Source organism: Daucus carota, chromosome 3, assembly GCF_001625215.2.
Source record: "Daucus carota subsp. sativus chromosome 3, DH1 v3.0, whole genome shotgun sequence".
Taxonomy (NCBI): domain Eukaryota; kingdom Viridiplantae; phylum Streptophyta; class Magnoliopsida; order Apiales; family Apiaceae; genus Daucus; species Daucus carota.
The window spans coordinates 2,330,130-2,433,896 of NC_030383.2; the positions used below are offsets into that span (position 1 = coordinate 2,330,130).

Consider the following 103,767-nt stretch of genomic DNA (forward strand, 5'->3'; position numbering starts at 1 on the left):
AAAACATTGTGGTAGTCTGCAATATTATAGTGATATGATATGTGTCTATAACATTATATATAGTCATCCATATGTCCCCTTGGTAGTTTACCTTGAAGTTCGAAAGTTTAACACGCATTTTAAGAACCTGAAAATTTTAGTTTTATAAATTATTTTAAGACTTCACAAAAATATAGTATCACTTGACTCGATTTTACTTGAGGATTGATTGTAGATGATAAATTGTTCATATTGATAATTTAATGAATTTTTAAAATTCTAATTATAATTCTTCATGATTTTACCACTCATTTATGGCATTATTACTCCCTCCATCCATCTCATCTATTTTTCTTTACCACTACTTGGCACGTATTTTAAGGTTCCCACTTTTATAAAATATTGTTCAATAACTTAATTTTGAGATTTCTTTTCTGAGTAAAAAAAAAAAAAAATCATACTCTCGTCGTCCAAGATAAACTACCTGGGACACATATGGAGTACTACATATAATATAGACACATATCAGATCACCATTATGTTGTAGACTACCACTATATTTTAATAATTTTAAAAAGAATACCATAGTGTTAATAATTAAATCCGAAGCTAATGTTAGTGACAAAAAAAAGTCTGAACCTAATGTTAGTGACAAAAAAAAATCCGAACCTAACATTAGTGACAAAAAAAAAATTATAGTTCAGTAGTAGGTTTCTAAATAAATAATAAGTTGGATGGTTAAAAAATCTATTTTCCCATTAAATTATAATGTTCGAAAAAGCTACTTTCATATTTACAAAACAGTTTTTCACCCGCTTTTAAATGTTAGCTGTATACTTGACCATTACCAAATCGGACCTAAAAGATACTCCTTCCGTTCCCCTGAATTGTATACATCGGGGGAACGGGACGCGGCACGAATTTTAATACTCCTGTAAATGTATTTCTACAATTTATTTTTAAATTTTTTTTTTTCTGAATTAAAGTTTGGATGTTAAATTTTTATTTAAAAAAGAAAATCTTAAAAATAAGTTATGAAATTGTAATTTATAAGAGCATTACGTGTCGAACAGTTGAAAAAAAACGCATATAATTAAATGGGAGGGAGTGATGGGAGGGAGTGAGTAGGGATGGCAGAAAAAACCGATCCGAATGGATACCCGACCGTTTCGACCCGAATGGATCTTACCGAACCCGATATTTTGGATTTGGATTTGGATTTGATTTTTAGACCTGAACGAGTTTGGATTTGGATTTGGATACTAGGTATTCCGTATCGAAACCCGACCCGAAATCCGAATCTGATCCAAACCCGAAACCCGAAATAAAATCCAAATATATGTATATGTATATGTATATGTATATGTATTACTAATATATTTTTTTCAATTTTAAATCTACTAAATTGTGTTTATATATATATAGGTAGAGTGTGAATGTGTATATTCTTGGTTTATATTGACTTTTTTTGTTTAACTAATGAGTTACTTTAAAATTTCATACTCCATATAGTGAAGATTTGTGTTTAGAAATTATTAAATACGGTTCAAGATTTTATTAATGTGTAATGCTTTATTATTAAAGTAGTTTAGTTTTAAATATAATGAAATTTAAGGGTGAAAAAATCAAAAAAAATATTTTTACAATACTATATAAATTTCGGAATTCAGGTTTTGGATAAATCCGAATAAACCCGAACCCGATCCGAAACCCGTGGATTTGGATTTGGATTTGATATGCGAAACCCGATTGGATTTGGATTTGGATTTGGATTTGGATTTTAAAAATAATTTGGATTTGGATTTGGATATCTCAAATATCCGAACCGATCCAACCCGTTGCCATCCCTAGGAGTGAGTAACATACGTGCTGAAACAAAGATGTGTCATTAGCCCATAGTCTGTTCTTGAGTCATCCCATTGGGCTACAGACTGAAATGTTGTGCTCACATTCACTACATTCCTGGCTTTGCTTAAGAGTATTTAGGATGGTTGTTCCATTTGGGCCTGGTCTAACAGTGTAATTATTTGTACGTAGGATGCGACTTCAATTTGTACATAATTTAATGATTATTTATAGTTCTTATTTTTTTATATGCACTCTATATTATACGTATGTTTTTTATATTTCAGTTTTCTTTTTAGACGCCGATCTTAATTTTTTATATTCTGAAACTTTTCTAAAGTAATAAATTTTAAATTATAGAACTAATTTTACCAACTAATTGTTCAAAAAATATATATAAACTAGGGTTAATTTTATAACTACCTAACTTAACTATTGGGCTTTCAAATATATGGCCCAACTTTTCACATATTACAAACTTACGGTTTATGGTTTCATTTTTTTTAAAAATACGGTTGTATAACAGAAGGAGCCCAGCTCCTCTCAACTCCGGCTCTCTCTCGCACATCTCTCTCTCAACAGCGCTTCTCTCTCGCGCCTCTCTCTCTCTCTCTAACCGCGCCTCTCTCTCAACGCTCGGAAACTCTCTCTCTCTCACGCATTCACACTTCTCAATCACGCAGATCGGAAACGCTCGGAAACGTTCGGAAATTCTTCTTCTGCGTTCAATTGGCCCCGCAGGGGCAGTTTCACAGTGATTTCGAGCTGAATTGAATCGGCAACAAGCTGCAACGACTGAGATTTGTAAGTGATTTTACGTGTGTAATGTATGTATATATGAATAATGTCAATTTATATAGAGATAGCAAACTGAGATTATGAGTTTTGTTCTAGAATAGCGGTATGTGTGTACGTTATTTGTGTGTTTTCTGTATGTATATATACATGATTGTAGTATATATTGGTTGTTGAGAGTTGTGCTTGAATTGTATATGATGAGGAACAAACATTAATAAAAGTTGCAAATAAGGTTGCAAAAGTTGCAACTGGTAAAATTTAGTTCCGTATATATTGATCTTATTTGTGTGTTTTCTGTATGTGACTGTTTTAATATGTTTACTTTAACTAGTTTAATATGAAAGTTGTAGCCATGGTTGCAGAAGTTGCAACCACAGTTGCAAAAGTTGCAACTGTGGTTGCAGAAGTTGCAACCACAGTTGCAAAAGTTGCAGCTCTGGTTGCAGAAGTTGCAACCATGGTTGCAAAGGTTGCAAAACCACATATTCTACTTATGAAATATATTTTCTATTTAAATGTAATTTCTTTGAAACTTAAGGAACTTGTAATTCTTGATCAAAGTCTAAAGAACTTGAACAAATTATAAAATTGAATAAATTACAAAATTACAAAACATGGTGGCAACCATGGTTGCAGAAGTTGCAAACATGGTTGCAGCCTTTAAAATAGGTTATATTCTTCTTTAAAATGATGTCTAATCAACAGGTGAATCCATCAAATGAATCGGTGTTCGAAGTTTGTAATGTTGACAAAAAATGGACAGTCAATTTGGCCACCAAAAGTTGTACATGCAACAGGTAATTCTCAATATTATTTTAATGAAATATCGTAAATGCATGTTCTATGTTTTATCTTTACATGATATATGTGTTGTTTTAAAACAGATTTCAGTTGGATCAACTTTCATGCGCACATGCAATTGCTGTCTTGCATAAAGTAAATCACGATCCTTATGATTATTGCTCACCATATTACACAAAACAAGCAATGGTGGCTGCTTATAAAGAATTGGTGTATCCAGTTGGCAAAAAAGATACATGGAAAGTTTCAGAAGAGATCAAAGTGAGGATAATGTATCCGCCGAAAGGTAGAATCAGAACAGGGAGACCCAAAAAGAGGAGGCGCAAGGCTGCGTGGGAGACAAATATGCCAACTCAACAATTTAACTGCGGGAAATGTGGTCAATGTGGACATAATAGAAGAACCTGCAGAAACCCATCCAAATAAAAAACTTGGTTCTTTACAAATCATGTTGCAAATAGTGTTGCAAATTCTGAATTGTTAATTTGATTGAGTTGAAAATACTAGTGGAACCAATATGATATGTGTTTTTCAAGTTCTTTAGACTTTGAGCAAGAATTACAAGTTCCTTAAGTTTCAAAGAAATTGCATTTAAACAGAAAATATATTTCATAAGTAGAATATGTGGTTTTGTAACTTCTACAACCATGGTTGCAACTTCTGCAACCATGGTTGCAAAGGTTGCAACCATAGTTGCAAATGTTGCAAAGAAATTTCCAACTCTTACAAACTTCATTATAATACGATTTAATTTATAGTAATTTTTTGAAATATTAAAATTAAGATGGTTACCCCTGCGGGGCCTATTTTACATAAAATCATCAACTGAAATAAAATTTATTGAAAAGATATGAAATATATTATGTGTGAATTGCTAATTTGAGAGTGAAAAATACTAGTGGAACCGATATGATATGTGTTTATAAATTTTCAAGTTCTATAGACTTTGAGCAAGAATTACAAGTTCCTCAAGTTTCAAAAAAATTGCATTTAAACAGAAAATATATTTCATAAATAGAATATGTGGTTTTGCAACCTTTGCAACCATAGTTGCAACTTTTGCAACTATGGTTGCAACTTCTGCAACCATGGTTGCAAAAGTTGCAACCATAGTTGCAAATGTTGCAAAGAAATTTCCAACTCCTACAAACAAGATTATAATACGATTTAATTTATAGTAATTTTTTAAAATATTAAAATTAAGATGGTTGCCCCTGCGGCCTGCGGGGCCTATTTTACATAAAATCATCAACTGAAATAAAACTTATTGAAAAGATATGAAATATATTATGTGTGAATTGCTAATTTGAGAGATGAAAAATACTAGTGGAACCGATTATAATAACTACATAAAGTTTTAATTTTCGAATTGATCAAACCAAAACAACTACAAAGTACTGTCATTAAACAAATAACTACTTAATGTCATAAAACAAAGAACTACTACTTAATCTTTAACTTGAAATAGGAGCTTCTCCCCTGCCCTAATTCTAGAAGTAGCTAATTTTGCTGCTCTTTTTAGCCGATATTCTGCGTTTAGGCATTAATGTAACGTAACCAACCACCTATGGAGTCCTATTCTTGCGATAGAATGCTCAATTTTGAGACTATATGCATGCAAGATGTATTGGGGGTACAAAAAGAATCCTTTTCTTTACAGTCGTATCTACTGTGATAAGAAAGCGCTCTTAGTTCAGTTCGGTAGAGCGCGGGTCTCCAAAACCTGATGTCGTAGGTTCAAATCCTACAGAGCGTGATTCCGTTCTTGTTAGGTCTAATTACAATGAAAGAACTTCACTAACTTGAACAGCAACCTTCATTTTACTCTTAGCTTGAGCCTACCTTCGCACACCTCCGTTACTCTTTAGGAGGCATCCGCCCCAGATAAACTACCCACCTCGCAGTGTCCCGCCCCCCCCGAATGATCGATTAGAGCAGAAGAACTCCGTAACGGCGGAGAAGGGTTTGGCCTCGAATCAAAATGATTTATCTTCTTCTCTTAAGAGATTTATAGTTAGGACTTGATCGAGGGATCAATTGACTCCGGAACATAAAGTAACAAATAAGACCAGAACCCCGTGTGGACTATGAACGTTTTTAGCCGCCAGCGCGTATAACACTCAAGCGAGGAAAAGCTCCCCCACGTCAAGTCTACAGGCCAACGGGCAACAACACCGTCCAATCATCCTTTTGATAATACATATTCTCTTCCAAACAATACTGCGGACAATCAGACGGAGCGGAATCTTTTTTCTTTTAATAAAAAATCAGACAATGAAAAGAGCGGCCTGTGATTTTGAGTGATAGATTGATCGACGCCCGAAGAGCGCTCCACTGCGCATTTATCGAACAAAGAAGACGACTATAGGATCGAATTCGCTTTCCGTGGTGAACTGGTCGTCCCATACCTTCTGCCTGTCTCATATGTGTGGAACCAGGTCTTTTCATTAAACAACGAATACAAGTCATTCTTCAACATCTTTTGTCTTCACATCTTTCGTCTTTTTCTTTCGCTCATATGCCCTTGTCCTTTGAGGCTTTTTTGATGGAACCTTTGCAGTGTAATCGGAATCACTCTCATAACCGTGTATTTGCTTTGCCATTCCATACGAATAAAACAATAAGGCAAGCCTGCTTCTATAAGTAGAAATATCTAGTTCATCATTAGGGAATTCCGACACAGTAGCATAATACTCGGCATATGTACACATGTATATCCCACTGTCACTGCATTAAGAAAAACATATCAAACTAAATCACAACATATAATATGATTATGCAGTACATAAACTATATCAACTTGAATAGTTTTGTCACTTACATAGTTATAATTACAAGTTGCAGATGTGGTTGCAAAGGTTGCAACCACAGTTGCACAGTTGCAACCTTTGCAACCACAGTTGCACAAGTTGCAACTGTGGTTGCAAAGGTTGCATACATAGTTGCAGAAGTTGCAAATGTGGTTGCAATGGTTGCAAACCCATAAAAATCTATATTTAAGACTAGTGCCCCTGCGGGGCCTATACTGAAATTCAAAATTAGAATAAATGGGACTAGTCAAATACATTTATGTGTGTGTGTGCGCGCGCGTGTGTGTGAAGTCATACTTTTATTTGTCACTTACATAGACGATGATGTAAAATCAAAATGATGCAAAGTCACTCCAAACGGATCAAGAGATAACTTATCAGAATATGCATCTGCTGTGAAATCTATATCCGTCCGATCATAAAAACCAGTTGCCTCGAGATACTTTGGCAATAATTGGACGAATGGAGTGGCTGCCTTTACTATAATATCCCTCCCACCATCGCAGTTCAGTGTACTGTATACATGGAACTCCCTATCTACAAAACACAATCTCCCAAGAATCCAATGTTCTTGTTCGGCAAGCCAAAGAGGAATTAAAACATCATCACTTAAAGCCCAGGGAGCACTCATACTGATCATACCGCCCTTGATAATTCTTACATTTCATGTGGCCATTTATGCTAGAAGGTGACCTTAATGCTAAAAGTGTCACCCCTGTTCAAAATTCAGCCTACTTGCTAATGCCAAAATTGAAGTCATAGCCTATTATATAGAGACTGAATTAATTAACATTCTATAGCTCATATGAATAGTAGTTACAGAACACCTCAAATGATACAAATTTTATCAATGATATGCACTGACATTTATCCAATTTGGAACAACAATACTTTCACAAAGCATATCTTCGTTACTCTTTTTAACTTCGTATGCGCTGCTTCTGTTATTTGATCATTCTCTCTGTTCAAACTAGCATATTACCAAATTGAGTTGATTTTGTGTGTGAAAATTCCACCAATATATTGGCAAATAATAGGATACACTGAACTAATATTGTATATAAACATTAGCAGCAAGAGATGAGATATTCGGGACTTATAAGAATCTAGATTCTTGGGGAACTGCCTAAGGTGCTTATCTCAAATTACTTTTCCTACAGCTCCTGCAGGGCACATCAAGCACATATGACAAATTCACACACACACACACACGCTTTATAGTACTATCATCTCAAGCATATAATCTCTCAAAACACGCAAACAGTACGGCTACACAGACACACAGCCACACACATTAAGAAGTTAACTTACCGAGTTGAGAAGAGTCAGGTGATTGACGAACAGGAACGAGCACGATCGACGGAAAGGAACGAAGCTGATTGTGAAATCTGTAGAGAGAGAAAGTAAGTTGTAAGCGGAGAGAGAGAGAGCGAGAGCGAGAGCGAGAGCAGGGGAGAGAGAGGGAGAGCGAGAGAGAGAGAGGGAGCGAGAGAGAGAGAGAGAGAGAGAGAGTACCTGTCGAGAGAGTGGAAGTATTGCAGCAGGGTTTGAGAGAGACGATGGAGAGGCCGTAATTTTGAAAAGAGTAAAAGTGAGAGACAAAGGTAACAGTATAATTAAAAAAATAGTAATATAGAATTGAAAAGATAAGTGAGAGGTAGTAAAATTGTAAACAAAAGTTAAAAATATATATATTCTTGTAAATTTCTCTTTAAACTAATGTTACCAACTAATTTCATTCCCCGTGTAAAAGCAATCTCTTTTTCTTTTCAAGAAAAAATGTGTACATTATTGAATAATAATTATATACTAGTTAAAATTATAGCTCTCAGAAATTATTCATTGATTCCTATACGAATGCGCGGGATAGGGTAATTAATAGTGAATATTCCAAGTTTTATACAAAGAAATGATGAAGAATAAATAATTCTAAAGTATCAGCAGACGACTCTAATGACATTGACACCAAAGAAGATATTCCCTCATCCCAATTTATTTGTCTTATTTAACCTTTTTTGTGATTAAATTACCCAAATTTTGACCGTTAATTAGTAATTATTCATACATGATCTCGAAAATCGAAAAAATACATTTTAAACTCGAATGAATATATATTCTAGTAATATATATTTTTAATAATTTTTTCTAATTATTTTATATATGTAATTTTCTGTTAAAATTTGATCAATTTAATTTTGAAAAATCAAATAAGACAAATAAATTGGGACGGAGGAAGTAAATCGATATGAATTAATAAAAGCCCACCACTCTTAGTGAACTCAAAAGATACTCTATCCTTGTTTTCCTTAGATACAATGATCTCAGGTGCTGGTGACTCTAATATTTGTATAGAATGTTTCTCATGCTCAATATATATCATCTCCATCTCCATCAATAGATTATAAGCAGTCTCGTAACCTGACATCTACAAACATCATTACTACGATTGTTCGTAACTATAAACGTTTATATTTGTAGGGACTACCAACCCTTTGCTAAAAGTTTATTTGGCACATATGTTTAATAAAATATGGAGATAGGTTCATCTAGGGTACCTATCTTAGACTTCGTGTCATTCTCGCTCGTTATATTCCTAGGGTTTCTCAAATCCTAAGGATATAACTATAGCTCTGATACCAAACTTGTGACGCCCCCAGATCCGCATCCCGTAGATCCGGTCCGCCACTATACATCTGGCTCAAAACAACACTTGCATTACATATTTAAGATTACACAATTCAACTCTTGCCCCACAAGTCCAGGGTCGATCATCTTACAACACTACTACCAGGTCTATCTTGATTACATATTAGCAAGTCTGATTATAGACCATTAAAATAACTATAGTTTGTACTACCAAACACCGTAGTCTAGCAGCCTCAACTTGGGTGATGCACCTTTTCCTTGCCTTTGCCAAAACCCGTTTCTGGGCAAATCTCTTGAGTTGTGCCATACTAGCTCTTTACCGCTCAAAAAGATATAAAATAGATGCAAGAATGAGCAAATAATTGCTCAGCAAGTCCACATAGCACATAATAACAAATAACAAGATATGCAAATAAAGCATAGAAGACATTTCAAGTCTAAGCAACAAAACAGTTACCATCAAATGACAAAACAATGTCAAGTAAAGAATATGCTGGTCTTCCACCTCTCGGTAACACTACATGGCTCGATCAGCACCATTTCGTGAATACCGTTCTCCTGTGTAGTCCTAGTGGTCTGATCGTAACCACTGAAGACACACCAACACTCTCTTTGCTAGCATCAGGGTTTAACACTGGAACCCCACTATCTGCCTTACCAGATAGTAAATTTAAACTCTACCACGAATTTAATAAATTCGTGTTGACCAGCTTGAACCGATTCCTCCGAATACAAGGAAATTTTCCCAAACAAACATTTCTCAATCCTCACTACTCCTTTATCAAATAAGTGCGAACAATGCACCATTTCGTCATAACAAAGATTACCCGAAGGTAGAAGTGAAAGATAATTAAAAGAACTAGATTCCAAAGGATAAAATGATCTCCAAAAAGAGTAAATTGAGATCATCGCTGCAATGTATTCACGTCAAGTTTCGAAGATTCAAAATATTATCATGATAGGATCAGCTCATTCCCGAACAATGGGAGGGCTCGAATTATAGAAAGTAATATGTGAACAATATCTTTAAAGCCTTCAAAAATGAAACAGAGATATTTTCTCGATTTACAATAGTATGAAATATAATATCTTCACAATCAACACTTTTCACACAATTATGAAATAGGCACGAAAAACTTCACGTCAAGAAAGGGATAGTGAACTTGCCTGTCTTCCTTCGCAAAATAATTCTGAATATAAATCTGATAATTGAGCTTCGCCCTTTTCCAGATAGGAAATATTCTATGCCACAAAATGATAATACTTAGTAATATTCATTTCAAAATATTAATCTCGAGTAATCTATTAAAATTTCATTAATATTTATTCCATTCTTTCTTTGGTATCTCTCAATATTAATGAGGTAAGACATTTTTAGCTTCTTGAATAGTCTCTTTTATCACCTGTACTTGAATTCTTTGGAAAATCACTGTTACAAGTATTCTACCCAACTTAAGTTAATCAATTATTCGTCTCTGTTTTTATGATTTAAATATTCCACCAAAATTTGTTATTATCAAATTAAGTCATAAACTCTATTAACCATCCCATGCTATATAATGTTCAATTACTCAGATCTCACTTTCTCTAGTTTAATCATTTATTAAATCAATCATTATTAACTAAATTTAATTCTCGAATTTATCGACCAATGATATTCACCAATTTATATAAATATAAACAATAACCCAAATTATTAAATTATCTCTGAATTCTGATACCTTTTAAATATCTCACTCAACTCCATTATTTTTTAAGTAAATCAATTCTTTAGTCTTCAACACTCACCATTTATCAAATAATTTTAATTTCTATATTTTTAAATCCCACTCACAACTCTTCACCAAATATTATTATTTTAATCTCAATTTCTATTAGGTTTTATTAACCCATCTATTATCTTTATTTTATTTTATTTCTCCCAATTATAAACTTACCAAAATAACCTCATCTCTCCCAACTCTTCTCCCTCTCCCTCTTCTCTACTATTTTCTTCACCACTGCCATCGCCGGAGTTGCCTCCGGCGGCTGCTCCGCCACCCATTCCTCTCTCTCTCTCTCTCTCCCTCTCCCCCTCTCTCCCACAGCTGCCCCCACCACCGCGGCTGCGGTGTCTCGCTCCCTAACCCGCCTACAATCATCACTACACACCCTCATACACTCACCAACCCCTTCCCTTCCACCGTTCTCCTGCATCTCTCTCTTCCCCTCTTCCCCTCTTCCCCATCCCCGACGCCGCCTTCTTCTCCGTCCAACCCACACAAGATTCGCAATCATCCGCTCGCCAACCCACACACTCCCTCTGTTCTCCTCCCCTTACTCTCGCGAGCAGCCGCCGGCGTATGCCGCCGGGCGGCGCTCCGACCCCTCTTTTCCACCATGAACTCGCCTGCTTAACCACCCAAATCAACAAACAATTAACCACAAATAAAATAAATGCTTATTTTAAAATCCCCAATTCCAATTGAACCCTAATTAAAGTGGAGCAAGGGAATTTCAATATATTATTACAGTATCCAATATGTATATGGAGAGGATGAAAAACAGTTGGTAGGATCATAGTATTTAAGTGAATAATATATAATCTTTTGAATAAGGAAATCATGTACCTTAAAATACTCCTGATTTGATTCCACAATCTCCAGTAATCCTTCTGCCACTAGCTTTTGTTTTCTAAAACTGGTAAATGTTTCTAAAGTCCTCCTTTTTATACTGGTTGCTAATTATCATTAATATAGTTAATTGTGTTCAATTTAACTTAGTTAATTACTTATTTGCCTCGATTTGCGTGATTTTTCTTGGGCACCAAGTAGGAGTTTTGGGCAGCAACCTTCCAGAAAACACATGTGTTTACTTTATTTATTAATTTATTAACATTTCAGTTTTTAATTAGTTTGTTTCATTTTATTCTCGAATCCCGGCTCATTTAACGCTGCTTATTTAAATTTTTAAATAGCATTCGAGATACTAAAATTAACTAAATAATTATTCTAATATTTTTTCTAAATATTTCGGAATTTATTAACTAGTCATCACAAAATATTTATTCTAGCTAACCCGTAACATTTATTCATTTTCGGGTCGTAACATAAAACTACACGTCTACCAACTTATTTACGTAACCGATATTTAAATTTTAATGGTGCATAACTAAATTTGCTAGGCAATAGAAATATAAATTAAACTCGTACTAGCCTCAAATATTTTTCGTACCAATATTTTTTTTTTTAGCTAATGAATTCATAAATATTAACTACTAACTTTAATCACATAAAATTAAATAATTAATATGTTCACGTACTTAAAATTTCGCGGTTGTTACATTCTTCCCTCCTTTAAAGGATTCCGACCTCGGAATCATGTTTTGTGCTGAAACAACTCCGGATATATTTCTTTCAAAGCTTCTTCTAATTCCCAAGTAGCTTCTTCTACTACTTGATTTCGCCAAATTACTTTAACTAATCTCACTTTCTTATTCTTAATTCTTGAAACTTTGAATTTACTCTCTCTCCTGGCTTCTCTTTATGTGTCAAATCTGACTGAAGGTTAATTGGCTCATAATTCCGAATAATATCGATCGTCTGTCTTGTAATATATCGTGAATGTGTTATAAATCTGGAAGTAAAGCTTAGCGGATAAGAAACAGCTCCAACTCTCTTTAGAATCTCGAAGGGTCCAATATATCTAGGATTCAATTTTTTTCCCCCTTTCCAAATCTGATTATTCATTTCCAAGGTGATACTTTCAAAGTACTTTTTCTCTGACCTCAAATGTTTTCTCTTTTCTTTCCAAATTCGCATAATGCTTTTGTCTATCTTGAGCTGCAACTAATCTTTTGCGTATCTTTTCGATTGACTGTGTGGTTTGTTGGACTAGTTCGGGTCCCAATATATTTTCCTCTACAACTTCATCCTAAAAAAGAGGTGATCTACACTTTCCACCATATAATGCTTCAAAAGGAGTCCTTCCGATACTAGAGTGATAATTATTATTGTAGGCAAACTCTACTAAAGGTAAGTGATCCTTCCAACTTCCTTTAAAATCCAAAGAACTAGCTCTTGACATATATATATATATATATATTTTGTTCTTTCACTCTGTCCATTAGTCTGGGGGTAATATGCGGTGCTCAGGTTTAACTTAGTTCCAAAATATTCCTGAAATGTTTTCCAAACGCATCTCTATCTGATATAATTGATATTGGCACTCCATATTTAGACACAGCTTCATTCATATATAACTTAAAAAATCTCTCGACTGTATATTTCTTGCTAATAGGAAGAAAATGCGCAGATTTTGTCAACCTATCCACACTTATCCAAACAGCGTCATGATTGGCTCGGAACCTAGGTAAACTAACTATGAAATTTATGGTGATGTGCTCCCATTTCTATTCTGAGATTTCTAATGGTTGCAATAATCCACTAGGTCTTTGATACTCAACTCTTACTTTCTGATAAGTCAAACATATATTTACTCAATCAGCAATCTCTCTTTTTCTTATTAGGCCACCAATAGTTTTTCTTCAAATCTTGGAACATCTTGGTTCTTCCTGGGTGTATAGAGTACCTCGATTTGTGAACTTTACTCAAAATATTTTGTTTAAGATCTGTCAAGTTAGGAATCCAAATCCTATTAGCAAATCTCCTAATTTTTTTTTCATCTTTTTCACTTGAGTGCCCATCACCTGTCAATTTTAAAGTGTTTTTCTTCAATTATCGATTCTTGACTCTTTTTGATTCTTTCTATCAACTCTGGTCGCACTAACATCTTATAGATCCTTCCCTCCTTATGCTTCGAATCCTTAATTTTCAATTCTAGCTTTTCCATCTCTCTAACCAATTCCTTTGGTAAAGACATCATGATTGACTCTTCCTTTCATACTTAATGCATTAGCAACTACATTCACTTCCCTGGGTGATAGTTTATTGTACAATCATAGTCCTTCATCAATTCTAACAAAAAATTTTTTTTTTTTTTTTGTCTCAAATCCAACTCTTTCAGAGTAAACAAGTATTTTAACTCTTAAGATCCGTGAATATCTCACATTTCTCACCATACAAGTAATGTCACCGAATCTTTAAGGCAAATACTATAGTAGCTAACTCTAGGTCATGGGTAGTGAAGCTCAACTTGTAATCATTAGGTTGTCTTGAAGCATACGCTATCAATTTTCCATATTGCATAAGAACACATCCTAGTCTATTAAGAGGTGAATCATTATACATTACAAAATTTCCTGTCTCGATAGGTAAGGTTAACACAGAGGCCATTGTAAGGCACTTCTTTAATTCCTGAAAACCTTTTTTTTTTTTTTCCGCACTTAGGCGTCCATTCAAATTTCTCTTCTTTCCTAGTCAACTTGGTCAAACGAATTGCAATCTTAGAGAAATCTTGTACGAATCCAATCCTATGAAAACTTCTCACTTCTTAGTCTTTCTCTATTTGATACTGCTTCCATTTTTGTGGGGTCTACCAATGTTTCTTTCTGTAAACTATATGTCCTAAAACTGTACTTGCTTTATAAAAATTCACATTTCGAAAATTTTGCATATAACTTTTCTTTCCTCAAAAAGTTCCAAGTAAGATGCTCAACATGCTCTTCTTTCGTCTAAGAATAAACCAAAATATCATTAGTAAATAATAATGAACTTATCCAAAAATTTCTTAAATACTCCATTTATAAGATCCATGAATGTTATACGTGCATTAGTCAATCCAAAAGGCATCACTAAGAACTTATAATGTCCATATTGGGTTCTAATGGCAATCTTAGGTACATTCTCATACCTGATTCTTTAACTGATGATATCCAGATCTCAAGTCTATCTTAAAAAGTAAGATGTTCTCTTTAACTGATTAAAAAAACATCAATCTTAGGTAAAGGGTCATCTCATTCAACTCTCGATAATCGATATAACCATCCTCCGATCCGGGGGTCTGGATTTGACGTCTCCATACAATACTTTCTTAAAACACTTCTTTTTTTCTTCTTTTTTTTTTTTTTTTGAAAGAACAATCAAGGAATTTGAAATCTGAGCATTTTGAAGAGAAGTCAAAAGAAATAAGATTTTTAAAGCTTTCTTGGGTATATAGAAGTCCTTCACAGTGGTAATCACCAATCAATGATTTTTCAAAATAGCTTTCATTTGAAATAGAAGAATGACTGGGAGAATAATTTGATCAAATGAACTAAGTGTTGCGTGTCCAAATTAAGACACTACTAAAGGTTGTTAACCTTCTTGTAATTACAACACACACAAGTGATGGCGTCCCATCCAACTCCTATCACACAGACAGGTTTACCTTGTGTCCCCTATAATTAGGGTTGTTCATCCCAATCAGATTGAAGAAATATCAAGGAAGATTTATCTCAAAGATTTTCTCTTGAATCATTATCATATAACTTGGACAAACCTGATCTACCATAATTACTTCCCCAACACACTACTTCCAAGGAATGCGAGCAATGCATCCTTTAATCACAAATCCAGGATTTTCAGTGGATAGAATCGAAAATAGGATCAAATGAGGGACAATCTCTTAGAATTATTAGATTAAGATCATCATCACAGTATATCTTTATTCCAATTCTCGAATATTAAATCACGAATCACAAATGATATTGTAACATCGAAGAGATATCGATTATGGGGAGCAATCACTTCCGAACAATGGAATGACCCAAGATACAAAATGAACTTCTCAGTTTACGAAATGAGATTTGAAGTCAACTTGAGCCGAAACAGTGTAAAACGTAATATTATAGCATATTTCACAAATCTTATACCCAGGCAACGAGGTCTTCCTTGTAACACGTTCGCGGTATGCGAAGTTTTAAACCTTTGGTTTCCTTTTATTTTACCAATATTCTCTGCTCGCGACATCTCTTACTTCACAAAATTTTCTTCACACTATGAGTCCAAGGTTTCTTTTCAACATTTTGATTATTTTGCAGGGGTTTCCACTTCTTATCGACTTCCTCTTTGTTAAACAACTCACCGCTTGACTCAACAATACAAGCTTTGTGCATTCACGTCGCATAGCTAGCAATCTCGAGAACAGTAACCCTATTCTGAATCCAGGGCTTTAAATCCGACTGAAAGCGTCTAGCTTTCTTTTCGTCCGTATTTACTTGATGTGGAATAAATTTTTAAAGTTCGATAAACTTAGCTTCGTGTTCAGTTACTAACATATTCTTTTGCTTAAGCTCTAGAAATTTGAGCTCTATTTGATTCTCTAAGTGTTTAGGAACATACTTCTCTAGGAATAACTTTGTAAACCTAGTCCATGATATCACACTAGACTCTTCTAAAATTTGCTTAGCTTCCTCCCAATAATTAGCTTCTCAATTAAGCATATAAGCATCAAACATAATTTTCTTATCCTCTTCTACATCAACCATTTCAAAAGTCTTCTCTATTTCTTTTAGCCATATCTTGGCCTCAACGGAATCTACTGTCCCTTTAAACACTTGGGTTGGCAAAAATTTGAAAGATTTGAATGAAAAGGTAGGTTTGGTAAGTTGACTCGAAGAACTTCTTCCAGGATTGTTTTGAAAATGGTATGTTGTCAAGTAATTGAACAGGATTGGGTCTGGATTGAAATCCGGATGAAGCATCTAGTATTGATTCATCAACAGGGTTGTCATTCAGGTTTAAATCCATCTTAATCTATAAGAGTAGACAAAACAGGTTAATAGGTCTCATTATACAAAATACAAGGGTTATCCAAAGGTACAACAAGGTGCAATTTCGTAAAATACTTAGTATAAAACTTTGAAAACTGGTTGAATATTTGGTTGAAAAGACAAGTTGTACCAAAGCTGCATATTTTTGGAAACCTTTTAGAAACTTTAAAGGTTGCACCTTTTCTTTTAAAAAAACTCTAAAACTTTAGCAACCTGAACATTTCTCTTTTTGAAAACCTCTAAAAACTTTGAAGGTTGAACACATACATTTTTTTTCCCATAGGATTTCACGTTGGATCATTGATGTAGCAAATGCAAGATAGTTGACAGAAATGAAACAGGTCAAAAGTAGTTGATAACTGCAAGAAGCATAAGGAAGGTATAGACAAAGAAAGAGACAATAATATGACATAAAGATTTGTCATCCCTTCTAATGTGGTTGTAATATCCGAAGTTTTTATGAGTCACGATATAGAAAGTACATCTGATCTAGTGATCATCCTACCACATCAAGTCTAATCTGGACATCACTATACAAAAGATCGTCTATACACATCTCTACTTCCAGAATGATCTATTAATCAAAATTATAGCAATTGTATCCAAATAAAAGGAAGTGCACGATTCTCTATTTCGATACTATACAAAGGTGTCTACATATCCTTCAGATACATAATATATCATAACTGAGATACACACAGATTGCGTGTGTTATTTCCCAAAAGTCAAATTATACATCAAGCAACAAATATATTAACTAGATATCTCTGAGATCCTACGTTGGAACTCAGAAAAGGCTCTATTTACCAGTATTGTAACAAGTTTAACATTCACATGAGCTGGTGGAGGGTATCTCACAGATATATTATGAAGTCCCTCAAATACAGAAACAAAAATTTGATGCACAATCTCCATACTAAATTCTCGGGCAAGAAAATCTGAACCCGCAGAAACAGACATAGGATCATAAGATCCTGGAATCCCAAATCTAGAGTCATAGGTAGACTTTCTCAACTATTGATACTGGTGAACCACATACATACACTCTAAAAGTGGTACAAAGTCGCCATTCGGAGGTATGGAAACTGGTATAAAAGAAGATCCACTAATCTGAAAAGGAATAGTCCTTGGTGCAGGAAACTAGAATAGCGGATAAAACTGTAAGTGGTACAAAAGTCTCAGACAAAGTGGTAACAGTGAACTCGAGGCACAGATAGTGTATAAACAAAGGTGTGGCTACTCAAAGGTGGTATAGGAGCATCTTCAACCAAAGATGACATAGAAGTCCCAAAATAATAACAATCAGAAGTATGTGTGGTAATAGGACTATAAGAAAGAGGTGTAGGCTCGAAATACCGAAGTAAGTCCAGAAAGGCCTCCACTCTCAGAAACAAGTGGAGGAATAGTAGAAGTGGTAATCGAAAAGGAAGTGGTCAAAGTAGGAAAAGAAGTCAACTCAGATAAAGATAGAAAAATATTCATCCCACCACTCTTAGTGAACTCAAAAGATACTATATCCTTGTTTTCCTTAGATACAATGATCTCAGGTGCTGGTGACTCTAATATTTGTATAGAATGTTTCTCATGCTCAATATATATCATCTCCATCTCCATCAATAGATTATAAGCAGTCTCGTAACCTGACATCTACAAACATCATTACTACGATTGTTCGTAACTATAAACGTTTATATTTGTAGGGACTACCAACCCTTTGCTAAAAGTTTATTTGGCACATATGTTTAATAAAATATGGAGATAGGTTCATCTAGGGTACCTATCTTAGACTTCGTGTCATTCTCGCTCGTTATATTCCTAGGGTTTCTCAAATCCTAAGGATATAACTATAGCTCTGATACCAAACTTGTGACGCCCCCAGATCCGCATCCCGTAGATCCGGTCCGCCACTATACATCTGGCTCAAAACAACACTTGCATTACATATTTAAGATTACACAATTCAACTCTTGCCCCACAAGTCCAGGGTCGATCATCTTACAACACTACTACCAGGTCTATCTTGATTACATATTAGCAAGTCTGATTATAGACCATTAAAATAACTATAGTTTGTACTACCAAACACCGTAGTCTAGCAGCCTCAACTTGGGTGATGCACCTTTTCCTTGCCTTTGCCAAAACCCGTTTCTGGGCAAATCTCTTGAGTTGTGCCATACTAGCTCTTTACCGCTCAAAAAGATATAAAATAGATGCAAGAATGAGCAAATAATTGCTCAGCAAGTCCACATAGCACATAATAACAAATAACAAGATATGCAAATAAAGCATAGAAGACATTTCAAGTCTAAGCAACAAAACAGTTACCATCAAATGACAAAACAATGTCAAGTAAAGAATATGCTGGTCTTCCACCTCTCGGTAACACTACATGGCTCGATCAGCACCATTTCGTGAATACCGTTCTCCTGTGTAGTCCTAGTGGTCTGATCGTAACCACTGAAGACACACCAACACTCTCTTTGCTAGCATCAGGGTTTAACACTGGAACCCCACTATCTGCCTTACCAGATAGTAAATTTAAACTCTACCACGAATTTAATAAATTCGTGTTGACCAGCTTGAACCGATTCCTCCGAATACAAGGAAATTTTCCCAAACAAACATTTCTCAATCCTCACTACTCCTTTATCAAATAAGTGCGAACAATGCACCCTTTCGTCATAACAAAGATTACCCGAAGGTAGAAGTGAAAGATAATTAAAAGAACTAGATTCCAAAGGATAAAATGATCTCCAAAAAGAGTAAATTGAGATCATCGCTGCAATGTATTCACGTCAAGTTTCGAAGATTCAAAATATTATCATGATAGGATCAGCTCATTCCCGAACAATGGGAGGGCTCGAATTATAGAAAGTAATATGTGAACAATATCTTTAAAGCCTTCAAAAATGAAACAGAGATATTTTCTCGATTTACAATAGTATGAAATATAATATCTTCACAATCAACACTTTTCACACAATTATGAAATAGGCACGAAAAACTTCACGTCAAGAAAGGGATAGTGAACTTGCCTGTCTTCCTTCGCAAAATAATTCTGAATATAAATCTGATAATTGAGCTTCGCCCTTTTCCAGATAGGAAATATTCTATGCCACAAAATGATAATACTTAGTAATATTCATTTCAAAATATTAATCTCGAGTAATCTATTAAAATTTCATTAATATTTATTCCATTCTTTCTTTGGTATCTCTCAATATTAATGAGGTAAGACATTTTTAGCTTCTTGAATAGTCTCTTTTATCACCTGTACTTGAATTCTTTGGAAAATCACTGTTACAAGTATTCTACCCAACTTAAGTTAATCAATTATTCGTCTCTGTTTTTATGATTTAAATATTCCACCAAAATTTGTTATTATCAAATTAAGTCATAAACTCTATTAACCATCCCATGCTATATAATGTTCAATTACTCAGATCTCACTTTCTCTAGTTTAATCATTTATTAAATCAATCATTATTAACTAAATTTAATTCTCGAATTTATCGACCAATGATATTCACCAATTTATATAAATATAAACAATAACCCAAATTATTAAATTATCTCTGAATTCTGATACCTTTTAAATATCTCACTCAACTCCATTATTTTTTAAGTAAATCAATTCTTTAGTCTTCAACACTCACCATTTATCAAATAATTTTAATTTCTATATTTTTAAATCCCACTCACAACTCTTCACCAAATATTATTATTTTAATCTCAATTTCTATTAGGTTTTATTAACCCATCTATTATCTTTATTTTATTTTATTTCTCCCAATTATAAACTTACCAAAATAACCTCATCTCTCCCAACTCTTCTCCCTCTCCCTCTTCTCTACTATTTTCTTCACCACTGCCATCGCCGGAGTTGCCTCCGGCGGCTGCTCCGCCACCCATTCCTCTCTCTCTCTCTCTCCCTCTCCCCCTCTCTCCCACAGCTGCCCCCACCACCGCGGCTGCGGTGTCTCGCTCCCTAACCCGCCTACAATCATCACTACACACCCTCATACACTCACCAACCCCTTCCCTTCCACCGTTCTCCTGCATCTCTCTCTTCCCCTCTTCCCCTCTTCCCCATCCCCGACGCCGCCTTCTTCTCCGTCCAACCCACACAAGATTCGCAATCATCCGCTCGCCAACCCACACACTCCCTCTGTTCTCCTCCCCTTACTCTCGCGAGCAGCCGCCGGCGTATGCCGCCGGGCGGCGCTCCGACCCCTCTTTTCCACCATGAACTCGCCTGCTTAACCACCCAAATCAACAAACAATTAACCACAAATAAAATAAATGCTTATTTTAAAATCCCCAATTCCAATTGAACCCTAATTAAAGTGGAGCAAGGGAATTTCAATATATTATTACAGTATCCAATATGTATATGGAGAGGATGAAAAACAGTTGGTAGGATCATAGTATTTAAGTGAATAATATATAATCTTTTGAATAAGGAAATCATGTACCTTAAAATACTCCTGATTTGATTCCACAATCTCCAGTAATCCTTCTGCCACTAGCTTTTGTTTTCTAAAACTGGTAAATGTTTCTAAAGTCCTCCTTTTTATACTGGTTGCTAATTATCATTAATATAGTTAATTGTGTTCAATTTAACTTAGTTAATTACTTATTTGCCTCGATTTGCGTGATTTTTCTTGGGCACCAAGTAGGAGTTTTGGGCAGCAACCTTCCAGAAAACACATGTGTTTACTTTATTTATTAATTTATTAACATTTCAGTTTTTAATTAGTTTGTTTCATTTTATTCTCGAATCCCGGCTCATTTAACGCTGCTTATTTAAATTTTTAAATAGCATTCGAGATACTAAAATTAACTAAATAATTATTCTAATATTTTTTCTAAATATTTCGGAATTTATTAACTAGTCATCACAAAATATTTATTCTAGCTAACCCGTAACATTTATTCATTTTCGGGTCGTAACATAAAACTACACGTCTACCAACTTATTTACGTAACCGATATTTAAATTTTAATGGTGCATAACTAAATTTGCTAGGCAATAGAAATATAAATTAAACTCGTACTAGCCTCAAATATTTTTCGTACCAATATTTTTTTTTTAGCTAATGAATTCATAAATATTAACTACTAACTTTAATCACATAAAATTAAATAATTAATATGTTCACGTACTTAAAATTTCGCGGTTGTTACATATTTAAACACGGATCGGATCGGGTCGGATCTGATATCCGATCTATTTACAGCCTAGACGGAGGGAGTACTTGTTTGTGGTTACCAGCCTCCTTTTTACTTTTAATCAAACAAATCATCTCTCTGACATATCAAACCCTACACGAAAAACGACTTTTACGACGGGTCAAATTCTGGTCGAAACAAATAAAATTTACCGTCCTAACAATTAAAATAACAATTAAATTTCTCTCAAGGGTTTCTTAAATTTGATAGAATATACAATAGACAAGAGGAAGCAGCAGATCAATGTCCTAACAAAGGTCATCATAGTAGTTACCTTGAATCCATTTCAAATACAGAAGCAATTAAATTTGTGTGCTTTACTGTATCAAAACTTGAAAACAGATAGGTTCAAGTTAAAAGTAATCACAATATCAATCACAAAATATACCAATCCATTTGCAAGATGGAAGTAGACCTTAACTGGCAACACAAATTTATATCAACAAACCATCAAACTTAAGATTAATGTCGATATAATTGTTGAAAACGAAAGAAAAAGTAACAAATATATATAATTTCAGTGATATGAACAAGGGGAAGAAGTGTCTGATACACCAAGAAGTTCCTCCAACAAATCAGGTCCCAGGTCTTGCAACACAACCATGTTTTTCCCACTTACTGAACTGCTTTTATTTCTACTACTTTTCGCGATACTTCTCATCTTGTGCTTCTCTTTTAAGGCCGCGGCTGGTGAAGATCCATTGCTGCAGAAGTAATTATCATCTCGCAGAGAGTCCCTTACTGTCTCCGTCGGAAAGTTGAGCTGTGCCAATGATCCGCGCATCGATAGAGCAGCTTGGTCATAGACCAGAGCTGCTTGCTCCTCGGTGTTAAACGTCCCTAGCCAAACCCTCACTCCATTTCTTGTGGAGTCTCTGATCTCAGCTGCAAACTTCCCCCAGGGCCGCCTTCGCACACCAATGAAATGCTTTTTTTTCCGGATTTCTGGAGCTTGTTCGTCATTCGTCTTCGAAACAAGATCTTCTTCATGTGGTGATGTATGTATCTTGTCGAATGGATCTGCATTGTAGGGACAAGGAAGTTCAACACATGAACAAGGAGACCTGTGAAAGTCCATAGTGTCTGAGCTAGTAGAAAAAAATTTAAGGTCAAGTTAACAAGATTGTAGCTATATGATGATGTTATGCTTGATTTATCAAACACTTTTGGACAAGTGGGAATATATTAAATCAGACATTATAAGGAGCAAGAAAAGGACATGGAACATTTAAAGGAACATTATTCAAAGTGAAGTGTTCACTATATATACAGCTAGGTTTACTGTTTCAGTGCAAGAGATCTTTCGCTAAAATTTAGCATAAAATATTATATATTTAATATAATAATTAGATTTTGTAAGAAAATGCACAAACATTTTTTTTTGTTCAAAATTATAACCAACTCCGGCTACATAATCACCATTTTGAAATATCATATATGTTAATTAATACATTTATTTATAATAACTTTCATCAAAAGTGATAAATATATATAATCGATTATTATATTATTAAATGTTTCACAAATGGTACATATAATAATATTAAATTATTGTAATCAATAATTTTGCTCCACCCCATATATATTCACTTATATTTGGTCAAAACTTTACAAAGTAACATTAAATATAGAGAGAGTTAGATTACTTATTATTAAATTATTTTGAATAAATAAATAAATTTAAATAGTTGGTGTCATAAATATTTATACTATAAAGATTTATAATTTTTAATAATAAAAGCAATACTTTTAGAATACTTTGGACATCGAAACAATTATATGTAGCAAACATTAAAAGTGAACATTATAATAAAAGTCAATATTAACATATATAATAATCAAATTATTATTAAAAATATATCATTGAATTTAGAAAAATTCATATACAATTGTAACTTTAATTGAATTTATACGTGTCTTGGTTCCTCATTCAAGACATAACTAGTTGACATGATACTGAACTTAGTAACAATATGAAAAATCATCATTGGTTGCTTTATATTAATACATAACATGACTATTAAATTTTATTAATAATTATTAAATTTTTAATAATTTCTAAAATATTCAATAATTATATAATTATTAGTGTAATTATTAGAAACCTGTTAGGCTTCACATTAATAATAAATTAATAAGTTAGGACATATATTTTTTTGAATTATTCATTTGATTTAAAAAAGCAGTACTCCAACTTGACTCATTATCTGCAAACTATGTTTATAATTTTAATATTTTCTACTTATATATATTACTTTTCCTTGATCGCTTATTTAATTTGTTCATTTTATTACGATCCTTCCGGCCAAATATCAGTTGAATATACAACAATATAAAACAAAAACAATAGTAGTTAGGTTTTAGACTTTTAGTAAACTTTACAATACTATGATGCTTGTTTCTCTATCGGTCCTTTTCATCGTCACAATTCTTAATGATATTTCCGACCAAAACTCTAATCCACCTTATCTGGCTTTGGTTTAAAAATATAATGCAAATTAAGTATCCTTCCAACCAAGTTTGGAGTATTATTATTAATTATCAGATGGAAAACGGAAATGTCATTTTGCCCAAGTGTCATAAACTTCCTTGTGCTTTTTTATTTTGGTCAAATTAATAAGTTTTTAATCACTTATCTAGAATTAGCTTAATCTTTAATAATAGAAACTTATTATATACTTATATATAACAAGCGTAAGGGAGATAATTTGGTCGCATGGTCTTTTGGTCCAAAAGCTTATCATCAGTTGGATCGTATATTGAACAAATAAGCACCGTTAGATTCGAACAAAATTAAATTCTGTTCTATAAGAAACTGACATCTATTTGTACGTTTATAATTCCTTTTCTGAACCCAAAACAAATTCTGTCTTTCATTTGTTTTTGGTTTTTTTAATCTAAAATAAATATTTCCTACAAATTTTAATTGTAGAATCGTATAAATCGCACCGTCACAAAATTATTTTTATCCATCGGATCGTATATTGAACAAATAAGCACCATTAGATTAGAACAAAATTAACTTTTGTTCCATAAGACAACTGATATTTACTTGCATGTTTATAATTCTTTTTCTGAATCCAAAACAAATTCTGTATTTCACGTGTTTATGATTTTTTTTAATCCAAAATAAATATTTTCTACCAATTTTATTTGTAAAATCATATAAATCGCACTGTCACAAAATTATTTTTATCAAATATATTTTAAAATTAATAAGCCCGATTTATGTGAGGAACGAATACAAAAACTTTTTCTTAATCCAAAACAAATTCTACCATCATATTGCATGTTTATGATTCATTTTCTTAATTCAAAACAAATTGTGTTTATCAATTTTAATCTCGAACCATAAAATTTTTTTAAAAAATATTTGAATCACATTATAATAATTCTAATATAAAATACATTTATAAATATAATCTAATAGGAGTTGGCGTCACATATTCTACTTAAAATAATTTAAAATTTGATAGAAAAAATTTAATACTTTGGCATGATACATACAATTTTAATTTATTATTTATAAATTAAATTTTTTCACACCATTTAAAATATATTTAAAAAGTTTATAAATAATTAAAAAACTCCATGCTTTACATGGATTATAAGCTAGTATTTTAAAAAGGAGTAAACATAATTTATGATTGCATAATCAGTTTATAATTTTTAATTATATAATATATAAATTTTGGTCCATATTTGGATTTATCATAAACAATGTATAATTTATATACTTGGATTGAATTATGATTTGAATAATGAAGTGGCTCAATTATTTTGAGATAATCATTTTTCAAAAGGATTATCTATTTTGGTATTTTGGAGGAAGGGGGTATTTGTTTTCTGAGTTCAACATGCATGCGCATATGAGTATATGACTATATGAGTCGTGATATTTCAAACCTAGCTATAAGTCACCAGCAGAAGCCTCGAACATAGGCAGGCCAGACAAAAGATGATTAATATTCTACTCCGTATTTATGTACTAATGTTATATTCCGAGGTCATTTAAGTATTAATTTAAAATTGGTTTTGCTAACAAGTGTATATTGTTAAAGAAAGAAGATGACATTTTTAATAGGAAGCCACTCAACTGACACCATTTTAATATAGAGTAGTTAGTTGCCCCAGATCATAAAGTATTTTTCTGACTAAATTTTGTTTCTATTTGGCGGCGGATTTGTCTTTAGAGGTACTCCCTCTCATTTTAACTGATGTTTGACTTTTTAACACGTATATTGAGGTGTAAAAAAATAATATCTACACTCAATAAAAAATTTCAATTCTTATATCAAATAAAAGTTTAGACTCTAAATTTTTATTTGATATAAATTTTATAAAAAATAATCATGTTTAGATGTAATTTTTTTAACATCTTAAAATACGTGTAAAAAAGTCAAAAGCAGTAAAAAAGTCAAAAGCAGTTAAAAGGGACGGAGGGAGTACTAAAATGGCATCTGAGCAACTAAACAAATCAGCTTTATTCTCCTTACATAGGAAGAGGTGCTAATTTGGAAAATACTATAGCTGGCATCTATTATCGATGAGTAACCATAACAACAACAATAAAAAGAGTAAACGAGTAGTCTTTTTGTCTATGAAATGGTAAAAGAAAAGGTAGGTAAACGTGTATAGCACTATGTCATAAATAATTTATAATTAATATATAAAAAAGCTCTACCAAGATGATAGATAGGTTCAGCATCTAAATTGTTTTTCTTTTTTTATCATTTTCAAACTCATTTCTAATCAAAAATATCTTGAAAATTAATATTCTTACCGATATAGCCAATAAATTTCGGATATAATACAAATATAGCCGAAATTCGAAATTTTTTGATCAGAATTGTGAATAATGATATTGCAATGCAAACAAAGAATTGTTACTCCACGATATATTTGAAAGAATTATTTGACATATATTTGAATCTACAAACAAAAAATCGAGGAGCAACGATGAGTCCGTTTAGTTAGAGTTCATAACATATATCACTTAAAGGTACTTATAATTTAACATGATAATTAAAAGTTTAAAATGTATGTTTAAGTAATTTTAACTAATAAATTATTAATAACATAATAATAAATTAAAAATAAAGATGACTGATGAATAAATCATATTTTTTGAGTAAAAAATGCCTAAAAAAATTAATTCACTTAAAAATACATCAAACTAACTTCAGACTTAAATCAATTTTTTTTTACGTATTTTTAACTTGGACATTTTTCAGTTTAAAGTCGAAAATGCCCTGACAAACAGGCTCAGTATCTAACAAACCTTTTCTTTTTACATGCCGCAAACCGCAATATGTACATAAATAAATTAGAAAACAATTAAACACTTCTTTACATTGACGTGATATGTACATAAATAATTGATAAAACATAAAAAAAAAAAAAAAAAAAACAAAGTTTGAACTGCACAACCCAAGATTTTACAACCGAATAATACTCCTTACAAGGAGGAAGAAAGACAGCTTCCTGCGGTGTGCCAAAGTTTTCAGCACATCATCATGCAACCAATGTCTAGGTACTCGCGGGCTAAAATCAGCAGCTTATTCAGAACTAACCACTAATACTTCTATGTTGCCACTCGAATTGAGCATTATGATCAGCTTCGTCGTCCAGGAGATTGTTTACCATTTCATCAGTGTTTTCTTTCTCCAAGTCGATCTGATAGGATGAAAGCAATTTCCTCTATGTGATAGAAGATGTATCAGTTAGTAGTGATGAAAAGAAGTATTACTAGCAATATGATTTCAAAATCACGTCTTGTGGTTTCTGACATAAAAAAAGTATACTGTGCAAGAGAAGACACCCCCAATATGCCGTTCTTGACCTTAATGCTTTTCAAATGTTAGTAATGCATGTTAGTAATGCCGTTCTTGAGAAAATGCTGTTATTAGTGACCAATTATCTAAACTTGCAATGGGACTTGTCGTGAAAGAGAACTTACATGATCCTCAAAATTGGGGCTGGTTAAATTGACTGAGAGGTTTCTCATTAACAATAACACCTGAATATGGACCACAGAAGAAAAACAATTAAAAGGATTCGAAGAATAAAATGAGTCATGTAGCTCCATGAAACTACTTGAGTGTAGATAACCAGTTAGACCTATCTACTAACATCGTCTATGATGAAATTGCTGCTCACACTTCTGGATGTTGTAGTTTAATTCTCTAAGATTGGATCAAGCACAACAATTTCTTTAGCTCATATAGAAGTATTTCTCCACCCAGCACTACCTTCAATTGTTCTTATTTACAGCAATATCAGGTCAAACTAAGGAACCAAAAAAATAATTACCAAAAGGCGCCTGAACAGTTCGTAAGGGATCTAATTTAGCCTAAAAGGGCACAGATTAAAATGTTTATGTATTTACGGAACCAATTTCAAATACGATAAAGTAAGTTCCTTCCCTCCAAGTTAAGATGATTCCCTATCTTTTAGAGCTTTGCCCAAGTAAATCTATTACTACAAAGGATATGAGAGGATATAAATTAATAGATAAAAGATACAAGAAAGTATTACCGTTTCAACATCAATTGGATCCATTTCTTTAAGTTTTTGTACATGACCTTTTGTATTTGGATCGAAAACACTACCAATAAAGTTATACACTTCAGCAAAGTCAGGCAGAACTGCATTGAAACAAAAAGAGAATATTAAAGCAAAAAGTAGACGCTAGTCACCATACATACATGTATCTTGAGCCAGTAATACAGGACCTTTAGCTGCTGTCTCTGCTCAGGCTCGGACGGCCCCTCGGGTTCCGACTGATCTCGTACTGCCCACGGACTACTCTCAGCAGCGTACGCACCAAAACTATGCATATGTACAGGAGTAGGAGTGGACCTCACCCCTGCAGGTGTAACTGGAAACGCAGGTGCCCCGAACACATAGGATGGGCTACCAAATGACGGGACCGGGGCCTGTAGCGGAGGTGTAGTGTATTGATCGGTCAGGAATGACATGTCAGGACGATAAACATCTCGATCAGCAAACTGGTATGACTCCTGAAGTGGAGGAGAAACATGTGTGTTCCCACCACTAGGAGAGGTGTCCTCGTCATCCCCTAAATTCACCGCAAAACCACCTTCACCACCTACGTAGTCATCCCCTGCAGTCTCAGTTGCCACCTCGGGCCAACGGGGCCATTCCCCCGCCCCTGAAGGAGCCCGTGCATCCCTATCTGGCGCAGTAGAGGTGCCAACATGGTGCGACCAGCTACTACTGCCCACATGAGTGTAGTAAGTGCCAGGCTCCGGCTCAACTGGTGTGACAGGACGTCGACCTCTGCGTGTCGGAGGGCCTCCGTGACCCCTGACACGAGCAATCACCCCCTGTAGCAGACTCTATGCCCGATTGAGATCGGGAGCAACAGGGTCAATGGCAGAGTCCACCTCTAGAAGCTGCTCCTCCTGTTACCAAACATAAACATGCAAAGAGAAGTCAGGCCGAGAATACATTCTAGATGTCATAACATATGCAGTAGAACAAAAGTAATTGTGGAAGACAGTAAAAGTAGTTGTTTACCAATGACTGTGTGGCGCCCTGTGTCCCCTGAAAAGCATCCGCTCTACGCCAGAACAATGGGTTAACCATGTATCTACGTGTAACCTGGAGGTACCAAGGCATGTATGCGGGAGAGCAACCATTGCCCAAAATGAATGACGGAGATGTCATAGCTCGGGTAAGGGACGTATCCCAGTAATGAATGTATGTCTCCCTGGCGCCCTGCCAGTCAATGGACTCGTTGACGACGTCGTGCAACTCATGATGATTCCTACGTGGGGAGGATGTAGGTATGTCCTGAACGAACCCAAACTGCCTCGTGACCCTGTCAGTATAACACCACTCCACATATGCCATGTACATCAAAGGGGTGGGAGCTGTCCACTGCAAGTACAATGTCTGATCGGGCTGAAACTCATCATCTAAATATGCATACGGCCACCACAAAAACTGTTCCACACCCATGTTATCCAACTCGTACCGGGTCATACGACTCTGAGCGTCCGGCACCTGAGTACGGGTCACTGAAGCCACCCACCTACAACAAAATGTTTAGATTAAGGACGAGAAGTAGTGCATGTGCAATAATTGAATGCGTTTATGAGAAGAGTAGCATATTACATACCTAAGCGCAAGTGGGTAAGTGAACTGGGGTTGAGACCTGAGATGTGGAGCTATCGTAGGGAACCGCTCGTATATCCACACCTGGTATCAAAGTACATATATTTGCACATCAAGTTGTATAGGAAGACAATTTGTTAAAACTAAATGACAGTAATGGGATTAAAGAGGGTACTTTCATGCGTACCTGAAGTAATGTGGCATACCCAGTGAAGTCTTTGACTCCTCTGCTCGCATCACACATCTTCCTGTATGTGTAGGAAAGAACAGCACTACCCCAACTATAACCACCCAGGCTCTCCAGGTAATCTAGTAACCGAAGAAGGCTTAGCGGCACAGAGTTCCCGCTGGCATGTGGAAACAACGATCCGATCACACAAAGTAGGTGTGCCCTAATGTGAAAGATAGACTGCGCACCAAAATCACCAGCCAACTCGTCCAACCGGTGACATCTGCCAAAGTGTGTAATCAACCACCGGATCTTCAAATTGTCCTTCCTCAAATCATCGGTGTCAGGAGCCAGTCCAAGTAAATCCCGTACCAAAGCCACCCTCTGAGCTGGAGTGGAGGTGTACCCGTGCAGGATAAGTGGTCGGCCAGTGGTCCGTAAGCCGAGAATGTGATGAACATCCTCCAGTGTGATGGTGGCCTCGCCAAATGAAAAGTGGAAAGTGTGCGTCTCTGGACGCCACCTCTCAATGAAGGCTGTGATCACCCCCCTGTCATGCCTGACCTTCCCCAGCCTGAAAATCCATCCAAAACCCGCGGCCGTGATGGCAGTCACTATCGAGACATGCGGCCGGTGATTTTTAACTGTGTTCCAATAATCACCGAAGTTGCCCCTCACTTTCAAATCCTCCGATAGCTGACTGGCTGGCACAATTAAAATGCAAAATGTGTCAGTAGTTTATCATAAAGCAGACATTTTATTCTAATAAATAGCAATAAGTCAGGTCATTACCTCTCTCCTGTTTCACACCGCCTCAGACCTGTGATCCTTCTGCAATGTCAACAAGCTGCCATCGATTGGGCCGGGATGGTAAACTACGGGATCCATCTGCGCCAACAAATAAATTTCAATTTTAATTCGAATTTAAAAATTCAATTTAAAAATTCCTAACAAGTACCCTTAATTTTAAACATAAATCTCAAATTTCAAATTATTAAACTATTTCAAATTTCTAAATTTCATATCAAATCCAATATATATATTAATTCCGATTTTACAGTTTTATATTAATTCAAATATTTTATTTATATATATATATATATAGGGTAGCACTCCATAGCATACCCTCTTATATGGAGTTACGTAGCACACCATTATAAATATATACATAATATATATTCTATTATATTTTTTATGAAATATAATTACAAATTATGATTATTAAACTGAAAACGAAATTATACAAATTCTTTTATTCCAAAGATCATCTAAAATTATGCAATATCTCAACATAATTCTATAACAGAATAATAATCATCCAGAATTATTCTGTTGTAGAATCAGTTTCGAAAATATACTTTTTTTAATCAAATTTTAAGTGTTAAATTACTTAAAATAGATATATTTTATAGTATTCTATATTAGAATCACATTTTATATGTATTCTATAACAGAATTTATAATAAAATTGATGATTTATAGTGGCGCACTATGTAACTTCATATAAGGAGTCCCTCTCTGGAATGTTGGCCTCTATATATATATATATATATATATATATATATATTCGAATATGTTAAAAGTGAATTTTTTCGATATATTTATATTTTTGGATAATTTAATTCAAATAATGTATTTATATAGATTCAATTATATTTATATATTTATTCGAATGTGTTAAAAGTGATTTAGTTCGATATATTTTTATTTTTTGAAATTTTAATTCAAATAGTATATTTATATATGTTAAAATTTTCTTATGAATATTATATTAATATTTTAATTCCGAATATATTATATTCGTATATTATAGCATATTAATATTTATATTTTAATTTAAAATCTAAATATTTATATTTTAAGTCAAAATAAGCATGAATATGAATATGTTTTTCGAATATTATAATATTAATATTTTAATATTAATATTAATATTTTAATATTATTTTTTTCGAATATTATGTTTTTCGAATTAAAATATGAATATTATGTTTTTCGAATATTATAATATTAATATTATAATTTGAATTTTAATATTTTAATATTAATATTTTAATATTAATATTATATTTTAATATTAATATTTATATATTAATTCGAATTATGTTAAAATTTTAATTTAGATTTGAAATTATGCTTATTTTGACTTTTTTCCAACATTATTTTATTAATTCGAATTATGTTAAAATTTGTAATATTATATTTATATATTAATTCGAATTATGTTAAATTTTTAATTTAGATTTTAAATTATAAGCAGACTTTTTTCCAACATTGTTTTACCTAATACGAATAGGTTTACAGGTTGAGGCACTAACCTAAACCTATTTGGATTATTACTGTGATCTCTCTTTAAATACTTCATCCAATTTACCTAACATGATTAATCCTTCTCTGATTTTCTACTCCAGTCTAAACACATGATCATGGCTCCGTGCATTAACAACTCCACAAATCTCAATAAGCTAAACCCCCAACCTACCAAAAAGTATCGTGTGATCTACCATCCTGATTCGAATTCGGTCTCCAGTCTAAACACATGATCATGGCTCCGTGCATTAACAACTCCACAAATCTCAATAAGCTAAACCCCCAACCTACCAAAAAGTATCGTGTGATCTACCATCCTGATTCGAATTCGGAAACTGAGTTGAAGGAACTCAAGCACAAGATTTTAAATTATGCTTATTTTGACTTTTTTCCAACATTATTTTATTAATTCGAATTATGTTAAAATTTGTAATATTATATTTATATATTAATTCGAATTATATTAAATTTTTAATATAGATTTTAAATTATGCTTATTTTGACTTTTTTCCAACATTATTTTATTAATTCGAATTATGTTAAAATTTATAATATTATATTTATATATTAATTCGAATTATATTAAATTTTTAATTTAGATTTTGAATTATGCTTAGTTTGACTTTTTTCCAACATTATTTTATTAATTCAAATTATGTTAAAATTTTTAATATTATATTTATATATTTTTACGAATTATGTTAAATTTTTAATTTAGATTTTAAATTATGCTTATTTCGACTTTTTTCCAACATTATTTTATTAATTTCTAACCACAAAATCTTAAAATCATGAAATTAGCCTAAACATCTAATTTCAAAATTCTTAAAAATTACCCTTAATTTCAAACATAAATCTCAAAATTATTAAACTATTTCAAATTTCAAAAATTCATATCACATCTCATATCAAATCTTAAGCCTCAATCATGCAAAATCTACCATATCATACAACAAATTAATTAAAAATGAGAGCATTATATATATATATATATATATATATATATATATATATATATATACACACACGGGAGAAGATTAGGTTAATACCTTCAAATTAATGCTAATCGAGGTTGATTTTGAAGCTTGAAATCAGATTTCTTGCGACCCTCTCTTTCTTTTTCCGATCTTGGCGACCCTCTCCTCCCTAATTTCCGTTCCACCGAGCTGCTCTCTTTTTCTTCCGGCCAGCCGCCCTTTCCTTCTTCACTCTCCTCAACTTGAAGTTTATGTTTTTTCTCCTCTGTTTTATGCGTGAGAGGCTGACTAGGGTATACACAAACTTGAGTTTGGGACGCCCTTTCAAACCGCGCCCCCTACGGGGAGATTTTTATGTATGGGTCGCTGTTTCAAAGCGCGCCCCGTACTGTAAAAATTTATGTTTGGGTCGCTGTTTCAAAGCGCGCCCCGTGCTGTAAATTTTTTTTTGTCGCTATTTCTCTATTGATTTAGACTGGTTAGTTTTGAAAGCTCGAAAAAAAACTTGTTAGTTTTGAAAAGTGGTCGAACATATTGGTTAGAAATGAAACGGAGCCCAGCAGACGACTCTGATGACACCAAAGGAAGATAAATCGATATGAATTAATAAACGCGGCATATAAGTAATTAATGGATAAACTTAACAAGTATATATTGATAGCAATGAGGCATTGTTCTGAATAAGACAATTCAGATGTTTCCCATAGAAGATCATACATTAACTTCATAGCCAAGACAAATTGACTTGCTTATTTCTTTCGAAAATAGGAACATACTAATTTCAATAAAGTATCTGAATTATTCCTACAGCTATTCTTTCGACGATAAATAATTCCCAAAATGATTAAACAAAAAAATTTGGTTTGATTGCACTGTCAGTTTGTCACTATATTTAGTGAAAAGAATACTTCTTGTAATTATGTATGATGGTAAAGACATGTATATTAATTAGAACTAGCTAATCATGCAGGATGATTTATAATCTTTATAATTTTTAGTTTATATTTTAAGTTTAGTTGCAGTACAAACCTAACCGAACTTTTAAATGTTTTTTATCTCATTGAAAAGTATTTATTAACATAAGTTTAATTCGAATTTCAAGAATCTCACTTTTGGATGATATTCGAGGACTAAAATGTACACACTTTTTGTTAATCGTTCTTCATCTTCCAAACTGAAACTAAAAATTGATTAAGAGTAGAAAGTAATTTAAGGAGCACATTCTCCACGTTGACTACCTCCAACATATATATGCGCTAATATTTTTACCTAAAAATGGATTGTCAAATAATCAGAGATGTTCAGACTTCAGAGTACAATAACAATGTCGTAGGTTAAAAGTATCATAGGAAAATAATACTTGTTCGTGGTTATTAGCCTCCTTTAACTTTGAATCAAACAAATCATCTCTCTGACCTATCTAACTCTATACGAAAAACAACTTTTATGACCGGTCAAATTCTGGGCGAAACAAATAAAATTTACCGTCCTAACAATTAGATTTCTCTCAAGGGTTTCTTAAATTTGATAGAATATACAATAGACAAGAGGAAGCAGCAGATCAATGTCCTAACAAGGTCATCATAGTAGTTACCTTGAATCCATTTCAATACAGATGCAATTAAATTTGTGTGCTTTACTGTATCGAAACTTGAAAACAGATAGGTTCAGTTAAAAGTAATCACATTAATCACAAAATATACCAATCCATTTGCAAGATGAAGGAGACAATTAATTGGCAACACAAATTTTAAATCAACAAACCATCAAACTTAAGATCGTTGATATAATTGTTGAAAACGAAAAAAAAAAAAGTAACAAATATATATAATTTCAGTGATATGAACAAGGGGAAGAAGTTTCTGATACACCAAGAAGTTCCTCCAACAAATCAGGTCCCAGGTCCTGCAACACAACCATGTTTTTCCCACTTACTGAACTGCTTTTAGTTCTACTACTTTTCGCGATACTTCTCATCTTGTGCTTCTCTTTTAAGGCCGCGGCTGGTGAAGATCCATTGCTGCAGAAGTAATTATCATCTCGCAGAGAGTCCCTTACTGTCTCCGTTGGAAAGTTGAGCTGTGCCAATGATCCGCGCATCGATAGAGCAGCTTGGTCATAGACCAGAGCTGCTTGCTCCTCGGTGTCAAACGTCCCTAGCCAAACCCTCATCCCATTTCTTGTGGAGTCTCTGATCTCAGCTGCAAACTTTCCCCAAGGCCGCCTCCGCACACCAATGAAATGCTTTTTTTTTCGGATTTCTGGAGCTTGTTCGTCATTCGCCTTCGAAACATGATCTTCTTCGGATGGTGATTTATGTTTCTTGTCAAATGGATCTGCATTGTAGGGACAAGGAAGTTCAACCCATGAACAAGGAGACCTGTGAAAGTCCATAGTGTCTGAGTAGAAAAAATTCAGATCAAGTTGGCAAGATTGTTGCTATATGATGATGTTATGCTTGATTTATCAAACACTTTTGGACAAGTGGGAATAAATTAAATTAGACATTAAAAGGAGCAAGAAAAGGACATGAAACATTATTTAAACTGAAGTGTTCACTATATATACAGCGCTAGGTTTACTGGTTCCTGTATAAGAGATCTTTCGCTAAAATTTAGCATAAAATATTATATATTTAATATAATAAGATTTTGTAAGAAAATGTACATAGGTTTTCTTTTGTCAAAATTATAACCAACTCCTATATAATTAATCACCATTTTGAAATATCATTTATGTATAATAATATTAATAATATTAATTAAGTTATTGCAATCAATAATTTTGCTCCACCCCATATATATTCACTTATATTTACTCAAAACTTTACAAAGTGACATGAAATATAGAGAGAGTTAGATAACTTATTATTAAATTAATTTGAATAAATAAATAAATTAAAATAGTTGGTGTCATAAATATCTATATTATAAAGATTTATAATTTTTAATGATAAAAGCAATACTTTTAGAATACTTTGGACATTGAAACAATTATAACAAATATTAAAAGTGAACATTATAATAAATTTACACATAAAAGTTATTATTATATGGAACTTTTATTGTATAATCTAATTTATATATATTACAAGTCAATATTAACATATATAATAATCAAATTATTATTAAAAATATATCATTAAATTTAGAAAAATTCATATACAGCTGTAATTTCAATTGAATTTATACGTGTCTTGGTTCCTCATTCAAGACATAACTAGTTGACATGAGATTGAACTTACTAACAATATGAAAAATCATCATTAGTTGCTTTATATTAATACATAACATGATTATTAAAGTTTATTAATAATTATTAAATTTTTAATAATCTCTAAAATATTCAATAATTATATAATTATTAGTGTAATTATTAGAAAACCTGTTAGGCTTCACATTAATATATAATAAATTAATAAGTTAGGACATATATTTTTTTGAATTATTCATTTGATTTAAAAAAGCAGTACTCCAACTTGACTCATTATCTGCAAACTATATTTATAATTTTAATATTTTCTACTTATATTTATTACTTTTCCTTGATCGCTTATTATTATTTAATTTAATCATATAGCCATTTTCCTTGATCGCTTATTTAATTTGTTCATTTTATTACGATCCTTTCGGCAAAATATCAGTTAAACATACCACAATATAAAACAAAAACAATAGTAGTTAGGTTTTAGACTTTTAGTAAACTTTACAATACTATGATGCTTGTGTCTCTATCAGTCCTTTTCAATTTTCATCGTCACAATTCTTAATGATATTTCCGACCAAAACTCTAATCCACCTGATCTGGCTTTGGTTTTAAAATATAATGCAAATTAAGTATCCTTCCAACCTAGTTTGAAGCATTATTATTAATTATTAGATGAAAAACTGAAATGTCATTTTGCCGAAGTGTCATAAACATTGGATAAACATAAACGAAAATATCAGTTATCTAGAATTAGCTTAATCTTTAATAATAGAAACTTATATTTTAAAAAGGAGTAAACATAATTTATGATTGCATAATCAGTTTACAATTTTTAATTATATAATATATAATTTTTGGTCAAAATTTAGATCTATCATAAACAAATAGTATAATTTATATACTTGGATTGAATTATGATTTGAATATATAATCGAGTGGCTCAATGAGATAATCTTTTTTCAAAAGGGTTATCTATTTTGATATTTTGGATGGAGAGTGTTTGTTTTCCTACACATACAGACCTGATAGGATTCTATGAGTTCACCGTGCATGCCCATATGAGTATATTAATATGACTAATGAGTAATGAGTCGTGATATTTCAGACCTAGTTATAACTTATAAGTCACCAGCAGAAGCCTCGAAAATTGACAGGCCGGACAAAAGATGATTAATATTGTACTCCGTATTTATGTAATGTTATATTCCGAGGTCAGTATTAATTTAAAGGGTTTGTCTAGTGTGTGCCCATGGGCACATGCTAAGCACTAACATTTATAAAATTGGAGGGATTTGATTGGTGTTGTTGTTGTAAATGCAAGGGGGGCCATCATTATTAAAGAGTGTAAGCCAATCAAAATCTCCCAAATTTATAAGTTTTAGTGCTTAGTGTGTGCCCTTGGGCACACCATAGAAAAACCGTAATTTAAAATTGGTTCTGCACTTCTGCTAACAAGTGTATATTGTTAAAGAAAGAAGATGACATTTTTTATAGGAAGCCATTCAACTAACACCATTTTAATATAGTTACTTGGCCCAGATCATAAAGTATTTGTCTGACTAAATTTTGTTTCTATTTGGCGGCGGATTTGTCTTTATAGGTACTAAAATGGCATGTGCGCAACTAAACAAATCAGCTTTATTCTCCTTACATAGGAAGAGGTGCTAATTTGGAAAATACTATAGCTCGCATCTAAGTACTCATTATCGATGAGTAACCATAAGAACAATAATTTTAATTAATTAATCTAATAATAGCACTTAGCAAAAGAGTAGTCTAGCTCAAAAAAAAAAAAAAGGAGTAGTCTTTTTGTCTATGAAATGGCAAAAAAAAAAAAAAAAGAAAGAAAGAGGTAAGTAAACGTGTATAGCACATGTCATAAATAAATTATAATTAACATGTATAAAAAAGCTCTACCAAGATGATAGATAGGTTCAGCATCTAAATTGTTTGTGTTTTTTTTTTTTATCATTTTCAAACTCATTTCTAATCAAAAAATATCTTGAAAATTAATATTCTTACTGATATAGCCAATAAATTTCGGCTCTAATGTAAATATACCCAAAACTCAAAATTTTTAGATCAGATTTGTGAATAATGATGTTGCAATGTGTATATTCAATTCAGTTTTTTAGAAAAAAAAATATTCATAAGATTAAAGTATGTTTAATTTGGATTTAACAGGGTGAGGTTCAAATTAGAACTAAAATTAGAATTAGAACTTAGGACCAAGCACATCCATTAGATGAGTACGAATCTAATGGTCATGATCTGCCTAGCTATAAATATAAATTTGTTATTTAAGGTACCTTCCCTTATCTATAAATCATTATTATGAATCATAATAATCATTAACTACTACCTACTCACAATAATAATCAATTAATATATTATGCATTTTGTGGTATATGCAAATAAACCTACAACAACATGTAATTCTCAAATAATTTTAATAATATAATATCAAAATATGAGATTTTATTGCAGCACATATAATATTACAAAACACGAGATTCTGCTGCAGTACATATCTAACTCATATAATATTATAAAACTCGAGATCCTGTGCAGTACATATCATTCGGCTGCAGCAGTACATATAAGCTCTTCGTATATTAGAATTCTGTTGCAGTATATGTAAATAACAGTGTTATAAAATCCTTATGGATATATTCGATTTATTCGTATATCACGATGCTTCAGCAGTATAATAAATTAATTTGCAAGTCACTTTATCACACTACTGAGATATATAAATTAAGGATCAAATGTATTTTTTTGGTTAGAATGATCAAATATAGTTAGTTTTATTAAAATTAAGAATGTGCATTGATTGAAGACATGTATATTAATATATTAACTATTTTAAAACACATTTAAGTTACTTTCATTTAATGATTTTTAATATGGTTCTAAAATTATAAGTTTAATCGGTTTTATGTGGAACCCGACCCGGATTTAACAATACACATCATATAATTCAAAAAAGAAAAACAATACACATCATAAATTTGAGATAAGTCCGTTTGGTTGAGTTCATAACATATATCACTTAAAAATGATTTATAATTTAACATGATAAATTAAAAGTTTAAAATCTCTGTTTTGACTAAAAAATTACTAAAAATATAATAATAAATTAAAAATAAAAATGATTTATAAATAACTCATATTTTATGAGTAAAAAAAGTTTAAAAAAAATTAATTCACTAAAAAATACATCAAACTAACTTATGACTTTAAATCAATTTTTTACGTATTTTTAAATTGGACATTTTTCAGTTTAAAGTCGAAAATGCCCCGACAAACAGGAGCAGTATCTAACAAACCTTTTCTTTTTACATGCCGCAAACCGCAATATGTACATAAATAATTAAGAAAACAATAAACACTTCTTTACATTGACGTGATATGTACATAAATAATTAATAAAACATTTAATGATTTTACAACCGAATAATACTCCTTACAAGGAGGAAGAAAGACAACTTCCTACGGTGTGCCAAAGTTTTCAGCACATCATCATGCAACCAATGTCTAGGTATTCGCGAGCAGCTTATTCAGAACTAACCACTAATACTTCTATGTTGCCACTCGAATTGAGCATTATGATCAGCTTTGTCGTCCAGGAGATTGTTTACCATATCATCAGTGTTTTCTTTCTCCAAGTCGATCTGATAGGATGAAAGCAATTTCCTCTATGTGAATAGAAGATGTATCAGTTCGTAGTGATGAAAAGAAGTATTACTAGCAATATGATTTCAAAATCACGTCTTGTGGTTTCTGACATCACACAAGAAAAAAAAATCGCTTGAACTAAAAAAGTATACTGTGCAAGAGAAGACACCCCAATATGCCATTCTTGACCTTAATGCTTTTCAATGTTAGTAATGCATGTTAGTAATGCCGTTCTTGAGAAAATGCTTTTATTAGTGACCAATTATCTAAACTTGCAATGGGAATTGTCGTGAAAGAGAACTTACATGATCCTCAAACTTGGGGCTGGTTAAATTGACTGAGAGGTTTCTCATTAACAATAACACCTGGATATGGACCACAGAAGAAAAACAATTAAAAGGATTCAAAGAATAAAATGAGTCATGTAGCTCCATGAAACTACTTGAGTGTAGATAACCAGTTAGACCTATCTACTAACATCGTCTATGATGAAATTGCTGCTCACACTTCTGGATGTTGTAGTTTAATTCTCTATGATCGGATCAAGCATAACAATTTCTTTAGCTAATGTTGACGCATTTCACCACCCAGCACTACCTTCAATTGTTCTTATTTACAGCAATATCAATTATTCATATCATGACAACATTGGAATTTGTGCGACCACAAGTTCTTGCAAAGAAATCAACAGCAAATTATTCTCCCTTTTTTTTTTTAAGTACCAGCAAGTTACTAGTATATTACTTCTTGCCACAGCTGAAGTACAAATGGAAAGTCAAGATATACATGGAAACTACCAGCGTAGGACACAAAATATTTTAACTATATAGTACTAAGAGCTTAGGACACTGGCAAACTAGGGAACCAATAAAATAACTATCAAAAGGCGCCTGAACAGTTCGTGAGGGATCTAATTTAGCCTAAAGGGTACAGCTTAAAATGTTTATGTATCTACTGAACCAATTTCAAATACGCTAAAGTTAGTTCCTTCCCTCTAAGTTAAGATGATTCCCTATCTTTTGGAGCTTTGCCCAAGTAAATCTATTACTACAAAGGATATGAGAAGATTTAGATTAATAGATTAAAGATTCAAGAAAGTATACCGTTTCAACATCAATTGGATCCATTTCTTTAAGTTTTTGCACATGACCTTTTGTATTTGGATCAAAAACACTACCAATAAAGCCATACACTTCAGCAAAGTCAGGCAGAACTGCATTGAAACAGAAAGTGAATATTAAAGCAAAGAGTAGACGCTAGTAACCATACATACATGTATCTTGAGCCAGTAATACAGGACCTTTAACAAAGAAAGAAAACAAAAAACTAACAATATCTTTACCAAGAGAAAGAAGGAAAAGAAATCTTAATGCACGAAATTAATCAGACTTTAAGAATACACCCAAGCTTGCATGTATTTACCCACATAACTACAAGAAATTACTTCAAAACAAAACCATTAGTCAGAGGACTGAAAAAGGTTAAAATATATAACGGTATACATGTGCAAGTGTGCGCATCAGCATGTTTGTACCTAAATTATTTGCAATGGAAGAACTCTTTACCAATGAAGAACTGACAAAGAGGTGGATCTTCTTGTTGGGAAGAGAGACAAATCTAAGCTACTTCTCATTTCTCAAAAGTCAAAAAGGATGTTCATATCAGAAAGTTGCTCACAGGAGCTAAATCACTACACAGACTAAAATCTGAGGCATAGACTACAGGATCCAGCCTGTCATCAGACTTTATTCTTGTATAATATTACTTACATTTCAATCAGGATATGATGTCCATAAGATGATATCACTAAAAACATTATGAAACAAACCAACAAACCAATCACTTTGATCATATAAGAGTTCTTAAATACTTTTTTTTGGCTGTATCCAACTTTAACCCTTTGATACAAAGACATGGGTCTGAATATAATATTTTTTTCACAGTGATGAAAGTCTTATATAAAATGATAACTGAAGCTTCAAGTTTGAGAAATCATGGATAGCTGCAACTGATTTTTTTTCTTCCATTTTTATTCTGCGATATACTTCTTCCCACCCTGTAATAACTGATAAGTCCTTACTCTAAAACCGACACGAAAAATGTGTCCCACTTACTAGAATTTGCTCTCACACCCTCACCCGCAGGTCCTGCCATGCATATTATTACACGTGGGAGAAGGCTTGACATGCATGTATAATGTGTTACCTTGAGTAATAATGTCTAGTGAAGGACTAAAGTGGAATATCACATCTCAAAGAAGCTTGAGTTAATGAATTATATTAGTTCCTTGGATATGAGTTACCTCTCAATGATGACGACCCATGATTCCTTTGATCAGTTGATTCACCTGTTTGTTGTGTTTTCGGTGTGCTCTCAGAACTACTGCTACAGTTATTTGCCATTGGCTGCCTGGCAGATCTTATATCTCCTGTAATAGAACAAATGAATAATATCACACCCGAGTAAGGAGCTACAGAATACAATACATAAGATCATCTAATATATCATGAAGTACCAGTAGAAATTATCGAACCTTTTGTCATATTTGAAAGATCAAACGTTTGCGTAGAGTTCTCAGTCTGGGAACGCACAGCTGCTGTGCTTGCTGTGGGAATTCTCAGCAATGGAGAAGAGTTTGACCTTCGCATAAAACCAGTTTCAGGTAGAGGGGATGTTTGGAAGGATGCATTGACTTGTGATAGTACAGGAGCTGTCAAAAAGGTGATGTGGAAATGAACTTTTTCAGGTTTAACCAAAAATATAAAACAAAGTAAGCAACCCTGCTAACCATTTTTAGGAGCTTTCTGTGGATACGGATGAGCAGCTTTCCTTTTCGGTCTCGGTGGAGGTAGATGTTCATTAGTTCCACTTTTCTGAACTTTCAAAAAGTACTTCTGTGCGTGACTGCGTATCTGCACATAACAATCCCCGCTTGTGATACATGTGTGATATAAAGAGTCTAAAATTGAATTGTGCCTCTTTATATTTCTTGCCACTACAGACTTCAGTACAAGTGCTTATTGCGGCAAATAAAGATCAAAACTAGATTATAACAAATGTGTGTGTGCACACACACAGATTTAATTCTGTGGGTATATAAAGATTGACATTTCACAACAAAGACGATAAGAAGAGTGCAACCTTATATCAAAGAGGATGTAATGTTGGGCAACACTGCCAAAGCCTAAACAAACAATATTAAAGCAATAGCATATTATATGCAACCCAGTAACAGATACTATAAACAAAAATTGTACAAAGAGAACATATCGGAATCAAATTGGAAAATCTATAGGAACATAATACTGCTAATGAGAGAGAGAGAGAGAGAGAGAGCGGGGGGGGGGGGGGGGGGGGGGGACAACATTGCTAATGCAAGTGTGTGCGTGTGTATGTGGGGGGGGGGGGGGGGGGGGAGCTATAACATTTCTATTCATCAACAGAGCTATAACATAACTATAAATGCTATAACATGAAACATTTGTTATTGTGGTTACCTGGATGACAGTTTTTGAACCAATAAATGCTTCAATCTTTTTCCAGTCCCGATCAAAGCTATGTACATCACAAAATGCAAAATTGGTAAGTACAACCAAACATGGATAGAGCACGCGATAAAAACCTTTCATGTTATAAATTATTATAACATATAACTAATCAAATTAGCAAACAAAAAAAAACATATAACTAAACAACATAGCCACACATACAAAAGAGTGACACTAACTTCTGTAAGTTTTAAGTAAAAAAAGTGCATCAAAATACAATAATGAAAATTTAAATAATACGTTAGCTTAGGATAATCTAGTGAATTGCAACTCTATTGTACCGCAGTTGGTGTTTATATCGTTAGGGAAAACTAGTACTAGGTATGAATCTTCCACAAATACATGCTCCAGTTTTTTCAGTCTCTCCCTAAATTTACATGTATATCTGGCATTGCTTTACCATTTCAGACACCATCAGGCATCAGAACTCAGACCTACCAAGCATACGGTCCTGTGGTAAAAGTTGGTGTCTAGTCTGAATTTCTACGCTATTACGACGGAGGCCCCTGCGACGGTTTAGTGTCTTAGTGAAGTTTAAGGACGTGTCTTCCTACTCTAGGGTAATATTCCTCTTCTATCCATGTATTTCCTTTCATTCAATTCATACTCGAGGGAGAAAACATAAAAGAAATGCAATCAAATAACCAAAAAGATAAACAATACATAGATCCCAGAAGGAGAAGCAGGGGAGGAAAGGGGTTTAACTTTAAGCTTATTCAATTGCAATAATGTATTAGCTTTAATTATATGTACGTACAGGTTGCGTTGTTTTATACTTACCATTAAACTAAGCAAGACACTGGCAACAAGATAATGATACAAGAAAATGAAGGCATAAACAAATGAAACAAACTACTAAGCTTGAATCTACAACCTGAAAATTTAATATACAAGAATCCTAGAAAACAATTAACCCATGGCAGAAGTACTCGATCCTACTCTTTCCAGATTTTGTCTAGAAATTACTACAAATTATATAAGAAAAAGTTGTGGCATATAGTCGTTGCTATTTAAAAAAAAAAATTAAAAAAAACTAGTAAATACTTGGCATCATATGCTAGAGGGTAGTATTAAGATTAAATATTAACAGCAGTCACAACAATTCGTCAAATTACTATACTTGTCTATTTGGCCAGCAGATGGCGCCATTATGAAAAGGGAAAATAGATTTTTTTGTCACCGAACTTATTATGTTTTTAGAAACTTGCCACTCAACTAATTTTTTTTTCCTTTTAGTCACTGATGTTAGGTTCGGAATTTTTTTTGCCACTAAAGTTAGGTTCGGATTTGATTATTACCATTATATTACTTCTTTGTAGTATTATTAAAATATAGTGATAACCTGTAATATTTTGATAATTTGATATATGTCTATCTTTATATATAGTACTTTTATGTACTCAAGATCGTTTATCTTCGGTGATAAGAGTTAAACACGCATTTTACGGTTTCTAAAAGTGTACTCTCATAAATTATTTTATTTTTTCTTCCGAATAAAAATTTAGTGTTTGAATTTTTATACGCAAAAAGAAAATCGCATAAATCATCGAAGATTAAGTTTTCCTCTTTATTTATTTATCTTTATCTTGAAAATTATAATAAGATAAAGTTATTAAAAATTATGAGGATAAATTTAAGAGAGATCTTAGGCTGAACTAGGTGATTGAAACTTTAATAGTGAAAGATGATGCATCGTATCACTCAATTAGACTTTATTTTATCATGAAGAGCATAAATTATTTGAAGTCATTGATTCCATACTGATGATTTAATGAATTTCTAGAATTCTAATTACGATTTTTCCTGATTTTAATATTATATCACCTCATTTTATGTTATTATTGCTATATACAAAGATATAAACATACATCATATTATCGAAAAATTATATACTATCACTATGTATTAATGATGCTACAAAAAATTATCACAATGCTAATAATCATATCCGAACCTAAGTTAGTGACTAAAAACAAATCCAAACCTAACATGAGTGACTAAAAGGAAAAAAAAATTAGTTGAGTGGCAAGTTTTTAAAAACATAATAAGTTCGGTGACAAAAAAATCTATTTTCCCTTATGAAAATGACGTGCAAAGCAGGATGCAAACTGTGGGAATACTATTTTAGAAAATTCAATCTAGGCACAGAGTACAAACATACTCTTCTTGCCAAGGGACATAAATAGCATTTAGCACCAACAAAGATGCACATGTATACTTAAATTTTCACCTATAAAAGAAAATGTCAAATTATAACTATTTAAACATTCCTTAGTTTTCCAGCTATCATATGAGTGCACAATGCTCCTTCACAATGAGCCTATATCCGGGTTTCCAACCCGTAACCTAGCAAACACAAAGTAGACACTTATGACTTGACTACAACAAGCACAATCTTCATAGGTAATGACTACTCAAACTACCAAAAGTACTACTCATAAGCACCTACATTTGCCCATTCATCAAAATCAGAATTTGCATCAACCCATAATTCCCTTCCCCGATAAAAACACACCCACCATTCAATTTCCACTAAATTTAACCAGCTAATATATCACATTACACATAAACCCCAAATTCACAAAAGTCGAGAACGATCACCAAAACTACTACTATAAGCACCACCACATTTCATCAAAATCAAAACTTTCAACTACCTACAAACTCACCATCAAATTCACCCTAAAATCACAGCCAACCCATATCACAAACTCCCAATGCATAAAAATCAAAACTTTCAGCCACCCGCAACCTCATTTACAAAATTGAACACACCTACCATCAAATTCACTCTAAAGTCACCCCCAACCCATATATCACAACCTCCCATATCATAACAATCAAAACTTTCAACCACCCACAAGCTCATTTACAAAATCAAACATATCTACCATCAAATTCACTCTAAAATCACCCCCAAACCATATACCACAGAAGCTCCAAATTCACAAAAATCAAAACTTTCACCTACCCACAACCTCATCCACAAAAACAAAACACACCCACCATCATATTCCCCCTAAATCACATCCAACGCATATATCACACACAACATTCAAAAAAAAACACCAAATTAAAGTTAAAACTTACAGTGTAAGAGCTTCAAGAAACTTGTCATGCTCAGGCTCACTCCAGCTCTCTCTAGACTTGGTAATTGTATATGGTTTTCTGATCTTTATAGACAAATCATCAGACAAAGCAGGGTCAGGAGCCCCTGGTGGAGCTGAAAAAGAGCCTATATTTTGAAGGGGCAGACCCATTTGAGGATCCAAGTAGAAGTTTTCAGGTGGGTTTGAGTTCAAAGATACCATGAACAAGCTAGATGTTCTGTAGGTTTTTTGTCGAGTGCTTGATATTTTTGTGCGTAGATGTGTATGTATATGTTTCGGTTGGTCTGAAGCTGGTCAGAGGAAAGTGAAAATATCTTGGGACTATTTGGTTAGCCTGTGGTGGAGTTTGATGGGTCAGTACTCTTAGAGCAAGTCCAATAGGTGTGCTAAATCAAGTCTTAAATCCAAAAATAGGGAATATGAGATAAAATTGCACTCCAACACTATGCTAGTGATGTGCTAAATCACTAGCACAAGCCTCCCCTTCCCTATTTTTAGAATATGCTAGTCACTTCTAAACTATTTTTATCATTAAAATATTCATTTCCCTCTCTCCTCCACATCATTTCTCTCTCTCTTTTTCCCTCTCTCCTCCACTATTTAATATTATTATAATAATAGGGAATGGATATAGGGAGTACTATTGGAGCTCGTGTCCTAAAGACATATTATTTTATAATATTTTTAGGGAATCTCTTAGCATAGTGTTGGACTTGCTCTTAAGTCTTAAAGCACTCTCAGCGATAACTTATTATCTTATTACAAACATGTCATATCTTATGTATCTGAAAATTTATTAAATTTGAAAATTATTGAATTTTATAAAATACTAAGCTTAATAAACTTTCTTATGGCTTAAATGCTCAAAATAATTAAATATTAAAATATCTAATAATTAATTCAATCCACACGATTAACGTTTTGGTTAAATATATATCAGCAAATTAATATCGCAATCTTTAATTTATCTATATTATAGTTAAATTGTGGAATCTTAACAGATTATTATATTAGATATTTTCTCCACAACATAAAAAAACACGAAAAGTGCTGAGACATGCAAATGATTTGCTACTATTCAGTACTTTATTTCATTTGGTGTTATGTTCACGGTATTTATTGTTGGACAACAATTCAACAAATACACAACAAACAAAACAAAACACTATTTTTTTTATTTGTTACAACATAAGTTTATATGCAATAACAGTAAACTTTGAAGATGATCGTATCTAAAATTAATGGATTATCATTCTGATGCTTTACAGCTTCCTGCATCAAAACTTACATAATCTATTCCCGACCTAAGATACTAAAACTGCAGTTTGAAAGCATTTAACTCGTAATATTCACAATATAAATTACTTCAGTTCATGCCATCATGGTATAGTTCTGTCTCTCCAAGCATAATATTCACGACTTCAGTAAAATATATTGCATTGGTGTGTCCATAAGAAGGCACAATTTAACATAGTAAACATGCAGAAGTTCTTAAGGAGCACGGAGCAAGTATGTGAAATTTTAATGGAAGTAAATGTTGGAAATTTGTCATTTTGAGCACCAATTTGAGTGAGGCTCGGCTACGTGCTCGTGGCGGGTTATGCTTGGATTATGTTCTCCTCCGAGAGAGTTTTCCAATGCATGTTTATTCACTCAAAACGACTATAAAATGGATGAGTTATGATGATCCAAAGTTGCTTCCTTGGTAGTGGAAATTTGGAAAGGAAAAACTTGAGTCACACATTGATTCTATAAAGAGCCTTTAAAGGCTTTATATAGTAGAACACTCTTGTAGTGTTTAACTTGTGTTAGTATGTTATGCTCCACCACCTACGTGCGCGCAGGGGGGGTGCAAATTGTGGGATTTCGAGGGGAGTTTCGTGGCTTCGCAAGCCTCAGGCTTTTCCGCGTGTTCGTCGAAGGTGCTTCTCGCATCGTCAATCCGTTTTATCCTGGGAGGCGATCGTTCATCACATACGGTGAGGGCGAAATACGCTTTAAGGAGACAGTTGCGTTATATCCTTCGTTTCTATTCTGTCTCCTACGTTTTGCACACACAAACACTATTTGATTTTTACACAGATTGTATAACAGTAAAACTGCACATTATATTCATGGTATAGTTCTGCCAACATGGACTTCTAATGGAAGTAAATGTGTAATTATCATATCAAAATAACAGAGCAATTGACAAGAAAATAGGAGATTTATGCATCCTGCTCGAACCAAACAACTGGCATGGGTGAAATTCTGAAGTCTGAACTAAAGCAAATGATAATATAATAAGATTTCATCCTGCTGCCGATACAAGTCATGAACTTCTCAAAATCAAATAAAATTGTCATTGGAAAAAGAGATTCTAGCCATTGCCAAGAAGTCATCCCGCTAGAACCTAATATAAGTCCTTGATTGAATCCAAATAAAACATGCAGGCAAACAGAAAGACTTATGCCACTGCCAGGTAAAAAGATCTGATAATAAGAAAAAAAAGGTTATTGCACATAATCAAATTAATTATGATCAAATGACACTAATTAGTTGTTGCAAAAATAAAATATAACGAGGAGACTGTAGCTGAACAACACTAGTCAATGTAGTCATGAAGTTCACCCAGTATTAATTTTTTTATCCTGTGTCGTAATAAAAATAAACACATATAGATATATACACATTTATGTAAGCATTGTTAAACTTAAAACCAAGTATGAGTATAATAACCTTTTTACATTTCTCAATTCAGAAATGCTTGGACACTGACAATAACTTCAGCAAAAATATATGGATGTATATACAGATGTAGATGACACGTCATTGTAAATTTGCAGTATTTTCTAAAAAGGTAAAAAAAATGCAGGGCGATATTAAGAAATGTTATTATGACTAAATTAGTTCAGCAGGTTTTTTTTATACATTATTGCACAGCCTAAAAAAGGGTATACACATTTGTACCTTGTCATTGATTCAATTCCACCGAACTAGTCTGCTTTGCTAACTCAAATGAGGTCACCATAATTCAGATTTAGTCTCCTGGCAAATTCCACTACTTCCCTGTATCAGGCAAGAACAGAAAAGGAATCATACATGGGGAAAAAAAATACTTAGATATCATGCTAGCTATCATTAATAATGAGGGCCTTTCCTACACTTTCCTGCAAAGGTCAACCAACAAAATAAGTAGAACCCAATAAATTAGGAAAAATTGCAAATAACAGTCGAAACTATTAAAATAGATATCGATATCGAAGTCCCTCACTTGAAAATGCAAACGACAGCATAAACTTCACATGACGATGCATGAAAGAGATAATAAAGTGAACTCTCAAGTATACTAGTCCTAATTATGAGCAAGTATCGTTGCACTTTATAGCCCTAGCGGTAAGCACCGAACCTACTCATCCGTAGACCTTATTGACCAACCAATTGTTGCACTCTATAGCTCTTGCATTAAGCATCGAACAAGTCCTATCTGACTACTATTCACGTCTTACGAATGCAAACTGGAACATGAAAAAGGCGGAACAGTAACAGTAACATATCTGCCATAAAATGTATTCTAGTATTCGTTAATCCTATTTTGGTACACAAAAGCGCAATGACGGAACATCATCGGGAACATTTCAAAATGATAATTGTTTCCCTATGACAATTTATTTAAGATGCAACATAGTACTTTAAAGAGCTAAAACTCAAAAACTTACAAGAATAAGGTCATGATTATAAATATTTTATGCTTTCTTCAAAAGGTATATAACTGTGAGCTTGTTTTTCCTTATGTGCAGGAGTCCGCGCAATGCGTGTGATAATGATACAATCATGATCAATTAGATGAAACAAAAATGAGTAAAATGAAGGCACATACTTGCAGTCTTCCGTATAGTTTTTTTTATCAGAGCACATATATGGTAGATTATACTTAAACATGTTTATGTGGCATTAATAATAAAGTGTCCCTGGAATCCTCCTGATTTGTTGCTATTTATTTGACATGTATATTAAGTGCCTCCAACTCATTGGTAGGAAACACTATTTTACCAAATGTTCAATGAATATGATCATATAAAATTTCACTCAAGTTCAATAACACACCAATTTTATTTTTTTTGGGTAAATGAGGATGGCACCTCGTATAAATTTCATAAATAAACAAAAATATATACAAACATGAGAGATAAAACACTCCCAAGTTCAAGAAAATCTTCAGGGAACAACCTCCCAGAAGCCAAACCAAGACAAATGAAAAAAACAATAGAACACTGTCTACTGGTTGCAGAAAAAGTCCAAAAGAAAAAGGTCTGCCAACTGACTAAAACACAAACTCCGCCTCAAAACATCCTTATTCCCCGTATCTATGTCCAACTTCCGATCCATATCCAAAAATCTTTTTATTTTTTTAGATTAACAGGGAAACACTTGAATCTCGCGTAACATAATTACAAGGTGACATTTTTCCTTGATAAATGGAAAAATACTCAACTATTTCAATTAAATATGAACATATTCAAGGTGACCATTTTGATGAGAGAAGGATCAAAAGTTCCAGGCAAGCATGTGAATCTACTATTTTATCATGAAGTTGGCAAAATGAAAATAAAATAAAAATAAATGTGAAAACATATCTGTGGTCATATATATGTGTGTGTGCGCGCGCGAGTTTGTGTGGTGTGCGTGTCAGCGTGTGTGTACTCTAAAAACAATATATAAGTCAAAAATTTACATGCCGTAGTTGTATACCAATGTTTTATAAAAAATTAAGAAATTTTCAATAACAAATGAATTAAGTTAAGGATGAAATTCGAAATGATTTTGTAGAGGGAAGAAAAGAATGATGTTGCTGAATTCTCAAGATCAATTACATACGTTTGTTATGCAAACAAAAGAATTAACAAATAAATTACATACAGAATAAATTAAACAAATTCATAATAACTAATTAAGTTGTTTTACTTACATTAGGTAAGTAGATCGCTACGTAAATTCAACTTTTATGGTAATAAAGTCATGAAAGTTGTTTCCTTTATCAAAGAAAGGTTGTATATAGAAATTGGAAAGTAGATACGAACAGAGGATTATTTCTATTTCAAAGAAATTTACTTAGCTTTCTAGTCAACGGATTTTTACATAAATTCTGGAAATAATTATTCTTATTCATAGTTTAATAATATATATTGAGGGAATATGTAAGTGGATTTATAATTGTTTCTATCGGCTTCTTTCGGAGTTGGATTTTATGCAATTACTTGGCTTTTCCCGTCTATTATCTAGCCTTCAAGCCAATGTGCTATACCAAGTACTATTAAAAGCCAAAACTCCACATAATTTTCTTTTATTTGCCAATGTACTAGCTCAGTGTTGTGAAAAGCGCGCCTAGGCGCAAAGCGAAGCAAAGTGCACCCTTAGTGCCTCATATATGTCGAGGCGAAGCAACTTCAATGAAGCGCACGCTTTTAGCCTTGAAGCACAAAGCGCGCTTAAGCACGAAGCGGTAGAAAAGCGCGCTTTAGCGAAGCTAAGCGCATAATATGATATTTAATGTTATTGGGCTACTTTTAAGGCCCAAAAGTACTAACCCATAACAAAAAAAGAATTTTGGGTCACTTTTAAGGCCCAAAAGTACCAACCCATAACAAAAAAAAGAATTTTAGAAGACGCTTTGAATTAAGAGATAAAATTGACCCTATATCACTCCTTAATGTTGATGAAAGCAATGAGTGGTTGGTTGGACGCCTAGAATTCTGCCTATGAAACATAAATTTTGAATTTTAATATATAAGTTTAGAATTGTTTTTCCCTCTAAAAGTATTATTTAATATATTATAAAGGATAAATTAAGTTATTTATGGCTTAAAGTGTGATTTAATATATTATGAAGTATAAATTATGTTATAAACCTATATACATATATCCTAAATAATAAATAAAAATTTTGTAAAACATGCGCCTAGCTTCAAAGAAGCGCGCGCCTCGCTTTTGCGCTTTGCGCCTAGGCTCCAGAGAGTTTTGCGTCTCGGTGCGCTTAATGCTTTCGATAACACTGTACTAGTTGCACGATATTCAAGCCTTACCCCATTGATCGAAGTTCGTTTGAGGATCAGTGCTCAACCACACCATAGCATTTGCAAAAAGGACCCAATCATAATTGATACCGAGATATATTGTACCAGTTATTTTGGATTTGTTCTCATTAGTTCATACACATGGCCTTTATTATAATATACTAATACCAGGGGGTTTCATTCGCATGATTCGCGCAAGGTGGCATGAGTTTGAATTCATACTTAATCTCTTTGGTTTGGTGCCAGAATGCTTATGCTCTCTTTATGATTTTTAAAAAAACTGAAAAATAGTTATAATTATTTTTCAATTTCAAAACATATTTATGTATATTTTTCCTGATTTACATAGTAATTATTATTATTCTAATATATTTATCTTTTTAGTTTAATTAATTCATATAATAACAAAATCAAACTCGTTTTATATTAGTATTATATGACACAAAATACAATTTATATGAAAAAGATTATAGGAAAAATGCATGCAGTTTGAGTATAATTTTAGCAACTCAATATCAATCTTATAATTCCTTTACAAAACAAATATTGTACAACGGGTTATTGTTAATCATGTATAATTATAACTCTTTTGATATCTGACAACATCTTTCAATAATGTCTATAAAAATACTAAAATAAATGCAATATAAGAATTGATGTTAAATTAATTTATTAGTATTAAATTTATTTTATACGTAATTTAAGTTAGGTGTATAAAAGCTTACAAAGTGCAATTTGATATGACACTCAACCGTAATCATCTTATTGCTAGAAACACATACCTTATGAATTTGAGGTATAACTTTCAAAGTCACTAAAACTTTGTGTAAACTTAGCTCATGCAAAAGCACACGGATCCGACGAACTGACAATCCATGAGAATTATATAATGATTTATTGGCACAAGTGTGTGATTGAGTGTTGTTCCATGTGATATTTTGTCAACCTTGATTTTTTCCAAATACACAAAGAGTAAATTGGACCCAATTTAAATACAGAATGGTCTTTTTTACATAGAAACTTGTGGTCGACTTTTTATCACATGAAAATAAATAGATTTATTTAAGAGATTACAATTAGTTGTAATCAATTGATAGCATCACAATTCAGTCGTTCAAGGAGTTATTTCTTTTGTTATATCATGGTTGCACATTAGTAGTGAAAAACTAATATAACTAAGGTATATATTTCCTTTGGTAATCCACTTGGCTTCCGGGTCTTATTATTTCTATATAAACTCTTCTACCACTTATCAGGTAAATATTATATGAACTAATGAATGCTTTTAAATATATATAAATATATATGTGTGTGTGTGTGTGTGTGTGTGTGTGTGTGTAAGGATTTACGATTGGTTTATATTGATTGCTCGACATATAAGTTTTACACTGTTGATTTTCCGATTTCCTCCCCTAGTTTCTGCAAGCTGCGTATGAGCGATTTAGTGCAATTAATTGTGCTTCACAAGTTGTGCTTCAAATTTAAAACTTGCGCTTTTTTAGATTATGCGTTTTCACAACACTAGGCGAGAAAAACTGACATATTAATGCAGAAGAGATGCCAAATATGGCTACATTTAGTTATGAAGGTAACCAAAACTTTTCATTTATAATTGGGGGGTTAAATCTCAAAGTGCGCACTAAAGTGAAGGGCTGGTATCAAATTAGTCATCAACCTTAATGGGGTATCACTTGAATCACTAAAGTCAAAATAAATATCAAATAGATACCTCAAATGTGCGTTCGAGAACTAAAAATTATATCTACAGAGTTTTATACATTTTTCTTGAATGCTACTACAACCAAATGAAAAGCTATGAATTCTAGTATTTTGGATAATACAATGATATTTTTTAAATTTTATCTACTATTTAATTTTATTTTTTTAGTTATTTTTTTGTTTAAATGAAAACAATTAGTAGATCAAATTTTAAAAATCTCACTATATTATCTAAAATACTAGAATTTATAACTTTTCATTTGGTTGTGGTAGCATTCAAGAAAAATGTATAGAACTCCATAGATAAATTTTTAGTTCTCGAGAACATATATGAGGTACTGTTTGATATTTACTTTAACTTAAGTGATTCAAGTGATACCCCTTTAGTTTGATAACTAATTTGATACCAGCCCTTCACTTCAGTGAGCACTTTGAGATTTAACCCTTTATAATTGTCATTATATAGTTGTGATATTAATGTTACATGTTATAAAAAATACTGCCACATGCTTTTTCAGATAATATATATTTGTGGCATGAAAGCCACATCTTTAGTGAAGCAATCTCATCGCCTCTTCATTCACAAAAATAAAATATATATATTTATATCCCTTGTCACCTCGTCTCGCTTCTTGCCCCATAGTTTTAGCAATTGTCTTACGTCACAAGTATATATAATATTAAAATATATTAGTTTTAAATCAAATAATAATTAGTAATAAGTTACTTACAGATGCTATTCGTTGATTAAGTCTGATGCGTCTAACTCTCCGGTTATCACGTAAACCTAGGGTTGTTAGTGACATTACTAAGTAAAAATATTTCTTGTGTTTTACTTGTAATACATTCTCCACACAGGGCTTAAGAGTGTGTGTGTGTGTGTGTGTGTGATAGCTCGGCCATTCAAAATTTGCCCATTCATTCTTCAGCATTAAGATAATGTCATTCAGCTCATACTAAAATTTTCATAGAGGTCGGAAGAAATTGTAAATGACAACATTCTCATCAATACGATTATCTGAAACATTAACTTCTAGTAAAATAACTGATTTAGTAGAATAAGTATATAATACTGCATTCAGATACAACTAAAGCAACATGAAAATTTGTCAGGTATAACTAATTTCATGTTTAGAGCACCTAATAACAGAATAACAGGGCAAACCTATGAAGCGCTTCTTTCAAAGCAGGATCCCAGTCACTGTCATCAACGTCTTTCTTAACAATGAAGCTCTCATCTCGGGTCCCCAATAGCTTTGATGTATCAGCAGTGGAACCGATAACTTTTGTAGAAGCAAAAGACTTCAAATCCTAGAATATGTCAATAATCATCTTCTTAATCACATAGAATTATTAAAATATACCAGAAACTATACAGTAAAGGTACACAATACACTACTGGGAAGAAGTGCAATAGATAACCAACATTATTACAATAGACATTATGTGGGTAACCTGGTCATGGTTCTCAATGAATTTCTTTAAAGCAGGTGATTCAGATGAAGAAGAAATACTGGAAGAAGTTTTCTTTTGTGCCCTTTTCTTGCGGTTTTTTTTCTTCTTGAAAGTTTGTGGGTCTGCAAATAAATTGGAACTATTATATGTTAATGTACATATTGGAAAGAAGCAAATTATAAAGCAAAGAAAATCCTTGCATCAGCTTTTCAATCACAATGCACAGCTGTAGGGGTATGGGCCAAATTATGAAACAAGGGATATCCTGGCATCAATATTTGGACTACCATCCATACCTCTACAGAGTAACAAAAGTGTAACAAAAAAGATAGCGTGAAATAACCACACGACAGAACACCGGCAGTGTTAATGCATTAACCACGCCACAGAACACCATGAATATTTATGCATTAACTATTGCTATTAATGCATAAAGGCATCAAGTGTTAGAGAATATCAGAAGTGTTTATTCCTTTCACAAATATCGCATCTCAAAAAAGGACGATGCAGAAACCTCACTTATAGCATAGGAAAATCTTGGGAACAAACAACAAATCAAGGACAACCAGCGAGCACTAGAAAAACAAAAGCTAGCAGAAGAAATAGAAAAACAATAATCGAACAGCTCCAGGGTAAGATCTAAAAAGAATAATTCCTTGAAAACAATGTGATCTGTAAATCCAGGCAGCATCATATGAAATTATAAAGTGCTTCAATTACTAGTTATTTAAGTCATTTAAAATGGTAAATACACTAAAATTGAGGGAATAAGAAAGGGGAGATACCTCCATCTCCTCCATTAATGAATGAAACGAGGTCCTCAACTTTACGAGTATCTTCATGTTGCCTAGCCTCCAATCCAGCCATGAAGTTCTATATATTAAAAAATAACCAGGAGTAAAAGTTTGTAAAAATTATGAAAATTTGACCAAATCTTTTTCTGATGGAAAGTTCACCTTCAGACTCTCTATTCCATTTAAGATTGTTTGCTTCTTCTTTTTGTATAATTTTTCCAAAAGCCTGATTCTTGAATCAATAACCGACTTCCCCCGTGAGTCCAAGTTTTCTAACTGCACGAGTTGACATAGTGAACATAATATTAAAACAAAAGATGGTAAACAGGATATCTTTCAACACTGAATGTGCGACACCAAGTATGCTGGTTACAAGAAAAAACCTCTGGGAGGTCATCATGCAAATTCAACATATGCCATATCTCTTCAGTAGAATTATTACTAATCCTTTGTGCCAATGCTTCACAGGTGCAATCAATCAGCGGCCTAAGTTGCAGGTCGTTTCCAAGAATAATTAACTCACAAAGACTTCTTGCATCTATTTGAAGGAAGTTTTCATCAAAAGTCTTCTGCTCCTATCCAAAGAGAAAACCAGCTATTAGATATTGATATTTTATGTAATTCATCAAATGCTACAGCAATGGAGATTCTGCCACAAATTATACCTAAAAAATAAATTCAAATTTGATAGTTCTGATATTCTTTTGCTTACATAGTACCTGGCCAGGGATTTGTACTGAACAGAGTTATGTGAAACTTTACATACTGTACTTTATCAACCTTTTAGAGATGAGTTTCTCATGCCCCACATTATTATTATTATTTTTCTATGCAAGGGAGTAGATTACTCCATGATGCATTACTCATTCTGGACATCTTACTTACGAGGAGAAGTGAAGTAGTCAAACAGACAAAGGACATAGAACATAAATTTCAAAGGAAAAAAAAAATCTAACCTCCTCAGACCGGTGTACTTGAAATCGGCAGTAATCAAATACCAAACTTAAAGAAGTTGCTCGAACTTTTGGGACCAGTGATATGGGATTGTTCTTTGAAGAACCAAGTCCTGATTTCATAGCATATTCAATTGTAGGGCTTACTATTGCAACCTCCTGTTCCACTTCTTGTATAGAACCATCAGCAGTTTGAATCCATACATAGGATGTCATATTCTACATTCCACAATAATACAAATACATATAGGTTACACGAAAATGATAATGTATGAATATAAACTTATGCCTTCCTAGCCGCTGTCTATAATGCAGCCTGCCTGGAGAAGTATGAAACGTACATTGGTGTATAACATTTTAGGTATGAGGGTAACAGTTAAGAGAGATTGCTTAAAATTTAAAGAATGAGGTAGAAAATGTTTGAAAAAATTCCATCAATAACATGCTCTGATTTTGTTCGCAAAACAAAAAAGAGTATAAAAACAGAATATAAACATCACTTGTATTTGTCTTGATTTTTCATGTCCATGTCTTTAAAAACTTAAGATACAATATAAAACGCTCTAACCAACGCCTTATTTCAATATAGTTTATGATAACAAAAGTATTGTAGAAAGCCAACTCCACAGGTTGTTTATAAAAAGCATTGGAATAACAACTATATATAACATGAGAATTTTGATTTTAACACCAAAACATATGCAAAAATTTTCGGAAAAAAATCACCTTTGACAACTTTCCCGAGGTTTTACTTCAAAATAGAAATATAAAAAAAATAATTTTAATACTATTTAAGCTAAAAAAAAGAGATTTAATTACTTCAATAAACCTAAAGAGGAAATAGCCCTCCACGAATATTAAAGGAATGAAATTCTTCTACTACAAAGAGATGGTAGTTGGCCCTCTACCCATCGATAGTTAACAACCATCTACCAGAGGTTTTATTTCCGCCGTAAGGCAAAAACCCTTAGAAAGGGTAATAAAACTGCTGGTAGCTACTGTAACCCCCTGCATTCGCATAAAAAATTCAGGCTTAATTCCTTCTAGCAGAAAAAATTCGCTGGTAGATGGTTGCATAAATCGCTTGTCAGGGTCAACAAAGAAAAAACACTACAAAAAAAACTTTGATGATAAAGAAATTCGTGTAATATTCTCAGTTAATTATATATGTAACGGAAATAAACAGATATCATGTAAATCTGAATAATGAAAATAACAATGCTTGGAGATCATGATGTAACACTACCTCTGGTTTCTTCACTTCGCTTTCAACTTTTGACATGATATTGGCAACAAGGTTGTCAGACATAGATATCGTCTCCTTTTACTATCCAAATGTGACCTGAATCGCGAGAAGCTGTGGATGACCAAATAAATATAGATATATGAACAAAAAGTTGTAGATGGAGATTGAAATACAAATTGCTAGATTTCACGGATGTTTATAAATTTTTGTTTATATATTTGACAATACAAAGATATCAAGATATTCTTTTGGACAATATTCTTAATATCTCTCTCAAATCAAACTAAATATCTCTCTATATGCACAAAGATATATATAAGCACTATATGTCACATTGTTATGCTTGCATATATATTTATATAACATCTCTGTTGGATGATCATCATCTTGAGAAAAAGTATATTAACGCGTAATCGGGTTTTTTATATAATTTTTTCTTACATTTACAATGAAAGATACAATTAAATTACGATGCAAGTAGTAGGTCCCACCAATTAAACAAGTCGAAGGGTGATCATAATTTTGAATAAATGGTTCGTCTAGCTAGATAAGAAGAAAGTATGGTACGCGTTAAATTACGTGTCATTTTTGTAATAAAAAAGAAAGAAAGTAGTACTCCCTCTATTCCAACCAATTCTTTACACTTTCCTTTTTCAGATGTCCCTCTCAATTACTTACATCTTAAAACTTTTAAAACTAGTAAAATTTTATAATATAAAAATCAATCTCACCCAGAGATTTTTCAAATCTATTAATAAAAATATTAAATGGTCCCACCACTTTACCTACATTTCTTAATCTTTTGATATAGATGGATGAAGGGGGTATAAGACAAAAAATAATTATTACTAGAGGGCCCTATTTGTGAGAGTTTTGTGACATTAGGTGCAGTACTCGTGACGGTATTACTTGTAAAACTCTAGCTTGCCAACCTTTTTACAAAGGTAGAAATAATTACAAAAAGAAACACGTTCATATTCATCACATTTTACATCATTCTTTAAACTTTTTTTGTGTTTATCATTAAATGGGACCTACCTCTTATTTCGGCATCTTAAATGGGACCTACCACTTGATAAGGATTTTTTTTTCATTCTTAAATTTCGGGTGAATTTAATTAGGATTTTAAAAAATGTTTTGGAATCTTGAGGCATTCAATTACAATTCTAAATTGTCCAAAAAATTCTGACAATATTCAATCGGGATTTTAATTTATGCTTAAAAATCTAGTGGTATTCAATTGAGATTATTTAAATCCATTAAAATCTGACGTTATTCAAAAGGTGATGATTTTTTTTTGGACTTCATAAAATGATGGATTTTGTAGGATTGTTTAGTGTATTTTATGTTTCTAGAAATCTCATCATAATCCACGAGATTTTGAAAGATTGTGCTTCAATCCAAAGTACTTTACATCAGCTCTATGAATTATACCTAAATATCTCTTTATATGCATATGTATATGCACATATATATATATACACACACATATACATATACATACATATATATAGGGTATTGCTCAAAGAACACCATTAAAAGAAGAACAAAGAATAACACTTTAGAATCGAATATACAATCTCATCTAAAACTTGAATTAAACTCTAATTTTGAGCTGATTAACCTTTTATTGTGAATAATAATAGTATTTAACATGTTTAACAATAAATATGAATTAAAATTAACATGATTCTATGTAATATTAATCGTTCTAGATTCTATTCTGGATTCTATAATATTTCATATTAATAATTTGGATGAGTTTGGATGTTAGATTTCATATATTATATTTAATTGGTGTTTACTTATGAAATTATAATCTTAACAAATCATTTTTTATGACAAATAAAGTGTTATGATAGTATTCTGTGTTGTTCTTTTTTTTAGGGTCCTACTCCAATAGAAACTACTAGAATAGAAACTAAATGGAAACCAATGCGATTAAGCAGAATGATGCGGGTCTTGGGACCGGGGATGGACCCCAAGATGGGCCTGGACGGGGTCTAAGTGAGGCCTAATAGGGCCGGGTCGGGGCCTAGTGGGACCATGGTGGGGCCAAGATTTGGCTCTTTAAGACTGTCTGGATCCTGTCTAGGGCATGTGAGGAGCCTTGGCGAGGCCCTAGCGGGCCCGGGGTAAATTGAGTGGGGGTGAGGGTGGGCCCTAGGTGGGTGATGACATATAGGGGGTTAGTGAGGTCATTAAGGTATAATTTTTATTGGTTTCTATTTGAGCAATTTATATATATATATATATATATATATATATATATATAGTCTTATGGTGAGATATGAGATCCAATCTCATACACTCATTTAAATACATTATATTCATCTCTCACCATTCATTTAATATTTTATCATCTTCTAATTCAACTACCTATCACCTTCAACCACCGTTGACCACCACCACCAGCTCCGGCGACCACCAGAAAATCACCGCCGGCAAACATAAAACACCACCGGAAAACATAAAATCACCACTGGAAAACTAAAAATCACCATCAGAAAACCAAAAATCAACGCCAGAAAATGAAAATCACCACACTTCCACCATCTACAAACCACCACCACCACCCCCAAATCCGAAAAATCAAAGCCAGAAAATGAAAATCACCACACTTCCACCATCTACAAACCACCACCACCACCCCCAAATCCGAAAAACCACCAACTATACAATAAAATCACCATCGAAAAACTTAAAATCACTGCCAGAAAGCCAAAAATCAACGTCAGAAAATTAAAATTACCACACCACCACCATCTACAAACCTACGCCACCACCCCTCAAATTCGAAAAATCACCAACTACAAACAAAATCACCGTCGGAAAATCAAAAAACCACCAAAAACCCCCAACTAATCTCAGCCATACATACATCCTCCATACAAAATATCTCAGATTTGCTACATACATGTCGGAGGGAATGGAGGATGGATATTGAAGGTCGGAGTGGAGAATGGTAAGCATATGAGGCTGGAGTCGGGGGATAAGCGAGAACCTCTGCGGTGCATGTACGGAGGAGGAGGTCGGAGACGAAGGTCGCGGTGGCGGCGGAGCTCGCGACAACAGATCTGGTGTTTGACGGTGGGGGGCGGCTGCGCGTGATGGTGGTGTGTGGGTGGGTGGGTGGGAGGGCGGCCGGCGGTGGGAGGTGGTGGTGGGGAGACAATCGAGAGAGAGAGAGAGAGAGGAGGCAGTGGGTGGGTTATAAAATGTGTGGATGTGATTTAATTCAGGGATAAAAATGTGGGGTTGAGATTAGATCTCATATCTCACATTAGTTGGGGTTCTCATTTGAGCACTAGCCTATATATATATATATATATATATATATATATATATATATATATATATATATATATGGCATTGCTCAAAGAAGACTACCCCTAAAAGACGAACAAAGAAGAACACTTTAGAATCACATATAGAATCTCATTTAAAACTTGAATTAACTTCTAATTTTAAGCTAATTAACCTTTTATTATGAATAATAATAGTATCTAACATGTTTAACAATAAATATGGATTAAAAATAACATGATTCTATGTAATATTAATCGTGCAAAATATATATACATAATTCTGTTATGGATTCTATTCTGGATTCTATAATATTTCATATTAATAATTTGGATGAGTTTGGATGTTAGATTTCATATATTATATTTAATTGGCGTTTAATTATGAATTTATAATCTTAACAATCATTTATTTATGAAAAATAAAGTGCTATGATAGTGTTCTTTGTTGTTCTTTTCCTAAAATTTTCTGTGTGGATATATATATATATATATATATATATATATATATATATATATATATATATATATATATATATATATAGGTTGGACTCTCCCAAACAAGCACGAGCAAACTCAATCTCTAGAAAGAAGATAACAGCGGACCAACTCTTGGGCGAAACTAGGTCCTGACCCACCCTTAAATTTAACGGGCTCCATTCCTTTTACTCCTGTCCATATACTTGGTAGTTTCAGAATCATATGGAAGAAGTCCATGTAAAACAAAAAAAAAACTACAAATTGTTAATTAAGTTTATTTAATATCTTTTGAATTTCTATGTTAAGGTGACTTCTTTTAATATTTTATGAATATACTTTTTTTAGATTAGATTTTGTCTAAGCGGTTCTATTCATTTATATGAAAAACTATTAAGGTTACATTTAATTCCTTGACAATAACATTTTATTTTAATGGTGAAGTATGATATGTAGAAATTCATAAGATAAATAGTTCTTTTCTATGATGTGTTTCTTTGAAAGTCAGTAGAACATTGTAATCATGAACAATATTGAACGAAAAGAAAGGATCAAAATAATTTTAACAAACTTAACTTCCTTTAATTATTAAATTATAAGCCCAACAAGTATCAAAATTTGTGTTCATTCGAAAAAGAGTTATCATATGTTTTTTGGCCCTCCCTCAACGAATTTCGTGGGTCCACCACTGTCAGTCACTCAAGCCCACCTTGAGAGACAAATGACCCACTGCAAAAATTTGTTAACACTAAGCCTTTCTACAAACCACAACCAACTCAAAACCTTTATTTCCGACACCTCAACCAAATAGGTCACATGCCTAAAACTGGTAATTCAGAGACTCTATTATCAGATACATAATTATAGATTCCTCACCTTTTTACCTTCAATATAGGTGACCATATATATGTGTGTTATATATATAAAATAATCAAGATACTGAGTTTTCGAGTTTGTATTTCCACATGGATGCCATGTCCGACTTTAGTGTGTCGAGTTAATTTTTTTTTAAATTATGAACAGAAAGGAAACGCACTGCTCCCAAAGAGTGTAACATTCACGAGGAAACAGAATCACAATTACAAGGAGAACAACAACAGCCAAAATAAAGGTCACAAGTTTCTGAGAAAAACCTGGCCATTATATCCAATTCTGCTAGTGTCATGCATAGACTAGCTTCTCCTCCAACACCAAGTTGTTTTGCCCCGGATATGCTTCTTATATCACAAAAAGGCTTGAATTCTATTATCATATCTGGCACACAACACAGGAAATACAAGCTAAGAAACTGATTGACACGTCCTATATTTCTAATTTACAGCATCAAGTATCAGGTAATTTAACAGTTTACATATAAGTGCATGTTAAATTTCTGTATCAAATCATGACCCTAACACAGGTAACATTTCTAAGAAAACTTTACAAATATGGCATTAAAAACCGGAACAACCAATTAATCATGACAAATTATGAAACACGATCACGTTGAATCAATACCAATAAATTTAAAAAAAGAAAAAGAAAAAGAAAGCTAGAGAGACTACATAAAGATGTTCAGTATTTTTACAAGTTGCATGAATTAAGCCAGCTTGATTCAAGTGCGAAGGACCCATGGACCATGGTCCACTAGCAGCGCCATTTTTAAGTACCTCCTTTGGCAGACAAACAAACCTGCCTGTAAACATACTTAGCTAGAAGCTAGGGCATCTCCAACCCGCGGACTAAACAGCAATTCACCAATCAAACCAAACAAAACACCAGTCGAAGTATCCAATATGCTTTCGCTGAATCAACTAAGTTATCACTCATCATCATCAACCTCTGATCACGGATAATGTTTCCTATAGCAAACACGGAGACAATTACACATCAAATACTCGAAAAGGATACCGAAATCACTAATAAAAACTGCCACATTACTTCATTAAACCTTTTCTTTTCATCATTCACATACTCATCACCGATCCAAACAACTACTTGATGATTAAAATCGATATGTATGGGATCAACACATAACAAATATGAGCAGGAAACAAGGATCACAATGATGATAAAGTATGGAACAAAATTAGGTTAAATTAATTAATGTAATATTCAAAAAGTGAGAACAGCGAGAATACGTACAGATGTTTTGTGTGTATAGGTGTTGCAAGAGATGACCTGGTTGATTAGTGTGTGGGGGACCCACGGTTCACCACCGCAGCGATTTTCACGGTCCCGCCGGCCGGTGATTTAAGTGGAGCCAGCCAGCCAAACAACTCTTTAACATGTTGAATTCACATTGGAAACTTACCCAACAACGTGTGTATTTTTTGTATATTTACATCTGATATTCTGATTCAAGTCATCAAGTACTTTAAGATTTTTTTTTTTTTTAGTTCCATTAATTAACTATAAGTCTATAAGCCTTTTTGTTTCGTAAAATGTGTGAACCAAGTCACCAACACTCATTTTCTCGTATCGTATTATTTTTATAAATTAAAATCATGATTTTATACTAACATGATAAAGGTCAAATATTTATAAAAGCAGATTTATGAATAGTGGATTATTACTATAAACTAAAAATAATTACACGGTTTTATCTTAAAATATATTATAATATAGGGAATTAATCAAAAATACCACATTTTCTAAGTTTTTTTGCGATTTTACAATTTTTTAAAAAAATTACAAAAATACTAATTTTTTAAAAAATATTTACAAAAATAGTCTGCAACGAGATGCTACCAGGTGCAAATTCATTTAATTGGCTCGTAGAAGTTGCAAATCTGGTTGCAAGTATGGTATTTTTAAAAAGGTATTTTTGTAAAAACAATTTTGAACTCAGGTATTTATAAGGATCTCCGAATAATATATTAGTTTTGCAGAAGTGTCATAAGAATGTTTTTGTGATTATGATGATAGATGTGTTTACTCCGTGATAAAATCTTGTGTATTTCAGATATTATCACTATATTTAAAACTGAAATAATGATCATTCAAGAAGTAATTAATTGGCTTTTATAGTTATTTAATGTCAGGATTATGATCGATCTGACTCTTTGCGATCAGTTTAAACCATTCGACATCTGTTCATTCAAAGATGGGTTGGCTTTTATAGTTATTTAATGTCAGGATTATGATCGTCTGCAATCAATTTAAACCATTAGACGTCTGTTCATTAAAAGATGAGTAATGTTTTTGAGAATTGTCGTATTCATCTTAGTTTATAAATTATATTTTATACTTTTTATTATTAAAAGACAAACAAATAAAGTAATTCATTAAATAGTTAGAATCTCGTATTTGTCAAATTGTCAAAAAAAATTCATGTCTTCGACTACATTTTTAAGGAAATTTTTGTATGATACATCTTATTAATAAAAACATTTTTTTTAAGAAATCATAATATATGGCTACATGTTATTATGTCCTTTTCTACCCACATAACCTCTTTTTTGTTAAGAAAATCAGAGAAAAAGATAATTTAGAAACTATCAACCAATCTAATCGGACTGGTCTCCGACTTAGATTATGTTCTCAACTTCGGCGCACATGGATTACATGAATATACAAAAACTTATATTTCATTAGTTCATTGTTTTAAAAAATGTCAACTTCACTGTAGTGTTCCGAATTCAATTACACATTTTGAACGAAGTACTAGTCTGTTACACTAATTGACAAGTCAAAATTGACAAGTCAATTAGTCAATAACATGTGGCAAACCAAAAAGCACCCCCTTCAATCTACTTATCTATACTATATTATAATAAGTCAACATGGGTATAATTTGTAGTCGTACAAAATTTTGGTATAGTCATGTCTTTGTTATGTTTTTCTAATTTGGTAATCTCTTTCTGAAACTAGAATTCTATAACATGTGCAGGGGCGGAACTAGGGGGGGGGCGAAGGGGGGCTGGAGCCCCGGCTAGAAAAATAAAAATCAGTAGAATTTTTTTTTTCCAGCCCCGAATGTTCTCTAAAAATGATATAAAGAAATTTTTTGAGCCCTGGGTAAGTTAAAAAATCTTTGTAATAACTGATATTTTTCCTTCAATCAAATGTTGTTAAATATTTGAGTCTCGAATATTTTTTGAGCCCCGGGTGATTTGATCTCCTGGTTCCGCCACTGAACATGTGCATACACTGTTAAACAGTTTCATATACTAAAAACACTCATCATAATACATTATCATATAATATTTCAGAAAAAAATATAATGATGTTAAAAATAAAGTTATAAATATATAATTTTGAATATTTTCTTTTAAAACAAGATCCTTCGTATAACTCTTTTTAACTCTAATCCGTTACACGACAAATATAGTATCCACATATTAATAACAACAAAATATTTATAAATTGATAATAAATTATAAAAGCTGAATTTTTTCGAGAAAATATTACTCCCTCCGTCCCCCTCAATTGTTTACATTGGGGTACGGGGGCTCCGCACACATTCTAATGCTCTCATAAAATATAGTTTGATAAATTATTTTGAACTTTTTTTCTTCTGAATAAAAATTTAGTATCTAAACTTTTATACAAAAAAGAAAAATTTGAAAAAAGAGTTTTGGAACTATGTTTTATATGCGCCTTAAAATGCGTGTCGAGCAATGCAAAAAAATGTAAAGAAATGAGAGGGACAGAGGGAGTATTAGTTAGTTAATATAATTTAATTAAAATTCAATTCATGAATACTAAAATACTAATAAAACAATATTAAAATTTAAATTATAAATAATAAATTATGAGTTGTATACCCGCCCGTGCCTCGCACGGGTTAAAGGCTAGTATATATAATAGCCCAACCCGAGCCTAACTCCTCCTCATAGATATAAAAAAATGTTATTCATGGGACTCGAACACAAGCCCTCTTCATTACAATTACACCACTCAAACCACTTGAGCTACACAAGCAATTAATTTTTTTATTCAAAAGCATTAAACTCATACATTAAAACTGTTGTATTTATATTCTTTTCAATATCCTATTTATTTGACACAAGTTATTATTTCAGGTAAGTCTCATATGTTTTTTACATGATAGATTACTATCCATAAATTAATTACTTACGTAATAAATTTAAATTTGAAAAAGAATTTAAACAATTGGGCTCGAGCCATGTTTTAGACTTCAAAAAATGGATATAATTCATATTTTAATAAAATTGGATGAATTAAAATCTAACTTAATACTTTAAACGAGTACCGATACAATATTAGAGAAATTTAAGTCATGAATGTGAGAAATAAGCACAAAAACTAAGATTTCGGTGAGCATCTTTGAAAGGAAAAATTGATGGATTTTCAACATGTACTATGTCATATTTTTTTTTTAATTATAAAAGGTGACTTATAAATAGATTACAATATTTTGAAGAACATGAAATAAGACTGAAAAAATATTTTTATTTAGATTACTTTTTATTTTAAACTTATGAATTCAGAATTCGACGTGTAACCAAATCTTTTCAAAAACATATTATAGATATAAGAATAGTGATAAAGACATCAAATTTGATGTTAGAAAATATGTCTAAATGATATGATTTTGGTGATATATGAATTTGAAATATTATAACTTGTGATATAAATGTGAATTTAGGGAACTTCTATGTTGTTAATCAAAAGTCAACCAAATAATAATAAAACGTGTTTACGAGACCTACTAAAAAGAATTGATTTATAAATTTTACTTGCTTAAAATAAAATAACACTGAGAAATAAGTTTTTTTGATATATATATATATATATATATATATATATATACACACACACACACTTAAAACTATAATTTTAATATGCCATCCATCAATGTATAACATGCGAGTTAAATAAAATGATTCAAACTATAATTAAATTAATTAATCATTTACAAATTAAACTAATAAAATATAACTAATTCTGAAATGGATAATCCGACGCGATAAGGTTATCTGATTAAACGGGAATAAAACAAGAATAGTTTTCCATAATCCAGAATATCGAACACCTGATTTCATCTTTAACAATTGAACATGATATGCTACATTGCTCACCCCTAAAAAATGTGATCTGCACAAAGCTAAAAAAGTAACTATACGACTAATTAAACTAAATATTTCTTATTTTTATGAACTTCATGGTACCTAATTGACATCTACTCAATTTTTACTATTTGAGATCTGGTTTATAACAATTACAAGAAAAATCATTAAAAGTCTTAATCAACAAGCTCAGAAAACTAATGATAAAAAATTAATATTTTATAACAAGACAATATTATAACACGCGGCATCAAAGTAATAATCAGCTAATATTTTAAATTAACAAAAAAATATAAGACATTGAAGTATTATATAATTGATATGAAAATTAAAAGGGTAAGCCACATCAAACGTATCGGAATTTTTCGGGTACAATTATAAGGTCAGTAGTTCAATTAATACTTTTATAATAAAGTAAGGTAGGGTCTTTTACATACAATATATGTTTCAATTATTATTTATACAAGGTTTGTGCAACATATGATAAAAAAGAATGTGTTCATAGTCCGTCCATCATATATCACTTAACTATTACACAAACGTACGCTAAAAAAAAAAAAAAAAATATAAAACAACGCGGACCACACATATTCATCTAATCATGATTTAGGATATCGTAATTCACATATCAAGAACAAGTTTTTATATTGGATGAAATAATTTAATAATTTTCAACAAAAAATTACAGATTTTTTTATTGAGGTATAATATATTTAAATTCTAAAAATTTCAGTATTAATTTCGAATATAATTTTGAACATGTAGATTAAATGATAGTGGCCTCTATATCATAACGAATTTGAATATAGAAAAATCAATTCAAATGTTGTTTTTGATCTATAATTTTTTTTAAATATAGTACATATTATTACTATCAATGCTATTATATTGCAAATATTGCATTTCATATTTACATATTCTGTTAAAAAATAAGACGTAATAGTTATGCTCGAAATAATATGATTACACACGAATATTATTTAAAACACAACAAAAACTAGAGTCCCGTGCCTCGCACGGGCTTTTATGCTAGTTATTATTTTACAAACACAAACAAACTATTCACTCTACTTGTAAAACACAAAGCCTTTTACGTACACTGTTCCGCTGCTTCTAAGAAAGAGTCCTCGCAAAAGTTGGCCACAAAATTGAAAGTGACCATCATGGCAACTTCAAAAGACACTCAACTATTAAACGGCATCGTTCCATATTGAACGACGTCGTTTCGGCCTGGTAGAAAATTCCATTTTGTGGTCTTACAAGTTGCAGCTTTGAAAATTGAAATAATTGACTATGGACATCATTTGACTATCTTGACTAATTCTACCTGCCTTGTAATATAAAACCCCATTTAGATTCTTCACATTTCATCAACTTGTTTAAGCTTCTCTTCATTCCTTTTTAAGCATCTGCTGCTTGAATATCAGAATATTTAAAATTTCCCACTTTTTTACAAGAATTTGTAGCTCATTTTTGCAACATCACCAGCAATAACATGAAGGTTAGTGTGTGCTTATGTGTGTACTAAATTTAACTTCAATATGCTGCATTTTTTTATTTTTAATCGCGGTTTAATGATTTTAATCTTTGTTAATATTGCAGAAGGTTGTGATGAAAATTGAATTGCATGATGAGAAAGTGAAGCAAAAAGCCATGAAAATTGTTTCCGGCCTAAATGGTAAGCACGCTTACCACATACAACGTAAAGTTGTATTATGTCTCACTCGGAAGTAAGGTCTAGCTTGTCTGTGCACCGCTGAAAAGCTAATGTTATTTTTGTTTGTTGAAATTTCAGGGGTGGAATCAATTGCAATGGATATGAAAGAAAAGAAACTAACTGTGATCGGAGATATAGATCCGATAAAAATAGTGGCTAAGCTGAGGAAGATCTGTCACACTGAGATATTGACAGTTGGACCTGCCAAAGAACCGGAAAAGAAAAAAGAAGAGCCAAAGAAAGATGAGGGTAAAAAAGAAGAGCCAAAGAAAGATGAGGGTAAAAAAGAAGAGGCAAAGAAAGATGATGGTAAAAAGAAAGAAGAAGCTGTGAAAGCTGCTGTAGTGGCATACCCTGGTTTTCAACAGAGCTATTACGTTCCACAGCAAATGTATCCAGGCTATTATCAGCAGCAAAATGCTTATAGTTATCAGCAGCAGTCTTCAGTGCCATCACACTATTATCATAATCTCGCGAGTGTGGAAGAAGATCCTAATTCCTGTGTTATTTGTTAATTCATTTTGATTAAACCTAACCAAACCAAACGTATCAGTATATCTTAGTTTGAGTAGTGTCCAAACGTATCAGTATATTCCGCTTAGAAAGGCCTGAGGAGGGTAAAATGTAGGCAGACCATGCCCATGTTCTGAAAGAGCAGGGAGGCTCGTCTTGATTGTTTCATATTAATCGAATTTATTCATTTTTGTGATGAAATAAAAGTTCAGAAGCTGAGATTAGTGTAACTCATTCGGAATTCTGACATATAAACTCTGTGAAAAAAGGGATCAGGAACTGATGTGTAATATTAGGTACCATCAACATTATTATAACATACATCACAGCTCAAAAGTAAGCAAATTAAATTGATGTTAGAGCCTAATAACCAGGAAGATCAATGAACTTATAGCACGGAGCTCATACAAATGTGACAGTAGCTCAGCATGTTCAGTGTCTTATCAGTTATCAATGAATGGTCTTATGGACACGGTGCATTGATCTTGTTAGATATGATGTCGGGTTCATGGAAAATATATGTTGCAGCATATGTTCGGTGATAATAAGTTCAGAAAGAAGAAAAGCCACATGTTTTTTACTCAGCGGGGGAAGATGATCTGACCAGAGGCGGATCTTAGAAGGGGCAAGAGGGGGCAACTGACCCCCTTAAATTTTATTTTTTTTAATATTATACATATTTTTAGGTTGTAAAATTGAAATTGACCCCCTTAATTTTTTCGTGACCCTCTTAATTTTTTTTACAAAAAAATTGATCTCCCTTAACTTTATAGTCAGATCCGCCACTGGATCTGACCCCATAAGTCATAACCACATGTATTCGGAAATTTAATGGGTAGAAAAAAGTTAATACATCTTGATCATTGGTTGGGCCAATTGCTGACGTGGACATCCACATGGCACGGTCTGTATGCTGACATGGGAAAATTGACAGACTATTGTGCTCAAACATTTGAGTATGAACAAGCTAAAGTAACAAATTGTCTGGAAGGGCTTAACAGCCCCGGGTCATAGGGGTCGTTTGGCCAAGCTTAAGAAAAACTGATTTTTTGCTTAAAGTAAAGAAGTGGAGTAGAAGTGAGAAGTAAATAAGCTAATAAAGTGTTTGGAAAAGAAGCAGAAGCTGTGAGAGAGAAGCTAGCATTTTCAGCTTCTTAAAAGTGCTTCTCCTTCTTTACACAAACGGGTCAATAAAAGCAGAAGTAAGAAGCAGGAACTGATTACGTTTCCCAAATAGGCCCATAGTTTGAATTTCTTCGGGAGGCCCCTAAGGTCATAGGTTGAATTCCACTGGGAGGCACGAAAATAAGTGGATGGTCATGCTCTACGCGACAAGTGTGCTAGCAGTTTTCTGAATTAGTCGAGGTGCACGAAAACTGGTCCGGACACCGGATAACAAAAAAAAGTCTCGGAAACAAAAAGAAAGAAATATGCGTTTTGTTATAACGCAAATTCTAAAATCCTAAAATGAGTGTCTAAATTACGGATAAACAATATGGACTCTTCGTTCAAATAAAAAAAAAAAAACAAGTGTTGTATCTTTAGCCATAATATACTAGTTAAGGTAGGAAGATTGACAGACTATTGTTCTCAAACTTCAAAGATTGAGTATGAACAAGCTAAAGTAACAAATTGTACCGAAGGGCTTAACACCCCAAGGTCAGAGTTTGAATTTCTTCGAGAGGCCCCTAAGGTCATAAGTTGAATTCCCCTAGGAGGCACGAAAATAAGTAGATGGTCATGCTCTACTGGTACGAGTGTGTTAACAGTTCAGTTGCACGAAAGCTGGTCCGGACACCAGATAACAAAAAAAAGTCTCAAAAACAAAAAGAAACAAGTACGCGGTTTTTTGTAACGCAAATTTTAAAATCTTAAAATGAGTGTCTAAATTACGGATAAACAATATGGACTCTTCGTTCACATAAAAAAGCAAGTGTTGTATCTTTAGCCATAAAATATCACAAAAGATTGTCTGTACTTTGTCATTGTTTAAGCCTTGTACGTTCCATTATTTTGCGACTTCTTAGAAGAAGAGTGAAGGGCAACAAAATTGACCATCATGGCAAGTGGCAACTCACAAGAGGAGAAAGACACTCCACTGCAAGGCCCAGACGTCATCGTTCCAATGTTCTCCGACGTCGTTTTCTTACTTAAATAACGCCAATAATACATCAAACCTCCACCTTTCTGCACTTGGGTGGAAAATTCCATTTTCTTGTCATACAAAATAATTGACTATCTACATCAGTTGACTATCTTGACTCTTCCTATCTACCTTGTATTATAAAAACCCCATTTAGATTCTTCACATTTCATCAAGTTATTTAAGCTTCTCCTCACTCTTCTCCAAGTGTCTGCTGCCTGAGTATTAGAATATTCATTTTCTTCACTTTGAAATTTTGCTAGAATTTGTAGCACTCAAATCAAATCTCACTACTTCACCAACAATAACATGAAGGTTAGTGTCTGCTTTTGGTTGTGCTTAAGTTTTGTTCAACATGCTACATTTTTTATTATTTTAAATCGCGGTTTAATGAATTTAATCTTTGTTAATATTGCAGAAGGTTGTTATGAAAATTGAATTGCATGATGAGAAAGTGAAGCAAAAAGCCATGAAACTTGTTTCTGGCCTCAATGGTAAGTACCACGTACCACTACCAGTATGTCTCACTCGGAAGTAGAGTCTGAGCAATATAAGATTGCCCTGCTAAAAAGCTAATGTTATTTTTGTTTGTTGAAATTTCAGGGGTGGAATCAATTGCAATGGAAATGAAAGACAAGAAACTAACTGTGATCGGAGATATTGATCCAATAAAAATAGCGGCCAAACTCAGGAAGCTCTGTCACACGGAGATATTGACAGTTGGACCTGCCAAAGAACCCGAGAAGAAGAAAGAAGAGCCAAAGAAAGACGACGGTAAAAAAGAAGAGGCAAAGAAAGATGACGGTAAAAAGAAAGAAGAAGCTGTAAAAGCTGCTGTAGTGGCATACCCTGGTTTTCAACAGGGTTATTATGCTCCCCAGCAAATGTACCCAGCCTATTATCAGCAGCAGCCTTCAGTGCCAACACACTATTACCATAATCTCGCAAGAGTGGAAGAAGATCCTAATTCTTGCGTTATTTGTTAATTCATCTCCAGTATTTCATATCAATTCAATTTATTCATTTTTGTAAAATGCTGAAGTTCAGAAGGTGAAATTTCACGTATGGGAAAATATTGTTTGTCGTTAAAAATCATTCGCGGATTTAACATATAAACTCTGTGATCAGGTGCTGATGTGTGATATTAGATGCCATCAACATTGTTCAACATAAATCACAATTCAGATTACAACTTGATTAACCAGGAATCTCAACGAATTTCTGGAATGGAGATCATACGAATACAATAGGAGTCTCTCGTGCAAATGCCAAACTTCTTGTTCAGTATCTTATCCGCACCAGTGAACGGTCTTATAGTCATGCTGCATTGATGTTGTTAGTAGAATTAGGTTCACAGCAGACGTATGTTGCAGTACGATTTTACAGATAATAAGCTCAAAAAGAAGAAAACCCTGCTTAATTCTTACAAAATTGGTTGGATTAAGGCCAAAATTCGGTAGGAATGATCATTTCCTGTGCCTCAATCGTTCATATTTCAGTGATCCGAAAACTATTACTTTGACAAGATTATTTCATCATCCGTTTTAACCTGAATAGAATTTTGAGACTTAAAATTTCGGATGGTTAGATCTAATTATACTGTCAGATCGATTTTTGTCATTTATAAGATGAATTTCGGGGCCGTTTGGGTGAGCTTAAAATAAGTGCTTCTTGCTTAAAATAAAAAAATGGAATAGAAGTTAGAAGTAAGTTAAGACTTATAAGTGATTAAAGTGTTTGGGAAAGAAGTAGAAATCCTGAAACAAAAGCTAACATTCCTAGCTTTTTATAAGTGATTCTTGACTTTTTACACAAGCGGTACGAATAAGTGCTTATAATTTATAAACCAGAAGCCGAGCTTTTAAGCTCTAAACAAACACCACCGAAATATACATGCACTCTAAACCGTCATAAACAAACAAACTATTTTAGTTTGTCAAAATGCAGGACTTACAAGTACACTATTTTGCTGCTTCTTAGAAATAGCGGGTAGGGTAACAAAATTGAAAATGACCATCATGACAACTCACAAGAGGAGAGGCACCAAACGCACCGGTCTTCCTCATATCCGACGTCGCTTCCCAACTTTAATGTCAATAATTCATTAGACCTGTGCTTCAATGCGCTGCATTTTTTATTTTTTTTAATCGCGATTTAGTGATTTTCATCTCTGTTAATTTTGCAGAAGGTTGTGATGAAAATCAAATTGCATGATGAGAAAGTGAAGCAAAAAGCCATGAAAATTGTTTCCGGCCTAAATGGTAAGCACGCTTACCACATACAACCTAAAGTTGTATTATGTCTCACTCGGAAGTAAGGTCTAGCTTGTCTGTGCGTCGCTGAAAAGCTAATGTTATTTTTGTTTGTTGAAATTTCAGGGGTGGAATCAATTGCAATGGATATGAAAGACAAGAAATTAACTGTGATCGGTGATATAGATCCGATAAAAAATAGTGGCTAAGCTGAGGAAGATCTGTCACACTGAGATATTGACAGTTGGACCTGCCAAAGAACCGGAGAAGAAGAAAGAAGAGCCAAAGAAAGATGACGGTAAAAAAGAAGAGCCAAAGAAAGATGATGGTAAAAAAGAAGAGGCAAAGAAAGATGATGGTAAAAAGAAAGAAGAAGCTGTGAAAGCTGCTGTAGTGGCACACCCTGGTTTTCAACAGGGCTATTACGTTCCACAGCAAATGTATCCAGGCTATTATCAGCAGCAACATGCTTATAGTTATCAGCAGCAGTCTTCAGTGCCATCACACTATTATCATAATCTCGTGAGCGTGGAAGAAGATCCTAATTCCTGTGTTATATGTTAATTCATTTTGATTAAACCTAACCAAACCAAACGTATCAGTATATCCCGGTTTGATCCCGATTTGAGTAGTGTCCAAACGTATCTGAGGAGGATAAAATGTACACAGACCATGCCCCTGTTCTGAAAGAGCTGGGAGGCTCGTCTTGATTGTTTCATATTAATTGAATTTATTCATTTTTGTGATGAAATAAAAGTTCAGAAGTTGAGATTAGTGTACTCATTCGCAATTCTGCCATATAAACTCCGCGAAAAAAGGGGACAGGAACTGAAGTGTAATATTAGGTACCATCAACATTATTTTAACATACATCACAGCTCAAAAGTAAGCAAATTAAATTGATGTTAGAGCCTAATTAACCAGGAAGATCAATGAACTTATAGCACGGAGCTCATACAAATGTGACAGGAGCTCAGCATGTTCAGTGCATTGATCTTGTTAGATATGATGTCGGGTTCATGGAAAATATATGTTGCAGCATATGTTCGGTGATAATAAGTTCAGAAAGAAGAAAAGCCACATGTTTTTTACTCAACGGGGTAGATGATCTGACCCCACAACCACATGTATTTAATTTAAGTGATCCGGAAATTAAATGGGTAGAAAATGACACATGTTGATCATTGGTGGGGCTCAATGCTGACGTGGACATCCACATGGCACAATACCGTATGCTAACATGGGATCCAGACATGGAGCTGAATCCCAACATTGACACGGTGTCAAGTGCCATGTTGAAATTTAGTTGAGGTAGGAAAATTGACAGACTATTGATTTGAGTATGAACAAGCTAAATTAACAAATTGTCCGGAAGAGCTTAACACCCCAAGGTCATAGGTTAAATTTCACTGGGAGGCCCTCAAAGTCGTAGGCTGAATTCCACTAAAAGGCGGAAGGCACGAAAATAAGTGGTCTGTCATGTTTGGTGGGTACGAATGTGCTAGCAATTCTCTGGATTAGTCGAGGTGCACGAAAGTTGGCTCAGACACCAAATAACAAAAAAAAAGTTTGAAAACAAAAAGAAACAAATATGTGCTTTTTAATAATGCAAACTCTAAAATCCTAAAATGGGTGTCTAAATTACAGATAAATAACATGGACTCTTCATTCACGTAAAAAAAACAAGAGTTATGTCTTTCACCATAAAATATCACAAAAGATTGTCATAAACCAGACCCTTTCAGTATTTTCGTACTTTGTCATTATTTAAGCCTTGTACGTTTCATAATTTTGCGACTTCTTAGAAGGAGAGTGTAGGGCAACAAAATTGAAACTGACCATCATGGCAAGTGGCAACTCACAAGAGGAGAAAGACACTCCACTGCCAGGCCCAGACGTCATCGTTCCATTGCTCTACGACGTCGTTTTCTTACTTAAATAACGCCAATAATACATCAAACCTCTACCTTTCAGCACTTGGGTGGAAAATTCCATTTTCTTGTCATACAACTCGCATCTATGAAAATTAAAAAAAAAAATTGACTATCTACAGCAGTTGACTATCTTGACTCTTCCTATCTACCTTGTATTATAAAAACCCCATTTAGATTCTTCACATTTCATTAAGTTATTTAAGCTTCTCCTCACTCTTCTCCAAGTGTCTGCTGCCTGAGTATTAGAATATTCATTTTCTTCACTTTGAAATTTTGCTAGAATTTGTAGCACTCAAATCAAATCTCACTACTTCACCAACAATAACATGAAGGTTAGTGTCTGCTTTTGTGTGTGCTTAAGTTTTGTTCAACATGCTACATTTTTTTATTATTTTTAATCGCGGTTTAATGAATTTAATCTTTGTTAATATTGCAGAAGGTTGTGATGAAAATTGAATTGCATGATGAGAAAGTGAAGCAAAAAGCCATGAAACTTGTTTCTGGCCTCAATGGTAAGCACACACACCACATCAAATTTTGTAGCATATCGTAGGTACCAGTATGTCTCACTCAGAAGTAGGGTCTGAAGTCTGAACAAGTATAAAAATACTCTGCTAAAAAGCTAATGTTATTTGTTTTTGTTGAAATTTCAGGGGTGGAATCAATCGCAATGGAAATGAAAGACAAGAAACTAACTGTGATCGGAGATATTGATCCAATAAAAATAGCGGCCAAACTCAGGAAGCTCTGTCACACGGAGATATTGACAGTTGGACCTGCCAAAGAACCAGAGAAGAAAAAGGAAGAGCCAAAGAAAGACGACGGTAAAAAAGAAGAGGCAAAGAAAGATGACAGTAAAAAGAAAGAAGAAGCTGTAAAAGCTGCTGTAGTGGCATTCCCTGGTTTTCAACAGGGTTATTATGCTCCCCAGCAAATGTACCCAGCCTATTATCAGCAGCAGCCTTCAGCGCCAACACACTATTACCATAATCTCGCGAGTGTGGAAGAAGATCCTAATGCTTGCGTTATTTGTTAATTCATCTCCATTATTTCATATCAATTCAATTTAATTGTTTTTGTAAAATTTTGAAGTTCAGAAGGTAAAATTTCACGTATGGGAAAATATTGTTTGTCGTTAAAAATCATTCGCGGATTTTCCATATAAACCCTGTGATCGGGTGCTGATGTGTGATATTAGATGCCATCAACATTATCCAACATAAATCACAATTCAAAAGTAAGCAAGTTAAATTGATGTTGCAGCTTGATTAACCAGGAATCTCAACGAATTTCTGGAATGGAGCTCGTAGGAATACAATAGGAGTCTCTCGTGCAAATGCCAAACTTCTTGTTCAGTACCTTATCCGCACCAGTGAACGGTCTTATAGTCATGCTGCATTGATGTTGTTAGTAGAATTAGGTTCACAGCAGACGTATGTTGCAGTACGATTTTACAGATAATAAGCTCAAAAAGAAGAAAACCCTGCTTAATTCTTACAAGATTGGTTGGATTAAGGCCAAAATTCGGTAGGAATGATCATTTCCTGTGCCTCAATCGTTCATATTTAAGTGATCTGAAAACTATTACTTTGACAAGATTACTTCATCATCAGTTTTAACCTGAATAGAATTTTGAGACTTAAAATTTCCGATGGTTAGATCTAGAGCGTGTTTGTCCCAGCTTTAAGCTGGGACTTAAACTGTTTCCAGCTTTAAACTGAAAAATATCTGTTTGTGTAATAAGTCAGAAACCGGCTTAAAGTCATAAATAAGCAAACCGGCTTAAAGTCATAAATAAGCTAGAAGCTGACTTAAAGCCAGAAGTTAATTTGAGGTACTTTTTTCAGTAACTTAATTTTTTAAAACTTTTTCTTTGATAAAAATTCACATAAATCATAAGTTACTCATAAGTCACTTTTATTTTTATTATTGTATTTTTAATAACCCATAAGTCATTCCCAAGTCAAAATTAACCAAACAGACATTTTAAGCTGTCAGCTTATCAAATAAGTTACGTTAAGTCATAAACCGTGTCAACATGCCCGGTTCTGAGGGTAGGCCAAAGGGGCATGAGCCTAGGGCCCAAGACTAGGAGGGGCCCCAAAATTTTTAAGTTATCTAATTATATCACTTTTTTTTGTCAAAAAAATTATTATTTTCATTTATATTATTATTATTATTTAGGTAGAAAATATTAAAATTATTTTTGTCAAAATAATTATTAAATAAAGTTATTTTTTTGACATTGAAAATATTAAAATTTATTGACAAAATAATTAAATTAATAAATAAGAAAAATGAAAGAAAAAATTGAAAGGCAAGAGAATTTGTCGATAAGAAAAATTAAAAGCGATACACAAAAAATAATACAATAGATTCATAACAAATTACACAGTACACACCCAAATACCCAACTCAATTTTATTTCAGCTCTCATCTCTCCTTCTCCCCTCATCTCCATTCCTTCTGTCTCTGTTAAATCTGAATACTTCCCAGGGAAAAACAAGTCTTGTAACTTTTAAATCTCTTGGAATTTTCATCTGTTCTTAACTATGACAACTATTTCTTTCTACAATTTAAATAGAGATAAGTTGCAGTTGGAAGTTGCATCACTTGTGGCTTTTATCATCTATGAATTGAAGTTATTCAGAGATTCTGCAATTGATAAATCAAGGGTTTCTTTATCATCAATGATTTTATATCTCGAAAAGCTCACAAAACTCATTTTTTATGAAATGTTGGATTGTGTATTATGTCATTACTTATAAATTGTTTGGAACTTTTTTTGTAATATATTTTTGTAAAAATTTGATGCTTTGAATATTTTCATTTTTTTAACAAGGGCTTCAATTTTTTTTTGCCTAGGCCCCCCGAAAGTTCAAGATCGGGCCTGCGTGTCAAGTCATAAGCCATAAACTCCGCCAAACAGGCTCCTAATTATACTGTCAGATCGATTTTTTGTCATTTATAAGATGAAAAATACATGCACTCTAAACCGTCATAAACAAACAAACTATTTTAGTTTGTCAAAATGCAAGACTTACAAGTTACAAGTACACTATTTATTTTTTTTTGCTAAATACAAGTACACTATTTTGCTGCTTCTTAGAAAGAGCGTGTAGGGTAACAAAATTGAAAGTGACCATCATGACAACTCACAAGAGGAGAGGCACCAAACGCACCTGTTTGCCTCTTATCCGACGTCGTTTCCCCACTTTAATGTCAATAATTCATTAGACCTGTGCTTTTCAGCCCTCTGGTAGGAAATTCCACTTTGTTGTCTTGGCAAGTTGCAACTACGAAAATAATTGAACATACACATCATTTGACTATCGTCACTGCTTGTTGTTCGTGTCCAACAACCGTGAACTCCACGTTAGTACGATATTATCCGCTCATCACAAAGCTCGCTTATATTGGACTCTTTCTAAAAAACTTCATGCCAATAGAATTCTTTGGTTGCTTATATTAAAAACAAATCTTCTTTTATCTTTATGATGTGGAACTTAAATTGACACTCATTCAACACTTCTATCAACCTTTTATTATAAAACCCCATTTAGATTCTTCACATTTCATCAAATTCTTTAAGCTTCGCTTCATTCTTTTCGAAGTCTCTGCTCTTGAATATCAGAATATTCATTTTTTTTCAACTCTGCAACTCATATCTCTCAACATCACCAACAAGAACATGAAGGTTAGTATGTGTACTAAAGTTTCCTTAACATGCTACAATTTGTTTTAGTTCTAATGCCAGTTTAATGATTTTAATTTTTGTTAATATTGCAGAAGGTTGTGATGAAAATTGAATTGCATGATGAGAAAGTTAAGCAAAGAGGCATGAAACTTGTTTCTGGCCTCAATGGTAAGCACACACACTACATCAAATTTTGTAGCAAATTATACGTACCAGTATGTCTCACTCAGAAGTAGGGTCTAAACATGTATAAAAATACTCCACTAAAGAGCTAATGTTTTTTTTGTTTGTCAAATTTTCAGGGGTGGATTCAATTGCAATGGAAATGAAAGACAAGAAACTAACTGTGATCGGAGATGTAGATCCAATAAAAATAGTGGCGAAGCTCAGGAAGCTCTGTCACACGGAGATATTGACAGTTGGATCTGCCAAAGAACCGGAGAAGAAAAAAGAAGAGCCAAAGAAAGACGAAGGTAAAAAAGAAGAGGCAAAGAAAGATGATGGTAAAAAGAAAGAAGAAGCTGTGAAAGCTGCTGTAGTGGCTTACCCTGGTTTTCAACAGGGTTATTATGTTCCACAACAAATGCATCCAGCATATTATCAGCAGCAACATGCTTACAGTTATCAGCAGCAGCCTTCAGTGCCATTACACTACTATCATAATCGCGGAAGTGTGGAAGAAGATACTAATTCTTGCGTTATTTGTTGATTCATATCGAATATTTCATATCAATTCAAAATATTGTGATTATTAAATTTGTAATAAGTTGAAGTTCGGAGAGCTGAGATTTTAGATGTGTGAATATTGTTTTTTTGTTAAACTCTCTCACAATTTTTCCTTATAAAACCTTATAAGTTGATGAACCTGGGTGGTTCGTGACTTGTAAAATTACAGGTTTAAGCTCTGTTGAAGTTAATATTAGTCTACGAGCTACCAAAGCTTTCAGAAGCGAAAAATAAATTTGAGTAAAATACGTTAAAAATAAAATTTAAGGAGATTTAAACATAAAAATATTAAATTACAGTGTAAATAAGAAAAAATTGTAGGCTTGCTGTTGTGTAAGCCTTCTGGATACCCCTTGTACACACCTCGTACGATTGCTAGTTCACCATGTGTAGTAAACATGAGCTCAAACTTGGACAGACAGGGCAATGTTTGAAATCATACAACTCATTGGTCTCTGGGAACTTAGAATCACACTAAATTACCATTGTTTCTTCTAGTTTTTATTTTATTTTATTTTATTTTTGTGATCCAACATGAAAGGGAGTGAGTCCTAGGCCTGTCAATGGATCGGGTTCGGATCGGATCGACCTAAATCCATATCCATATCCGTTTATTTTATCGGATTCGGATTCGGATCGGATCGGGACCGGATTTTTTTTAAGCCAATCCATATCCATATCTATTAGGATCACGGATCTCGGATCGGATATCCGATCCATTTACTATATATAAATATGAATGCTAGAAAATGGATTTATCATGTAGAAATGAATTTATTTCCATGTTAAGTCATATAAAAATGAATTTATTATATACAAGATTAAAGAATGCATTAAACAAAATAAGGAAAAATGAAAGGTCAAGTCTAGTTGTCTAATCTTAAAAAACAATATCAAAATGGGAAGATAAATACTTGAAAAAATAAATAAAGAATGTAAACATAAAAAACAAATAAAGAAGACACTGGTGAGTGGTGAGTGGTGACTGGCTGGAGACATAAGAGACTTATATTATGGACCAGCAAGCTTACACAGAAATCTTTACCCCTGCATTGCTGCATATTAACCCAATTGTAAGTGTTTATGTTAATCAGTAGTAACTAAATTAAATATAACTAATAATAACTCTCATTCTGTAAATACTATCGGGAATAAAATATATTATTATATAATATATAATATATATAATTAATTAATTAATTAATAACCGGATCGGGTTATAAACGGATCGGATCACACTAAATCCATATCCAACCCATTTATTATCGGATTTTTCTTATCGGATCGGATTTTTTTTTGTTAGATCCATATCCGCTAAAATGACCCTGGATCGGATCGGGTCGGATCGGATTTTCGCTCCATTGACAGCCTAAAAGGGACCAGTTACGAGGAGTATATGACAGATAAGATCTATAATATATATTGTAGATAAAATTTTAATTTTATAACGAAACTCACAGTATTACTTTCACATAGTAAACTTAAAATATAATATATTATTATATTTTAATAAAATGAGTAATTAAGTGTTAATTTTTATATAAAAATAATTATATTTGAATAAATATATTTATTTATTTAATACTTTACACATTCATATATGTTATACAAATAACTAAAATATATAAAGAATTGATAAATAAGCTCCATATTTTACTATTTAAACTCCAATTCCAAATTTTATACTATATTTATCCATGCCTTCTCCGTATGTTTCATACATATCAGTGGTGATAATGCCAATTGGATAAATGGAAAAAATGAAATGAAACTTAAATAGTAAAATTTGGAGCTTATTTATCAAGTTCCAATATATATTGTGAATATTTTATGCTGCACACGAACATTTATCTAGACGTTAATTTGTATTTTCAAATTTATTTACATTAACAGTGATATCATTTATGTACATTTACTATGATAATTATTTATAAAATATTTATTATTTAATTATAGTGTGTGATAAAATTATTTTATATCTATATGTAAAATTGGCTAGTTAACTTAAAATCGAAAAAAATATGTTAACAATATCATTTACGTTATAAATTTATTTTGACTACAAGTTCAAAATGTATATATTTTAAAAAATATATAATTAAAATTAGCATAACAATCACTTTATATAGATACAGAATACTCCTCCGTTTCAAAATACATGTCCATTTTAGTAAAAAAAATTTATTTCAAAATAGTTGTCCATTCCAACTTTCAATGTAAATTTATATTTACCAAATCAACTCTCCATCACATATAGCTAACTTCTATTTCCATCACATATTACTAACTTCTATTTGCAAGATGAACCATACACCACATATTATGTTCAATTAATGACTTAATACATTTTTTTTTTCTCAAAATGGACATGTAATTTGAAACTGAGATAAATAAAAATAGCAAATGAGATAAATAATTTTAGCCCGTGGCCCAAGCCCAAGCCCCCAACCATTAAACATAAGAAATTCAAATTCCCGCCCTCAACAGTCATATTCTTACACTCCTAAATCTTAGAATCACAACCTACGACGATGGCCGATGATGTTGATCGTTTGTTTGAGTGTTTCAAATGCGGCGTCTCCCCACCTAGTAACTCCACTTTTCTTTCTCTTGCGGAGTTCTATTTCTATCTATATGTGTTTATGAATGTAGAGATTTGCTGTGGAATAAATGTAATTGGACCCATATTCGCACTTGTTCTTTAAAGATTCGTATGTCATATGTTAATTTACGGAAAGCTTAAAACTTTTTGATAATGGATGCGGTGATTTAGTTATTTGTTTGTTTGTAAAAGCTATGTGTGTTTATATATATATAGCTTCGATGTGAGATAAATGTGTCTTTTTGGAATTGGGCAGGTGTTTAAATTTGTTCACTTGATTTGTAAGAAATTTGTATATGATAAAAAAGACTAATTTTGTTGAATCTTGGTAAATTATTGTGATTATTTGTGAAAAGTTCAGGACTTTGCTTATGATGGACCTTGTAATTCACTCTTTCAAAAAAGTAATAGTCGTGTGCTACTGAGAGTATTGGATTGTATAAAGGGCTATAAGAATTACGTATGTTTTGGGTGTTAGAGGCTAGCATTAGTGCTAGGGGTGCCCACGGGTCGGGTTGGGCGGGTTATATGTTAAATCCTAACCCAACCCAATTAGTTCGGTTATTTTAATTTTTAACCCAACTAAAGTTCGGTTTAAAATTCATCGGGTTGGGTCGGTTAGATTTTATTTCGGGTTGGGTCGGTTTGGGTTGGGTAGAATAGGTTACTAGAAAATGAGTGCGAGATAAGATCACTTAGTTTTGTAATTTCACATTTTTTCAAGAAAAGTTGAGCTCATCATCGAGTTTGTTTGGCAATAGCTTAGTTCTTATTAACCTTCACAATCTTTTCAAGACAAGTTGAGCTCATTATCAAGTTTGTTTGCCAATAGCTTAGTTCTTATTAAGCGGAACTCATGATTCGTTCAAATTAGAAATCGTTTCACGCATTTATTATGAATTTAAGTAATATGTGATATAATGTTAGTTTAGATAGAAAGAAACCTAAAATTGTTTCAATAAAAACAAATAAAATATATTAAAATTAAATAAAATATGCGGGTCGGGTTAGAATGGGCGGGTTATAGGCAAAACCCTAACCCAACCCATTTAAATCGGTTTTAATAATTTTCAACCCAATCAAAATTCGGGTTAAATATTTTCGGTTGGTTTAGGGTTGAGTTGGGTCGGTTAGATCGGTTTGGGCGGGTTTTGATAACCCATGGGCACCCCTAATTAGTGCATAATTGATAATAATACACCATAGACCGAAAGCAGTCCAGTTATATGTTGCTCTTTTGTGACTTTTATCATAATTATGTTACATGTGATTTGGCTTTTTTGTCTTAGCTGTTTTCTTTCTTTTCACTTTGTGTTCATAGTATTGAGCTTATTGCTGGTGTAGCCTCTTGGCTTGCTGACAACATTCTCTTCTTGTTTTTGGCTTTTGGTTTGCTGGGAATAGTTTCCTACATCTGGGTTGAGTACATAGGATGAATATTATTATACCTTTATTGGTTGAATGGGAAATTACCTGCAACATTATTTGTCCTCCTGTATTTTCTTTAAATGCAAGAAATATAAAGGATGAACAAGTGGAGTTTATCACAGGTTTCTGTTTTTAGTAATCAATTTCACTTTTATAATTATATCATTTGATTTTCTGCACCACAGAATCTGCTTTCAGAGAAATTAAAAAGAGCAAACGCAGGCCAAAGCAAACTAGCTCAGTTCAAGAACCACTGAACCATTCAGATGGTCCATCTTCAGTATCATCTGTAAATACCCCATCTGTTAAACAAAAAAAGAAACGCAGGCCAAAGCAAACTAGCTCAGTTCAAGAACCACTGAGCCATTCAGATGGTCCATCTTCAGTATCATCTGTAAATACTACATCTGTTAAACAAAAAAAGCTCTGCATTCAGAAAGTAAAGATTTTCTCTTTTCCTTGTTCCTTATCTACTATTTTTAGTTTGAGTTCTTATTCATCATTGCTTGATTTGCTTCAGATTGATTCATCAGCAGTTAAGCAAAATGAGTTTAACAATGGTCGGCGGTTCTCTCCGCTTGTATTTTACGGTTCTCCAAATGGGGTGCCACCAAAACGACCAACTAGTTTGTTGCGATTACTATATGAGATTCGTCGTGATCTCAGTGAGCAAAATACATTAAAGTACGTACAGTGCATAATTGCGATCCTACCCTTTCTGTTTATCGTGCATATATTGCTTAGTTTTTGTTTATCAATTCTAACATTGCACAATAATTTAGTTTTTGTTTATCGGTTCTTACATTGCACAATAATTTGTCAGGAAGGAAATTTGGGCTACATTCCCTAGACAGGAGGATGCTATGAAGTTTGCAAAAGAGTATAACAATGTTCATATTTTTAGCTACCAAGACCATTTAAATGGTCAAAGGAGGTTTCTTGTTTCAAGCTATAAGGAATTTTGGCGAAGGTTCTTTAGTTTCTTTTTTTGATATTTTCAGTAAGGCAGTCACTTGTGATTGCCTTTGCTTATATGTTTCTTAATTAGTGTTGTCGTCGAATTTTAGGTACAAAAACATGAATCCTAAATATCGTCATCATTATGAAGTGATTCAGGAGGTAACCATCTACATTCTATCTTTTTTACATTCTTCGTCTTCAATAATCAACCTCTTGTATCACTTTCATTTTTGGATATGATATTATCTTTTTGACTCTTTTTTTTTAGTGATTATGCTTCTTTTTTTTTACTGTAACTTTGTATAAGTTAGTGCATGTTGTGCTATCCAACTGACTGTATATGGACTGGTTGATGAGTGCCAGCTTCCTTGTTCTCGTTTTTCAAAACTGGGTTTTTTAATTGTGTCATGCACAAACCCTTACATTCATATACTTAAAGTCAAGAAAGAAGAAGAACAGTCACTGCTTCACTGCTTCTAGAGGGAGGGAATATTTAACATTCTTTGTAAAATCTAAGTTCAGCATACATGTGTTACTTTTGCATTGACAATTCTAGAGAGGGATATTGTTGTTACTTAAGAATCTGTTTTGGACAGTCAATGAGAATCCTTTTTCCCGGAAACCTTGGTGCATAAACTATGCGGATCTCCTTATGCTTGTCAATCGTTTTAGTTTACAATGTCCTCTAGTTAGTCATTCTTTTATTTCAGTTCCTCATTTCTTGCTTCAACTGTGTCAAATTTGTTTTGTAGCTGCTAAATTATTCTTGTGTATGTGAGTTTGAAACATATATATGTTATGTGTATATAATAGTGCAGTAAAGAGTGCAAGTCATGAGTTTTGTTCTTATGTTGAGATGGGGTTTCTGAAAAACATAGTTGTTTATGTTTATGTTTGTGGCCAGGGATTGCCATGCCATCTTTATTTTGATTTGGAATTCAATAAGCAAGAAAATGCAAACAAAAATGGTGAAGAGATGGTTGATCTTCTGTTATCAGCAGTTTTCGATGCCTTTAACACGAAGTACTCTATTGAAGGAGACAATGATTGGGTGGTTGAACTTGATTCGTCAACGCAAGGTATGTTTAGCAAATAAGCTAATACAATCTTATATAGAATTCTGTTATGAGAAACCTTACTTTCTTTGGTTCCATTGAGGCATTTGTTTTGTATTTGCTGCCTATTTTTTACTTTTGACTCACATGGCTCCAAGCGTCATGATGCAATCTTTACCCAACCAGATTCTCAGGTTTGAGTCAGGACTATATGAATATCATTTTCTCTGATTTGTTTGAAATTTGTGTATCCTTAATACAAGATCAGGTCGGTCATCAGATAAAACTCTTATATTCTAAATTCTGGACATTGGTATATCCATTTAATCTCATTCTGTCAAACTGCATCATTAATATCACTTATATTCGCGTACTATTCGAATTTGTTATAACTACTAGTAACTGATTTCCCAGATACATCATATCTTCGTGACATATTGATAGAGTGTGTTATTTTTAAGCCTTTTTTTAACTAATATGTTGCATATCTCAATGATTTACACCCCCGGATCAAGTTTTTCAAAATCAGTATTCATCAATCAAATCAAAATATATAAGAATGAAAAGTAACATAATTCACTGTGTAAATCTACCTAAATATACACACAGTTTCACTCAGATAAAAGTTTTCGAGACAGTTCACTTAGATCAACAGTTACATGATTAAAGAGTTGAATTATAATTTTTATAATATTTTTTTATGTCTTGAGTCAAAAAATTTATGCATAACATACCTTCAAAGCTCTTAGAAGAGTGGTCAGCATATGCCGACGCTATCTGATGATTTAATACAAGGTGTTCATGTTTAGTGATTATAAATAGGTGTTTAATGCATCATGAGTTTGTAATCTAATTTTCCTATGATATTAATGACAGAAAAATTTTCTCGCCATCTGATCATCCGCTTGCCCCATATTGCTTTTAAGAACAACACACATGCAGGTGCATTCGTTGCTGAGGTAAATCAGTTGAATATTATAAATATATTTAACATACTGAGCAACCACAAGCACTTAAATTAGACTTGGTTAAGATCTAGGAAGCAATAAGGTATGATATAACAATTTTCTGCATTCTTGTGACCTACTGCATATTAAATAACTTTTACAGTTTATTACCAAACTCAGTGACTTGGTACTTCCCTGTCCAAGTAAAAACTTATGCTGCTTCATCTGTTTCACAACTTCTGGAGTTCTGGTGTGTGGGTTGTGTATTCTGCTTTGATTAGTACACTTCTTAAACATATTCAGATATGCTCACGGATACAAAAGGCGAAGGAAAGTGATAGAAGATTTGAAAATTTGCTTATCTGTAAAGATTCTAGCTCATCGGATGCCCCTAGCCAGCTTTTTATTGATACTGCTGTCTATTCTAGAAATCGTTGCTTTCGTCTACCACTATCTTCTAAAGCAGGGAAGAGTTCTGTACTTCTACCTACTGGACGTTTCAAATGCAGGGACATGGTATGATACTTAACTCAGACTTGAGTTTGATGCATCCTCTCTTGGAGTTTTCCTCGATGGTTAGGGAGCTTATATTTGTTTGCATTTTTACATTTATAAAGTTGTCGGTCAATTAGTGCAGGATGATGTTTTTACTATAAAAAGTTATCATCTCAATCTCTGTGTTGCATATACTCCATGGTCATGTACCAATTTTTTGAGCCTTTCAGCATCACATTACTTTTCAAATCAAGGATGATGTTTTTACTATAAAAAGTTCACTCTAGTCACGAATTTAATTACGTTACATATAAAAAAACCACAACCCCTTTGAAGATGCATGTAATTGATTATTGCATTGCCCATCACGCAGACATTTAAATGGATTATTGTTGTGGAAGATGCTTGTGTGTCTGTCCCACTATAGCTTTTCTTTTTTATGAACTTTTACTCCTCTATACAATACATCTATTAATATGTTGTATAGTTTAATAACGAGAGAGAGTCTTATATGTAATGTCTTCACGTTTTTATCATACTTTATACTATCACTTTGAAAAATTTATCTTGCTATTATATTTCATAAGTGTAAGGCCTTTGACTTTGATAACTGAAATGCTCTTACAACAGAGTGAGGAAGATGTGTTCATGGCATCTTTGATCTGCAACATGGATGTTGACTGCGAAAAGCTATTAATATGCAAAGTGGATATGGATTGCATAAAGGCTCTACAATTTGATACAGAGGTAACTAATGTTACTCTAGAATAAATTTTTTTTATAAGATGTATGTTTTCCTCCTTTACACTATTGAAATTGTTGCAAGTTGCTTAATTTTTGCTAAGAGGTTCTGTTGGATTGAGGGGTCATGTTGTCGCTTAAATGTTGAAGGATGGTTTATTCGGGAACATGTGTATTGTCTCCAAAATTCTGATTTTGTTTTGTTTAAAAATAATGTCATTGGATTGCAGATGAATAAAAACTCTTACAAAGATTATGGAGTCGCAAGAGATCTTTTTTCAAATTCTTGCACAACTGATGCTTCAAGGACTTTCCTGATGGGGAAATCACCATTTCCAGTTTTGGATATGTTTGTAGAATCGCTTGCGTCCTCAGGAAGTGTTTCAGGTGGTAATTAGTGGATTTGAATTATTTATATCTAATCTTCAAATGCATAATTTCGTTTATATATTCTCACTTTTGCCTTTTCACTTTGAATCTATTCATTGACCAAGCAACCATTTATAGAATAACATAAACATGCAGTGCTGGAGAAAGAAGCTTGTTCCTTGTTTTACAAAACCACGCACAATAATTTTGTTTTCCTGTTTGTTTATTCTATGTGCATTTGCTTTTAGTTTTTTAAGTTATGCAAGGTTTTACCTTATAATGTTTCTCTCATTGTTCTTCTTGAGGCAAAATAATCTGTTTCTGCTGAATTAGAAATCATGAATTCCCCTTTTTACATTTTCCACATCAGGTTTGACTTCCAGCTGTTTGTATTCTATTTCGTATTGACTGCTCAATTATTTCTTCTTTTCAGGAAAAATTCAGAGTTGGTATTGGTTTTCGGAGTATGGGGTTATGGTGTATAACATGTTGCGAAATAGATACTGCGAACGAATTGGTAGACAGCACAAAAGCAATCACGGTAACCAATAAAACTTTTACCTTACCCCTTCTAGTTCATTGCAGTCGGTACTGATTCAGGTGCAGTGTGAACAATCCAGTACCTATTTGGTTTTGTACACATTGGTTGAAGTAAATTCACTTGTATATTATGACATCCCAAGTAACTTCATCTTTTCAAACTACATAGATACCTACAGTTGGTTAAAAGTTCAAACTTTTGACAAATACAATGCACAACTTTCATGAGCTTATATAAGTATTGCAGTCTATAGACATACTTCAACAACAGGATTTGTCAAATTTTCCAAATTTTTTCAGTGATATATGTTGTTGACCTAAGAAGAGCCGCTTACTATCAAAAATGTCATGATCCAGATTGCAGAGGTATGAAGTACTATATTGTCCAGGGTCTTCGTATTATTAGTGATATTATTACATCTCGCAAAAATATAAGCCACTTTAAGTTAACTTGGCTGATGGTATTCATACCAGGTTACCGGTCTCCATTGCGTCCAGTACCTGAAGAGATTGTACCTGATACTACAATTTTTTTCAAGCCTGTGAAGCATAATGATATCCAGGAAATCCAGGAGCATAATACAGATTACAGTAGTACAAGCAGTGTGGATAGCTGCATGAAAGATGGTTGGTTGCTTGAAGCCGTAAACTTTGCAGAACAGGTTGAGAAAAGGGCACTAGATTTTGGGGTTAGTCTTTCTTGTCCTCAGTCAGCTTTTAACGGTCCAATATATATCTTCCAGTGTTATCTTCATCTTGAGTTCTATTGCTAAAACTTCTTCCTATAGCTAAATTGTTACAGTCCGGATTTTCTTAAAAAGTATATCAAAAACTTGCATCCTATAAAAATTTTGAACAGAGCACAAAGCTCTCCAGGACATATATGAAACCAGGATGAGTAAGATTTGAGAGTGCAGGTGGTGCTAAACAATACGTATCTTTGAATATTATTAATGAGCCTAGGTTTATAGCTAAAGTTGTATGTGTGTTTTTTAAGATTCTAATATTTCTCTCATTTTCCCAACAGGATGTTACATTGGATCAAATGTATGAAGAAAGCGCTGAATGGTGGGATGCAGTTGTCAGCGCTGCAACCCAGACTGAACAAATGTACTTTGGACATAGATGAACCTTCAAAACCCTTGGTTGATAGCTACACGATGTATTGCTGCAGTCTTTGAAGATAAGGGTTTTCTAATACTTCTGTCTATTGTAGCTATAGGTCTAGCATACTGTGAAACACTGTCTACGTGATTTTACAGGCAGTAAGTCAGAAAATGATGTGCCCTAAAGAAATCTCATATATTTCCCTGAATTCAGTACTCATATTGCCCCCACTGTCCTGCTAGTTTCGTTTTCCACTGAGTTTGTACTTGTACATCCTGATCTTTCATTTTCATCTTCATTAGCATTTCTCCGAGTTCTTTGAATCCTCTGATTGGAACTAGGATCTTGCTATGCTTAAACATTTCAGTTGCACCTGCTGCAGTCTGCAGTAGAGGCTACATGGTCCTTCATCTCCATCACTCGATGATAACTAGCGTATCCAGTACTCTGCACATTATCAGGGAATAGGTCAAATCTTGTTTCATCGCATCGTCTCGAATATAATATCTTGTGAGAGATTGTATCATAGACCAAACTAGACTAATGAACATATAAGTTGGTTATTAGCGATAACTATGCTAATATATTATAGTGCTTGTTTAATCTATAAAGTTTATTTTTAGCGGCAATTGCAAAACCAGATCATAAATAGAACAATGCAACATAAAATAAAAGACATAATATTCTTAGTACTATGCAACAATATTTAAATACAGAGTTCACAACATTCTATTGACATTAACAAGTTCTTTACATCAACTTGGATGAAGATTCCAAAGATTCATGTGAAACTAAGCAACTGATTATCATTCCGATTCCTTTCTCCTTTCTTTGATCCTGTCAAGAATGCACCGCAGAAAAAGCTTATCAGAATCCCGAATATGGTAGAATTTCAGGCCAATTACTTGTTCTTGATTTTCCTATTGGTGCTGGTGGTCTGCTGCGGTTACAGGAAGATCAGGTTGAAGCTCGAAGAATATTACAAGGTGAGACCAAAAGGAGATGCAGATCACGAGAAACAAACCGATGAAAGTCCTGTGTCATTGCTGCAAGTCACAGTGTCACGCCCCATAAGGGTGATATTTGGTGATGAAGCTGTTCTAGAGAAGTATGATCCTTCAGAGCTGGCTCAAATTCCGAAACCTAGGCTCGGGGAGGGGACACTAGGGACTTTATATAAGGCTGTGCACAAATTTGGCTCTACAGTTACTATCAGGAAGATACGGAAGGAGGTGGCTAGTTCTGATGATTTCGAGTTCTGGATCAAGTTTTTTGGAGGTCTGCGAAATGATTCAATCTCGAAACCGATCTTTAGTTTCTGGTATGGCGGGGAAGCATTTGTTGTGCATGAGTACTTCTGTTTAGGGAGTCTGGAGGAGCTTCTACATGGTTAGTCTTTTAACGACAGTCTTTTTTTTTTCCTATCTTCTCATTTCTGGTATTGCCCTTGCTACTCTTACGGGATGCCAAAGGTTCGAATCTTGTCAGTCAGGTTTTTTTCTAACTTCTCATTTCTGATATTGCCCTCGCTCCTCTTACGGGATGCCAAGGGTTCGAATCTTGTCGGTCTCGCTTTTTTTCTAACTTCTCATTTCTAATATCCTCTCGCTCCTCCCACGGGATGTCAAGGATTCGAATCTTGTCAATTCAAGACGTGTGTGTAAGAAATATAATTAGCGTTTGCATGTAGGAACCGAAGGCATTCAATATACGCCATTAACTTGGAAGATTCGACAGCAAATAGCACTCGATGCAGCCAAGGCAGTGGCTGCAGTACACAAACAAGTGATAACAAATGGTAAAGCCCTTGTATGTGGAGTGATCAAGGCTTCTAATATCTTGATCAATATTGATTTTTCTGCGCGTCTTTCTAGCTACGAGATACCATACCTTATACCACCTGCAACAATCATAAGAAGAAATCCAGGTCGAATTGCACCTGAATTAACACACAGCCAATACAAAGTTCCTAAAGTTTTTACGCAAAAGTCTGATGTTTACGGCTTTGGGATACTGCTTTTAGAGCTTGTGACAGGGAAAAAAGCTTCGGTGACAAACTTGGGGGAGTACATAAAAGAGAAGAAAAGAAGAGAAGGCTTGGAGGGAATACCTGATAAGAGAATGGTAGAAGTGAACCCGAATGTGGTTGCTTTTGTTGGCATTGCAAGACTGTGTCTTCGAAATGACCCTTATTCCAGGCCTTCAATGGATCAAGTTGTGAAGATGATTCAGGATCTCGAGTGACTGGATAATCTTCTTGTAATGTATTCCGAGTGTCATGATTAATGAGTTCGGTGCCGGATAAAATTTTTATATCAATTCGGGTTTTTTAAAACTCCATATATATATTTAATTCGAATTTCTAAAAATCCAAGTATATTGAGTTTGATTTTCAATATCAAGGTATATTCGATTCAGATTATAAAATCTGAATCGAATATACCCCTAATATATATATATATATATATATATATATATATATATATATATATATATATATATATATATATATATATATATATATATATATATATAGATTTTAGATCCAAGGTTTTTCTTGAAATATTCGCTCCCAGAGGGAGGATCCAAAAATAAACCCAGATGGGAGCAACATAAATTTATGGCAATCTGACTGAAAGCGTTTGGAAGATTTGGGTCCAACATTAAGTTTTAAAATTTTTGTTTTGGTATGATATTCTAGTTTACAAAATCCGCATAAAGGTATAGCTGGGTGTGTACATGAGCAATCAGTATAGAGGTATAGCTGGTGTAACAGATTGAAAGAGAAATGCTCTCAATGAACCTTTGGGATTAAAACCTACAACTTAAATAGCCTCTCTTTTTTTTCCCAGTCACCTGTGAACTTGAATATCTTAATCTTCTTCTGATTCTGAACTTTCTGAACTCGACTGCCTGCCATTTCCATTTGCGGCAGCCTTAGTATTTGTTTCCCTTGCGTCTTCTTCATCTTCACTATACTCACTCTCATAATCCTCGTCATATTCTTCCTCGTCATTCTCCTCCTCTTCTTCAGCTCCATCTTCTGTAATGGGTCCTTCCTCTGTGATGTGAGCTCCGCGAGTACCAGCTCGAGTTCGTTTTAAGATTTTAACTTTCACGCTCGTCCTGTTGTCACAGCCGATCCATGAGTCACAAAGTAGATAAGAAGTCAGATTATAATTTCCTTCCGCTGGTGCTTGGAATTTGCCGATCACTAGTCGTGAGCCGGTCTTTACTTTCTCAATTGCTTCTTTAGTAGCTTTGCTAGTTTCCTTGGGACTGGCCCCTGAACCTTCCATTGTCTCCTCAATTGCTTTCGAAGCGGCAGTTATAGCTGTTGCTTCATCCATGAATATGACCTTTTGGGAAAACCATACATTGTTTGAATTGGGATCTGCTAGCAGAAACCAATAATTTTCTTCTTTGTGAAAGGGATAGTATGGGGCATGGGGGAGGGCACCGATCAAACCATTACCACGTTTGACCGTGACCCAAGCCTGAACTGTAACAACGTCACCCTCCTGTATTCCCTCTTCACCTTCAGTCTCACAAGTAACATCGACCGTTATGGAAGGCATCATCTCCAATACTCTTTCGACATCTTGAACATGAGCAGCAGTGAAACCAGCAACTTGAGAAAGCAGGTCATCACGGTCCTGAAGGGTCATATCTCGTAGATCCTGAAATGACCGCACTTTCTGGAAAAAAGGTGGACCATAGAAAAGAGAAATATACATTTAGTTAAGAGAAGTAGAAATAGAGAATGAAAACAGAAGAGTGCATAGGGATTTAGTTACCTAATACAATTAAATAGGAAAATGCCTAGTGCCACAAAATTTACCCATTTCCCGAATACTATTAATACGCTACATGGAGAACAGTGCCGCCAAGTTACATATAACTGAATTGTGTTTAGACTTTAGATAGTTGCAGATGAATAAGAAAATTAAGTTGAAACGAAAAAGCAGGATTCCAATAATATAATGACTAGCAAGTAAAATTTCCAGCAATACACTGTTGACGGCATGATGAATGAATTACTTGAGCTAATATCTTACGCATTCTCCAAAAGTTTTCTTATATAATTAAGTGACAGAGGGTATATCAAAATTGTATAAAAAGGTGGTTGAGACAATAATTGGCTTAATTATGAAGTCCAAATCTAAATGACAGCACGACCAAGCACTTAAGCTGAAATGTACATTATCTATCAATGTTTTAGATGTTATAAGTTGAATCCTATTGAACCATTTGAGGAAAGGAGGTTCTTAAAATACAACACCGTGACAGAAAAGGTCAATATCCCTTGCATTTATGGCTGAATAATGTACTAATAATAGCATTCATAAGAAGACAGACAATTATTCACATTTCCTAAAGCATGAATATAAAGCGGTGACACACCTTGCGTGCTATCTTCTTTATGACAGCTTCACTAAAATGCGGTAGCTGCAAAAAAGGTGCACTGCCCTCGGGAGAACCTCCACCACCTTTCTTTGCGCTAAGAGGAACAGCCTGCAACATTGTTGTTGCCACAGTAAGAGTGATTACGAATAACAGTCAAGATGTCACTCCAAAGATAGAGGTAGGGCCTTACGCCCTTTATGCACTAATGCCATAACATGATCACATGCAAAGCTATTAGTACAAAATATACAAATTCTATATCATGACATGCTCCATTCACTTGTTGATTTTTTAATAAATTAATCAATTGCCAGTGTAATTAATATATATTTATTCATGTATGGTACATGTAAATATAAAATATAATCATGTTTAGTCATGAATGCACAAATATATGTATGTGTAAAGTATTTTTAGTTAGTAGCAAGTGTAAATACATGCATACATGTATATTATAACAATCGGGTTTGTCCGGGTTTTATTTCAATCGGGCTGTGCCGGACTTATGGGCCAGACTTTTTGTGCATCTGTGGTGGACACCAGGCCATGTATACCTGCTGAACTCTAGCTAAGTTCACCATCAGCTTTCATTTTAAAAAATATATGACAAGATTCACCACGGCCTCATTCATCAAAACTACACAAGTTTATTTTTTACATATATGATATATACACACACGTAAAATCTTTCACCTCTTCTTAAAAAACATTATAAGCAAGATTCTGAATTTCTGGTGTTCAAAAATACAACCACTGACCACATCTCCCCGTTAAAATACACACTTGTATTAACAATATTAAACAGAAATCCATTTGAACATGTGATAAAATTACACTTATCAAGGTTCAGTATTAAGCCCTTTGCTTTTTATAATTGTTTTGGATGTGATTACCCGTGACATTCAAGCTCCGGTTCCTTGGTGTATGCTTTTTGCTGATGATATTGTGTTAGTAGCCGAGTCTCGAAGTGAGGTTAATGTGAAATTAGAACAATGGCGTATATCGTTGGAGGGTTATGGATTGCGTCTGAGCCGTTCTAAAACTAAGTATCTGTGGGCAATGCGTATGTTGCGTTGGATCTGTGGTAACACCATGACAGATCATATACCGAATGATACTTTTCGACGTCTTTTAGGTGTTGAGTCTATCTCTAAAAAGATAAGGGAGGGACGTTTACGTTGGTATGGACATGTTCGGCGTAAATGTAACTCAGCACCGGTTCGGAGGATAGAACATATATCGGTTCGGGGCAAGAGAAAGAGGGGTCGGCCTCGTCGGACATGGGCTGATCAATTAAGTTTGGACATGGGAGCCTTAAATCTCACGGGTGATATGACATTGATAAGAATGATTGGAGACGGCGTATTAGAGTAGTTGAGACTAGGTCTCGTGGCTCACAGAGATTATGAGGGTTGTGGTGTTATGTTTTAAGAGAAGGGTTCAGCTCAGTCATTACCAGATGCATTCGTGTCAATCAAAATTGTTTGGGTAAGTCCCATGTGAAGAAGACCATGGGCTAAGGTATTATATTCTTAATATAGCACACACTGTTTTAGTTGTTGTGCACTAAGCCGAAGGTCTTCACGGAAACAGCCTCTCTACTTTAAGGGTAGGGGCATGACTGCGTACATCTTACCCTGCTCTAAGCGGTGACCAGAGACGGTCTTTAAGAGTGGAGAACAAAGACCTAAAGTTGACTGGAAGGGGCCTTTGTGCGGTAATGGTAAATACTGACTTCTGTTTTGTTTTTGTTTCACCACCAGGTGTGATTTTAATTACCATCCATGCCATAGCTGCGCATGACCACCACCACCACCCCCCGCCCAATCCCCATATGTATCAGGTCACGCAATTTACAAGAAAAGTAACAGTCCCTTGCTTAATGGATGGTACATAATTGTGAGGAATTCAAGATTTTCTTATTATCTGAAAATGATCAAACATTGATTACCATTCATTCAGTCAATAACTACTGTGAAGTGAATATCATATTACTATAATGCTATTCTAGAATTCTCAAGGGAGCTATATGGTCTAATATAATATTGAAGTATAGAACACAAAACAAACTTCACTATATACCTACAATGTTCTACAGAGAAACTTAAAATATATTAAAAAAACAGTAACAAACCTGAATAACGCATTGAGAAAGTTCTACGACCCCAACTGCAGGCCTTAGCCAACCATGACCCTGCGCAGTGCGTGGTATAATAGCCATCTGTGACAATTAATGCAAAAAAAAAAAAAAAAAATCAGTGACAATTAAACATAAGTTTATTCAACTATGCGCCTAATTTTAATCTGCCTCTACTTTCTTTAAATAATTAATTTTAAAAGCTGAGATAGATTGTTTATACTTATATAGAATAAGAGCAAGGCCGAGTAGGCTTCAGCTCTTATAAATTTGAATGTTGGGGTATTAAGAAGCCAACAGCACAAAATAAAGAGAACGCCATTAAGTCCAATATTGTAAGAGATGACCTAGGAATCCTAACAGCAGCTATCATATCGATTATGGTCAAGACAATATAAATTTAAATTAGTAAAATGAACCATAGAAATTAGAAATATAAAGCATGCACCCAAAATTCATCTTTCCATTATCAAAGTCATTGGAGGTGCACTTTCAAAGACACACACACACGTGTGTGTGTGTGTGTGTCTGTGAATTGCACATTTTGGAAATTACTTTCATCAACTCTTCAAGAAGGCGAGGTGCAAGCTCCAACACACGCTTAAAGTCACGCTGCAATTCTGGTGACAAAGCTGCTGTATCACGAAGTAAATGGGCTTGAACCAATAGCTCTGTCTGCAATAAGAACGATCCCATAAGACCATGTACAGTTCAATAAAAGGGCAAAAGGACAATTCCAGATCCCAATCTACAGGCTAAATTCTTGCAAAGAATAAGATTTTCTATATGAATTACCTTGACAAGGGCCGGATGCTGCTTCCAAAACTTTGCCTGCTCTTGCTTGATGTTCTTAAGGTCCAAATTCAACTCACTTCGAACCACCACAAAAAGCTTCTGAAGAGGTTCAGCATCAGACCTACGAACTGGAATCTCCATGTATTCAGCAGCCTTAATAAACACATCCATGACTTTGCTGCAAAATTCAGCATTACAGAGAAATAAATGCTATGAAGGTATCTGTACCAGCTCACCTATATTCACAACTTAAAGAGCCACACAAGTACTCTATACATATACAGAAGAAGAATAAATTGTCATTTAGGTATGTGCAATTTACGATGTCACCCATAATTTTCAACGTTCTTACACTTAAACATGGTTTCATACAACAAACCTGAGAAAGATATTCCGTATGTGACAAGGACCATCATACATTATAATGAACAAAGTACAAAAGGAAATGTAAGCACCTGTTATATTAGAAAATATTATGCACCAGCTTACATGAATAAAGGTAACGTATATTACATGTCTCCAAAAAATCAAATTCGTGTCATCTAACCAAGTATAATTCATTACTAAGCATTTAACATCATATGTATACATGAGTAAATTGGATGTCTAGCTTATAAATATAATAAAAAATTCTCAACACCCTAATATAAAGAATAATACCTTGGGGCCAAGGAAGGCTTCATGAAGTAATAATAAGCTGACAGTGTCTGGTGCATGACATAATTTCCGGTATATTTAGATGACCTTGACAGATATACAACAGCTACAACCAAGGGCAAAAGAATACAGACTCCTACAATCCAAAGCAACAGTATCCCGCCGGATGCACCATCAATATTAAGCAGGAACTGAGGCAAAGCTATTCCCATTTGGAACCCCTACACCCAGAAATGGTATTAAAAACTTCACTAAACCGTTGAACTGCGACTCTAAGTAAGCACTATACAAAATGCATAATAATTAATAAGGTTGTTCCATGAGAAAGTACATTACCTGTCTACCATCAGGATGACCATATTTTTCAAAATTCTCACGCGAAATTGGATCTGTCAACGCTTGATAAGCCTTTGAGATGGACTCCACGAAATACTTGTTTGCATCTGAATAATATAAAGACCAATTAAATTAAAATTTTAAGGCTCTAGTTCCTGTCAAAATAATATGAAAAAGTACAGCATGTAGGTCAGAATATGTCAAACCTGGATCTGGATTTTTATCAGGATGATATAGTATAGAAAGCTTCCTATAGGCCTTCCTTATTTCAGATTCTGAAGCTCCGGGTTCTAGCCCAAGTATACTAAATGGCTCGAATACTTGAATCTAACATGCACAAATAAAAAACGCTGTCATAATTGAATTAAACATACAACGCATTCAATTGGTATATTTCCATGAAACATTGCCAGCTCAATATTCAGAAAGAGGCAACAGTAGCACATAATCAACCAAAATATGAAAGCATGATAACCATCAAAATAAAACAATTTTATATTTATTTACCTCGCGACTCATATTTTTTATGTAATAAACAAGGACACCCATGACGACCCAGAGCAGCACTAGTGTCATGTTACTGCATGTTGAGAAGTTTGATATCTGCAATATATATTGGAAAATACAAGGTTAATATGATAAAGGTAACTAATATACGTAAGTCATCACTTGCAGAGCAGTAACTCACCCGTTTAAATATTGATCTACGGTACTTTCCAGACCGAGAGCAAACTGAACACTCACAATGGATAGGCTTGGCTTTTTTTGAGGCAGCACGGCATAATTTTAGTATTGTATATGGCACTAAAGGAATCGCCAGCATTGTCAAAATGAAAATCGGAAACAATCCACTATTTTCATCTGAGGTGGCCATGAGATTATGTTGTCTCTGTCAATGTGTAATGCTTACAGTACCTAAATGAATTCAAATAATCAGCATCTATAACATTTAACTGTAAGTCTGTAATGTAACTATTGTATCATATGCAACAAACCATCTTCCATACCAAACTCTTCAAAAACTATGTAATAAAATTTATCCTCCATAATAGCAAGCGTAACAATCAGAGCAAGTTTCATTAGTTAATAAATTAAGGATCATGCATAGGATATTCTAATATGCAACAAACCATCTTCCATACCAAACTCTTCAAAAACTATGTAATAAAATTTATCCTCCACAATAGCAAGCGTACCAATCAGAGCAAGTTTCATTAGTTAATAAATTAAGGATCATGCATAGGATATTCTACATGTAGTGGCTTGATATCATAAATGGCTCTCGGATGTATTATACCAAAGAAAAAGATGGGACTTGTACCAAATTCACGAATAAGTTATTTTGGAGCAACAATATGGTTATGGAAAAATTAGCCATTATACCACAAGAGTCCCCATATCTGACCCAAACAAGTTACAAAACCTAGTTGTAGCTAATCACACAGCCTTCATTCCTATTGACAACAGAATGCAACGAAATAGTATGGTAATGAAAACAATATATAAGGCACACATTTATAAGAGTCATTAAGATTTGATTTCAGTTCATCCATGATCCCTTAAGAGAATATATATACAAAATCCAATTAAATTATTTTACCCACAATTTGTAATCAACTGTTCAATAAAAAAATAAAGGTACCCGCTACAATTAACCACTACATAACTATGCACTACGAAACTTGATAAAACAAATCATATTCAAGATTTTCGCAATCACAAATTGAGGACATCAGAACAATCCACTACAAAATCCACATCCCAAAATATCAACTACGTATCAATGCACCACAAACTTAACAAGACAAGTCCATTTCAAGTTTTTTCACAATAATTCATTTAAAAACCAGCAAGGAAAACTAATAATTCTTTTCGCCAACCAAAAAAGATATCTAGCACACAAATTAACATCACATTTCACAAAACCTTAAATCAATATCAAATAATCACATAAATGTGATAATACATAAATTCATACGATATAACCACATCCAAACCACACATTTCCGATTGTAATTGATTTTAATAATCCAGTAATCCCCTGAGACCAAGCACATTTATCTTACTCTTTTCCCCATATTTTCTACTCTGCTCATCAAAAACACGTGTGAAAAGCATCAAATCGATCCGCAACCTCATCACACATCTACGCACCACGAAACACCACACGACTCATATCAAAACCACCTACGTAAACCAATAAATTACAATCCACAACCAAACACACCTCAACAACATACAAATTCGCAGTATAATCGACTAATTAACCGCAAAAAAGTAATCAAAACTAAATTCAATTCAATTCAGAGATAAACAACAACAAAATCAATCAAATAACTCAGATCAACACGACAAAACCCTAATTAACATCAAACAACACATAAAATTGATCATAAACATGAATCAACAAAACAAAGCTATATGTATGATTTTCACAACTTAATGACAAATATGTACCTATGTGTGTTTGTGTGTGTATGCGAAAACTGTGTGTATATACCTGAAGAGAGAAGAGGGGTTTTATAGATGTGTGTGTATAGGTTTGGAAGCTGTATGTATATACTGGTATATACTGAGGGTAGGACTGCAGGAGGAGGCTGAGCCCAGATCCGGAGGTGTAACGTAATTGTCACTGCAATAGGGATTTTTTTTTCCTTTTTTTTCCTTTTTTTTATATTATATTTATTATTAGTATCTTTCTATAATTTAAATTTCTCGGTAAAAAATATATATGATGTCAGTTCAATATAAAAATAATTATATTTTTAATTTAAGATCTAAAATATATTATATGAGCATGATAAGCGAATATCAATACAAAATTATAGCAAGCGAACATATGAAAAATTTGTGAACTGGTTATATATTTTTTGTCATTTCCAAATTATCAATTTTTGTATTATCACAAAATCAAATAATAATATATATGTAAATTATAAGAGAATGTCCGGTCTAAATCTAACTCTAAAATATTCTACTCCGGTCAAATAACAAAAAATATATAAATTATAGGAATGAGCCCCGTCTAAATTTAACCTAATGTGTTCTAATCTAAGATAAACAAAGAGGAATAATCAATTAAAAAGCGTTTGTTAAAATGAATCTACAAAAAAGTTATATAAAATTTGCTAAATTACAAGAAATAACGATTTATAATACCGGCAGGTATGTTTTAATCTAAGTTAGGAATTGTGTATTTGTGTCTCTGTTTGAAATTGTTTTAGTTTTAAGTTAAAAAACTTTATTTATGT

General features: G+C 33.3%; 10 protein-coding genes, 1 non-coding gene and 1 pseudogene across 30 annotated transcripts; 8 read left to right on the forward strand and 4 right to left on the reverse strand.

Annotated features, from left to right (window-relative positions):
- Nucleotides 1-4,722: 4,722 nt before the first annotated feature.
- Nucleotides 4,723-21,657, reverse strand: LOC108211269 (uncharacterized). Of its 13 annotated transcripts, none has more exons than XM_064090405.1 (4): nt 21,045-21,657; nt 7,749-19,679; nt 6,548-7,621; nt 4,723-6,150 (listed from the first exon to the last, which is right to left on the reverse strand). In XM_064090405.1, the coding sequence occupies exons 3-4, from the start codon at nt 6,871-6,873 to the stop codon at nt 5,889-5,891; spliced, it is 588 nt and encodes a 195-aa protein (XP_063946475.1). In that variant the 5' UTR covers nt 6,874-7,621; nt 7,749-19,679; nt 21,045-21,657; the 3' UTR covers nt 4,723-5,888. The 13 variants fall into 13 exon arrangements, 12 of the variants coding, with proteins under 12 accessions (XP_063946475.1, XP_063946472.1, XP_063946473.1 ...); XM_064090402.1 differs by having other exon boundaries at nt 7,749-20,824; XM_064090403.1 differs by having other exon boundaries at nt 7,749-20,827.
- Nucleotides 5,106-5,179, forward strand: TRNAW-CCA (transfer RNA tryptophan (anticodon CCA)). The gene has a single exon. It is a non-coding gene; the product is annotated as a tRNA-Trp (tRNA).
- A 5,409-nt stretch (nt 21,658-27,066) lies between the features above and the next one.
- On the reverse strand, nt 27,067-47,281 carry LOC108214981 (protein REVEILLE 6). Of its 2 annotated transcripts, none has more exons than XM_064090397.1 (8): nt 46,923-47,281; nt 43,782-43,839; nt 43,073-43,196; nt 42,818-42,994; nt 42,587-42,712; nt 28,339-28,448; nt 27,761-27,820; nt 27,067-27,501 (listed from the first exon to the last, which is right to left on the reverse strand). In XM_064090397.1, the coding sequence occupies exons 1-8, from the start codon at nt 47,141-47,143 to the stop codon at nt 27,370-27,372; spliced, it is 1,008 nt and encodes a 335-aa protein (XP_063946467.1). In that variant the 5' UTR covers nt 47,144-47,281; the 3' UTR covers nt 27,067-27,369. The 2 variants fall into 2 exon arrangements, with proteins under 2 accessions (XP_063946467.1, XP_017242755.1); XM_017387266.1 differs by lacking the exons at nt 27,067-27,501; nt 27,761-27,820; nt 28,339-28,448 and adding exons at nt 39,980-40,304; nt 40,590-40,649; nt 41,388-41,497 and having other exon boundaries at nt 46,923-47,279.
- Nucleotides 47,282-49,089: 1,808 nt separating this feature from the next.
- LOC108215378 (SKP1-like protein 21) lies at nt 49,090-65,264 on the reverse strand. Of its 6 annotated transcripts, none has more exons than XM_017387877.2 (12): nt 65,069-65,264; nt 64,512-64,785; nt 64,078-64,198; nt 59,163-59,273; nt 57,920-58,135; nt 57,347-57,532; nt 57,126-57,239; nt 56,955-57,042; nt 56,170-56,291; nt 55,880-56,025; nt 49,892-49,990; nt 49,090-49,413 (listed from the first exon to the last, which is right to left on the reverse strand). In XM_017387877.2, exons 4-11 carry the CDS (start codon nt 59,223-59,225, stop codon nt 49,936-49,938), a joined length of 990 nt encoding a protein of 329 aa, XP_017243366.1. In that variant the 5' UTR covers nt 59,226-59,273; nt 64,078-64,198; nt 64,512-64,785; nt 65,069-65,264; the 3' UTR covers nt 49,090-49,413; nt 49,892-49,935. The 6 variants fall into 6 exon arrangements, with proteins under 6 accessions (XP_017243366.1, XP_017243365.1, XP_017243361.1 ...); XM_017387876.2 differs by having other exon boundaries at nt 57,347-57,538; nt 64,594-64,785; nt 65,069-65,263; XM_017387872.2 differs by having other exon boundaries at nt 57,347-57,538; nt 65,069-65,263.
- Nucleotides 65,265-70,267: 5,003 nt separating this feature from the next.
- Nucleotides 70,268-71,418, forward strand: LOC108213206 (heavy metal-associated isoprenylated plant protein 39-like). Its single transcript, XM_017384978.2, has 3 exons — nt 70,268-70,459; nt 70,561-70,636; nt 70,754-71,418. Exons 1-3 carry the CDS (start codon nt 70,454-70,456, stop codon nt 71,188-71,190), a joined length of 519 nt encoding a protein of 172 aa, XP_017240467.1. The 5' UTR covers nt 70,268-70,453; the 3' UTR covers nt 71,191-71,418.
- A 2,071-nt stretch (nt 71,419-73,489) lies between these two features.
- On the forward strand, nt 73,490-74,426 carry LOC108211320 (heavy metal-associated isoprenylated plant protein 39-like). Its single transcript, XM_064090587.1, has 3 exons — nt 73,490-73,646; nt 73,750-73,825; nt 73,935-74,426. The coding sequence occupies exons 1-3, from the start codon at nt 73,641-73,643 to the stop codon at nt 74,315-74,317; spliced, it is 465 nt and encodes a 154-aa protein (XP_063946657.1). The 5' UTR covers nt 73,490-73,640; the 3' UTR covers nt 74,318-74,426.
- Nucleotides 74,427-74,959: 533 nt separating this feature from the next.
- LOC108211319 (heavy metal-associated isoprenylated plant protein 39-like) lies at nt 74,960-76,362 on the forward strand (annotated as a pseudogene).
- Nucleotides 76,363-77,705: 1,343 nt separating this feature from the next.
- Nucleotides 77,706-78,662, forward strand: LOC108211760 (heavy metal-associated isoprenylated plant protein 39-like). Its single transcript, XM_017383442.2, has 3 exons — nt 77,706-77,849; nt 77,954-78,029; nt 78,171-78,662. Exons 1-3 carry the CDS (start codon nt 77,844-77,846, stop codon nt 78,551-78,553), a joined length of 465 nt encoding a protein of 154 aa, XP_017238931.1. The 5' UTR covers nt 77,706-77,843; the 3' UTR covers nt 78,554-78,662.
- Nucleotides 78,663-81,017: 2,355 nt separating this feature from the next.
- Nucleotides 81,018-82,035, forward strand: LOC108211712 (heavy metal-associated isoprenylated plant protein 39-like). Its single transcript, XM_017383384.2, has 3 exons — nt 81,018-81,214; nt 81,307-81,382; nt 81,517-82,035. Exons 1-3 carry the CDS (start codon nt 81,209-81,211, stop codon nt 81,921-81,923), a joined length of 489 nt encoding a protein of 162 aa, XP_017238873.1. The 5' UTR covers nt 81,018-81,208; the 3' UTR covers nt 81,924-82,035.
- A 2,340-nt stretch (nt 82,036-84,375) lies between these two features.
- Nucleotides 84,376-92,403, forward strand: LOC108211068 (uncharacterized). Its single transcript, XM_017382559.2, has 14 exons — nt 84,376-84,529; nt 86,156-86,409; nt 86,491-86,654; nt 86,794-86,940; nt 87,038-87,089; nt 87,835-88,009; nt 88,862-88,944; nt 89,236-89,448; nt 90,058-90,174; nt 90,399-90,555; nt 90,971-91,078; nt 91,378-91,443; nt 91,552-91,766; nt 92,105-92,403. Exons 1-14 carry the CDS (start codon nt 84,472-84,474, stop codon nt 92,204-92,206), a joined length of 1,911 nt encoding a protein of 636 aa, XP_017238048.1. The 5' UTR covers nt 84,376-84,471; the 3' UTR covers nt 92,207-92,403.
- A 510-nt stretch (nt 92,404-92,913) lies between these two features.
- LOC108212044 (probable inactive receptor kinase At4g23740) lies at nt 92,914-94,538 on the forward strand. Its single transcript, XM_017383775.2, has 2 exons — nt 92,914-93,573; nt 93,875-94,538. The coding sequence occupies exons 1-2, from the start codon at nt 93,066-93,068 to the stop codon at nt 94,426-94,428; spliced, it is 1,062 nt and encodes a 353-aa protein (XP_017239264.1). The 5' UTR covers nt 92,914-93,065; the 3' UTR covers nt 94,429-94,538.
- A 250-nt stretch (nt 94,539-94,788) lies between these two features.
- On the reverse strand, nt 94,789-103,155 carry LOC108214891 (dnaJ protein ERDJ2A). 2 transcript variants are annotated; one of them, XM_017387130.2, is made up of 11 exons: nt 103,017-103,155; nt 101,205-101,431; nt 101,024-101,119; nt 100,723-100,843; nt 100,517-100,623; nt 100,184-100,401; nt 99,524-99,701; nt 99,284-99,403; nt 98,726-98,812; nt 96,589-96,699; nt 94,789-95,882 (listed from the first exon to the last, which is right to left on the reverse strand). In XM_017387130.2, exons 2-11 carry the CDS (start codon nt 101,388-101,390, stop codon nt 95,058-95,060), a joined length of 2,049 nt encoding a protein of 682 aa, XP_017242619.1. In that variant the 5' UTR covers nt 101,391-101,431; nt 103,017-103,155; the 3' UTR covers nt 94,789-95,057. The 2 variants fall into 2 exon arrangements, with proteins under 2 accessions (XP_017242619.1, XP_017242620.1); XM_017387131.2 differs by having other exon boundaries at nt 102,974-103,099.
- Nucleotides 103,156-103,767: the final 612 nt, after the last annotated feature.

Coding starts and splice junctions, on each gene's coding strand:
- LOC108211269 (XM_064090405.1), bottom strand. CDS start 6,873: ATGATCAGTATGAGTGCTCCCTGGGCTTTAAGTGATGATGTTTTAATT. Junction 6,151..6,547: donor GATTTTACATCATCGTCTAT/GTAAGTGACAAA, acceptor TTCTTAATGCAG/TGACAGTGGGATATACATGT.
- LOC108214981 (XM_064090397.1), bottom strand. CDS start 47,143: ATGGTATCTTTGAACTCAAACCCACCTGAAAACTTCTACTTGGATCCT. Junction 42,995..43,072: donor ACAGAAAGCTCCTAAAAATG/GTTAGCAGGGTT, acceptor CCTTTTTGACAG/CTCCTGTACTATCACAAGTC. Junction 27,821..28,338: donor ATCCAATTGATGTTGAAACG/GTAATACTTTCT, acceptor GTCCATATTCAG/GTGTTATTGTTAATGAGAAA.
- LOC108215378 (XM_017387876.2), bottom strand. CDS start 59,225: ATGTCTGACAACCTTGTTGCCAATATCATGTCAAAAGTTGAAAGCGAA. Junction 57,043..57,125: donor ATGGAATAGAGAGTCTGAAG/GTGAACTTTCCA, acceptor TTTAATATATAG/AACTTCATGGCTGGATTGGA. Junction 56,026..56,169: donor TCATTGAGAACCATGACCAG/GTTACCCACATA, acceptor GACATATTCTAG/GATTTGAAGTCTTTTGCTTC.
- LOC108213206 (XM_017384978.2), top strand. Junction 70,637..70,753: donor AATTGTTTCCGGCCTAAATG/GTAAGCACGCTT, acceptor TTGAAATTTCAG/GGGTGGAATCAATTGCAATG.
- LOC108211320 (XM_064090587.1), top strand. Junction 73,826..73,934: donor ACTTGTTTCTGGCCTCAATG/GTAAGTACCACG, acceptor TTGAAATTTCAG/GGGTGGAATCAATTGCAATG.
- LOC108211760 (XM_017383442.2), top strand. Junction 78,030..78,170: donor ACTTGTTTCTGGCCTCAATG/GTAAGCACACAC, acceptor TTGAAATTTCAG/GGGTGGAATCAATCGCAATG.
- LOC108211712 (XM_017383384.2), top strand. Junction 81,383..81,516: donor ACTTGTTTCTGGCCTCAATG/GTAAGCACACAC, acceptor TCAAATTTTCAG/GGGTGGATTCAATTGCAATG.
- LOC108211068 (XM_017382559.2), top strand. CDS start 84,472: ATGGCCGATGATGTTGATCGTTTGTTTGAGTGTTTCAAATGCGGCGTC. Junction 87,090..87,834: donor ATTATGAAGTGATTCAGGAG/GTAACCATCTAC, acceptor GTTTGTGGCCAG/GGATTGCCATGCCATCTTTA. Junction 88,010..88,861: donor ACTTGATTCGTCAACGCAAG/GTATGTTTAGCA, acceptor TATTAATGACAG/AAAAATTTTCTCGCCATCTG.
- LOC108212044 (XM_017383775.2), top strand. CDS start 93,066: ATGGTAGAATTTCAGGCCAATTACTTGTTCTTGATTTTCCTATTGGTG. Junction 93,574..93,874: donor TCTGGAGGAGCTTCTACATG/GTTAGTCTTTTA, acceptor GTTTGCATGTAG/GAACCGAAGGCATTCAATAT.
- LOC108214891 (XM_017387130.2), bottom strand. CDS start 101,390: ATGGCCACCTCAGATGAAAATAGTGGATTGTTTCCGATTTTCATTTTG. Junction 101,120..101,204: donor GTAGATCAATATTTAAACGG/GTGAGTTACTGC, acceptor TATATATTGCAG/ATATCAAACTTCTCAACATG. Junction 99,404..99,523: donor AGCATCCGGCCCTTGTCAAG/GTAATTCATATA, acceptor TTCTTATTGCAG/ACAGAGCTATTGGTTCAAGC.